The sequence below is a fragment of the Globicephala melas genome, chromosome 7 (genome assembly GCF_963455315.2).
Source record: "Globicephala melas chromosome 7, mGloMel1.2, whole genome shotgun sequence".
NCBI classification, from domain to species: domain Eukaryota; kingdom Metazoa; phylum Chordata; class Mammalia; order Artiodactyla; family Delphinidae; genus Globicephala; species Globicephala melas.
In genome coordinates, this window is record NC_083320.1 from 73387844 (window position 1) to 73522463 (window position 134620).

At 37.3% G+C, this 134620-nt stretch overlaps 1 protein-coding gene across 1 annotated transcript; it reads left to right on the top strand.

Moving 5' to 3' along the window:
* Positions 1-8526: 8526 nt before the first annotated feature.
* Positions 8527-100913, top strand: ACVR1C (activin A receptor type 1C). The gene is made up of 9 exons (XM_030849857.2): positions 8527-8674; positions 54358-54588; positions 75406-75645; positions 80409-80639; positions 83228-83395; positions 84732-84888; positions 86870-86994; positions 89157-89287; positions 93480-100913. The coding sequence occupies exons 1-9, from the start codon at positions 8602-8604 to the stop codon at positions 93603-93605; spliced, it is 1482 nt and encodes a 493-aa protein (XP_030705717.1). The 5' UTR covers positions 8527-8601; the 3' UTR covers positions 93606-100913.
* The last annotated feature ends 33707 nt before the right edge of the window (positions 100914-134620 follow it).

Consider the following 134620-nt stretch of genomic DNA (forward strand, 5'->3'; position numbering starts at 1 on the left):
GACTCCCCATTACTTTAAAAATTAGGATCCAAATCCTTAATGTTGCCTAAAAGGTGCCCACCTGATCTGAATACATCTTCAGACTCATCTCTAGCATTCGGATTCCTCTAAAACCAAGTGCCTACTTGCCTTGCGTCTTTCATACACACACACACACACACACACACACACACACACACACACACGCAAGCACTCAACCCCTAACTAATTTCTATTCTACTTTCAAACTCTGCTCAACACACATCCTAACAGAAACTTTCCTTGCTACTTCTGACAGATTCAACCCACTGTAATTTTTAGAGTACCCTATATTTGCCCTTTCTAATACTTATCACAATTTAATTAATTCTGTAACTAGTTTTTAATATCTTTTTCTTTTGTTTGACATAAATTTCAAAAAAGTAGATGACATTTTTTTTTTACACTATATACCCAGTGTCTGAAATTAGTGCCTTGCACAAAGCAGGTATTGGGTGAATTAAGTAACAATTGGTGAACCACCTTGTGAGTTAGGTACAAAATGCCACTCTAAATAGTTATATGATTTTTACCTTGTGGAAATTATTAAACATTAATGCTACTAACTATTCCTATTTCCTTTGGGAAGAAGTCAATTTTAAACACAATTTTTAGTAAAAACTAGGAAAGAAGAGGATGGACATACACATTGACTGAGTGCTTACAGTGTAGAACGGCTTTAGATCATCAAGCGATACTAATTCTAGTGTAATTCTCACAATTGCTCAGTGAGAATTCATGAGAAAAGAACAGAGACCCAAAGGATAACTTGACCATAGTTACACAGTTATCAAATGGCAGAGATGGCAATAATTCAAAGGTTTCAACAAAATAAGTCCACTTTTGGGAAATAACAGGACCAAATGTATCTTCTGGTGTATTAACACTCGTTAACAAAGGAGATGCTGGGATCTAGGTGTATTTGACTCAAGTGTCAAGAAACCATTTCCATCACATAACTGTCACTCCATCTATGGAATGAACGAAGAAAAGGCTCTTAGCAGTAGTGCTTTGATATACACGCTGAAGATGTATTAATTGCCCATAAAACTTAAAACTAAAGTGAAACTTTGGGGCTCTGTAGGAGCCATCTAAATTAAATCAAGATACAGCATAGCAAGTTTTCCATCTGCTTCTATGCCATGTGCTATCAGATACTTTGACCTTTGAGATTTATGAAAGAGTACGACAAAATCCTGTTCTCCAGTTTGTTTATCCTAAGGACATCATGGCTTCAAGGTCTTCCAGGACCTTGAAGAAACAGATGACAGCCTGTTGTCCACTTCTCTGCCTCTCTGGTATAGTCTGAGCTTGATCTCTTAATAGATAGCTGCAGCAGGGTAATGGGACAGGCCACCCTCTTCAGCGAAATGAAATTCATATTTGGTGCTTTTGATTGCAGACTTGACTGTCAGTGATCCACAAAGAGATACGTACGGTGCTGCAGTGAATTGGGTCCTTGCTACTCTGTGTGTGTGCACATGTGTGTGCACCTGAATGTGCACATGTGTGTGCACATGAATGTGTATCTCTTTTGGTGCTTTCGGTGCTTTGGATTCTGATATGGTTCTCCTGTGAAGTGGTAAGGTCACACCTATGTGGGTGGAAGGAGAGTAAGTGGTCTCACTTTAAAGAGTTGGATATTACTGGAGTCAATGATGTGGTGAAGAGGAGGATTCTCAGAAAAGAATGAACATTTAGAAGGTGGGCTTTAGAAAGGCAAGAGGGAATGTCTGTTGCTCTCTGGGGTCAGCCTCCCCCTAAATAAGATGGCCTCTGCCGAACAGGCCACAGGGAAATGAGTCTGGAGCTGAGGGGGGAAACGCCTCTCTAGGAGACCACAGGAAAGAACATGAACAAATAATACTTTATGAACTATGTTGCCTGGTTGTATGTTCCTATCTGGTTTGGTTTCCCTTGTTATTATATCTGAGCTTCAAGTGGAGTTTGTTTCACTCCTCCAGCCTTGCATCAACTCCAGGACTAGGAATTTAGAGAGCAGTTGTGTTCCACATCAAGCTGTAGTATTACACGTGAATTTTTCTTCTATTTATGTCCCCATGTCCCCACTCTCTGGGCCCACGTGGTGGTGGCAGAGTTGATTACTGAGTTGTTTATCCGTCAACCTCTTGCCTACATGACAATATTCTCTCCATTGAAACCTCAGAAGGTATTAGACTTGAGTTATTGAGCAAGGTTCTGGACTCTTTAGAGGAATATCTTCAGATTCTTCTTTCTCGTAAGTTTCTCCATAGCCCTCAGATTTCCCGCTAATAATTGCTGTTTTCTGAAAGTCATGTAAGAAAAAATTTTTCTTCAAAAAAAAAAAAACACTTAAAGGCACAATATACAAATACACAGCTATATACTAGCCTGATAGAATTTTGTTCATTCTGAAATATAATTTATCAACCAATAACCATACAATTTCAGAACGTTTCTTGTTTGAATGGGAGGAATGGGTGGGAGATTAGGAGCCCTTTGTGTAGGACAGAGGGGGCAAAAGAGGAATAAGAGAGGCTAGAAATAGCAAAGACCAGCTGGGCTTACTTTGCCTCTTTTCTTGGAGTGAGGCTAATTTACTTTCAACTGGTGGAGTCCTTTTGCCCAGAGTGGGAAGAGATAAGCTGTGAGCCAACTTGTTTTTCAGTGATGGACCAAGTATTGGATGACTTTTTCCCTCAACCACAGCAGTTTCTTAAGAATTTGGTTTCCAGAGAATTCATAAATAGAAGTATCCGTGTATTTTACATCTCTATACAATAGATAAGGAGAAGAGGCACACCAAGAAAATAATGTACCTCATCTTCCAAAATGTCATGGTTTGCTGTATGTTTGATAATCCTAATGTAGGAGTCACCTTAAAGGAAATGAGTGGGTTGATAATGACTTATTATGAACCTCTAAGAGCAGGACACATGTGGGGTCCTATCACAAGATAAGCACCCTACTTGGCAGCAGGTTGGTAAAAGCTACTGGGTCACATAGACAATCCAACAGGAAGTAATTGAGTTTGGATTATTTTTGAGATCTCCCAGCATCCTTCGCATCACTCTCAAGTTTACTCCTCTGAAGCTTTGGGCAGTAATGCTTTCTATCATTGTTCTTTTTGGTTTCTTGTCCTGTTAGGTTATAGAAAAATGCCTGATGTCTCAGTTTAGGAACAAGAGTCTCACTCTTAGGGGATAGAAAGTGAGTACGTCTGATAACTATTTTTGGGCTTTTGTCATTGGCAATCTTTTTTACTTTGTGCATTTTATGTTTTACAGCCAAAAGTAAATAAATAAATAAATATTTTTAGAAACCTGATGCTCTGTTCTCAAGCTTTCCTTGGAGCTACAGTTAGGGTGAAGAAAGGCACAGCTAGTGTTCAGATGCAGCAGCAGGAGAGATCCTAGCGGAATCATCCACTGTCCGGCCTCAGAGTGTTGATGGCATCAGATGCACTGTCTGTGCCCATTGGGGGACAGGGCAGAGCACTTCAAAGGCCAGTCCCCCTGGGTGCTTATTATGTGCCAAGTTAATTTCAGTTGCCAATGTCAGAACTGCCAGTGTTAGAACTAGCAATACGTCTTAGGTAGCATTCTGTTACATGAACACATTTGTACTATAAAAAGATCCTTCTGGCTGAAGAGTCCATGAGAATAGATCGGAGAGGAGTGAATCTCAAGGAAGGGGGACCAGCTAGGAGGCATATTTGACATTTCAAGTAAAAGAAGATGATGATTTGCGGTAGGATGGTCGCAGTGAGATGGAAAGAAGTGAAAAAATTTGAGAGATTTTTAATAAAAGTTAGAATCCATAGAAACTGCTGATTAACTGGATGTAAAAGATGAAACAGAGGGAAGTGATAAGGGGGAAAGAAACAGGGTATTTGTCTGGGGTTAAAAATAACTGTCCTTTTTGAGTGATTTACTCAGGAAGAGATGTATTTGTACTGAGTCATCTAACTCTCTTACCTCCTTGTAACCTCACTCTGGTAGAGTATAATTACAGGCCCATTTTAAGGAAATGATCCAAGTGGTGGAGGCTTGCTTACTTGGAACTGAATCTCTGACCTGCCTTTTATAGATAGAGCCTGTATTGAATGCACCTAATCAGCTTAGCACACTGACATTAGCCAGTGGAAGAGAAAACAGACAAAGTTTGAGTTTGTTGAAAGACCATATTAATAGTATTAAAAGCATACAAAAATCAGTGAAGGGGGTGCAGTCATTTTGGAAGGTGGTGAAAACACCTAGTGTGAATACTTTACAAAGATATTAAGCTTTTAGCAGTGGCAGTCGAGCTAAGAAACTGTTTGATATCCCCCCATTATCCATGTCCACAGAGCGGGGTCATTATTTTTCTTTTTTATGAGACCTGAGCTGTCTCATGAGGTATAGACACTTTGAAGGTATATATTGTAGAATCTCAACAAAGTTCCTAAAACACATGACTATTTTCATGGGATAGAATTAACAACAGACAAGAGAAGAAGAAGAACCGAAGTGAAACTAAAATTTCCCAATGTAAAACTTTCTGGGATTAAGAGATGAGATGAGTGAAGATGAGTGTGTCATGCACTTCTTTAGAGAGAATGTGAGTTTAGGGAAGGAAAAACGCAGTAAAATGAGAAAAGATTAGACCTTGACAGTATATAGCAAATTATCATAGTATGCCTCCTCACCATATGCTTGTTCCATGACAAGTTCATGTTCCAAGATGAAATGAGAAATTAAGATGCATGGCATTCATGATTCTGGAAAGGATAATAATAAAAGAAACCTGTACAATAAAAAAAATCCTAAACAACCACACCCAACCAATAGTCATTTTCAAAGTTCAGTTATTACACATTTACTTGCCTTATTCATTTGGAATGTTATTCTGCAAATGCATCAAATCTTTACAATTTATACCTGTTTCCCTGGTTATGTAAGATTTACTCACCCGAAGTCTGTTTTGCTGATGGGTTATGAACTCCTCAATTATTTGTTGTTTTTGTTTTCCTTTGATGATGAGAATCCAGGAGTCATGATGTAATGTTGCTATGGTAATGAATATGTACAAATAGATGATTAAGGGTGGGGGGAACCTTAAATCTTTAGAAACATATTTGCATGTAAATTTCTTTCCAGTGAAATTTTTTAAAATTTCACATGTAAATTTTTTTCTGTTATGTACAAAAGTATGAAAGAGGTACTATATTATATCATATCTTGAACAATGCATTTGTGCTGCTTATATTAAGTAACAGGAGTCACTCACTATGCTCCAAGGAGTGTTTTCTTAATAATAGTTCATTTTTAAAGATATTGGATTAAAACTGGATTAATTTCCATAGGTGCGTTTATGTGTGTGTGTACAAATAAAGTATACTCTTTTAAGTAAAAATTGGGACACATTATAAGGGTGAAGCTCTTTTCTTCAAGCCTATCAGAAATATTTATAGTTGCCTAAGAATATACTTTGCCAGCCATTGGAACTCAATACATGCTGAGTGGTTAACTTGTTACTTCAGAGCTGCCATAGAACTGATGTTGGAAGAAGACATGAACTTAGGACAGAGGGAAATGGTATTTGGAGATGTAGTTTAATATAATCCTACAAGTTAAGTATTTAGATTTTGACTTATTAACCTTTTTTTTGTTGTATCACAGAACTTTGCACCAAGATATCAAGAGTTGCTGCTTCCTTCATTGGCTGGCCACATGTTGTCTGGCAAGGTACTTAACAACACTTGGCTTTATTATACTGTGCTTAAGACAAAGGTAATGATCTTTTGCCATTTGAGGAGGATTCATTAGACCAGCATTGTCCAATAGAGATAGAATGCGAGCCACACATATAATTTAAAATTTTCTAATAGCTATATTAAAAAGTAAAAAGGAAGAGGTGAAATTAATTTTAGTAACATATTTTACTTGACCCAATGTATCCAAAATATTATCATTTCAACATGTAAGCAATATAAAATTATTAATGATATATTTTTACATTCTTATTTTGTAATAAGTCTTTGAAATCCAGCATGCATTTTTTTTTTTTTTGCGTTGCGCGGGCCTCTCACCGTTGTGGCCTCTCCCGTTGCGGAGCACAGGCTCCAGACGCGTAGGCTCAGCGGCCATGGCTCACGGGCCCAGCCGCTCCGCGGCATGTGGGATCTTCCAGACCGGGGTACGAACCCGTGTCCCCTGCATCGGCAGGTGGACTCTCAACCACTGCGCCACCAGGGAAGCCCCAGCATGCATTTTATACTTACAGCACATGTCAATTTGGACTAGACACAGTTCAAGTGCTCACTACTCACATGTGGCTGGTGGATAACATAGCAGACAATGCACCATTAGACTAAGAGGAAAGTGTTGAATTTATTTAGAATATTGAAGTTATTCAGTATCAGACTTCTTGGGATAATAACCTTGCTTTCTTAGAAGATGAGAGCTTTCCAACTTGCAGGGAAATTGCTTACTGTATTCAAGAGACAAAATAAATATGTGGAGGGTAAATACCTGACATTAGCATAATGCCTTGGTTTGACAGTATGTTCACATTCACTACCCTTTTTAATCCTGTCGTGGTTCTGAGAAATAGGGAGGAACGAAGTTCCACTTACTTTTGAGGAAGCAGGCCCTGATCTTTAGGCTCCAAGTCTCATGATCCAATGGTAGATCACCATCTAGGGTATAGTTACCAAATAATGAGCAAGCCAAGTCAGCCAAAATATAATGTGTTCTAGCATTTTCTTTTCTTTTTTTAAAAAAAGCATCTGTTTTGTGGGTGTCTGGAAGGGCTCAGGCTTGTCCCAGATCTCCATTTTTTTTTTGATTTATTTGTTTGCTTGGATCCAGAATGAAATGAGAACAAAGTCTTTTTATGCTTAGGAATGTTTTGATTCATACAAGGTGGTGGTGGTGGGGGTGAGATCCTCAAGACTGTCACTATTATGCATCAAAGTCCGACAAATATCCCACCCCCAATACTGTGACTCTTTGATTAAGTCAACTGCATACAGCATTTCACCATAGGTCTTCCATAGATGTGCTATTTAGAGCTAAAGTAGGTGAAGAGGCAAGTAATATCTCTTACTCCAAAGCAATTCATTTATATGACAATCACTTTTCAAAGAGGCCCCTAACAGCAGCAATAACACCAGCACTGGATTCTTGGCTTTTTGTGTTGTTCAGTTTAAAATAATCCCATTCAGACTGACATATACACACTACTATATATAAAATAGATAACTAATAAGGAGCTACTATATAGCACAGGAAACTCTACTGAATACTCTGTGATGGCTTATATGGGAAAAGAATCTAAAACAGAGTGGATATATGTATATGTATAACTGATTCACTTTGCTGTACACCTGAAACTAACACAACATTGTAAATCAACTGTACTCCAATAAAACTTTAAAAAAGTAATTCCATTCACTTTAATGTACAAGCTACATACCTGGATTAAATTTAGGCTAATTTCTATTAATTGGTAATGCTGCCCTTATATTTTCAAACGCAATCCACATGGGAAGCACACTCATTTGATAAGCCCCAGGGATTTAAACACTACTCAAAGTGTCTAGTGCAGTACTTTCAATCATTCTTCACCTCCCCTTAAAGCTTGTGTATGATTCCAACCCGCCCCTCAGTTTTTCAACTGCTGAAATTGTACTTGCTAAGTATTTTGCATAGGACGGGTCCTCTACTTCCTTCTAAACCTGGATTACACATTGCAGACGACCACATCACCTGGTGCAGGTAGTCCAGCTTCGGTCGCCATTCTTGGGGGGGCGGGTCACTTGAAGGCATCAGATCAGAGACGAAGTTTGTTAAGCCAAAACTATAGGTAGCCTAGGAAGTGAGGCACCTGGTTATTTCCAGGGCTGGACAGAGAGGGCGCCCTTCCACAGACGCGCGCACAGCCAGGACGTGGCGGAGTTAGGAGCCAGGAGGAATACCCAGGATGTTTCAGGGCTCAGTCTAGTTAGAAAACCTTTAGGGCACTGGACAACAAATGAGTGTCGAGACCTGGACGCGTGGATCTTCTGTAGGAGACTATAGAGCGGAGCAACAGGAAGCAAGTGCTGCAGGGTTTAAGTCTTCCTGAAGTCTCAGTAGGGCTTTCCCTCCTGTCCGACGCCCTTCTCAGCGTATCCAGTCTTGGGGACTCCGCGCCACCCCACCTGCTTTCTTTGCCTCCCCCTGCGCCCCCCCCCCGCCCCCACCTCTCTGCGATCTCACTGCTTCTTCTGCGGGCCGCCCTTGCCCGCCAGCCGGGCTGCGGCAGGCCCCGTGCGGCTGCCGGAGGGCCCAGGGGGCGGAGGCGCGGCAGGGGCGGGCTCTGTCGCCCCCCCGCCCCCCTGCCAGCAGGGCTGCCGGGCCAGTGGCTGGAGCGCCGCGCACCGCCAGCCGCGGGGGCGGGGGATGGGGGAGGCAGGGGAGGGGGGCGCCCGCGCTGATTAGAGCCAACCGCACACTTCAAAAGGGTGTCGGGCAGTGCTTCCCTCCTGCGCCCCGGGAACTTCAAAGCGGCCCGCGCTGCCCCGGCCGTCGCGCTCGGCTCCCGGGCCTCGCAGCCCGGGCGCGGCGCCTGGTGGCCATGACCCGAGCGTTCCGCGCCGCGCTTCGCCAGGCTCTCCTGCTGCTCGTCGCGGCCGCCGCGCTCTCGGCAGGTACTACAAGCGACCCTTTCTCCGCGCCCGTGAGGGTGGGCGTCGGGGGCAGTCTGCGGGTGGGCAAAGAAAGTGCTCCGAGCGAACTGACCGTCCTCGGGGCGGAGTGCAAAGCGCCAGTTAGATTGAAGGGGCGCGGGATAGGGCGCAGCGTGGGCACCTGAAGTCGGCCAGCAGGGTAGACAGGTGTGTTGGGGATGAAGCCACCAGGAGGGGGAAGAGCTCCAGGGACGTTGGGGTATGGGATTAGGGGTGAGGTGGGTGACACATTTGGGGGCAGATTGTAGCGGAGGGAGTAGGAGAGTGTTTGTGGGTGTGTGCAGGGCTGGGAGTTGGGTGGCACCGTGAGTTCACTCTGCAGGGGCTTGGGGGACGCTCCGTGCTGAGCTCCGGAGAGCTAAGCAAGGATGACGACACGGTGGTGGTGGGAGAGTGGGGAGTGGTGGTGGCGATTCAGTCAGAGTTTTAGGAGATGAGGGATACCTCAAAAGCCGCTGGTGCCAAGCTCTGTAGGCGGGAGTGGGAGCTTAAATCTGCGTGGTTTGCAAGGCACAATGCTTTCGAGGTATGATCTTTACTAAGAGCTGCAGGGAAAAAAAATTCTGGCAAGAGTCCCAGCGTTTATGACAGGTCTGTGCTTTGATAGGCTAAATAGAGCCCTCGGCCCAAGCTAGAAATTAAACATTTCTTCATAATGTTTACTAGAAACTGGGGCAAATGCATATAGTGTGCTATGATGAAGAGCCCTTTAACTCTAAAATTCTTTTCATTATCACATTATTCTGGGTTATGGAGAGAGACCAGGAGCAGATTCCTTGCTAACTCATTCTTTAAACATGTCAATCAGACATTTAAGACATTTGCACATAAAAACCTGGTGTTTTTCCGTAGGGCTGTACTTTGTCTGAAGCTGATTTTGATGCATTTTTGTTTTCTCCGATGACAGTCTGTTTGACATTAATAGCTATACTCCAGGGTAGGTAGTTTTCCTCTTAGTGACATGTGCACGAGAATGTTTTGAATAGTATGATTGCTGTCACGTGCAGATTCAGTGTTTCAGATGGTCTGAGAGACTCACCAAATACAATATTCAAATGAAAATTTGATTGTTGGAAGTGATCAGTTGATACAATATTAGAATGAAAACATTTCAGTTATCTTTGAAAAGGCACAGCCTTTTAGGAAGCAGTTACCCAGAGACTTGTCAGGAAGATGATGGGATAAAGGGAAGTATTTGCATTCAGAGTTAGTAAATTCATCACTGGGAAGAAGAATGACTATGGGAAGGTCTTTATGAGAAATGGGCAGAAACTCCACTAACTTGGAATACTCAAAGTGCTCTTGATGACTTAGTAGAATTTACACACACAAAGTCTTCTGGAGATCACAGTTTTAACTGGACACCTGTGAAGTTGCCTCTGAAGGCTATCTGTACAAACCCTGTTTATTTCAGGGAGCTAATAGCTTTGTTGCAGACATTTAAAAAAATAGACTCAATTATTTTTTATCTAGCTTGAAAGGTATATTTTGTTGTATGACAGAATCATTAGAAGATTTCAGAGACTCTGGGCATAGCAAAATAGGAAACACATGCCCTGCCTGCTATGTTCTTAAAAAGGCATGGAAACTTTTGACATTGAAATGTACAATAGATCATCCATTCAAATTTGATTGTTTCCTTAAAATTTGAAGGCTAAGAAAAATGCCTGATATGGAAATAATGTGGCAATACAGTAGAGAAGGACTTATCAAAATTGAACTTTAATGATGAACTTTTCTATGTAGAATGCAATCATTCTGAAACCTGTTTAAGAAATTTTACTCCTCTTTGTGTCCCACAGGAAAAAAAAAGTATATTGCAATCTACATTTTTGATTCTTATTTTTTTATACAAATCTTTGATTATTTGATCGAGGGAGTCAAGGTTATTTATTTATTTAATCTTTTAAATTGTTTTCTCATGTGGCTACCTTCATTATCTTTGACCTGGTCACTTTTTTTTTTTTTTTTTTGCGTTACGTGGGCCTCTCACTGTTGTGGCCTCTCCCATTGTGGAGCGCAGGCTCAGCGGCCATGGCTCACGGGCCCAGCCACTCCGCGGCATGTGGGACCTTCCCGGACCGGGGCACGAACCCCTGTCCCCTGCATCGGCAGGCGGACTCTCAACCACTGCGCCGCCAGGGAAACCCTTGACCTGGTCACTTTTACAAATTGCATTGTTAATCATATTTACCATGTTTTGGAGATGTACATGCCATTGTTGACATGTTATATGATAAGTTGCTATTGACAGTGACATAGCAAAACCACATGACAGAAAACACTACTTTCCAACTTGGCTCTGTTGAGCACCAAGCCTAGGACCTTAAATATCTGAAGATATTGATGAACGAATAAACCCTTTTTGCTTTGGCTGTTCTTCCCCAGCATCTCTAGCACCTTAGGTATGTCAAGCCTTGACAGCAGAGTAGAAATCATTGCTCCTTGGTGAAAATCTCAAAGGGTAACCGCTGGTCTGGTGGAAACTTAGAGAAACTATTTATTGGTCTGGACTGGCTAAAAAAATTAGGCTGCTCTGTGTTGCTCTAATTATCTAGTTTCTGGGTTCCTTGATGTTGATAAGAAAGACCTGACATGACCTCACAACATTTATCATGTGTATTAAACAAAGAATTGCCAGAAAATGCCCTGGAGTTCTCAAATTTGAAGCTGGACTTGGACATTATACAGATTTACACATTGTATATTTTCTACTAATTTCATGAAACTCCTTTGTCTTCTGGCTAGAAAGGATTATTAAGAGTCCAGAAAGCTAGATGCTGTTACTCTAAAGGTGAAAAGATAACTGTTGCATTTAATAACCAGAGTGGGGTAGGGGTTTCAGGTAGTGAGTTTTTTTTTTCCCCCACTTAACAGCAGTTAGCAGTTCCTACTATACATTTTAAACTGTGCTGGAAGTAAAAGTGAAAGCCTTGGACTGAGTTTATAATGCAAAAGATGGCACCTTTGCCCTTCTTTAAGCATGGTCATTTATTGGTTGATTGACACAAGTGTAGCAAGAGGCTCCCTGGTTCCAAAAAAGAGACTTCTTTGGACTAGGAGAAACTCTGTGCAGAAGTCCTTGGGAGCGTATTTCTTCATTGATTGTACTGCCTGAACCTGTTTTCTAGCCTCAAACTTACAGAAGTATAAAATAGAGAGTTCCTCCGATTTTCTACAATGACACAAAAATACAGGATTTGAGGTGTGAGAGTAAGAGAGGAGCAAAGGATGACACAAAATTTTGACCCAAGCAATAGAGGAATAGACCATTAAGTAAGGTGAGGCTGACTGCAGGTGGAGCAGGCCTGGGGAGAGGTGGGGCATGGTGGAGGAGAGCTGGAGCTCAGTTTTGGGTATGTTGAGTGTTAAATGTCTCATCGGTACTGGGGTGGAGATGTCATGTGAGCAATTGGTTTTGTGAATCTGGAGTTCAGTCTGACCTGAAGATTAAAAATCTAAAGCCAAGGGCATTTACAGATAATTTTTTTTACTTATTTATTTTTAAATATAATTTATTTATTTGACTGCATTGGGTCTTCATTGCTGGGTGTGGGCTTTCTCTAGTTGTGGCGAGCGGGGGCTACTCTTTGTTGTGGTGCGCGGGCTTCTCATTGTGGTGGCTTCTCTTGTTGCAGACACGGGCTCTGGGCGTGTGGGCTTCAGTATTTGTGGCTCATGGGCTCAGTGGTTGTAGCTCACAGGCTCAGTAGTTGTGGCACACAGGCTTAGTTGCTCTGCGGCATGTGGGATCTTCCTGGACCAGGGATCAAACCCATGTCCCCTGCATTGGCAGGTGGATTTTTAACCACTGCACCACCGGGGAACTCCCTTTAGATAATTTTAAAAGACACATTAAATACAGTCACAGATTTAGTGAATCACAGCATGCCCAGTTAAATTGAATTTCAGATAAACAATAACAAATAATTTTTTAGTATAAGTAGGTTACAAATATGACATGGGACATATATATATTAAAAATTAATTGCTGTTTAATTCTAGTTTAACTGGGTAGTCTGTACTTTTATCTGGCAGCCCAACATTAAATAAATATTGTGGTGAGATGAACTGCTTCAGATATATGTATTCCCGGCTCTTGCATTAGAGAATACACTTATTTTCTAGTTCTCATCTCTTAAAACTTCTGTTCTAGCTTTGCTGCCATCCCCATGTGTATCTCTGAATAGATCACTTCCAAGTCTTGGCACTGAATGTCCTTCTGAGTCAACAGAGGGGGATACCCAGCCTTTCCTAATCTTACATGAGTACCTTAACATAAAAGGATGTGTGAAAAAGAAACAATACTCTCTAGACTCTCTGCAAATATTTATTGTTACGTGAAAGCAGTTGGTTTTGCCCAAAGTTATGGTCTTTTGAATGTGATTGTTGCTTTCAAATGCATTTTTAGAGTACAGGGGGACTGGTTCCAGGACCCCCGGGATACTGAAATTTGAAACTTGAGGATGCTCAAGTCCCTTATGTAAAACGGTGTAGTATTTACATATGATCTACGTACATCCTCCCATGTATTGTACTTTAAATCATCTAGATTACTTATAATACTCAATACCGTGTAAACACTATGTAAATAGTTGTAAATATAATGTAAAACCTATGTAAAGAGTTACCAGTGCATGGCAAATTCAACTTTTGCTTTTTTGGAACTCTCTGGAGTTGGTTGGTTATATCTGCAGATGCGGAACCTGTGGCTACAGAGGGCCAACTGTGTTTTCCTTTTGAATAAACATTCATGTGTTTCTCTTTAAAAAACTTCTAGGCAGCAGCTGAGATCCAGGTTGTTGTATTTTTCTTGGCAGAACTTGCATCTCTTATTGTAAATAAGGAAAGGTTAGAAGAGAGGAGAACAACTAGGGTCACACAGGACCTGATAATCTGACAGTTTATGGTTCCAGAGCATCTTCCTAAAAGAATGATCTTGAGTCCTTCAGGAGAGGGACAGGGATACATAAATATCAGCCAGAGGATGTTTAGTTCCTGCTCTAGCGAAGTCTCGACCTGCTACCAAATAATTAGCATTGGCTTCATTTTGAGGTTTGCACGGGAAAAGTGTCCTATAAGTGAACTGTAGGCATGGATCATTAAAAACTCAAACAGATATGTTCACATGAATAGAAAGAGTTTGTTTTAATAAATAAACAATAGGATTAATTTTCAAATATAAATGGAAAACAGAACTAAATAGGAAAAAAAGGAAAAGTTCTAAGCACAGAGTGTGTATTTATCATTCCTTATCTTTTATATCTTTTTCTGGATTTTTTATCGATTGGGATTTCATGTTTTAAAATTTTCACAGCAAATACTAAAAATCTCAAGGTTTATCTTTACATTGTTTAAGAAATTGGGGTAGGACTTCCCTGGTGGCACAGTGGTTAAGAATCCGCCTGCCAGTGCAGGGATCACGGATTCGAGCCCTGGTCTGGGAAGATCCCACATGCCACGGAGCAACTAAGCCCGGGCGCCACAACTACTGAGCCTGTGCTCTAGAGCCCGTGAGCCACAGCTACTGAGCCCATGTGCCACAACTACTGAAGCCTGTGCGCCTAGAGCCTGTGCTCTGCAATGAGAAGCCCACACACCACAATGAAAATTAGCCCCTGCTCGCCACGGCTAGAGAAAGCCCGCGTGCAGCAACAAAGACCCAATGCAGCCAAAAATAAATAAATAAATTTATTAAAAAAAATTGGGATAATATTGGGATATGTTCATAAATGATATAGAAATTCAAGATAGATGCACAACTATATGAATGTACTAAAGCCATCAAATTACATACTTTGACAAATTGTATGGTATATTATTTTATCTCAATAAAGCTGTTAAAAAGTAAATATAATAATAATAAAAAAAAGAAATTACTCTTTTGTTAAGGGACCTAGGAATACCTAAATACTGTCTTGGTTCAGCTGTGCCTCTCCTCCAGTCTAAGATGGCTTACTAAGTGGGGCATCTAGAAAAGGGAGGGAAAATAAGGCAAGGTAACTTTTTTTTGTTGTTGCCTGGTACTTTGGCTGCAAATTCCATGGCAGAACTCTAATATTCTCCCTTTTTCTAAACTTTGAACAACTAAATAGCCTAGGATAAAGAAAGGGAGGTTATGATAAGTCAGAATCCTGGATCCTGACACTACGCTACCAACAAAAGGTCTTGCAATGCATGGATGAAGCCAGAGTGACAAAGCAGGGGACCTCTATCTCCAGTAGCTCATGGTAGTTCAACCTTCATGGCAGCTCTGACAGGAGTTCTAGGCCATAATCTCAGGGGTGACTGCTAAGTGGGGAAAGATGGAGTGTCTGTGGAGTTAGGTGGCTGGTTCTCTTCTATGAGGAAGCAGGTCCTGCCCTTCCCACGCTTGCTATGAAAAGAAGTAGGAGACAGGGACATGACCATGAGCCCTGTGCCTTTCATGTTCTTTGAAAGCTGGATCCCTGAAGCGCGTGGGTCTCTCGGTTCCCTGGAACCTGAACAATACAGATCACTACTCCTCTCACTTAGGGATCCAGCAAAAAGTAAAAGAGAGGGAGGAGGTGAGTAGGAGTGTGAAAGAGACAAGGAAGACTTTATTTTCATAGAAGCCAATACTCCATTATTTTTCACTCTTTTGCCTTATCATGTGGCTCTTGAATTCATCTGCTCTGATTGGCCAACCAGGCTAACAAGGTTCTATTCTGTCCTGATGCTTCCCTTTTTCTCCTCTAGAATAATTTCCCTTTTCTGTTGTTCTCTTCTGGTTTTTTTAGAGTAGGTATGTGAAGATGCTGTTTCTTCGGAACTGTTTTAAATTAATCCCCTCAAGAATTCATGGGTGAATCATTCCGTATGACTCAAGAGCTTGGCTTATTAGTTTTTTTAAAACAATTTAAATTTGCCAGTGACTTAAGCATCCCAAATTAGATCAGTCTACTTTTTCATTAAACTTTTCACGTCAAGAAAATGATTAGGTTCTCTAATTTTGAAAGTGAAACACATATATTTTCTTCTAATCTGTTTTATCATTCTTGTCTCATGCTAAAGTAAAATGACAGAGATAGATGCTACATCTCTGTATGCTGATTAAGTTCCTTATACATTTTTCATTCAGTGCCATGATTGAATTAATACTTTGGTCAAAAACCAGATCAGAAAAAAATCTAATTCATCAGGATCTGGACAATCATCATTTTAACGCAAAATGTTTAGTTTCATAAGTGCATGCTTATCTTAGAGATGTTAACTGAGAGGGTGGTAATCCAGATTAACACAGCTTTCAGGAGCCAGATTGTTTTCAAACAGAGCCAAAATATATTAAAGAATATTAACTCATCACATCTCATAACTTTATCTGATGACATTTTCCTGGCCTGATCCCCTAGAAATGTGTTTTTTCCTTCTTTCCATTCCCATTATTTCTCTTCAAGAGTAAAGATCTACACTGTGAACCTTTGCCTCTCTAAAATCATAGTGAGACTGCATTCTCACTCAAATTCCACTTGGAATCAAGAGTGTGTATTTCCAGGAAATAGACAATACACTCTAAATTTGAAACACTGAAAAAAGAATAATTATATGATTAGCAGAAGATTCCTTACAGAATAATAAATGCATAGTTGAATGAACCTCTCTCCCTTTTATAGCTGTTCTCTAGATACAGCTGTTCTCTAGATATATTAGCTATATTATATTAAAAGGCATTGCTTTTTTGCACATAGAAGAAAGTTGACTTTGTTAAAACAGCTGGACCTCTTTAAAAGGATTGAGAGTTACTGTGACAAATCAAGATGAGATGCTCCTTTAGAGTTAGTTTTCCTGAACTCTCCTTTGGATATTGTCTTTATCATAGTTTTTCATAATATTTCCTTATTACCTTTTTAATACCTATAGTATTTGTAGTGCTGTCCCTTCTTATATTCTTGACATTGAGATTTTTTTTTTTTTTTTTTTTTCGGTATGCGGGCCTTTCACTGCTGTGGCCTCTCCAGTTGCAGAGCACAGTCATCCAGACGCGCAGGCTCAGCGGCCATGGCCCACGGGCCCAGCCGCTCCGCGGCATATGGGATCTTCCCAGACCGGGGCACGAACCCGCGTCCCCTGCGTCGGCAGGCGGAATCCCAACCACTGCGCCACCAGGGAAGCCCGACATTGAGAATTTGAATATTCTTTCTTTTTCCCTTGATCAGTCTAGCTGGAGGTTTATCGATTTTATTGATTTCTTTCAAATAAAAAACTTTTGGTTTTATTGATTTTCTTTGTTGTTTTTTTCCTTCAATTGTTTTCTGCTCTTATCATCACTGTTTCTTTTCTCTACTTACTTTGAATTTATTCTTTTTTATTCTATCTTCTTAAGTTGGTACCTTAGATCAAGAGTTGACAAACTTTTTCTTATAGGGGCAGATAGTACATATTTTACTCTTATGGACCCTACAGTCTCTGCTGCAGCTACTTAATTCTACCATTGTAGTATAAAAGCAGGCATAGACAATACATAAATAGGTGTTGCTGTGTTTCAATAAAATTTTATTTACAAGTGGGACAGCCAGTGGGCCATAGTTTGCTGACTCTTTCTTAAGTCATTCACTTAAGACCTTCCTTCTTTTCTGCTATAAGCATTTAAAGCTCTAAATTTCCTTCTCAGCAGCTGCTTCAGCTCATCCATAAATTGTGCTGTACTGTGTTTTTGTTACCATTGAGTTCAAAATATTTTCTAGTTTTTGTGATTTTTCTGGGACCTGTGGGTTATTTAGATATCTGTTGGTTAATTTCCAAATATTTTGGGAATTTCCAGATCATATTATTATTGACTTCTAATTTAAATCCATTGGGGATGAAAATACATCAGCTGTATGATTTCAGTTTTTTAAATTTCATTTTTATTTGTTTCAGAACCTAGCATGTGTCTGACCTGGTGAATGTACCACATGCACTTGAAAATAATATGTATTCTGTTGTTGTAGGGTGGAGTGTTCTATAAATGTTATTCAGGTCAAGTTGCTTCACATGTTATTCAAGTCATCTATATCTTTACTGATATTCTGTCTTCTTATTTTATCAATCACTGAGAGAGGATTGTTAACATCTTCAACTTACATTTGAATTCAGCTATTCTTCTTTTTAGTTTTTCCAATTTTTGCTTTATGTATTTGAAAAGTTTGTTAATGGGTACATACACATTAAGATTATTATGTCCTCTTGATGTATATTCAGCATTAGGAAACCACTTGCTTTATCCTTGATAATATTTATTATCATGACATTTCTTTCTTTATCACTGGCAGTATTCTTTGCTTTAAAGTCTACTCTGTCAAAATTAATATAGACATCCCAGCTATGCTTAATATTTGTATATCTATCCTTTTTTTACTATTAATATAGCTATTCCAGCTATCTTGTGCTGAATGTCTGCATGTTATAGATTTCCCATCCTCATATTTTTAACTTTATGTGTACATACATACATTTATACATGTACATATATGTAATATATACATATGTATATATGTATGTGTGTGTTTATGTATGTGTATAGATGGTTACTTGAAGAGAGCAAATGGTTAGGTATTGTTTTTCATCCAGTCTTCCATACTTGTCTTTTAAATGCAGTGTTTAGACCATATACATTTAATGCATTTATCAATGTGGTTATGTTTAAATCTGTCATCTTATTATGTTTATATCTCTCCTTCTCTTTCTTCCTTTTTTTGCCTTCATTTAATTGACTAAATGTTAGTATTCTGTATTATTTCTTTTTTAAAAATTAATTAATTAATTAATGGCTATGTTGGGTCTTCGTTTCTGTGCGAGGGCTTTCTCTAATTGTGGCAAGTGGGGGCCACTCTTCATCGCGGTGCGTGGGCCTCTCACTATCGCAGCCTCTCTTGTTGCGGAGCACAGGCTCCAGGCGCGCAGGCACAGTAATTGTGTCTCACAGGCCCAGTTGCTCTGCGGCATGTGGGATCTTCCCAGACCAGGGCTCAAACCCGCGTCCCCTGCATTAGCAGGCAGACTCTCAACCACTGCGCCACCAGGGAAGCCCTTATATTATTTCTAATACTAGTTTATAAGCTACATCTCTTTGTTTTTAGTGATTACTGCAAGATTTATAACATCCATCTTTAAATTATCAGAGTTTAATCTAAGAACATTATTATCATATTCTTCCATTTCTGTCTTCTTGTCCTTTGTGCTATTAATCTCATATATTTTACTTCTAAATATTTTATAAACCATGGGACAAGTTATTATTTTGGCTTTAAATATTTAATTTTATTTATTTGTTTTTAGTTTTATTAACTTTTCCATTGAAGTATAGTTGATGTAATTACCTTTAAGTGAATTAAAAAATGAATGTGGGGGCTTCCCTCGTGGTGCAGTGGTTAAGAATCTGCCTGCCAATGCAGGGGACACAGGTTCGATCCCTGGTCCAGGAAGATCCCACATGCCACGGGGCAACAAAGCCCGTGCATCAAAACTACTGAGCCTGAGCTCTAGAGCCTGTGAACCACAACTACTGAGCCCTCACGCCACAACTACTGTAGCTCGGGTGCCTTAGAGCCCGCAGGCCACAACTACTGAGCCCACGTGCTACAACTACTGAAGCCCGTGCACCTAGAGCCTGTGCTCCGCAACAAGAGAAGCAATGAGAAGCCTGCACACCACAATGAAGAGTAGCCCCTGCTTGCCACAACTAGAGAAAGCCCACACGCAGCAACAAAGACCCAACGCAGCCCAAAAAAAATAGAAGAAAAAAATGAATGTGGTATTTTGCGTTTACCCACCTATTTATCATTTCCATTTATTGCTCTTCATTATTTTGTGTGGATCTGAATTTACAACTGGTGTCACTTTCTTTCAGCCTGAAGAACTTCTTTTAACATTTCTTGTAGCTCAGTTCTGATGACAATACATTTATTTTATTTTATTTTATTGGAGTAGATAATAATGTGTTAGTTTCTGCTCTACAGCAAATTGAATCAGTTATACATATGTATTCACCCTTTTTAGATTCTTTTCCCATATAGGTCATGGCAGAGTATTGAGTAGAGTTCCCTGTGCTATACAGTAGGTCCTTATTAGTTATCTATTTTATATATAGTCGTGTGTATAATGTCAATCCCAATCTCTCAGTTTGTCCCTCCCTCCCCTTTCCCCTCTGGTAACTATATGTTAGTTTTCTACATCTTTGACTCAACTTCTGTTTTGTAAATAAGTTCATTTGTACCATTTTTTTTTAGATTACACATATAAGTGATATCATGTGATATTTGTCTTTCTCTGACTTACTTCACTTCGTATGGCAATCTCTAGATCCATCCATGTTGCTGCAAAATTATTTTGTTCCTTTTTATGGCTGAGTAATATTCCATTGTATATGTATACCACATCTTCTTTATCCATTTCTAATCTATTTTTGTTTTCTGGAAAAGCTTTTATTTTCATTTTTCTCAAAATTTTATTATTAAGCTTTTCATACACTGGAATTGAAAGAATTTTATAGTTACTACTGATACATTCACCAACTAGATTATATTTGCTTTGTCCATATACATCCATTTATCTCTCTATTCATTAATACATATTATTTTTGATGCATTTTTAAATAAATTACAAATAGCAGTACACTATTCTCTAAGTACCTCAGCATGCATGTTATTACACAAATTCAATATTTGCAAACACAACACTATCCTCTTTTGATGAAACATTTACATATAATGACATTCACAAGTCTTATGTGGGCATTCTTGGTGTTGAGAAATCCAGTCACTTAATCTTCTTCAAGATGTTAATGTTAAACGTCACCACAATGAGTTTACTCATGTCCTTACCCAGTCATTTCTCAATGCCATACTCCCAAAAGCATTTGCTGTTCTTATTTTTTTCACTGTAGATTAGTTTTGGCTGCTGAGTGTGTTGCTTTGTAAATGCCAATTAGGTAAAGTTTGTTGATAGTGTTGTTCACATCATCACATTTTTACTGAGAGGGGAGTGTTAAAAATCTCCTACTGTACTTGTGGATTTGTCTCTCTCTCCCTTTATTTCTGTCGGTTTTTATTTCATGTGTTTTGAAACTCTCTTATTAGACACATACACATTTAGAGTTGTCTGTCTACCTGATGCAATGACTATTTAATTACTATAAAGTCTCTCTCTTCATCTCAGTAATACTTCTTGTCTTGAGTCTATTCTCTCTGATATTATTATAACCATGCTTCATATTTGCATGTATATTTTCCCCATCCTTTTACTTACAACCCATCTGTATCTTTATATTTGAAGTGCACCCTTTGTATATAATGTTCAGTTGGTTCTTGATTTTTATCCTTTAACGATATGACAATATCTGCATTTAATTTGGTGCAGATATTGCATCAAATTAAATGGCTAGTCCATTAACATTTAGTGTAATAATTGATATGGATTTAAGCCTACCATCTTGCTATTTGTCTCTCTTTCTATTGTTCCTCTGTTTCTTCTCTTTTGCCTTCTTTTTGTTTGATCATTTTTGGGGCATATTCCATTTATTTCCTTTATGGATTTATTTACACTCTGTTTTAATTATTGTTATTTTTAGTGTATCTAGAGTAACCTAAAATTAATAATAATAAATTAGGTTACTCTAGACCTAACTGTATTCTTTCTTAACTTAATGTTTACTTTGAGTCAATATTGTACTATTTCATACTTCACTCTTTATACCTGACACTTCATTCTTCCTACTTTACTCCCCTCTTTATCCCATGACATCTCCTACTTTAATGTAAAGACCATATAATAATATGATTACATTTACCAATAGTATGATTATACTTGACACCAACCAAAAATTATTAGAAACACAAATAATCAAGGAAAAAACCTTACTGTCCGGAGACAGGGCACTCAATAGAACCTAGTTTAGATGTGATGCAGATATTGGAACTATCATACAGGGAATTAAAAATAACTGTGATTAAAAGCTGTGTGGAGGGCTTCCCTGGTGGCGCAGTGGTTGAGAGTCCGCCTGCTGATGCAGGGGACGCGGGTTCGTGCCCTGGTCCGGGAGGATCCCACGTGCCGCGGAGAGGCTGGGCCCGTGAGCCATGGCCGCTGGGCCTGCACGTCCGGAGCCTGTGCTCCACAACGGGAGAGGCCACAGCAGTGAGAGGCCCGCGTACCGCAAAAAAAAAAAAAAAAAAAAAAAGCTGTGTGGAAAAGGTGAAAAATATGCATGAACATCATTTGCACTCTGAGTGCCATCCCAAGTGAAAGAAAATTGACAGAGTGAGGCACCTTTATTGATAAAGGCTTGTTTTTTCAAAGGATTAAAGCTTAAATGACAGAGCTTGGTTTATGAGTCCTAAATGGAAAAGGCTTCCCAAACAGGTGTTGAATTCCTCCCTATTCACAACTTGCTCAGCTTAATACATGCTTCTTGTGCTCCCTGAAGTGCCTGAAAGTTTTTATTTTTAATTTAGTCTTTTTGCTTGAAACAGGTTTCATTTACTGTGTGCTTTTGGCATTATTTATTCTTTTCAATTTTATTTTCTAAAATACTGTTGTCCTAGATTCTACTCTACCCTGGAGCCCATTTTTATGTTTTAAAACTGATTAGGTGGTTTATTTCATTTGTTTGCTTCTGTTTCCTGATTTTATGTTTAGTAGAAATAAAGCACCATGTTACGGTATGCCTGATGAGAAAAAAATATGCCTGAACAGATGTGGCATTTTAGCAGAAAGATAGAGTGTAAGAAAATGTCAAATGGAAATGCTAGATGTGAAACATGAGAGGAAGAATGTTCTTGATGTGCTTATCAGTAGACTTAACACAGCCGAAGAAAGAATCATGAACTTGAAGATGGAACAATAGAAATTACCTTATAATTATGTAATTTTACTATTATAAAGTCATTACACAAAAGTGGAAGGTGTCAGGAGGTAAAGACGGAAGAATGAAAAGAACAAAAACAGGGCATCCAAGAGGTGTAATACAATATCAAGTGGCATAACATATGTGTAAATGGAATCAGGTGGAAAAGAGAATGGGATAGAAGAAATATTTGAAGAGATTGATGAATAATTTTCCAAATATAATGAAAGATATCAAATCATCAATCACAGAGACTCAAAGAAGCCCAAGCAGGATAAATATTTCTCCTTCCAAACCCCACACTATTAGACATATCATATACAAATTGATCAGATTCAAAGATAGAGAGTAAATCTTGAAGGAAGCCCAAATAAAATAGACCTATAACATACAAAGGAACAAAGTTAAGAATTAAAGCAGATGTCTCATCAGAAGCTATGCAAATCAGAAAACAATAAAGTGACAACTTTAAAGTACAGTATAAAACTGTCAACTCAGTATTCCATACCACATAAAGTTATCCTTTAAAATGGAGGAGAAACAGACATTTTCAGGCAAATAAAAACTGAGAATTTATTACCACAAGACCTGCATTACAAGAAATGTTAAAGTAACTTTATCAGACAGAATGAATACAACATCAGAGACTTGTATCCACAGAGTGAAGTAAAGATCTCTGGAAATGGCTAAAATGAAGATAAATATAAAATAAATTTTTCTTTAACTTTAATCACTCTAAAAGATGATTGACTCTCTGAAACAAAAATAGTAGCAATTCTCTGTGATTTTATAGCATATGTATGGATAAAATGTATGACAGCTTCAGCACAAAGGATGGGAAGGAGGAAATGGGAATATACAATTGTTAAGTTTCTCATATGTGAAGGGTTATATAGTATTATTTGAAGTTATACTATAATTAATTAAAGATGTATATTTTACAATCAAGGGCAATGCCTAAAATAGTAAAGTGTAAATTAAAATATTAAGGTATAAATAAGAAACAAGTACTGTACATAAAATAAAATGAAAAATTTTAAATCCCAAAACATGATGACAAAATGGCAAAGGCACCAAACATAGATGGAACAAATAGAAAGAAACTCGCAAGTTGGTAGATTTTAATTCAACCATATCCATAATCACATTAAATGCAAGTGGTTTAAATACAGTAATTAAAAAGATGAGACTATCAAATTGAAAAAACAAACAAGAACTAACTATATGCTGGCTATAAAAAACTCACTTTCAATATGAGAAATGCACTTTAACTATAAAGACACAAATAGGTTAAATGTAAAAGAATGAGAAAAGTGGTACCATGCAAACAATAATCATAAGAAAACCGGAGTGACTATCTTAATTACAAAATTGACTTCAGAAAATGGAATGTTGAAAGGGATGTTCCATAATGATAAAGGAGATAACTAACCAAGAAGATATGATAATCTTAAATGCGTATGCACCTAAATACAGAGCTTCAAAATTCGTGTAACAACAATTGATAGAACTGAAAGGAGAAAAGACAAATCCGTAATTAAATTTTGAGTCTTCAACACTCCCCTCTCATAATTGATAAAATAAGCAGACCAAAAATTAGTAAGAATATATAAGGTCTGAAAAATACTTTTAACCAACTTGACTTAATTGACATTTGTGTAACATTCCTATCAACAACAGAATATACATCATTTTAAAGTGCACATAGAATGTTAATCCACATAGATCGATTGTGGGTCATAGAACAAACCTAATAAATTTAAAAGAACTTAAAATATACAGGGTATTTTCTTTGAACATAATGGAAGTAAACTAGAAATCAACAACAGGAGCCTACCTGGAAAATCCCCAAATATTTGGAAATTAAGCAATAAACTTCTGAATACTCATGGATCAAAGTAAAAGTCAAAAGAAAAATTAGATATTTTTAATGGAAGGAAATGAAAACACAACATATCAAAAACTGTGGGCTATACCCAAAGCAGTGATTAGAGTGAAATTTATAGGAACAGCAAATAAAGCAAACAGAAGGAAGGAAATAAAGGTAAGAAGAGAAGCCAAGGAAGTTAGAAATAGAAAAAACGTTAAAGAAAATCAAGGAAACCAAAAACTTTGTTTTTAAAGATCAATATAATTGGTTTACCTCTATCTAGATTTACCAAGGAAAAGGGCAATACACAAATTACCAATGTCAGAAGTGAAAGACGACATCACTATAGACCCTACATACATAAAAATAAGGGAATATTTCAAACATTTTTATGCTCACAATTAGGATATTTAGATAAATGAACACATTTCTTTTTTTTGATTTTTTTTATTGGAGTATAGTTGATTTATAATGTTGTGTTAGTTTCTGCTGTACAGCAAAGTGAATTAGTTATACATATGTATATATCCATTCTTTTTTAGAGTCTTTTCCCATATAGGTCATTACAGAGTATTGAGTAGAGCTCCCTGTGCTGTACACTAGGTTTTTATTAGTTATCTATTTTATATGTACTAGTGTGTATATGCCAGTTCCAATCTCCCAATTTATCCCTTCCCACTTTTCCCCCTTGGTAACCATAAGTTTGTTTTCTACATCCATGACTCAGTTCCTGCTTTGGAAATAGGTTCATTTGTACCATTTTTTGGTTCCACATATAAGTGATATCATATGATATTTGTCTTTCTCTGTCTGACTGACTTCACTTCACTGACAGACTCTAGGTCCATCAACCTCACTACAAATGGCATTATTTCATTCTTTTTTATGGCTGAGTAATATTCCATTGTATATATATGTACCACATCTTCTTTATCTATTCCTCCATCAATGGACATTTAGGTTGCTTCCATGTCCTGGCTATTGTAAATAGTGCTGCAATGAACACTGGGGTGCATGTATCCTTTTGAATTATGGTTTTCTCTGGTTATATGCCCAGGAGTGAGATTTCTGGATCGTATAGATCCAGCTGGATCATATGATAATATCTCTATTTTTATCGATAGTGTTTTTAAGGAATCTCCATACTGTTCTCCATAGTGGCTGTACCAACTTGCATTCCCACCAACAGTGTAGGAGGGTTATGAACACATTTCTTAAAAAGTACAAACTACCAAGTTTACTCAAGAAGTAACTGAATAGTCAGAGGGATTTATTTCATAGCTCAAAGCTTGAAAACTTTTATCAAAGAAGTATCCAGTCCCAGATGGCTTAACTGGAGAATTCTATAAAACATTTTAAGAAGAATAATGTCTATTTCCACAAATTCTTTCAGAATATGGAAGTAGAGTGAACACTTTTCAGTTCGTTTTATAAGACCAGCATTACACTGAGACCAAAACTAGGTAAAGACATCTCAATGAAAAAAACCTACAGACCAGTATCTCTCATAGAGATGCAAAAACTTCAACAAAATATCAAATTGAATCCAACAATATAATAACAGGGTAATACATCATGATCAAGTGGGGTTTTACCTGGGTATACAAGACTTTCGACATTCAGAAATCTGTTATTACAATTCACCATTTCAGTAGCCCAAAGAAAATAAAAATATGACAATATCAATAGATGCACAAAACCCAGATGACAGCACTCACATCTATAATAAAAACTCTCGGGCTTCCCTGGTGGCGCAGTGGTTGAGAGTCTGCCTGCCGATGCAGGGGACGCGGGTTCGTGCCCCGGTCCGGGAAGATCCCACATGCCGCAGAGCGGCTGGGCCCATGAGCCATGGCCGCTGACCCTACGCGTCCGGAGCCTGTGTTCCACAACGAGAGAGGCCACAGCAGTGAGAGGCCCGCGTACCGCAAAAAAAAAAAAAAAAAAAAGTGTAATTAAAAACTCTCACCAAACTAAGAATAGAAGGTGAACTTTCTTAACATGAGAAAGAGCTTTTTCAGAAAACTTACGGCTAACATTGTACTTAGCTGTGAAAGACTGGATGCGTCTCACTAAGTGTGGGAACAAGGCAAGGATGTCTGTTCTTACTACTTCTAATAAATACCAAATGTAAAGTCCTAGCCAATGCATTAAGGTAAGAAAACTGTATAAAAGTCATATGGATTAGACAGGAATAAACAAAAATTCTTTATTCACAGATGATTTGATTTTATATATTAAAATACTAAAGAATCTCCAAAAAATTATTAGAACCAATAAGTTCTTGTTTAAGTTCAAGGTTGCATGATACACAGTATAAAAAAATCAATTGTCTTTTTATGTAGTAGCAATGAAAAATTAGAAATTGGAAAAAAGGAACCATTTACAGTAGCATTTAAAAATCCATGTAATATTTAGGTATCAATCTAACAAAATATGTGGAGAATCTGTATTTTGGAAACTGTAAAACACAGTCGAAAGATTCAAAGACCTAAATAAATGGAATGATATACTATATTTACAGAATTGAAGGCTCAATGTTGTTAATAAGTCAGCTATCTACAAATAAGTCTGTAGATTCAGTGTAATCACAGTCAACATCCCAATCAAAATTCCAGCAGGGAGTTTTGCAGAATTCACCAAACTTTTAAAAAAAATTACTATATATGGAAAGGCAAATGAGCTAAAAGAACCAATCAGTTTTGAAAAAGAAGAACAAAGTTGGAACCTCACAATGCCTGATTCAAGGCTTATAAATCTACAATAATTAAGACAGTGCATGACTGGCAAAAGGAGAGAGGAATATTGGTTAATGGAATAGAATAAAGAAATGAGAAATAGATCCACACATTATGATCAATTGATTTTTTACAAAAGTATAAAGGCAACTCAGTAGAGAAAGGACAATCTTTTCAACAAATGATGCTAGAAAAATAGGCAAAAAAAAAGAATAAAGAACCTCAAAACATGACTGACATGGTTATAATTGTTAAGTCAGAATGGGTAATACATGTAAAAATAACATCTAAAACTATAAAAACTTCTAATAGAAAACATAGAAGAAAATCTTGTGATCTTGGGTTAGGCAACATTTTTTAGATGAGAGCACCAAAACCATGATCCATAAAAGAAAATATTGATAAATTGGACTTTATCAAAATTTAAAACTTTTATTCCTTGAAAGGTGCTGCTAAGAGAATGAAAAGACAAGCTGAAAGCCGGGAGATAATATTTGCAAGACACATGTTTGATAAAGCACTTGAATCAGAATATATGAAGAATTCTCAGGACTCAATAACAGGGAAACAAAGAACCCAATAAGAAGTGGGCAAAAGACCTGAACAGGTATAAGGAAGATATCTGAATGGAAATAAGCACACCAAAAAATGAGGAAACGCTTATTAAAACCACGACATGCTGCCACACACCTGTTCCAGTGGTGAAAAAACCAAAATAAAACAAAACAACAAACAAAAAACAAGATAAAAATACCAAGTGCTGTCAGGAAGGCTAAATACCTAGAACTCTCATACATTACCAGTGGGAATATAAATGGTACAGCCACTTTGAAAAACACTGGTAACTTTCTATAAAGTTAAACATACACTTTCTGTAAAATGTACTAATCCCACTCCTAGATATTTAGAGAAGAGAAATGAAACATTTCATATAAAAATCTGTATATTAATGTTTATTACAGACTTGTTCCAAATCAGCAAAAACTTGGGAAATACGTCCTTTAACTAGTGAATGGATCAACAAACTCTTGAGCATTCATTCAATGAACTTTAAACATTTTTTAAAAAATTTTTATTGGAGTATAGTTGATTTACAATGTTGTGTTAGTTTCTGCTGTACAGCAAAGTGAATCAGTTATACATACAGTTTTAGATCCTTTTCCCACATAGGTCATTATAGAGTATTGAGTAGTGTTCCCTGTGCTATACAGGAGGTCCTTATTAGTTATCTATTTTATACATAATAGTGTGTATATGTCAATCCCAATCTCCTAATTTATCCCTCCCACCCTCTTTCCCCCCGGTAACCATAAGTTTGTTTTCTACATCTGTGACTCAATTTCTGTTTTGTAAATAACTTCACTTGTATCGTATTTTTTTGATTCTGCCTATAAGTGATATCATATGATATTTGTCTTTCTCTCTCTGACTTACTTCACTTAGTATGATAATCTCTAGATCCATCCTCATTCAATGAACTTTGGTTGTATGCAACAACATGAATGAATCTCAAATGCCTTCAGGCAAATGGCAGAAGCCAGACTCAAAAGGCAACATTCATTTGACATTCTAGAGAAGGCAAATGTATAACAGAAAACAACATTGTTTGCTATGGGCTGGGGTAGCAGGAGGAGTTGTCTAACAAGCTGTATAGGGAATTTGGGGGGAAATTTGAACTGCAGTTGTCAAAACTCATAAAACTGTATACTAAAAAGGATGAATGTTACCATATGTAAATTACACCTCAATAAACTGGACCCTGCTTCCCAAATTGGAATGCATGTGTATGAACTAGGGAGTCTTAATATAAATCAGGAAGTCAGCAGATAGTTGTTCAAATTGGTTAATCAAGAACAGCACTCTATTTTTAGAGTTAATGCCCTAAGACAGTATCCTAAAAACAAGAACAAAAATAGTTAAAAATGGGTGCCTCTGGGAAGTGAGACTGGACAGATTCTTTTCATTTTAATTCTTCCTATACTACTTTTTTTTTATCATGTGCATTTGTAACATTGATTAAACAAACAAAAAATTAAAAATTACAAGTAATTGATTTATTTTGTTATATAACTTCCATGTAAGTAAGGGATGTCTGTACATATTAAAATGTTTTTTTGTGTGTATCATCTTCAGTCTGTAAAATAGCATAAGGTAGACAGAAATGAAATCAAATTAGGGTACATAAGGCTGTGTTTCATTCATTAGCGGGGAGTAGTGATTTCTTCTCTTAGCAAAGGAAATTGCAACTGAGGGTTGTTATCCATACACAGATAAAGCCCGTTGTAAATGTGGCATTGCTCACCTGCTTTTTTAGGTGAAAGCATTTGGTTCAACTTGAAAGGTCATTTATCACCTACAAGAGAGCACTTATGGGCTGCTTTGGCTCTTTTTGTTGGTTTACTATAGCATTAAGCTTGCTTATGGAGAATTTTGCTTACATCTGCAGTCTATACACAGACCCATTAATGCATTAACAAACCTTATTTTGCTGAGTCAGGTTAGAGGTACCCCTTGTTTAATACAGTGTCATGCACATAGTGGGCAGTCAGCATTTTCTTGATTGTCTTCTACACAGTCAGAGAAAGTCACCTTGCTGGTTTTGACACTCTTCTAAGACAAATTAAAAGATGAGAGGAAATGTTGTAGAAAGATCATCAGGCTACACTAGTGTGTTGGTTTATGTCCTCGAGATCAGGTAAGATTCCAGTGTAGAGTGGGAGTCATTATGTGATATTCATATATCTGAATTTTCAGGGATAGCCCTGCTTTCAAATATGCTAGCCTATTTTCAGAGCACAAATTACAATTTTTGGACTTGAAAATAGAGTTGCTGTAAGCAATGGGGTAACATGGCAGCACACATGTGGGTGAATGCCAGACTCTGCCATCAGTGTTATTTTAAAGGCATAGGCAGAAGAGCTGACTGAAGATATCCCTATGATATCCTCAGGCACTCCCTATGAACTAAATATTTTAACAGAGCAAAAAGTGATTTTAACAAAACTTTTTTGTTAGTTTCTGATCATAGCATTAATATGTGTTCATTATAGGAAATTAGGGAAAAGTGTTCAAAAATGTAAAAATCATCTTTAGTTTGATACCTCAGAGATAACCACTATTACTATTTTGTTTTCTTTCCTCCTAATCTTTATTTCTATGTAAATTAAGATCATATCCTAGATGTTTTATGACTCTACTTTTCATTTAATATCTATAGTGAGCTACTCTAATTAAATATTATTAAAAACAGAGTATTATGCTGTCATATGTATTATCAAAATTTATTTAAACATTTTGATTTGGGGATATTTAGGTTATTTCCATTTTTCACTTTTGTGAATAATAATTCCGCAATGGAAATCTTAAATAAAATTTTTTTTTTGATTATTTCATATAGAGGAAGTGGAAATGCAACCGCAAAGATGATAAACATTTTTAGGACTCTTGAGACAGATATGTCAGATTGTACTCCCAAGTTTGTACCAAATGATACTCCATCAACTGTGTGTAAAGGTGAAATTAATTGATCCCCTCTTGTCATTTCTGGTTGTTATAATTTACAAAATAATTTTAAATAAAAATTATGTCTTTGTATTAATTTCCTGTTTTGATTATTAATGAGATTAAAGCTTTTCATGTTTATTGAAAGTTTTTCTTTCTCTGTTCATCTTCTTTGTTCATTTTTCTATTGACATATTTGTCATTTTCAAATTTATTTGTCAAACTCAAGAAATCATTGATTGATATGTGGGAAAAAAATAAGTGTAGCAACCAATATGAGAGTTAACATTCTAGATACTTCTACTCTTTGATCATGCTCAGATGTCAAAGCTTTGGGGTTTTCTTAAGACAAAAAAAGTCTATTTCGAGTTACAGCTGCTGATTTTATCACCTTAGTGGAGCAGTTTCACTACCAAAGAAAAAATTAATCAAAGCCAGAAAGAGTTGTCAGAAACACTCACAGTTATATTCAGGGAGTATGGTTTGGGCTTTGAATGTTGAGCTCTGAACAGCTTATAACTTATAACAGCAGGAACTTAATTTTTGGGTTTTTTGTTTTAACCTCTGTGTGTCAAATGTTTTATATAAAATATCTCTTTTAATCACAAAAACCTTGTGAGATTGGAATTATTATCCCTGCTTCCCCAGTGCGTAGTCACATTTAGAGAGGTGAAGAAACTTCCCGGGCTGTGCAGCTGGTCTAGCAGTGGCTCAGGATTTCAGCTACAGATGTGGAGTCTTCTGAAGCACAGGATGCTTTCCCTACACCTTACTGAATTCCCACAATGTTAAACTTAAACGAACAGAGCTAGAAAGATAAGGGTTGTTTTTATTATTTTGCTACAGTTTTTGTTTTGTACTGTTTTATACTGGCTTATCACGACTGTAGCAGCAAAACTCAGGACTACCTGCCTTAGACTTTCCTTTTCTTTTGGCTTAATATGAATTCTTTGAGGTTTCTGAGGTCCTCTAATTTCTTATATTTCTTCACTTTTATGTCTTGAAATATATTTGCATAGCTGAAAAAGCAAGCAGTTATTTTGTTTAATAATGCTTTGATAAACAAAAGGAAGACATAATTCCAGGGAAAGCCATGTAACCTACCTTCTGTAGCAGCTATGATAATCCCTAGAGGTCTGAGAATTACATATGTTTTAAAAATTATGAATTTAAAAATGTCATCTCCCACTCATCCGCTCCCACTCCTACCCATCTTCTTTGAATAGAGGAAGGTAATGCTGCCCATTTCATGCTTGTACAATGTAAGTTCTTCACAGTATCCAAGCTAAACCTTTGAGTTTTGGGGTCAGTGTTGGAAAGAGGCCCAGTGGGATCAGCCTTAGAGAAAACTTTCCTTTTAAATCACTTGCCCTCCTCTTCCCCTTTCAACTCTTCACTTGCCACTCTATTTTTAGTTAGAGTAGGTTCTTACTTTGTATAGTTTCCTTTTATTTCTAGATTGAGAATTATCTATTCCTTACCATATCTGATCGTAGAAATGAAGAACTGTGGATTGTGATAAAAATTTCTGACAAGTGAGCCCTTAAGAACGCTGAAGACTTTAATTTTTCAATTTTATTTGCCACTTTCATTCTAAACTTGCTACCATTTTGTCTCTTTTTCTATCTGTGTATTCTTTTAGTCCTGTTGTTTGACTATTAATTATTAGTTACATTTTTCTTTATTGATTATTTTAATTGCCTCCTTTAAATAAGTCAGAACCTCCTTAGCTTTTAAAAGTTTATCTTTGTATCAACTTTCTGTATTTTTTTTTTTTTTTTTTGCTGTACTTGGGCCTCTCACTGTTGTGGCATCGCCCGTTGCGGAGCACAAGCTCCGGACGCGCAGGCTCAGCGGCCATGGCTCACGGGCCCAGCCGCTCCGCGGCATGTGGGATCTTCCCAGACCAGGGCACGAACCCATGTCCCCTACATCGACAGGTGGACGCTCAACCACTGCACCACCAGGGAAGCCCCAACTTTCTGTATTTTGTTCCATTTTTTATAAATAGATGAAATATTTCACACGTTCGTATTCTCCTTTCATCACCAAATTCTCTGTGTTCCTCTCCCACTTGGTTTCTATCTTCTCTACTTCATAGAGATTGAAAAGACAACACTAGCTTTCTATGACTCAGTGGACTTCCAAAGTATGAACTCTGATTATACACTTCAATCTTCAGCAGAACGATGCAATAGTCTCCTGAACAGGTTTCTTCGAGAACTAAGATTCTAGGACAATGACTTCTTTGTTCTCTGGGTATGCAATCACTCACATTGCTCTATCTCATACTGCATGGTGACCATCTATGCATTCACCTCTTGGAGTCATAGATCTTTAGAACTAGGAAGGACATTAGAGGTCATCTAATTGAATTCTTTCTTGGATGGATCAGTTGAGGTCGCAGAAGTCTCAAAGGCCATGTTACTAGAACTAGGATTAACACCCTGCCTCCAAAATACACTGAACTGAATCAGAATTCCTGGGCCGTTCTTTTCTTTACCTAGGTTCATTTCTCCATGCAACAGAGTAGCAACCTGTGCTCATCACTACAAGATATTGCTGGAAATCATATCCTTCAGGAGGTGGTTATAATTGGTAATAATTTCTCATGGAAACAATGTTAAAATTGTACAGTGTGTTCCTGATTAAGAGCTCATCATCAAGTAAATCACAGATTTGAGAAGCAGTATATTGAACACAGGTCTGTAATAATTTTAAAAATACCTTCCTCCAAGTTCAATAAAATAGACCTAAAAGTACAGGTTGATTAAATACAGTGTTAATATCTGTGCCCCAATACTGGTGGAAGCATTTACAAAGTGAATCTTTGGCAGGTGAGAATTTGACTAGACTGAGCTCATTGAGTTGAGTCCAGAAGGCCCAGCAGTCTGTTTTCTGAACAAAGAAGTCCCTTGTTAGTCAAACACTGTGCTGTCTCCCACTATTAGCTTTCTTTGTAGCTTGGCGTGCGTGGCTTTTATTATTCAGCTTTATTCAGTTTTTTGGAACGTTCCATATTGAATAAAAATAGCACTGTGGATGGTTGCCTCTTGCATTTAAGAGAACATTTCTATGTGGATTGTGGCCATTGATCATGAACAAAACAAAGTACAGGAACAGGTTGAACACTCAAGTTCCGCTTTCTGATGCACAGTTCATCCCCAGATGAACAATCTGTATCAGAAAAAGACAAAAGAAATGTAACATGATAAAATACAATTATGTTTTACAACATCTGAAAATTTTAAAAGATATCCTTGATCTTATTAAGGTCTGTCCTTAAACCTGGGATTTATGTCCTTCCTTACTTCATTGGTATTGTAATTCCCTTTCTTTTTTGAAATGATGCTAATAGAGTGTGCTTTTTTTTTTCTTTTTTTAATGTTCTTCCTTGGGAAAGTAAAAATTTAGTTCAACCCTTGACTGAGTCTCAAAATTATTTTCGAAATTTTACGGGTGGGCGATATCCCCAAATCTGGTAACCATTACTATCGAGTGTGATTTTATGTGAACATCAACATAGCAGCTCTATGGGCAATGGGATCTAAATGAATATGCAAATAATAAGTATTAAAGACTTAATTATCTATTTTTCTTTTATTCATTTTATTTCCAATGTCAAATAATAGAAAACTAAGGGTGTCAGATTTTTATGTTTAGTTGAAAGAAATACGGGTTTTAAAAATGCTTGAGAGGGACTTGCCTGGTGGCACAGTGGTTGAGAATCCGCCTGCCAGTGCAGGGGACACGGGTTCAAGCCGTGGTCCAGGAAGATCCCACATGCCATGGAGCAACTAAGCCCATGCGCCACAACTACTGAGCCTGCACTCTAGAGACCGTATGCCACAACTACTGAAGCCCGCGCACCTAGAGCCTGTGCTCTGTAGCAAGAGAAGCCACCACAATGAGAAACCTGCGTACCGCAACAAAGAGTAGCCCCTGCTCGCCACAACTAGAGAAGGCCCGTGCGCAGCAACAAAGACCCAACGCAGCCAAAAATAAATAAATAAATTTATTAAAAAAAAAAAAGGCTTGAGAAACGCTACTCGGGAGTGGAGGTTATTCTGTAAAAAGTAGCCCGCGTCCTCTCTATGCTGCCACTAGATGGTACCCAGGATCACTGGGAAGGCATCTCTGGAGTGAGACTCTCTCTGGGCAGGCAGGGGGTGAAGCCAGCCGGAGCTGACTGGGTCCGGAATTCACTCATGCCAAAGCCCGGCTGACATCCTGGGGATCTGGGCAACCCGAGGGAGGACCTGCAAACCGTTCAGGTGAAGAGGAGGTAGAAGTCCCCAGGCCCTGTACAGGGGGAGGGCTCTGAGCCCCAACCTGCAACTCTAGGGAAGGTGACTGAACCTTCCCAGTCAGTGCCAGAAGAGTCGAGGGGCCCTTGGGAGGGTGGTGCCCAGGACACTGAGATGCTTGGACTGGGAATGTAGTTCCATCTGGGGAATGGGTGTGACAAGAATGTATTGGCAAAGTGGGGACAAGTTAGCGCCCATATATTTCAGCCCCATAACAGGAGCTATTTCCTCACTGTCCAGTGGGTGAGGACTGCCATGCTTTCCCCAGGCTGGTGGGGCTGGCTGGAGGGTCTTTGGGGACTGCTGAGAGTGTGGGGTAGGACTGGTACTCTGAATGGGGGAGGAGAGGAGACTGGGGATGGTGAAGAACAATTGTGCTTCTCAAGACTCACCTCAAAGGAACCTTCCCTATCCACCCCTGCCCCCTCCCCAGCTGAATTAAGCAGCACTCAGCTTCTGTGTCCTAACACACTGTGTACACATCTCTGGCTCCGTTTTCCACATTATAGTACTGTCCTTTAACACTGCAATTTCTTTAGGAAATGACCTTTTTGCTTTCCTCCCTACCTCCTTTCCTTAGCTCTTACCATGGTGTTTGACACATAATAAATACTTGTGATGGTTAATTTTATGAGTCAACTAGACAAGACCATGGTACCCAGTTTTTGATCACCAGTGTGGATTTTGTTGTGAAGTTATTCTTAAGATGAGATTAACATTTAAATCAATAGTCTTAGAGTAAAGCAGATTACCCTCCATAATTGGGTGGGCCTCATCATATCAGTTAAAGAGCTTTTGAGGAAAATTAAGGTCCCAGAAGAAGGAATTCTGCCTCCAAACCATTTTTAGACTTGAGTTGCAACATCAACTCTTCCCTAGGTCTCCATTCTCCTGGCCTATTCTGCAGATTTGGAATTGTTAACCTCTACAATCCAGTGACCAATTCCTTAGAATAAATTTCTCTTTCTCTCTGTAGGTACAGATGTATAGATATATATATATACACACATACGCGCATGTGTGTGTACACATCCTACTGGTTCTGTATCTTTGGAAAACCCTAACTCGTACAATATCCTTTTTGTTAAAGTCTAGTTTATATTTATCACCATATACTGTCACAAGATTTTAATTTTCAGATTCTACATATAAGTGAAATCATATGATGTTTGTCTTTCTCTGTCTGACTTATTTCACTTGTCATGATGCCCTCAAGGTCCAGACATATTGTCACAAATGGCAAGACTTCATCCCTTTTTATGGCTGAATAATATTCCAGTGTGTGTGTGTTGTGTGTGTGTGTGTGTGTGTGTGTATGTGTGTGTGTGTGTATACCATATTTTCTTTATCTATTCATCTGTTGATGGACACTTAGGTTCCATATCTTGGCAATTGTAAATAATGTTGCAGTGAACATTATTTACATATATAATGTTCATATACCTTTTCAAGTTTGTGTTTTTGTTTTCTGTGAATAAATATTCAGGAGTGGAATTGCTGATTATATGATAGTTCTATTTAAAATTTTTTTAGGGACCTCCTTTTCCAGAGTGGCTGCACCAATTTATATCCCCATGAACAGTGTACAAGGTTTCCCTTTTCTGCACATCCTCACCACCTCACTTGTTTGTTCTTTCCTTCTTTCTTTTTCTTTTCTTTTTTTTTTTTTTTTTGCGGTACGCGGGCCTCTCACTGTTGTGGCCTCTCCCGTTGTGGAGCACAGGCTCCGGACACGCAGGCTCAGCGGCCATGGCTCACGGGCCCAGCCGCTCCGCGGCACGTGGGATTTTCCCGGACTGGGGCACGAACCCGTGTCCCCTGCATCGGCAGGTGGACTCTCAACCGCTGGGCCACCTGGGAAGCCCCCTTTTTCTTTTTTTTTTTTGATAATAGCCATTCTAACGGTATAAGATGATATCTTCTTGTGGTTTTGATTACACTTCCCTGATACAAATTCTTAAAAATTGCAATATTCTTTTAATAATGTTTTAAAAAACATTTTTAACATCTGGGAACTTGGCATAAAATAATTCACTTATCACCTTCCCTGGTGGCGCAGTGGTTAAGAATCTGCCTGCCAATGCAGGGGACATGGGTTCGAGCCCTGGTCCAGGAAGATCCCACATGCCGCACTGCAACTAAGCCCATGCGCCACAACTACCAAGCCTGTGCTCTAGAGCCCGTGAGCCACGACTACTGAGCCCACGTGCCATAACTACTGAAGCCCACATGCTTAGAGCCCATGCTCCGCAACAAGAGAAGCCACTGCAATGAGAAGCCTGTGCACTGCAACGAAGAGTAGCTCCCGCTCTCCACAACTAGAGAAAGCCTGTATGCAGCAACGAAGACCCAACGCAGCCAAAAATGAATAAATAAATAAGTTTAAAAAATAAACAAAAAAGATTTATGTATTTTTTCATACCACAAATTCCACATGAATTTAATGGTTAGTGTATAAAAAATCATTAGGTGGAATAAAATATTGAACATTTAGAAAACATCTGGATGGGAGATTTTTCAAGCTTGAAGGCAAAGGAGGAAAGTGCCAAGTAAAAGGCTGGTAATCCAGAGGAAATATATATATTTTTCAAAACAATGAAGATGGTGCATTAGGAAAAAAGCAAATAAAATGAAAGTGGGAAAGGTTATATGTGACACATATGACAAAGGATTTCTATCTTTGTAGACAGCTCTTTTAAACTGAGAAGTTTCAAGATTTATCCAAGAGATAAACGGCATGGACAAAAAATCACCTAAGAGAAAATCCAGAGGAAATATTAAAAAAAATTTCAACCCCATTAGGAGGGAAAAGCAGATTAAAATGAGATGCAACTTCCATCTGTCATATTATTAAGTTTTTAGTGAGAATATCTAATGCTGAAAAATGTATTGTGAAATAGGTACTTTCATAAGGGCCAATGGAAATCTTAATTAGTACAACTTTTCTGGAAAGCTGTTTGACAATTCTATCAAGAATGTCAGATGTTGTAATTTTGGGGGCTCTAGATTAGGAAATTAAATTTGGTTAAAAATTAATCCACAAAGATGTTCAACAGTGTTATTTAATTGCAAAAATTAGAAACAACTGAAATGCCTAAAAGTAAGGAAATGCTATATGCCATCCATTTACATTAATAATAGGTCTATCAATACCATCGAATTACCATAAAGAAGATATTATAAAGCTCATGATATAATGCTGACAGACTTAAAAAGCAGCATTTAAAATTGTGTTTATAGGTAGAATTCAACTGTGAAAAACTCTTACGGAAAAAACTAGAAGAAAATATACTATAATGAGAATATTATAGGGTTTTGAGTTGTGTTATGAATTTAGCTATCTTATATTCTTCTGTACTTTGCAGTTTTCTACAATTTTTAATTTAATACTTGTTAATTGGGTTTTTATCATATGCCATACCGTCTTCTAGTTGTTGGAGAATATGATGGTAGATAAGGCAGGAAAAGATCCCTGTCTTCATGAAGTTTTCATTCTAGTGAGGCTGATATAATAAATAAGCTAATTACAGATTGCAGTTAAGTACCAGAAAGGATGGAGAGCAGATGGTCTGGCAAGAGGAGTCTGTGAAGATTTCTCTGAGGTGGTGATGTTCGAGCTGAGATCTGAAGAATTAGAAGGAAAGGAGGAGCATGACAGGCAAAGGGACCAGTCTGAGCAAAGACAATGATGTGGGAAAGAACTTGTTATTTAGAACTATAACAAGGAGACCGGTGTGTCCAGGAGGCTTAGTTATAAGAAATGAGGTTCAAGGATTGAGAAGAATCCAGACTTACTAGGCTCTTAGGTCATAATAATGATTGTGGATTTTGTTTTATCCTAAATGTAATTGGAATCCATTGAGATTCACTCTTCTCCTAGGCAGAAGACAATACAAAATCTCAGGACTTGAAGGAACAGTTTGATAAGGAACCACTTAGGCTGCCAACGTAAGAAAACTTCTCAAATTCAATAAGAAGTATATGGGAGGGTAGCAGAAGACATGTGTCCTGTGATTAGGAACAGCCTTTTCTTTGACATGATGCTTTGAGATGGGAGACCCCAAACAGCGTCAGTCCTTTTCTTCCTTACATGACTACAGTCAAGGTCTAAAGTTGTAATCATGTATATACGGTGATTTAGGGATTAGTCAAGAGTCTGGATGTCAAGATCAATTCAGAGAGGCTTTGAACTTTCCTCTACTTCCCCAAAATATCATGCTGACCTCGAAAAGAACATTAGATTCTCATATGATAAATATAGAGCAAGATAAATCGTCTTTAATATTGACTGGAGAAGTTTTGTTGGATTACAAACCTGTAGGATCCACTCACCCACTGAAATATGTGGATCACACTGAAATATGTGTGGATCTGGAGGTACAAACCTGTCCTTCACTGGGTGCTCATATTTCTAACCCAAGCTCTCTATCTATGATAGATCGGGTAACCCCAAAATTACTTATATTGAGAATTGTGACCTGAGCTCAGAGCAGAAGAGGGCTATAAAATTGGAGGGGTCTTTAGAAATCGAATCTACTTCCTGACCTTATGATATATCGGATGAGGAGTCTAAGATGCGGAGAGGTTGAGAAATTTGTCTGAAGTCTTAGGTGGTTTATGGTAAAGGTGGGCTGAAACCTCAGGTTTCATTTAGTGCTGCTTTATTTTTAAATATTTATTTATTTTATTCTATTTTATTTACTGATTGATTTTGGCTGCGTCAGGTCTTACTTGCAACATACAGGGTCTTCGCTGAAGCATGCAGGATCTTTCACTGCCATGTGGGCTGTTCGTTGTGGCATGCGGGCTTCTCTCTAGTTGTGGCTCAGGCTTCAGGGCGCGTGGTCTCTGTAGTTTGCGGCATGCGGCTCTCTCATTGAGGCGCGTGAGCTCGGTAGTTGTGGCACGTGGGCTTAGTTGCCCCTTGGCATGTGGGATCTTAGTTCCCCAACCAGGGATTGAACCCACGTCCCTTGCACTGGAAGGCGGATTCTTTACCACTGGACCACCAGGGAAGTCAATTTAGTGCTGCTTTTGGATTGAGGATGTTCAGAATGGCTAATATTAGAATTCAAGATGTGCTGGACTTTTCCTAAATTGAGCTCTACAACTGGAAGTGAAAGTGGTTCACTTAGATAGCATCCCTCCTGTTAGGGTGGTTCTGCTCCTTCTCAGCCATGAGGATGAGGCCTCCTGGAACAGGGAATACAATTGCCACTTGCACAAAGGAATGGTTTTCCGTTGTGCTGGGTATACATTCCTATATTTTAGGAGTTATGAATTTCTTTGGATACAGCCAGGCAAATATAATTTCTAGAAGTTGAATTTCTGCTTAAAGCTCATTTAGCCAAAAAGTTTGCTTTTATATTGCCCATATTTTACTTCTTTATTTAGCATCTTTATTGTAGTATAATTGCTTTACAAGGTTGTTGTTAGTTTCTGCTGTATAACAAAGTGAATCAGCTATATGTATTCTTATATCCCCGTAACCCCTCCCTCTTGCATCTCCCTCCCACCCTCCATATCCCACCCCTCTAGGTGGTCACAAAGCAGTGAGCTGATCTCCCTGTGCTATGCAGCTGCTTCCCACTAGCTATCTATTTTACATTTGGTAGTGTATATATGTCAATGCCACTCTCTCACTTCATCCCAGCTTACCCTTCCCCCTCCCTGTGTCCTCAAGTCCATTCTCTACATCTGCATCTTTATTCCTGTCCTGCTTCTAGGTTCATCAGAACCATTTTTTTTTTTTTAGATTCCATATACATGTGTTAGCACACAGTATTTGTTTTTCTCTTTCTGACTTACTTCACTCTGTATGACAGACTCTAGGTCCATCCACCTCAATACAAATAACTTAGTTTCATTTCTTTTTATGCCTGAGTAATATTCCATTGTATATATGTGCCATATCTTCTTTATCCATTCATTTGTCAATGGACACTTAGGTTGCTTCCATGTCCTGGCTACTGTAAATAGTGCTGCAATGAACATTGTGGTACATGACTCTTTGAATTATGGTTTTCTCAGGGTATATGCCCAGTGGTGGGATTGCTGGGTCATATGGTAGTTCTATTTTTAGTTTTTTAAGGAACCTCCATACTGTTCTCCATAGTGGCTATATCAATTTACATTCCTACCAACAGTGCAGTAGGGTGCCCTTTTCTCCACACCCTCTCCAGCATTTATTGTTTGTAGATTTTTTGATGATGGCCATTCTGACCGGTGTGAGGTGGTACCTAATTGTAGTTTTGATTTGCATTTTTCTAATGATTAGTGATGTTGAGCATTCTTTCATGTGTTTGTTGGCAATCTGTATATCTTCTTTGGAGAAATGTCTACTTAGGTCCTCTGACCATTTTTGGATTGGGTTGTTTGTTTTTTGATATTGAGCTGCATGAGCTGCTTGTATATTTTGGAGATTAATCCTTTGTCAGTTGCTTCATTTGAAAATATTTTCTCCCATTCTGAGGGTTGTCTTTTCATCTTGTTTATGGTTTCCTTTGCTGTGCAAAAGCTTTTAAGTTTCATTAGGTCCCATTTGTTTATTTTTGTTTTTATTTCCATTCTTCTAGGAGGTGGGTCAAAAAGGATCTTGCTGTGGTTTATGTCATAGAGTGTTCTGCCTATGTTTTCTTCTAAGAGTTTTTATAGTGCCTGGCCTAACATTTAGGTCTTTAATCCATTTTGAGTTTATTTTTGTATAGGGTGTTAGGGAGTGTTCTAATATCATTCTCTTACATGTAGCTGTCCAGTTTTCCCAGCACCACTTATTGAAGAGGCTGTCTTTTCTCCACGGTATATTCCTGCCTCCTTTATCAAAGATAAGGTAAACATATGTGTGTGGGTTTATCTCTGAGCTTTCTACCCTGTTCCACTGATCTATATTTCTGCTTTTGTGCCAATACCATATTGTCTTGATTACTGTAGCTTTGTAGTATAGTCTGAAGTCCAGGAATCTGATTCCTCCAGCTCCATTTGTTTTCTCAAGATTGCTTTGGCTATTCAAGGTCTTCTGTGTTTCCATACAAATTGTGAATTTTTTTGTTCTAGTTCTCAGAAAAATGCCATTGGTAGTTTGATAGGGATTGCACTGAATCTGTAGATTGCTTTGGGTAGTATAGTAATTTTCACAATGTTGAATCCTCCAATCCAAGAACATGGTATATCTCTCCATCTGTTTGTATCATCTTCAATTTCTTTCATCAGTGTCTTATAGTTTTCTGCATACAGGTCTTTTGTCTCCCTAGGTAGGTTTATTCCTAGGTATTTTATTCTTTTTGTGGCAATGGTAAATGGGAGTGTTTCCTTAATTTCTCTTTCAGATTTTTCATCATTAGTGTATAGGAATGCAAGATATTTCTGTGCATTAATTTTGTATCCTGCTACTTTACCAATTTCATTGTTTAGCTCTAATGGTTTTCTGGTAGCATCTTTAGGATTCTCTTTGTATAGTATCATGTCATCTGCAAACAGTGACAGTTTTACTTCTTCACTTCTGATTTGGATTACTTTTATTTCTTTTTCTTCTCTGATTACTGTGGCTAAAACTTCCAAAACTATTTTAAATAATAGTGGTGAGAGTGGGCAACCTTGTCTTGTTCCTGATCATAGTGGAAATGGTTTCAGTTTTTCACCATTGAGAATGATGTTGGCTGTAGATTTGTCAACATGATCTTTATTACGTTGAGATAAACCCCCTTTCCAGAGGATTTTTGTCATAAATGCATGTTGAATTTTGTCAAAATCTTTTTCTGCATCTATTGAGATGATCATATGGTTTTTCTCCTTCAATTTGTTAATATGGTGTATCACATTGACTGATTTGCATATATTGAAAAATCCTTGCATTCCTGGGATAAACCCCACTTGATCATGGTGTATGATCCTTTTAATGTTGGATTCTGTTTGCTAGCATTTTGTTAAGGATTTTTGCATCTATGTTCATCAGTGATATTGGCCCTTAGTTTTCTTTTTTTGTGGCATCTTTGTCTGGTTTTGGTATCAGGGTGATGGTGGCCTTGTAGAATGAGTTTGGGAGTGTTCCCTCCCTCTGCTATATTTTAGAAGAGTTTGAGAAGGATAGGTGTTAGCTCTTCTCTAACCGTTTGATAGAATTTGCCTGTGAACCCATCTGGTCCTGGACTTCTGTTTGTTGGAAGATTTTTAATCAGAATCTCAATTTCAGTGCTTGTGTTTGGTCTGTTTATATTTTCCATTTCTTCCTGGTTCAGCCTTGGAAGGTTGTGCTTTCTAAGCATTTGTTCATTTCTTCCAGGTTGTCCATTTTATTGGCATAGAGTTGCTTGTAGTAATCTCTCATTATCCTTTGTATTTCTGCAATGTCAGTTGTTACTTCCCCTTTTTCATTTCTAGTTCTATTGATTTGAGTCTTCTCCCTTTTTTTCTTGATGAGTCTGGCTAATGGTTTATCAATTTTGTTTATCTTCTCAGAGAACCAGCTTTTAGTTTTATTGATCTTTCCTATTGTTTCCTTCATTTCCTTTTCATTTATTTCTGATCTGATCTTTATGATTTCTTTCCTTCTGCTGACTTTGGGGTATTTTTGTTCTTCTTTCTCTAATTGCTTTAGGTGTAAGGTTAGGTTGTTTATTTGAGATGTTTCTTGTTTCTTGAGGTAAGATTGTATTGCTATAAACTTCCCTCTTAGAACTGTTTTTGCTGCATCCCATAGGTTTTGGGTTGTCGTGTTTTCGTTGTCATTTGTTTCTAGGTATTTTTTGATTTCCTCTTCTATTTCTTCAGTGATCTCTTGGTTATAAGTAGTGTCTTGTTTAGCCTCCATGTGTTTGTAGTTTTTGCAGGTTTTTTTTCCTATAATTGCTATCTAGTCTCATAGAGTTGTGGTCAGAAAAGATACTTGATATGATTTCAATTTTCTTAAATTAACCAAGGCTTGATTTGTGACCCAAGATATGGTCTCTCCTGGAGAATGTTCCATGAGCACTTGAGAAGAAAGTGTATTCTGTTTTTTTTTGGATGGACTGTCCTATAAATATGAATTAAGTCCATCTTGTTTAATGTATCATTTAAAGCTTGTGTTTCCTTATTTATTTTCAATTTGGACGATCTGTCCATTGGTGAAAGTGGGTTGTTAAAGTCCCCTACTATGATTGTGTTGCTGTCAATTTCCCCTTTTACGGCTGTTAGCATTTGCCGTATGTATTGAGGTGCTCTTATGTTGGGTGCATAAATATTTACAATTGTTATATGTTCTTCTTTGATTGATCCCTTGATCATTATTCAGTGTCCTTCTTTGTCTCTTGTAATAGTCTTTATTTTAAAGTCTATTTTGTCTGATATGAGAATTGCTACTCCAGCTTTCTTTTGATTTCCATTTGCATGGAATACCTTTTTCCATACCCTCACTTTCAGTCTGTATGTGTCCCTAGGTCTGACGTGGGTCACTTGTAGACAGCGTATATATGTGTCTTGTTTTGTATCCATTCAGCCAGTTTATGTCTTTTGGTTGGAGCATTTAATCCATTTACATTTAAGGTAATTATCAATATGTATGTTCCTATTACGATTTTCTTAATTGGTTTGGGTTTGTTTTTGTAAGTCTTCTTTTGTAAGTTTCCTGCCTAGAGAAGTTCCTTTAGCGTTTTTGTCAAAGCTGGTTTGTTGGTGCTGAATTCTCTTAGCTTTTGCTTGTCTGTAAAGGTTTTAATTTCTCTGTTGAATCTGAATGAGATCCTTACTGGGTAGAGTATTCTTGGTTGTAGGTTTTTCCCCTTCATCACTTTAAATATGTCCTGCCAGTCCCTTCTGGCTTGCAGAGTTTCTGCTGAAAGATCAGCTGTTAATCTTATGGAGAGCCCCTTGTATGTTATTTGTTCCTTTTCTATTGCTGCTTTTAATATGTTTTCTTTGTATCTAATTTTTGATAGTTTTTTTTTTTTGTTTTTTTGTTTTTGTTTTTGTTTTGCGGTATGCGGGCCTTTCACTGTTGTGGCCTTTCCCGTTGTGGAGCACAGGCTCCAGACATGCAGGCTCAGCGGCCATGGCTCACAGGCCCAGCCGCTCCACGGCATGTGGGATCTTCCTCGACCGGGGCATGAACCTGCGTCCCCTGCATCAGCAGGCGGACTCTCAACCACTGCGCCACCAGGGAAGCCTGATAGTTTGATTAATATGTGTCTTGGCATGTTTCTCCTTGTATTTATCCTGTATGGGACTCTCTGCACTTCCTAGACTTGATTGACCATTTCCTTTCCCATATTAGGGAAGTTTTCAAGTATAATCTCCTCAATTATTTTCTCAGACTCTTTCTTTTTCTATTCCTCTTCTGGGACCCCTATAATTCAAATATTGGTGAGTTTAATGTCCCAGAGGTCTCTGAGACTCCTCAATTCTTTTCATTCTTTTTTCTTTATTCTTCTCTTTGGTAGTTATTTCCACTATTTTATCTTCTAGGTCACTTATCCGTTCTTCTGCCTCCGTTTTTCTGCTCTTGATTTTTTCTAGAGAATTTTAAATTTCATTTATTGTGTTGTTCATAATTGCTTGTTTGCTCTTTCGTTCTTCTAGGTCCTTGTTAAACGTTTCTTGTATTTATTCTATTTCCAAGATTTTGGATCATCTTTTCTATCATTACTCTGAATTCTTTTTCAGGTAGACTGCCTATTTCTCTTCATTTGTTTGGTCTGGTGGGTTTACCCCTTGCTCCTTCATGTACCGTGTGTTTCTCTGTCTTCTCATTTTGCTTAACTTACTGTGTTTGGGGTCTCCTTTTCACAGGCTGCAGGTTCACAGTTCCCATTGTTTTTGGTGTCTTCCCCCAGTGGCTAAGTTTGGTTAAGTGGTTTGTGTAGGCTTCCTGGTGGAGGGTACTGGTGCCTGTGTTCTGGTGGATGAGGCTGGATCTTGTGTTTCTGGTGGGCAGGACTGCACCTGGTGGTGTGTTTTGGAATGTTTGTGAACTTACTATGATTTTAGGCAGCCTCTCTGCTAATGGGTGGGGTTGTGCTCCTGTCTTGCTAGTTGTTTGTCATGGCATGTCCAGCACTGTAGCTTGCTTGTCATTGAGCGGAGCTGGGTCTTAGCGTTGAGACGGGGATCTCTGGGAGAGCTCTCGCCTGTTGGTATAACATGGGTTCCGGAGGTCTCTGGTGGACCAATGTCATGAACTAGGCTCTCTCACCTCAGGGGCTCAGGCATGACACCCGGCCGGAGCATGAAGACCCTGTCAGCCACACGGCTCAGAAAAAAAGGTAGAAAAGAAAGAAAGAAAGAAAAATAAATAAATAAAGTTATTAAAATAAAAAAAACTAAAAATAAAAGAAGAGAGCAACCAAACCGATAAACAAATCCACCAATGATAACAAGTGCTAAAAACTATACTAAAAAGAAAAACAGACTGACAGAACCCTAGGACAAATGGTAAAAGCAACCCTATACAGACAAAATCACACAAAGAAGCATACACATACACACTCACAAAAGAGAAAAAGAAAAGAAAAAAATATATATAAAAAGAAAGAGAGCAACCAAATCAATAAAAGAATCTATCAATGATAATAAGCTCTAAATACTTAACTAAGATAAACATAAAACCAGAAACAAATTAGATGCAGAAAGCAAACCCGAAGTCTACAGTTGATCCCAAAGTCCACCGCCTCAATTTTGGGATGATTCATTGTCTGTTCAGATATTCCACAGATGCAGGGTACAACAAGTCGATTGTGGAGATTTAATCTGCTGCTCCTGAGGCTGCAGGGAGAGATTTCCCTTTCTCTTCTTTCTTCGCACAGCTCCCGGGGTTCAGCTTTGGATTTGGCTCCGCCTCTGCATGTAGGTCGCCTGATGGCATCTGTTCTTCGCCCAGACAGGAGGGGGTTAAAGGAGTGTCTGATTCAGGGGCTCTGGCTCACTCAGGCCGTGGGAAGGGAGAGGTACTGAATGTGGGGCAAGCCTGCAGCGGCAGAGGCCAGCGTGACCTTGCAACAGCCTGAGGCGCGCCGTGTGTTCTCCTGGGGAAGTTCTCCCTGGATTACGGTACCCTGGCAGTGGCGGGCTGCACAGGCTCCTGGGAGGGGAGGTGTGGATAGTGACCTGTGTTTGCACACAGGATTCTTGGTGGCTGCAGCAGCAGCCTTAGTGTTTTATGCCCATCTCTGGTGTCCGCACTGATAGCTGTGGCTCATGCCCATCTCTGGAGCTCTTTTAGGTGGTGCTCTGAATCCCCTCTCCTCATGCACTCCAAAACAATGTTCTCTTGACTCTTAGGCAGTTCCAGACTTTTTCCCTGACTCCCTCCCAGCTAGCTGTGGTGCACTAGCCCCCTTCAGGTTGTGTTCATGCAGCTAACCCCAGAGATCCCAACCTCTCCCTGAGATCTGACCTCCAAAGCCCGAACCTCAGCTCCCAGCCCCCACTCTCCCCAGTGGGTGAGCAGACAAGCGTCTCAGGCTGATGAGTGCTGGTTGGCACTGATTCTCTGTGAGGGAATCTCTCTGCTTTGCTCTCTGCACCCCTGCTGCTGCACTCTCCTGCATGGCTCTGAAGGTTCCTCCCACCCCGCCCCAGCCTGTCTCCACCAGTGAAGGGGCTTCCTAGTGTGTGGAAACTTTTTGTCCTTCACAGCTCCCTCCCAGAGGTGCAGGTCCCATCCCTATTCCTTTGTCTCTGTTTTTACTTTTTTTCTTTTTCCCTACCCAGATATGTGGGGAGTTTCTTGCCTTTGGGGAGGTCTGAGGTCTTCTGCCAGCATTCAGTAGGTTTTCTGTAAGAGTTGTTCCACGTGTAGATTTTTTTTTTTTTTTTTTTTTTTTTTTTGCGGTACACGGGCCTCTCACTGTTGTGGCTTCTCCCGTTGCGGAGCACAGGCTCTGGACGTGCAGGCTCAGTGGCCATGGCTCACGGGCCTAGCCGCTCCACGGCATGTGGGATCTTCCCAGACCGGGGCACAAACCCGTGTTCCCTGCATCGACAGGTGGACTCTCAACCACTGCGCCACCAGGGCAGCCCTAGATGTATTTTTGATGTATTTGTGGGGAGGCAGGTGATCTCCACATCTTACTCCTCTGCCGTCTTAAGGTCCTCTGCCCATATTTTATTAAAGCTACTTTCTTTTTCTATTCTATTTTTCCTTACCATTAAGAAAGGAAAATGTTTTGAAATGACCATATGACAAGGAAATAAAATTTTGAAAAGGAATACAAAGGGTCAAAGAATTTCCATTGCCCTGTCTAGCTTTACTTCACAGACAGTAGTGCCAGTTGTCCCGGTTCCTTTCCTGTTGCTGTCCTTTTCATATTCAAAACACTGATGAGCTTGAGTTGTTCTTTTTTTAACTCAGAAGTCTGCAAATGATGAAAGGCAGCAGGTCAAACCTGAGAGTTTTCTGAATTAAAAAAATATTTTGCATTTTATGTCCTGCTCCCAAATTAGGGAAATTGAATCACCTAATTTTTGGAAAAGAGGAAAAGGTATGTGTCAGAAATTTATGTAAGGCACTGGCTAATAAATGTTTTAGCATATAACCCCCAAATGTAGGAAACCAGTTTATTGAACATAGTATCTAATTCAAAACACTAATATTTCCCAACCAAATATTAGTAAGAATAGCACACAGACACAAGTGATAATTGGGTTCTTTTTTGTAGTCTTACGGTCTTTACATTTCTAGACACCAGGGTGTGCTTGCCACCACATGTAAATATGGATGAACATTTATTTTCTGGTTGATTAGAAATATGCACATCCTTTGGTTTCATGTGGGTAACAGATGTCTTGGCTTTTATAGACTAATTGGCAAAGAGGGGGAAGAAGAGGATAATTAAAAGGGTAGGAGGAGACACAAGAAAAATGCAATCTTCCTTGTGGGGAAAATCTAATAGACCTCCTTATTACGGGTAATTACCTCCTTCTTCAACTTCATTTGCTATCCCTTTCCATATGACTCAAGTACAGTGTAATGGGAAAGTATAAAATAAAGAAATGTAAGTCTGACCTGTTGTCTGCTAACAACCAGTTTTATCCTGTCATAGAATATTCTAGTGTAATTGACTCAATAACATAATTCTTTTTAAAAAACAAAATATGAATGCATGTCTCGTCTCTAATGGCAACCTATGTTTTAATTGGTAACACTAGGGATCTATGTTCAGTCTTGCATTTTTCATTTCCCACCAATCCACTATGTGCAAGACTGAATACGTTTGTAGGTTGTGTCTTAGATATACATCTTAGGTTCGTTTTAGTTTGCTGTTTGTTCTCTGTCAGTGCTACAGTACAGCCAATTGACCTGGAATAAATGAGGACATTTAGCAATTGTTTGAAGCCATTATCATCAACAAATCCTCAGTTTTGTCAGTGTTTTCCATCATGCAAGATTTAAAGTAAATGTGTCACTTAACTATGTCTTAACTGTATCACTTTGGTCTGTATTATTCTTCTGATTGGTACCTTTTACTTTGAATTGAAGGAGTTTTTTTTTTTTTTTTTTTTTGCAGTACACAGGCCTCTCACTGTTGTGGCCTCTCCCGTTGCGGAGCACAGGCTCTGGACTCACAGGCTCAGTGGCCATGGCTCACGGGCCAGCCGCTCCGCGGCATGTGGGATCTTCCCGGACCGGGGCACGAACCCGTGTCCCCTGCATTGGCAGGTGGACTCTCAACCACTGCGCCACCAGGGAAGCCCTGTAATCATTTTTATAAGGAGCTAGTAATGCTTCCAAGAGAAAGTATCAGATTATGTACTTAGAAACTTACACTTAATACAAAACTTAAACAAACTGAAAGGTAAGATTATTTATACTAGATATTAGGCACAGGATATTGACTTTTATTTGACCACTTGTCTCAGAAAATATGTAGGCAGAATTTGTTTAAAAAGATAATTAGGACAATAAAGATCAAAGTATCAATTGTCCATTGTTAAGTAATTATTAATTTCTTTTTGCTGTATTAGAATTAAATTTTATTCTAAAAATAAAATATTTTCTTGTATATAAAATATAAATTTTATAATAAGTTATATTTTATTCACCATTGCTAGAAACTGGTGAGGTGTGAGGATGGTTTCTGTACCCATCTTTTTTTTTTTTTTAATATCAGCTTTGGTAGGATAGAGACAACATTGTTTGAGTAGTCTGATGACTGCCACATAAATTCAGTCACTTGATCTTTTTGAGCCTCATTTCATTATCTGTAAAATGGAGAGAGTGGCAACTAATTCCCACGGTTGCACTGGGAATTATACGCAACGATAAGCACACATGAAACTAACATATGTTTAGTTATTGAGTACTTTATGGTTGTCTCCACTCATTGGACCCATATCCCTTAGTTACTTGCCTTGATTTCCAGACTAGGCTTCTCATGGAAATAGAAAATTCAAGGAGACTCTGATGAAGAGTCTAGTAACAAATGGTTTGAGACTATGTGTCAGGAGAGTTATTCTTCCCAACTTCAGCCCCTTAAAATATGAGATTGAAGAATAACCACAGTGGGGTAGGTTTTTTAATTGTAAAAGAATTTTCCATATTTTTAAATTTCCGTAAGTTGTAAATTCATAAAATTGTAAAATGTTGGCACTCTATGGGACTTCAGGATTTCTAGACCCACTGCCCTTCCCCTGGTTAATTTCCCATTTTTCAGAGGAAGGCACTGAAGCCCTATAAGGTTAAATATCTTCTCCAAAGCCAATCAACAAGTGAGTGACAGAGCCAGGACTGGAAACTTGGTGTTTTCCTGAAATCTTTATCTGTACTATCACAAGACCACCCTTCTTTGTGACCACTGGGGATCTAGCCTGGACCATTAAAAGAATAAGAGCTTTCAACTCACTCAGCCATGCAGAAAGAGATGCATTTCTTTGTTATGCTTTTTTATTTTTATTCTTTATTGGAGTATAATTGCTTTACAATGTTGTGTCAGTTTCTGCTGTACAATGAAGTGAATCAGCTATATGTATACCTATATCCTCTCCCTCTTGGATCTCCCTCCCACCACCTCCCCCATCCCATCCATCTAGGTCATCACAGAGCACCAAGCTGAGCTTCCTGTTCTTTATAGCATGTTCCTGTTAGCTATCTGTTTTATGTAAGGTAGTGTATATATGTCAATCCTAATCTCTCAATTCGTCCCACCCTCCCCTTCCCCCACTGTGTCCACTTGTCCATTCTCTACATCTACGTCTCTATTCCTGCCCTGCAAATAGGTTCATCTGTACCATTTTTCTAGATTCCACATATATGCATTAATATCTGGTATTTGTTTTTCTCTTTCTGGCTTACTTCACTGTATGACAGACTCTAGGTCCATCCACATCTCTCCAAAGACCCAATTTCGTTCCTTCAAATGGCTGAGTAATATTCCATTGTATATATGTACCACATCTTCTTTATCCATTCATCTATCATTGGACATTTAGGTTGTTTCCATGTCCTGGCTATTGTAAATAGTGCTGCAATGAACATTGGGTACATGTGTCATTTTTAATTATGGTTTTCTCAGGGTATATGCCCAGTAGTGGGATTGCTGGGTCATATGGTAGTTCTATTTTTAGTTTTTTAAGGAACCTCCATACTCTTCTCCATAGTGGTTGTATCAATTTACATTCCCACCAACAGTGCAAAAGGGTTCCCTTTTCTCCACACCCTCTCCAGCATTTATTGTTTGTAGATTTTTTGATGACGGCCATTCTGACCCATGTGAGGTGATACCTTATTGTAGTTTTGATTTGCATTTCTGTAACAATTAGTGATATTGAGCATCTTTTCATGTGCCTCTTGGCCAACTGTGTGTCTTCTTTGGTGAAATGTCTATTTAGGTCTTCTGGCCATTTTTTAATTGGGTTGTTTGTTTTTTGATATTGAGCTCCATGAGCTATTTGTATATTTTGGAAATTAATCCTTTTTCCATTGCTTCATTTGCAAATATTTTCTCCCATTCTGAGGGTTGTCTTTTCATCTTGTTTATGGTTTCCTTTGCTGTGCAAAAGCTTTTAAGTTTCATTAGGTCCCATTTGTTTATTTTTGTTTCTATTTTCATTACTCTAGGAGGCGGGTCAAAAAAGATCTTGCTGTGGTTTATGTCAAAGAGTGTTTTTCCTATGTTTTCCTCTAAGAGTTTTAAACCCAGAGATAAACCCACACACATATGGTCACCTAATTTATGACAAAGGAAGCAAGAATATACAATGGAGAAAGGACAGCCTCTTCAATAAGTGGCTCTGGGAAAACTGGACAGCTGCATGTAAAAAATGAAATTATAACACTAGCTAACACCATACACAAAAATAAGCTCAAAATGGATTAAAGACCTAAGTTTAAGACTAGACACTGTAAAACTCTTAGAGGAAAACATAGGAAAAACACTCTTTGTTATGCTTTTTAAATGGTCTGTGCACATTAGTTCATTCAGTCTTTCTTTATGGATTACAAATGTATTTTGATTGTTTCATAGGACCACCAGCTTTAACTCCTCCAGTAAAAGAAGACAGAGTCACTAATATTTACATAGTAATTCCTATGAGCCAGGCATTATTCTTAGGACTTTATGTAGATTAACTATTTTATTCTGCATAATGACACCATGAGGAGGTATATCTCACCTTTCATATAAGGGTGTGGAAGCACAGAGGAGCCAAGTAATAGCCAAGATTATTACCAGGATTTGAAGGCTTTTGTCAGATTTGAATCAGAAGATGCTAGAGAGAGGGAGATTCCACTGTCAGAAGATGCCTGGGTGGATGGATCTTTATTATATGAACTCTCTTTTATGCAAGGAGAGTGACTTAAAACATTTCCAAATTACCTAGATTTTATATATCTAGCTCTCCTGAGTCCCAATCAGTCTACATTATTAGGTTCTACCATAGCACATTAATATCAACAAAAGATTATATTTATTTATATTGATAACCACTAGAATAAATAGAAGAGTAAGCTATTATACTTGATCCAATGTTGATAAAAAAAAGGTATTTTATTTCATGATTGTAAGTCCCTTAGCATGTAGTAATAAAAATGTTTGTAGGGATGGTATTTTGCTGTTCAAGAACAATTATCAAAAGAAGAGGTAATTTCTGTTGATCACTATGTGGTTTGTTCTTTCTTACACATGCAGTTATATAGGAATATTATCTATATTGCTTACACTGGTATTTGAAGTTGAGTATAAAAATGGCCATTTCTGTATCAAATATTTTACAGGTATAAAATCAGCTCCAATTTGAGTAATTAGCAATTTAAAGACTTTAATTTGAGAAAAAAGTGATTGTATGGAAAAACGTTGGACATTCAGAAATTGCCGGGTGCTGTTACGATTTAACAAAACCTTCATTAAAGTAATGATACAAAAGGCTTATTCAGCATTGTTCTATTTAAAAATAATTTAAATAAAATTTGAATAAATTACTCACAACCACTGGATTATTCCAGTGGTTGACGTGATGACAGATATTTAACGTCAGAACAGAAGTGCTCTACCACTTTGAACATGTGAGTTAACGTGGGGTGTGTGTGTATATGTGTGTGTGTGTTTATTAAGTAGGGAATGTTGAGAAAACTTGAGAAGAAAACAGATTAATTTAGCAAAGTCTAATTTTTGAAAGTTTTATTGATGCGAATATATTAAATTCTATGATTGATTTGTTTTGCTCTACTGAATAGATGTGTTCATTAAAGAAAATTGCCTGAGGGTCATGGTCTATGTTCAAATGACTCTCGTTCTGAGATGTATTCTTTAGTGAAGAGGGGGAAGTATAATGGCTCATCAATGCCTTAAAGGTAACTGTGACAATACAATAATGTTAAAGAATCACAGAATATAAATGTGAAGAGTCACACTATTTTTTAAAGCTGTAAATATCTATGGTTAGGTTTGTGTTTAGCACATTCACTTAACAATTTAAAGGAGAAATTGTAAATGAACAGAATACACTGGACTGTTCAGTTACTCAGCTCCTGTAACAATACTTATGTTCTACAAGTGATGCTGGACAGCGCCCCTAGGTTGCTGTGTTACTGTATCCTAGCATTTCATAGGAGCTATTGATTTAGGAAAGAGCTGGTTGAGCTTAAAAAGGAGGGATTTACATGGATTAGAAAATTGTTTAGATTAGAAAATTAAAAAATTGTTTCAAAATATAGTAGCAACTGTATTAGAAATTTGTTTCAAAATATAGTAGCAACTGAATAAATTGCTTGTAAAAATATAAGCAATAGTAAATGATGATTGGGCAACCCTTTTGATAAAACACATTGCCGAGAGGGAGTAACAGCTTTAGCATGTGTGTCTATCTAGTACTATTTAAACCCTCTCTCAATCTTCATAAAGATTGAATTTCGCTATTCAAGTATTATGAAATAAATTTGCATTATAGCTTCCTAAAGCTTTTTGCCTTACCTTTTCCAGGTTTGAAGTGTGTTTGTCTTTTGTGTGACTCTTCAAACTTTACCTGCCAAACAGAAGGAGCATGTTGGGCTTCCGTTATGTTAACCAACGGAAAGGAACAGGTGATCAAGTCCTGTGTCTCTCTCCCAGAATTAAATGCGCAAGTCTTCTGTCATAGTTCCAACAATGTTACCAAAACGGAATGCTGCTTCACAGATTTTTGCAACAACATAACTCTGCACCTTCCGACAGGTAAAGGGTTTATCTTTGTTCATGCCAAATTTAATTGTACTCTTGGAAAGTTATATACACATGATAGAAATCAAACTGTTTTATGTTTCTTTAAATAAGAAAATCTGTTTTACAGTTCTCTCTCTCCCTTTTTTTGTTTTTGGTAAAATTCTCTAGAGCCTAGTTGAGATTGATTTTTTAAAAATTGCGCAAGACTGTCAAAACATTGACAACAGCATAACAATTTTGAAGAAATCTGTACACGAGTTGTATTTTTTGAAGTGATTAATGAACCTAAAGTAAAATATAAATTTTTATGGATTCTCTTAAAGGAAAGAAATTAAAATGTATACCAAGAAAAAGAAGAGAAAAAAGAGCAAAACAAAAATAGTAGATTGCCAACTTTTATGGAGACAGAATCTTTTTTTCATAGGTAACTTCTGCATATCTTCTTTGCCCACACTCAAGTGAGAGCACTCATTAACAGAAGACAGATAGAATGGAATTTGACCCTTCATTATTGTGCAAATATATTCTTGCCTTTCCCCCAATTTCATGGAGTTTTATCCTAATTTACAAGGTACAAAAATCTTAATCTGGCCTTTTATCAATAATCTGGAGTCTGAAATTTTGGGGGCTAGTAAGGGGCAAGTAATTCAAATTAAAAACTAATTTATGACATGAAAATGTCCTGCTTGTAGGTTTTCTTTAGTACGTTAATATCTATACACAAATACATATTCTTCCTCACAAATGAACATTTACATGTACTGTTATCCAATCTCAGATGTTCATATATCACCATATTCTAATATAGTATTTTTAACCTATTATTATTATTATTTTTAATAAATTAACTGCTCTCCCCCTTTTTTACTGGAGAACATTTACTTTATGCAAAAACTTGACATTACTTCTACAAATGAAAAACCAATTTACTTGCCATAAATAAAAGGTAACTACGTAAATAAACAAATGTACTGACTGCATTACAGTTAGGTATTTTGTATTTTCTTTTTGTTTAAAAGAGAAGACAGTGGTGTTAAAGACATACTAACATGAAATGAGTGCTTTTGATACATAATCAGAAAAACTAAGAGAACTAGAGGAGAAATTCTTGTGTGATTCAATGTTATTTAGTATCATGTTGGTTTACCACTCCAATTAATCTCAAGAACCCTTAAAAATCATTTCATGAACCACCCCTAATACTTGTCCCATTCTTTGAGAAACACTACTCTGAAGCATTATCCTATATGTTACGACCTCAGAAGTCATACTTGGCATATTTCATCCCCCAAAGCTACTAGGAGTCTTTGATTTTAGACCACAGTTATTTTGTCTCGGATTCCATAGACTTCCTTGGTTTGATAGTGATCTGGTATCTATTCTGATACCAGAATTTTTCTTTCCTTATATATTCTCCCCTGATTTTGGTGGACCAGAGAACCCTAAAATGAAGGTCCCCTATATTTGATGCTGGTCTTCCCATGACAAGATCCAAAAGATTAAGGAGGGGAAGGAAAGTCTCCATATTAGGCTGTGGCAATGACCTCTTTAATGTGTCTTCTTAATAAAGAATTATCCATAAGACCATGTTCTGCCAGTCAGTATGGGTACAAGATAGTACTTTGACTGCAACAAAAGGTCTTGGAGGACAAAATGGTTCACACGCAGTTGGGCAAATTAAAGGTGCTTAGCGCAGCTAGGATGTGGGTCCTTCCCAGCCCAACTCTAAACTGTCTAACTACTGAGATGCCTATGATCTACCTTTAAGTCCACTTTGGAACCAGACTTTCTTTTTAAAAAATCAATTTTATTGAGGTATAATTTGGATATAATAAAATGCACACATCTTAAGTGCACAGTTTGATGTGTCTTGACACATACATTTGTGTAACTGCCACAACATTTCCGTTACCTCAAAATGTTCTCAGTCAATCGCCACTTTCACCAGGGCCGGGAAACTCATCTATTTTCTAATAGCTGTAGGTTAATTTTTACTGGAGTTTCACATAAAAGGAGTCCTATGGAAGATATAATTTTGCACTTGGCTTCTTTCACTCAGCATGTTTTTGAGATTTATTCATGAAGTTGGGTATATCAGCAGCTTGTTTCCTTTTTACTGCTGGGTAATATCCCACTGTATGTTTTGTTATTTTTACGTTTTCATCCACAATGGGTATTCAGGTTGTTTTCATTTTGGGGCTGTTATTAACAAAGCTGCAATGAACAATTGAGTAGAAGTCTTTGGAGATATGTTACCTTTCTCTTGAGAAAATACCTAAGAGTGGAATTGAATGGTCAAATAATAACTATATGTTTAATTTATAAATCTAATCTCCCAAATAGTTTTCACACTGCTTATACCATTTTATGTTCCCAATAGAAATGTATGATAGTTCCATTTGATCCATATTTTTGTCAGCACTTGGTATAATCAGTCTTTTTAATTTTGACCATTCAAGTGATTGTATAGTGGTATTTCATTGTGGTTTTAATTTGCATTTCCCTAATGATGATCAATTATTTTTTTCTTGTGCACATTGGACATCTGTGTTTCTTTCTTTATAAAGTGTCAAATATTTTACATATTAAAAAAACTGGGTTATCTTCTTATGGTTGAATTTAAGAGTTCTTTATATATTCTGAATACAAGTCCTTTATCAGATATGTATATTATGCCTATTTTCTCTCATTCTGTGGATTGACATTTTGCTTCCTTGAAGGTGTCTTTTGCAGAGTAGAAGATCAAAATTTGATGAAGTGTATTTTATCTTATTAAAAATTATTAATGGTTCACATATTTCATGTCCTGAGAAGTCTTTATCTATCCAAAGGTCATAAATATTTTCTTTTATGTTTTCTTGTAGAAATTTTAACATTTCAGCTTTTACATTTAGGTCTATGTTCAATTTAAATTTAATTTTTGTTATTATGTGAGGTTAGGTGGAGTTTTATTTTTTCCACATGTATATGAAGTTGTTCCTAGCATCATTTGTGGAAAAATCTATCCTTTCAATTACTTTGACCCTTTGAATTAAAATAAAGTGACCATGTATATGTGGGTATATTTCTGGCCTCTATATGTCTATACTTATGTCACTATCAAACTTTCTTGATTATTGTAGCCTTATAGTAAGTATTAAAATCAGGTCGTATGACCCCTCCAACTTTGTTCTTCTTCAAAATTGATTTGGCTATTCTAAGTCCTTTGAATTTCCATTTAAATTTTGGAATTGGTTTGACAATTTTCACAAAAATATGATGATGAAATTTTTATTAGATTGAGTTGAGTATGGATTATTTGGAGAAAATAGTCATGTTAATAATATTAACTCTTTTGATCCATGAACATAGTATGTTTTTCCATTTATTTAGTTTTTCTTCAGTTACTCTTAGTGTATTGTAGCTATCAGAAAACAGGTCTTATACATATTTCCTTGAATTTATCCCTAAGTATTGCATGTTTTTAGATGCTACTATAAATGGTATTTTTAATATATCAATTTCTAAATGTTAACTGCCAGTATATGAAAATAAAATTAATTTTGTATATTGACCTTATATCCTGTAAGCTTGTGAAAATAGCATATTAGTTCTAATAGCTTTTTAAAAAATTCTTTGGCATTTTCTACATACAGAATAATCTGTGAGTACAGACAGCTTTACATCTTCCATTCTGATCTCTATACATTTTATTTCTTTTTCTTGTTTTTTTGCACTGGCTAGGATCACTAATATGATGATGAGTAGGCGTGGTTAAAGATCCTTGCCTTTTTCCTGGTTCTAGGAGGAGTGCACTCACTCTTTTACCATTAAATATGAAGTTTTTTTTGTAGATCCCTGTTATCAACTGAGGAAATTTGCTTTTATTGCTAGTTTTGGGAAAGTCTTTTTTAAAATCATGAATGGATATTAACATTTTTCAAGTATTTTCATGGATTTATTGAGATTATAGCATGACTTTTCTTCTTTAGTCTACTGATATGATGGATTATCTTAATTGGCTTTCAAAGATTACTTATAACAAGGAAGGTATGTATTATCTAGCCAGTTAATTAATATGTCTACAAAAAATGTTATGTGACATTTAATTGATATCAAATTTCTTTACATAAACTAAAAATTTGTTTCTTTTAGTGACATGGGTATGGTAAATTGACATTGAATTGAGTAGGATTGCATATGCAGTCATCTTGTGTTAGGTTGTTCTCTCTGTGAGGCAGCACTGAATGGTTATTAGCTGTGTTTGGAACAGCAGCTGTTGGAGAGGAGTTGGGAACCTCTAGGCTGAGCTGTGATATAGCCAGTGCCAAGAACTCTGCTGTTTTTGTGTCATCAGGTGAGTGTGATTGATATCCCCTGCTCTGCCTAGTAAGAATTTATCAATTTCAAATGTGATCACATGTATATGAAATATATAAAAGCACGCTGAAAAGTAGACAGTGTGATATTTCCACAGTACTTAATCCTCTGCATCACATTCATGGGTAAAATGATAGAAGAAAAGGTTGAGAGGTGACCAGAACAGGTTGGAGAAACTCTGGGACTTCCCTTTTCAGTTTCAGCTGAAAGCTAAGTGGATCCTTCCCTTTTGGCTCTTTCATTCATCACCCCAGATTGTGGTGTCATTTCTGGCTAACTGACTTCATGTAGGTACAGTTACCCACTCTTGTCATGTTTCAGCTGGCTCTTTTCCGTCCGTAAGTCCTGTTTGTGATGATTGGGCTCTTGCTTTGTTTCTTTGTGACAAACTTCCTACCTTGAATACATCTCGTGACTTTTTTCTCCCCCCTTCCTCTCCCTGATGGTGTCCTAGTAACTCAGCAACTGGAGATCTGTAGGCACAAACTCTTGCCCTCCTAAAAATCCTCTTAAGTGTTTGATTCTAATTCTTAAAACTTTAGACCAGTGGCTTTCATACAGCTTTCCATTGTGGCACACAGAAAGAAATACATTTTATATAATTTCCCCCAACCCACATGCACACACATCTGAAACAAGAATTTCACAAAATATTCTTACCCATAAAATGTACAAGGTACTCTGTGCTCTTTCATTAAGTAAAAATGCTGATCAGACCCCATAAGTTTACATATTTACAGTTGAAGAGAGACTGCTTTAGTTGATATTTAAAATGTGGTAATTTTAAATGCAACAAGGACATTTATTATTTTAATTAACTAGCTCAACAAACTATTAAGAATCTGGTTACTATTTTAATTTACAATGTTTTTCTTTTAAGTGGCCTTTTAAAACCTTCTTACCCATTCATTTATAATACTAAATTGGATTAAAGTTGAATTAATTCAGATCATTGTAAGCAGGATTTGATTTAGATCACATTAAATTTGATCACTTGCCCTTAAAAAAAAGTACTTCCTTGCTTCACATTGCATGTGGGTTTAATTTTCAGGAGTTAATTTTTTTGATAGAAGTAATTTTATAGTTTAGTAGAAATATAACATTAGAAAAATTGCTCGTTTCCCTGAAGCTTATTGTAGTAGATATCTTTGATGTCACTGGAGTGACCTTCCGAGTTCAACTATTATCACAAATATTTAGAGGGCTTTTTTCTAAGTAAACTTGAAAGGTGAAAACCATTTCCAAAAACAGGCATGTATTTGACTAGTGCTTGGAGCTCATGTCTCTACTAATAGTAAATATGTTATTTTCATTATACGAACATACTGAATATTTAAATAATACAATTAATATAGGCTATGCAAATCAGTTAAGCAAGAGAAACATATGTATTTTATGTAGTGTAACCTAATTTCTTATTACTGTTTATTTCTAGACCAGATAAAAATAGCTCTTTTAAACTCCAAAAATATCTGCCCACCTTTCTGGATTCTACTTGTCTTTCCCTGACTCCAGTGACTTTAGATCTAGTACTCTCAGGCTTCAGTACATTTCCTGCACAGTAACTCATGCAGATTGACCACTCATAGCTTCCTCTGAAATTAGGAGAGAAGCCACTTTGGTGGGAAAAATTCACCTCAAAAATAAATGATGTTTTCTTAACTCTTCAAGAGCATTTCCATTTCAATAAAAAAAGGACTTATTTACCCAAATTAGTGTGTACTTTTGGGGTGGAGGATGGGGAGGGGGATTGTTTTCAGGGTAAACAAACAAATAATAAGTGAAAAAGTTCCATTCTTTTGGAAAATGTTCCAAAAGATGTTTGGGGTGTGTGTCCCTGTAATGGGTTCTGTCTGTGAGCCCTCTAATAAGTTCTCACAGTTTCTTTACTGGTTTTGTGTAAGTTGGGCCTTCTGTATCTATTCTTCAAGCTTCTTAAACTGTTTTCCCTATATTTTCTAATATTTGAGTCTCTGATAATTAATTAATAATATCTACAGCTTCTATGAGTTTGAATCTGCTGACTCATATTCTGGGTGGCTACTTTCCTTGAGTGTTTTTTAATTTTTGATTGTGAGTTCATGTTTTGAGAATCATATCTGGAGGAAACTTTTGATGCCTGTATTTAAAATATGTTCCTCCAGAGGAGATTTATATTAGCTACTGCCAGGTATCTGGAAGTGCTACCAACTCCAACTCATTCAGTGTTTTGATTACGTTTTTTTGGCCAACATATAGCATGAATTCTGGCTCTAAGCCTGCCTATATAGATGCACACTTATGGTGAGGACCTCTCAGAGAGGTTTTTTTTTGCTCTACCCAAAGTCAAGGTTGAGACAGACAAATAGATGAATATACACCCTGTCTCTCTCTGCAGAAATTTTCTATTTTGTTTTATTTTCAATGTAATGCCATTCATATTTGACTGATTTATACCAGGATCTCTGATCTGACCTTTCACAATTTCAGGAACCATGTTTTATTTCCTGATCTTGTTATACAATCTGATAAACTAAGCACTGAACTACCAAGAACTGGCAGATGCCTCCAGGGTAAATGGCAGTCCCAGTGCTCAGATACCTCCTGGGATTTGCATTTTATTTTTGGCTGCTGAGCAATTCATTTATTTTCCTCCCAGGTTAATCATATAATAGAAAAAAGAGTTTTTCATTTATATTTTATTCAGCATTTTTGTGTGTGCTGTACTAAGAAGGGCTCTGTGGACATCTAAAGTGTAACTTGGCAGAAGTGGAAACTCCAGGATGGTTTATTTTTGAAATGATGCTGGCATAATTATCTATCCATCTGGAAGAAAACAGGGCTGTACCACAGTGTCATACCATATACAAAAATAAATTACAGCTTGATTAAATATCTAATTGTGAAACATAAAACAATTTAAATGTCAGAGGAAAATTTAGGAAAAAAAGGGTTTTTATGACTTTACAGTATGGAAGCTGTTTTTAAGTAAGACAGGAAATCCAATTGCTGTAAAAGGAAAAGACAGATATAATTGACTACATGCAAACTAAAATAAAAATGAATAATAAAAGATAACATAAATAAAACCAAGATAATGAAATATGGGATAGAAATATTTGTAGCATATATGACTGGAAAAAAAATAACTATTTAAAAGATAAAGAGCCTCTGTGTATGTGTGTGTGTGCATGTGCACATGCCTGTGTACATGGCAAGGGAGAGAGTGGAAAGAGAGAGAAGGAGAGGGGGTGCTAAATGAAAAAATGGGCAAAAAACACACATGGAAATATTACAGAAGAGAATCTTCAAAGTGGTAAAGTATTGAAAAGATGTTCAACAAAACTAATAGCTGGGGAGATGCAAATTAAAACAACATACTATTATTTTCCACCCACTGGATTGGTAAAAGGTAAAGGAGGATGTTTTCAACTAAAAGTATCAGAAACTTAGATAATATCTTAACTAGTGAGGGAGTTCACAGCCTCAGCATGACAAGAAATCTGGAAGTAGGTTCTTTCTATGATTTGTTAACAAAGAGACTCAACAGTGTCAACAGCCTACTTCCAGTTTTCTTTTTATGTGAATTGGTGAACACCATTATTGTTTAAGACATTATTATCTAACTTTCTGATGCTCTTATCTGGTACATTTTTTTCCTCATGTGTATCTGCTTTTTCTAACAAGGGAAATGTTGGGTTTTGCTATTAACAATTTGAAGATTCAGGGAAGACAAAAGTAAAACATCATGATTTGCTCAGATTGGGTCGTCTAATAGAAACTGCCATGTTTAGCAGAATTATCAAAGGTCTCTTTCCTTATTGCAAGTTTAAACCAGACGTAAATACATCTCCTTCTAACCTCAGGGAGGAGGCTTGGGTTTATTACTAAGCAGAACAGGGGAAAAAAAGAAATAATGACAAGCAGCAACTTTAAAACAAACCAAAAACCTTATTCTTGAGAAGCTGTGGACATAGCATAGCCATCACATGGATTTTAAACCTGAGTTTCCATTGTCTGAGTGGTACTCTCCAGAAGAAAAACTTTTTTAAAGTATACCCAGACTAATAGTGTCCCCAGTTGCCTGCCAGAAGAAAGTTCAAACTCTCTGGAGAAAGGCACTTTAATATTAGGTCTCAAAGAGACACAACAAACACTTTTTCAAGGACATGAGAAGTACATAATGAAGAACAAGGACTCCAAGCTTACAGGGGTTCAGAACAGCATGAGCATGAGCCAATAGAAGAGAGCACAAAGTTTCATATATTGGAATTATCAGACAATAATTATAGAGTAGCTATTCTATGTTTAAAGAAACAAAAGGCAAATTTGAAAACATTTGTTAGAGAATAGGAAATTATAAAACAATGACCTAGCAGATTTGAACAATATTGAAAAAAACTTTTTAAAATTAAAGATACAATAACAAAAATTAGAAACTTAATGTATAGGTTTAACAACAATTTGTATAACAACAACTGAAGAGAGAATTAGGGATCTGAAATATGGGTCCGAAGAAACTATTTTGTATTCAGTAATAAAGAAAATACATAATGGAAAATATGGAAGAGAGGGTGACAAATAGAGGAAAGTATAAGAAGGTTTGATATGTGCTTTTAGATATACCATGCATAGATTACATTAATAAAAATGTTGACATATTACTAGCAGGCAAAATTAACTTCAATGAAAAAAATTACTAGAGTTAAAAAGTTCACTTTTTAATGATTAAAGTTTCAATTTACCAGGGATTCTTTTTTTTTTTAAATTATTTTAAATTTATTTTTGGCTGCATCAGCTCTAGTTGCGGTACTCAGGATCTTCGTTGAGGCACACAGGATCTTTCGTTGTGGTGCGTGGGCTCCTCACTGTGGCACACAGGCTTCTCTCCAGTTATGGCATGCAGGTTTTCTCTTCTCTAGTTGTGGCGCATGGGCTCTGTGGCGCGAGGATTCCAGAGTGTGTGGGCTCTGTAGTTTGCGGCACGCAGGCTCTCTAGTTGAGGTGCGTGAGCTCAGTAGTTGTGGCACGCGGACTTAGTTGTCCCACAGCACGTGGGATCTTAGTTCCCTCACCAGGGATCAAACCTGTGTCCCCTGCATTGCAAGGCAGATTCTTTACCACTGGACCACCAGGGGAAGTCCCTACCAGGGATTCTTAATAAATTTAAATTTCTGTGTACTTAAGAATATGGTCTCAGACTTTCCTGGTGGCACGGTGGTTAAAAATACACCTGCCAATGCAGGGGACACAGGTTTGATCCCTGGTCCAGGAAGACCGCACATGACGTGGAGCAACTAAGCCTGTGCACCACAGCTACTGAACCTGTGCTCTAGAGCCTGTGAGCCACAACTACTGAGCCCATGCGCCAAACTACTGAAGCCCGCATGATCTAGGGCCCGCGTGCCACAACTACTAAGCCTGCGTGCTGCAACTACTGAAGCCCACGTGCCTAGAGCCCATGCTTTGCAACAAGAGAAGCCACCACGATGAGAAACCTGCACACCACAAGGAATAGTAGTCCCCACTCGCCGCAACTAGAGAAAGCCCGTGTGTGGCAACGAAGACCCAATGCAGCCAAAAAAAAAAAAAAAAAAGAAAAAAGAATATGGCCTCAAAAATAAAGCAAATATTTACAGATCTATAAGGAGAAATAAAGAAGTCCATGATCTCAGAAGGAGATTCACCACTGTCTTGGTAATTGATAGAATAAGTAGATTTTTTTAAAAAACCAGTGAGACTACATAAGGTTGAAACAACATGATTTATGAGCAACCTAATTTTTAGAAAATTATAATGTAAATTGCAATAGTCTTATGACGTATCTGTAAGGAAAATTTCAAAGCCCAAGACGTTCTACCACAAAATTCTGCTAAATTTCCAGGAACAGATAACTGTGTAACTGTTACACAAACTCTTCCAAAACATGGACAAAGAAGAAACACTCCTTAACCCATTTTATGCATAACCTTGGTATCAAAACCCAACAAAGACAGTATGTAAAAAAGAAATTACAAGCCATTCTCATTTATGAGCACATATGTAAGTATCCCAACTTTAACCTGTAACAATACAGGAAAAGGGATTCTGGGAAGCACAGTACAAGGAGAAATGATTATTTGCCAAATCAGGATAATGATTACCCTGGAGGTTGGGAAAGGATATGATCATGTTGGGTATCTCCGAGTGGGGGAACAGGTAGTGGGTAAGGGGGCTGGTGATCCATGGGGGTTTATAATTATTTTTATGCTCAGTGTATATGTTGTATGCACTTTTCTGTATATTTATTATATTTCACAACAAAAGGAAAACAAAACATCAAGTTTCAAAGTAACTTTTTTTGGCCACACCGCGCGGCACGAGGGATCTTAGCTCCCCGACCAAAGATCAAACCCGCACCCCCTGCGTTAGAAACACAGAGTCTTAACAGCTGCACCACCAGGGAACTCCCAAAGTAACTTTTGAGTATGGGTAAATTTATGAAAATTACACATTCTCTTAACATCCGGAGTTGATATCGGAGAGCTAACCGGCTGAGGACATTATTTAATTCTTTCTTTATAAATTTTCATACTGTTTGTTTTGTTGCAAATGTGTTCTTTTTCTAATGAAAAAATCTAATGGATCAAAGTTTGCTAAGACTATAAATGTTTCAAAGACATCTAGTTTCCTCCAATACCCATTTAGTAGCAGAACCTAGACTTAGCTAGGTGTATGGCTCTCCTACCAACTGACAGTATTTTCAGCTACTCTTACTGGTAGGTGTGGCGTAAGTTGTGGCTAATGAGTTGACTGGCAGTGTTTTGGAGAACTTCTGAGAAGACCCATTTAAAACAGAACTGGCACCTTATATGCCATCCTCCATCATGCTGCCTGGATGTAAAGGATGGAGTTTAGCAGCTGCCTTGGACTACATGATAGGGATGGAAACAAGGGAGATGAAAGGACCCTGACCAAAAACTACATGGAACCAACCTGCTGACATTGGACTATCCATCTTCAAATTTCTTTTACGTGAAAGAGAAAATGAAACTTCTGTATAGTTTCCTCTGTCATTAGTAGCTAAATCTAATTCTAATGAACATAGAAACAGCAAAACAAGTCATTGAGAGTTCTACCTGCTTATTGGTTGTACCTCACCCACAGACAGGTTTCATTTGATCTACGTAGTTTCTGGGAGAAAAGAGTGAGTTTCTTTATAATGTTAAACATTGAGTCAGTATAAAACTCCAGACATCTGGCTTATCTTGAAAAAATCAGAAGCTTTGGCATTCTTGAAGTTGGCTGTAGCAGAAGTGACTGATTTCCTTATTGGGCATGAGCTTTCCTTGTTCATTCATTCACTCATTCAATACCTATTGAACTTATATCCACTGGCCTAGAGTTCCTACTATCAGTAGTTTAGTCTATTTTCTATTTTAATATAGTTGAGTTATTCTGTTTAATATAATTTTATGTCTGACTTTCCTTTCTTATTATTAAAACATGTCTTTCCTATGTGAAGGAATCACATTTTGTTGCTTGTTTCTTTCATAGTGGGTTGCATTGTGATTTGTAACAAATGATTTCTGGTGACTCTAGGTGACATCGGAGACATGCTCCAAGAAATAGTGGTGATGTCAAATAACATCAAGAACATTCTAAAATTGTCTATGAAAGTTCATCAAGGATAAGGTCAGGAAACCTGGGCTAGAGAAGCCTCTTATTTATAGGGTTAATTTTTATAGGAACTGCTATTTGGTTTATGCGTGCACTAATTACCACCCTTCATATGGAAATAGAGTATTCAATAAAAACATTCATGTTCTGGGTATCTTTGTTCCCATTTTGCTACCAAAACATACAGTGACTGAAAGGGTAAGTGTAATAATAATTTCTGATTTTTCCTTTTGGAGTTCAATACACTATTTTAATACTATCGTATTTTTGACTAATTCAAATAATTAGTTTCAATAAAGAAAATACATGCACAACATTAAGATGTGGGTACTTTCCTAATTAACCTCAGTACAATTTTCACCTTCCTGTTCTCAATTGTGTAAAGAAAAAAAGAACAATTTACTATTTATATCAGCTAGGGTAGATGAACAATGCATATTGTTAGGCACATGTCTAAATTAGACTTTAAGGCAAACTGAAGGATTACATTTGAAGGAAGATAAAATGTGAAAACATTAGAATTGAATTTATCAAAATTAATCATTTTAAAGCGTGCTATAATTATAAAAATTTGCAGGCTCAGATAGTGAATATTATTCTTTGGGGAGCTGAAAAGTCTTGCTATCTTAATCCCTTTAAAAAATCCATTGTTGTCTCAACTTTTATGGTTTTCTATTTTAAATGTAAATTTATTGCTCTAGGCAGTGTAAGGTGATATCAACATGCTGAGAAATACTCATGGGACCCCTTGTGGAATTGTTCTGCCACCACATGAACAAATCCATTTGTAGCTCATTCTCTGAGGATTCCGCACACACCTGACAGGTGTGCCAGACAGGGATTTTTTTTCCCCATAAGCTGAAAGATGCTATGATTTTTACATTTTGGAAAGTCTATGAAATATAAGCATACAAAAAGTCAAACTTGTACTTTAAATGTTTAATATAGGAAGCATTTCTTGTCTCAAGGAACAAGTACACTGATTTTAATTATGAAATTTTGTTCATAGGAATTAATAGGAAATTGAAAGTAAAATTTATAACCAATTCTAAATTGAGGATTTTACACTATGTAAGCCCTACTCTTCTCAGTTACATAAATACTATTACCTGTTTACTCAGATATTTTTCATGTGATTATCATATACAGGATGTTGAACTGGGTCAAAATATCATCATCTCATGTCAGTCTTTTCCAAATGGACAAGCTGCTTTGTGTGAATGTGTTAGCTGAGGGAGAAATTCTATTAGCGTGAACTTTAGGACAGAGAAGTGTAACTTTTCCTTGTCACCAATATTTTTAAGTGCCTTCTTTGAACAACGCCCTCAGCTATGAGATAGGGTGCTTCTTCCAAGGAACTTTGATTTTTCGTAAGTAAAAGTTTGGCTTAAAAAAAAATTAAAATATTCTTTGAGTAATTACTATCTAATTTCTTTATAGATATGTATCATTCAAGAATACACACTACTATATATAAAATAGATAATCAACAAAGACCTACTGTATAGCACAGGGAACTCTACTCAATACTCTGTAATAACCTGTATGGGAAAAGAATCTGAAAAAGAATAGATATATGAGTATGTATAACTAAATCACTTTGCTGTACACCTGAAACTAACACAACATGGTAAATCAACTCTACTCCAATATAAAATAAAAAATTAAATAAATAAAAAAAAAGATATGTGTTTTGATGACAGATTAAGAAACTGATCTCTGGTGCGTGCCCTAAAATTAAGAAAAACTGCGAAGCCGATTTGAATTCTTCCTACATTGTATTAATCTCACCTCTGCTTGAGTCAGAGTTCTTCCTACCCCTTATGCCAAAGATTATACTCTTCAATCTAACATTCTTATTTCCTTAATATATAAAATCATTGTTATTTTTAAATTCATGTGCTGGTGGACAAAAGAAGATTTGAGGCTTTTCAGTGTTCCTCCCAGAAAACTGGCAGCACAAGGGGAACTAGCTAGGAAATATTTTGATGTGGGGTGCTCTCTGCCTGTTACACATGCATGAACTCAGGCCAGATGTAGACCTTGTATACTAGTAGCCATTTATAGATTGATCACTGAATGACGGAATGGCCCATCAATACCTCATCTGATATGGTTAAAAGGCAGAAGTAATTCTCATGTTATTTCTGTCACTGTCATGGCTCAGTTGAATCTCTAGATTAGAAAATATTCTGCCATTGTTCAGTACTTGAGGTTCATGTTGATCAGTAACAACCTGTTTGACATGATTATTCTCACTCTGTGAAGAAGGGGGACCATTTGCTTCCCCCTATAGTGAAGCATGTTGGAGGGATCTAATCAAATTAACTTCTAACTGCATTTTTCTTGGTGACATTTATAAATATAAGGGTCACTGTGAAGAAGTAGGAGGCTAGGACAAGCTCTCGTGGGTGGTGGTGGAGGGCTCCCTGTAATCAGGAGTAAAGAATTACATGGAAATGTTAGACAAATAAAACTGCATTTGTGACTTAACTCCTTGGACCCGTTCTACATCCCATGTGTGTGCTTCACACATGTAAAGTTTTAGTTACATATTCTTTATACTAGACTGATTCATCATGAATGGAACTCTTCATCATGATCTTTTTCTTATCTGCCACATCTCTCGCTCCTACATAAAGTTTTCTCCGTATTTTTACCAGCCGAATTGCTTTGGAATTGTACCCTAGATGGTAGATTTTAAATTCCACAAAGATGTGGACTCTGCTCCACTCTCTGCTCCCCATCCCAGAGAGTTGTTCTCAGTGCAGTATTATACACACCAATCCATTTGGTTCCAGGTTTTGAACCAATTTAGTAAAGCAACCAATTAGAAATGTATTTTCATTACCATCAGGCAAATGTTTGAGATAATGGTACCCATATTTCTGGGTGCTTTGAAATGGCAGGTAAAGGAGAAGATTTGGGAGATTTCTTGTTGCTTAACATGTCACTCTGTTTTTGACAAAAGAAATCATTCCTGTTGAGCTAATTAGCAAGGTAGCTTTGAATATCTTAGAGGTAATGTATTTCTTTTTCCTGTTTCAGCTGCACTTATTACTTCCACACTTTCCCCCCAGAAACCTTTGAACTAAACAAAAGGCTCTTTAACTGAAGTCAGAGGTCATAGAAGTTTATAGGGTAGGTAGATGGACTGTACATCACCATGTCATTCAGTTCTTCCTAGTGACATTTCTTCTGGTGCCAGGACAGAAACAGACCTATCAGAAAGCATCTCGAGCTACACTGTCTTTTTGGTTCCTTTATTCTGAGAACATTTCAAAGCCACAAGCTGGAGAAACAAATGCTTCCCTTTTCCTGGGGTGGGCGGGGGGCGGGCGGGTGGTAGGGAGGCAGTTGAAGACTTGATATTTATACGTTCATGGATTCAACCTTGCAATAATAGCATCTTTTCGCTTGGGGAAAACTTTTGATAAAAGGAATAGGAGTGGTTCAATGCTAAATTAGTTTGTGGTTTCTTTAGGGGTGCTTTGGACCCTCTTAAATTTAGGTAGCTACTTGCTATAGCAACTTTTGGGAAGGAAGCACTAACCCTGAAATGATTCATAAAGATTCACTTCGTCTGGATGAAGACCTCTGTTTTCTTTGCTCAGATTTGTTTTTAAACAGCTGTCCAGCCAGTATATATCTTTTCAGTCACTATATCCTCATTTTCTGTACATCGCTCCATTGTAATATATCAGTTTCTAGTCAGTTGAATGCCATTCAAATACAGTGAAGAAATATACCTTTAAGTTGAACACAAATATACTACAGAATTTTTGTGTTATTTGAAGGCACTGATCAAGTCCACATCTCTCCGCAGTTCTAAGGCATCTCCTCCTATTAGCATATACTAAAGAAATACAAATTAATTAATATGAAGGTCATATAAATCTCATAAACATCAATAATTTTTCATACTTTTAATAAAGAAAGAGAAAAGGTCAGCAGGGGAAGAAACATGGAGATCATGCCCACATTTTCTCATCTTTTTCTTTTCATCTTGAGAAGTTTGCCCCCCTGAAGCCAGAAATAGGAGGTGGCGAGGAGGTAACAGGAACTGTCCTGGGAGAAGCTGAGGCATCTAAACTGGTTCTGAACTTTACTTGGGCAGGAGTAACCACCACTGCTTTCACAATCACCAGTTCCACTCCTGTCTCTAGGGAAAGCTGCAAATTCACAAAAATAGTTTAAAAACATTTCTCCTTTCTTTCCTTTTTTCTTCCTTCCTTCCTCCCTCCTTCCTTCCTCCTTTTTTCCTCTCCCTTTTTTTGTTCTTACCTTCTTATAATCTTTTGCCTTTTGTATGATTCCCTCCAGCTGCCCAGAATCTTCCACCTCATACATTCCCTTCTTCCTGGCTTGTTAATACCTCCTTCCCCTGCGTCATCTTGGTTTAATGGACTGCAGAACTTATATAGGGGAGACTTTTGTAAGCTAGACTCTCATCCATGTGGGCTAGTGTTTGTCTCCTTTTTCCCAACCTCTCCTATTTAATTTACTAGAGAGTGAAATAACTAGAGTTAGCAATGCAGCACTCCCAGACCTCACTTTTGGGATTAACATATGCCACCATGGAGCTGTTTATTCCATGGAGATATCACCTCAGTTGACATGGTCTCAAAATTTGGAAATTATCAAATAATGAAAGTTCTCCTGGGACTTCCCTGGCAGTGCAGTGGTTAAGAATCCGCCTGCCAATGTAGGGGACATGGGTTTGATCCCTGGTCCAGGAAGATCCCACATGCCACAGAGCAACTAAGCCCGTGCACCACAACTAAGCCTGTGCTCTAGAGCCTGTGAGCCACAACTACTGAGCACACATGCTGCAACTACTGAAACCCGCATGCCTAGAGCCCTGCTCTGCAACAAGAGTAGCCACTGCAATGAGAAGCCCACGCACCACAATTAAGAGTAGCCCCTGCTTGCTGCAACTAGAGAAAACCTGTGCACAGCAATGAAGACCCAATGCAGACAAAAAAATAAAAATAAATAAAATAAAATTATAGAAATGGAAAAAATATTTAAAAAAGCAAAAAACAAAGAAAAGAGTTTTCCTATGATCAAGAATGTAAAATCTGGGGCTTCCCTGGTGGCGCAGTGGTTGAGAGTCCGCCTGCCGATGCAGGGGACACGGGTTCGTGCCCTGGTCTGGGAAGATCCCACATGCCGCGGAGCGGCTAGGCCCGTGAGCCATGGCTGCTGAGCCTGCGCATCTGGAGCCTGTGCTCCGCAACGGGAGAGGCCACAACGGTGAGAGGCCCGTATACCGCAAAAACAAAAACAAACAAAACAAAAAAGAATGTAAAATCTGTTGGGAAAATTAATATTTTCATCCGAGATAACTTATTAAAATGTATTCTTAACTGCACTACTGTCTTTTTCTACCATGACTTATTGGGTGTAGACCACAGTTTTCTTCATTTGTCTCCTGTAGAGATTACAATCAACGTTTGGTTTAGAAGATAGTTTTACAAATGTTTGCCTTAAAAATTGCTCAGTGCTTAAGGAGCTCTTTCTGGATGGTGTTGCTAGCCTTTTTCTAGCCGAGTCATCTTTTTTTTTCTTACTAACTCGTTTCAGTAAATTGTTCACAAAAGTAGAAACATTGTCCATCTGTAATAAACATCCCTGAGAGCAGTAGCCATCACCAGAGCTGTGCACTTTTATAGATATTATTCTATTTTCAGGCTTGCTGACCTTTCGCCTCTTTATTGGTTGCCATAGTGATGATCTGAGCTCTGCTTAATAGAGCTTTACTAAAATGAAGACAGTCAATAAGCTTTTTAACAGTAATGTTTATATTAATAGTTCCTAATAACATGTATCAAAATAAAATTTAGCCATATAAATGTATCCAATAGTGGAGTTTTATTTTTAAAAACATGTTTAGGTACATGTTTATGTAAGTTGCAAATGGTTAAGTACATTCTGTGGCTTTCTTAGAATTCCTGGAATACCTTTGTGAGGAAATAAAAATATGGATGCAACTTGAAAGGTAGATTTGAAAGATTATTATGAAGTGGATTATAAAACTTTTTTATAACAGCAAACTTCAGAAGTGCAACTTCCATGGTTAATGATTTCTCATTCAAAGTCAAGTCTGAGATCTCTTGTAGCACCTTGTCCTAAGAACACTCAAGGCCAAGCTGTCCTCATATGCACCTGTACAACTTCTAATGATTTCAGAGGAATCCTGCAACACTCAGAAGAAGGAAAGTTGGTGATCTGCCAAAATTCACCTGGCAAAGTAGAAGAGCATGAAATATATTTGTTTCCAAAGTTCACTTAACAGTTTTAAATATTTTACTCATTGGTAGTAGATAGACTACTATTTTTAGGCTTATAGTGAAACTTTTATGAACACATCTTTGAGGAATTTGATTCTTTTTCCTTTAGAATTAAATAATATTTGTTTTCAAATTATGTTCACATATTCTGGTTAACATGTTGTAAGTAAAATTCAAGTACATTTAGTATAATAAGCTCTCCTGGGTTGTCATTACCAAGAAGGAAGTCTGACTTAATTCCTCCTCTCATTAAGAACTAGCATATGTTTTTTGGAAGAAATCAGATAATAAATAAGTGAATCTATGATGTGCCAGGTGGTGATAAGATCCAGGAAGTTAAATAAAACAGGACAAGTGTATAGAGAGTAAACGGGGAGTGAGAAGGAAGTACTATTTTAGATAGAGTTGTCAGCCAAAACCATCATCTCTGCCTGCATTATTGCATCAGGCTTCTAATTGGGTTGTAAGTATTTTCCAGGTAAACATCCTCGCCACAAACATTTTTGCAGCTAACAGTTTTTGCCGTATAACTAATTGGCCGTAAGGTCATTTTGCCATGAAAGATGAAATAACTGGTTGACAGTCTGGTTTCATCTCTCCATTGATGGAGTACTCCTATTTTTATATTAGATAAATCTTAGCCCTCATAATGGTCTCTACAGTGATGAGTACATGTGGTGACCTTAAAATACTGGATGATAACAATTATATCGACTTGATAGAAAAGACAGTAATAAATTCCTGGAAGTGTGAAATAAGAGAATGGAAAGCCAGATTGCATACGATACTAGAAAATGATAACATATTGGTTTGCAAATCCTTCGGTGATTTGAAGGTGCAGAGTTGAACCCACATTTCCCATGCAACTTTGGAATGTCTATCAGTAGACGTGTGACCATTTGCCAAGAACAAACAACAGCATAGAGGTTTTCGTGAAGCAATACAAAGCTCAGTTACAAGTATGCATCCGGACATTTGGAAACTGATACCTCTCTTAATTAAGGAAGAAATTTTAGCGAAAAGGTGTGATGCTGAATGGGGAGACGAATCAACAAGCAAAAACAAAAGGTATAAAATACTATGAACGAAAGACTTGGAAGACAAGTACTTAGGTACAACTCATTAAATAAAATGAGTTATTTATGCCGTATCACCATGAATCTCTTACACATTTTACATGTATTCAAATATTTTGTATTTCACTATAAAGTCTTTTAAATTTTGTTATTCATTTTTCACTGTTTCATTGTTTCCTTTTTTTTTTTTTTTTTTGCGGTACGCGGGCCTCTCACTGTTGTGACCTCTCCCGTTGTGGAGCAACAGGCTCCGGACGCACAGTCTCAGCGGCCATGGCTCACGGGCCCAGCCGCTCTGAGGCATATGGGATCTTCCCGGACCGGGGCACGAACCCATGTCCCCTGCATCGGCAGGCGGACTCTCAACCACTGCGCCACCAGGGAAGCCCCATTGTTTCCTTTTTAATGTCACTTTTATTTTTTGTTATTTTATCTTTTACAGCAGAATTGCCTTATGGCCAAGTAGTTATTCAGCAAAGATGTTTGCGGCAAAAATGCTTACCATGAAAATACCAGATACATTGTAATTGGTTTCTTAGCTTTTACTTTGTGCCCCTAGTGTCTGTTCACACAGTGGTCACTCAAGATATGTTAGATCCTATCTTTTGTCTGTTCAGAACCCTGTGCCAGCTTCCACTTGGAATACAATTCACAGTCCTTTTAGCCTTCAAGACCCCACATGATCTTTTTCTTTTTGACCTCCCTGACCCCATTTCCTTCTACCTTTCTCCTCATTTACTGCACTTGAGGCAAAGATTGTTCCCGAACACTCCAAGTAGGTCTCCACCTCAGGGCACCTTGCACTTGCTTTCCTTCTGCTGGGAACATGCTTCCCTGAGATACTTCTCTTGTAGCTCCCTGCCCCCTCCTCAGAGTGGCCTTCTGTGACCAGTCTCTCTAATGTAGTGTCCCACCATCACTTTGTCTCTTTGTTCTGTTTTCTTTTTCTTCATAGCACTTATGATCTCTTGCTTTTGTATTACATACCCATCTGTGGTTGTATGAGAACATAAGCACCACAGAGCAAGGATTTGGGCTCTCTCACTCACTGCTATATTTCCATCACCTGGAATAGTGGCAGCATATTGCAAGAGCTCAGTAATTATCTGTGGCTAAAAGAATGAATGTGCCTTAAGGATGGATTGCTGAAAAATGGGGAGAAAATAGTAATAAAATGTCAAATGGTTTGGAGGTTTTAAAAAGGATCGCAGGTGCTAGTGCTTTCCATGATCCTAATTCTATCTTCCATTGTCACCTAGCAGAACGGAACTGCAACTGCATCCTCACCTCAACTCCCTTTCCCCGCCTTTGCTTTTATCATAGAGAGTCTTCACCAACTAACATGAGTGCATACTGTGTAGCTGCACATTATAGATGTAAAATTTTGGTGATCGCATTTCCAATTTCTATAATACTTAACGTGGGTTAACATATGGTCCTGTTCTTTCTTTTTTTGATTACAGCATCACCAAATGCCCCGAAACTCGGACCCATGGAGCTGACCATTATTATTACTGTGCCAGTTTGCCTCCTGTCCATAGCTTCACTGCTGACAGTATGGGCATGCCAAGGTCGACTGTGCACCTACAGAAAGAAAAAGAGACCAAACGTGGAGGAGCCCCTTTCTGAGTGCAATCTGGTCAATGCTGGGAAAACTCTAAAAGATCTGATTTACGATGTGACTGCCTCTGGCTCTGGCTCTGGTATGTGCCTATTGTTCGTTTTTCAATAAGAAAAACTCTACTTAAAACTAACACCCATTTTAACAAGAAAGGGCCCAAATATTCTTAATTCCATTGTTTAAAATGCTTGATATGGTACATTCTGGCATGGAAACTCCTTTCAGGATTTGATGAAGAATAAAAACTGTCCTGGCCTAAAGAATGAAGTCTTATCAATTGCTTTTTGTGCCTTTAGGTGTTCAGATTCTCATTTCCACATGCCTTCAGAATTTATTTCTGAAGCCAGAAAGAGTTTTTTTTCTCTGCCCTCTCCCACATTATGGTTAGTAATAATCATGGTTGCCGTCTTGGTCACGTTTCATGGGCACAAAATAGTTACGGGGCTTAAGCAGTTGAGTTCTGGGGAAAACATATTAGTTATGCAAAGTAGTGTTCTTTGCTTGTGATTATAAAGGTCTTTGGAAACGGTCCCCCGGGATCAAGAATGTGGTCTTAAAGCATAGAAACGGAAGATGAAAGGGAGCAGCACAGCATTCCTGGGCTGGCTTGTGCTCCTAAGGTTATATGACAACTCTTTCCCTCTTTAATGGAACTTCAGAACCCCTGATGAAGCAGTTCAAAATACCAGGCTGTATTATGGCTTAAATGAGCCTTTCTCATAGCACAAAGCAGCTGAGGGCCTTTTGTGTTTCCGGTGACAGAAGAGCGTTGACCCCCGACCCACATCCCGTAATAACAAACTCCCTAAAATGGCAGGGGACTCCCAACTTTCATGTATAATTCCAGAAATCCTGTCAGCATGTGGTGTTGCAGAAACATGAACGAGGGTAAGCCTAATTGAGTCATTTCAGGCACCCCTGCATCCCATCTTGCTTTGGAAAGATCATTAAGGATGATTACCCCAAACAGATTTTGAGGAACTCCCTTGCCCATGGCCTTTGGGAGTGTCCAGGCAGGCATAATTAGCAAGGGCAGGTGACAGAGGGTTGGTAGCATCTATGTGGGCATCCATATTTAGCAAGAAGCAGCTTTGGACTCAGAAGTATTTATCAGAAAAGAGAGGCCTAGGGCTTCCCTGGTGGCGCAGTGGTTGAGAGTCCACCTGCCGATGCAGGGGACATGGTTTCGTGCCCCGGTCCAGGAAGATTCCACGTGCCGCGGAGCGGCTGGGCCCATGAACCATGGCCGCTGAGCCTGCGCATCCGGAGCCTGTGCTCCTCAACGGGAGAGGCCACAACAGGGAGAGGTCACAACAGTGAGAGACCCGCGTACCACAAAAAAAAAAAGAAAAAAAGAAAAGAAAAGAGAGGCCTAATTATGTCATCCAGAAAGCCCAGATAGTTGGCTGCTTCTGGGTTCAAGATCGCTTGCTCACTGACCAAAGCCTCAATGTTTACAACATCACTGCACAAATCAGGCGGCATGTTTTCAAAGGAGGAATACTGGAAAGAGTATCTCCAAACTGCGAAGTTTATAAAACTGAAATCCAGATTAAATTGTTGGATAGAAAGTTGACATTTTTTCTTTAAAAGTAAAACTTACTAGGATTTAATACTCTTTCCTTCCTTGAGTGTTACCTTTTGGGGGCCACTGCTCCCTAACTTCCTGAGCCCTGGCAACGTTCTAGGCTCAGAATATAGGCACAGAAAGCTCTGATTTGTGCCAAATTCCTTGAAACCTTATACAGTTTATTAAAAGGTTCAAGTGATTAAATAACCATCTATTTAATCCCCACCAAACCTTTCAGTTCGTATGAAGAGGTAAGGCAGAAATATGTGTTTTGGAGCTACTTCTTGACTATACTTAAGATTGACCAAGGATTTCCCTTTCAAATAAAAGTAATGAAGATTTTATAACTGGAGACTGGATATTTAGTTTAAGAAAGCGGTTGTGAGCCAGGGCATAAAATCAAAAATTAACGTTAAGTTTTTTGGTATTTTTGTGCATCTTGAAACCTAAATCTGGACTTATTGACCCTTTCCTCTTTAGATTATTCTAAGTTCTCTCTTAAAAGAGAGCCGTGAATATACCCAAACATGGATGATTTCTTTAATGATCAACTTAAAATAGTTCTAGGCACTTTTCTCCAAAGCCAGCTGCATATGTTTGCCAGTGACCACTGGCTAACAGTAATGGATGGCCATACTGCCTTTGATCATCAGGGAGAACGGGTCCATGTGTAGCAAGGCTTCTGTCACAAAAGCTCACCCATAGGAAGGAAATCAGCTCTGCTTCTCCTCTGCTTCTCTTCCCTGGACAGCGACCTTAAGCAAGAAGCAGCTTTGTCAGATGTTGAGAGACAAAAATTATGAAGCATATCCCGACCTGGTCAGGGACAGATTTCGAAGAGATATAATGTTCGCAAGAGAGGAAAATGGACTGGTGTTTGACGGGATGGTCTTTGAGAGATCATGGTGTCTCAGGTGGCTTCTAAGAGGCTTGGTAGGTTTCTGCTTTCCTGTCGTGATATAACACTACTGAAGGATGGTGACATTTCCATAAGTCAGGCATCAGCTTCTACAGCCCCTGGTAAAAAAGAGTAACATAGCAGGGAGAGCCAAAGTCCATGTGTCTTCAAAGGAAATCTCTAAGTGTGTAACACAAAAATTACTCAGATTATTTTTGGTGGTTGCTTTGAAAGATGCTGAAGCAATTTTCATTGTTTTACCTCCTCAACTTAATTGCTGTGCTGAGTACCATAGATGAAATCCTTCTTTGTCCCTGGTCTGAGGCATTGATTATGTGCCTGATCCATTTGCAGTTTGAAAACATTGGCTTATCTAGTTCTCTAGCCAATTGTTGTTGTTGTATTGTTGGTATTGTTGTCGTTGTCATTGTTGTTGTGACTGGTCGTGGTGATGCTTTTGTGAGTTTGTGTGTGTGCAAGACGAGGGGAGGGAAGAGAGAGAGATTGAAATTGTACTTTGGCTTAATAATTGTTAGTACAACTTTCATTGTGTGGCAAGTAGTGAAACTGACTACGGCTTACAAAAATATCCTGGATAGTTTGCTGCTAGAAATCTTTCCAGCTGGGGAGGACTGTAGTCATATCCACTGAATGGTGAGAGCATAAGAATTTGGATTGAAAAACAGTGTTTTAGTTGTAGGTCTGACTTCCACTTATTCCTGGGCAAGTTTTTGACTACCACACAGCCCCAATTTTCTCATCTCTAAATGATAAAGTTGAACCAGATGATCTCAGAAGAACTTTCTGGCTGTGAGGCTTTGTGACTAATTGTTGAGATCCATAATAGCAAATTTATAGTCTGTGCTTATTTAGTCATGGTGGGTGGTTCTCATGCACATGAGAACATCTGAATAAACTGGCTCATTTCAGGAGTAGAGGTCGAAGCCTACAGGAGCTTACAGGGTTGTTGCTATAAGGGTTTCCCAGCCATCTGAGTACAATGACAACTAAACATGACTTTCCCAAATAAATTATACTGTGACCTCTTTAGCTATTTTCCTTCTAATTATAAGAGTAATAAATATTTATGGACTATTGTGGACATTAAGCAAATGTAAAGAATTAGAAAGGAGAATATCACAATTTGCTTCACCCTGATTCCACTAAATAGAAATACCCATCATAGCATTTAGCATATATTCTTTTCAGTCTTTTTCCCGTGAATATTTTCAATAGCTAGATACACTTATCTAGATGGATAGAATTTGCTATGCTATTTGTCTTTAACAAAAGTATTTTTTCACTTAACAAGGTATGGTTTTTATTATAGCAGAAGTACTTTCCTATGTCATTAAGAAATAACTCTTCATAAACAGCATCATTATTTTTGGCTCTAAGTAATCCATCCTTAGACATAATGTTAAGGGCAAACCATTATTGAGCATGTAATAGGCCAGATACTGTGCTAGGTGCTTAACATGCTTATTAATTCTCAAAGTATCCCTATGATATAGGTAATATTATTGCCCACAGGTTTTCAGGCAAGGAAGCTGAAGCTCAGAGAAGTTCAATAATTTGCCCATGATTACCATGTGGCACAGATGAAATCTGAACCCAAGCCTTTCTTATCTGTGGTCTCAACCTCTGCACTGTACTTAACAATTTTTCCATTATCAGACACTTTTCCTTACTTTTTCTATAAGTAATAATATTATATCTTGACATAAATTTTTCTGCATTTTTCATTAAATCTTTAGAATAGAATTCTAGAGGTAAAGCTATTGGTTCAAAAGAACCTAAACATTTTACATACATTCAGAATATATTTTCTTTGACTTTCTTTTATTCCACAGAAAATATCCATTTGATATTTTCTATGACTGTACCTTGCTTTCAGTGTAACATGATTGCCTCACTTCATCATTGAATTCAATTCTTCACTTTCCAATTTTAACTTGGTTTTTAAAAAAATTCATAAAGCATTCTCTGTTGTACTAGGAATCATATTTTATTTTAGAGGCTAAAAACTTATGCTTTTTAACCTTTGTGTATTTAGCAAACTGACTGGCTTCAATGTGCAAATCAGAGAGATTTGCAACAATTTTGGAAAATTAGATATCTGCAGTGGCAGGCTATATTCAAGAAATTTTTATTTGTTAATATGAGAAGAGAAATCATAGTAAGAATTTGGAGTGCTTTTTGAGCATGCTTTGACTAAATTAAAGTTTGGTATAATGGTGCTTATTTCTTCGAAATCAGTAAAATTACTAAAGTGGTTAAATGTTTGCTTTTTTATGTGAAAATAATGGTCATCACGACAGTTATTTTCTGGCAATTACTTGTTTTTAATCATCGATTTCATCTTTTCTTTGGTTAGGTCTGCCTCTGTTGGTTCAAAGAACAATTGCAAGGACGATTGTACTTCAGGAAATAGTAGGAAAAGGTAGATTTGGTGAGGTCTGGCACGGAAGATGGTGCGGGGAAGATGTGGCTGTGAAAATATTCTCCTCTAGAGATGAAAGATCTTGGTTTCGAGAGGCAGAAATTTATCAGACTGTTATGCTGAGACATGAAAACATCCTTGGTTTCATTGCTGCTGACAACAAAGGTATTTTCAATCTAATTGGGTCCAGCAAATAAGATATTATGTCTACTATCAGAGGAGAATAAATAATCCTTTGTTTTAATAAAATCTACGTAAAAGTCTGATTTCTTTTTTGAGGAAAGAAAATGCTTTCCTCTTCTCCACAGATAAATGTGCAATAAATGTAAAATAAAGCAGGGCAGACGAGTGATATGAAGTCATGATGACGCTAGAGCCAGCTTGATACTTAAAATATTTGATGACTGGTCTGGCACAGGAGCTAACCAACTGGAACAGAAGCTTCAACTGGAACAGAGTTTTGGGAGAACCCTGCCATGCTAGGTTTTATCCCTTTAGTTGCTGGGTCATAAAAAGATCTGGAGGCATCTTGAGGGTTCAGGAGTTGCTTTGGGTGTCTAGGGCAAAGGAATACCATTGGAAGTTTTGAATAGCAGCTGTTAATTAAACAGGACAGAAATATTTCAATATTTTGATAACTGGTACAAAGATACCAATGAATGATAGTTGAATATTCATCTTTGTTAGGACTATACTTTCATCTGTACAGCAGACCTCAACTCCAGGACTCTAGTTTTCTATGAACATTATTAGAATGGTGGCAAGCAAGACACTTTTAGTGAAATTAATGTACTTTGAGTATGGTTTATATCGTGAGGTTTAACATTAACAACCCCAAATAACACTGCTTTATGAGATTTGTGGAATAAGACAGACCATCAACTTTTTGGTATTTAAATCAATAGTCACAAAATTTTGTGTATATGCCCAGTAATCAGGGACTAGATATAGAGTTTGTGGATTACCTATGCTCTCTTTCTTCTTTTTGCATAGCTTTTACTCACTTAGCTATGCAACAATTCCCTTAAAGGGAAACAGGGAACAAAGGTGAGCAAAACTTGATCCAGTCAATTATTTTTTTATTTGTATCAGTTATACTCATGAAGAACTTTGGAGAGGTGGAGATTATAACATCAATCTAGCCACAAATTATCTGTGGCTATCAGAAACCTACCATTACCTAGGAAAATTTTAAATCTATGGTTATTTCTATTTAATATAAGCTTGATCATGAAAGTATTTATGATTCATTAGATGGCCAAAGGGAAGTTTAGTGTTATTATACATTTTGGCCATAGTTATGTTTGCTGATGATTTGTCTTTTCTGATTTGCCAGGGAGAAACTGAATAAAGCCAAGTCAAGCCAGGGAGAAACTGAGCTTAAAAAAGGAAAAGGTTCTTTCCAAATTCTTAACTATACTATTGAAAATGAAACATTTCTTATTAAGCTGTTAAGAACTTTTACTTTTTCTTCGTAACATTGAGCTAAACTATCTACTGGTTAGCTTCATTCGCAATGTTATGAAAGCAGTAATGACTACCGTTATATGGATCATCCTGATAGAGCTAATTTAATCATGACATTTATTGGATTATAAAACAATATGCACAACAAAGATCACCCTTGATTGTCTCTTCTTCAGTTTAACTGGTCTACCTGTGTCAATGGCTTACTTGTCAGTGGCTTTGATTCCAAGTGGTCTCTAACATCACTTTCATTTTCATGCATTTCTATATCTTTTGCAACATTTACAGTTTCACTCTTTAGTTTAGTCAACTGTCTGACAAAGACATTGATACGAGAGGGCAAAGATAGCCGCTGGTGTTAAGCAGGGAGAGAGGTGTAAGTGTTAGTTTTATATGTGGTCAGTTTATTAGTGAACTTTATCATGTTATGTTGATTTTTGCATCCCTAGGAAATGTTATCACTACCTGGATTTGGAAATTAAATACTTGGATAACCAGGAGCTCTTGTACATAAAGCACTAAGTACAAAAATTCCTTAGCAAATGTTCTTTAATTATAGTTCCCTTTCACTGAGGATCAAAACTGGTCAGGACTTCCCAGGGCTATTGTAGACATCTGATTCTGAAAGCTAAAGCTAAGTCTAGGGACTCTAATACCTAGAGAAATTTTAGGCTAATTTCTCGTCTGCTAAAAATCTTTTATAAACTGGATTAGCTTTGGTTAAATAAGGTAAATTATTTGAAAAGGTCTAGTAATTGTGTTTGGCACTTATATTAAGCTTTGAGGGAAATCATAAATTTCATATTTTGAAAGATGAATAATATGACCATCCTTGGAATGTTAGAGTTTTATGGTAGTAATAATACTTTGTGTAAATTTGTTATATTTCTGTTTTTATTGGTACAATCTTTCTTAAAAGCTCAAGAATAATTTATAACACAACGCTGAACCTAAATGCATCTCTCAGTAGTTTCTGCCATAATGTGGTTGCTATTACCAGCAGGTATTGATACAGAGGGAATAAGAAAGGAGTAGTTCAGTTGGTAGAATCACTGCCTCACAACTTCCTATAGCAATGGTGGGTACATGTAACAGGTTCTAATATGTCAATAGGAATTCATTGAGAATTTTCACCCTACTAACTTGGACTATAAGTATTATCACGGAAGGAGTTAACTTTGCTTTGTTAACAACACAGATTTGCTTTAAACACTGACATTTGTTAAAAGCTTTTGGCTTCTTTCTCAACATAAACTTACAGCAACAAAATAACTTTTTCCTGTTAGATAATGGAACTTGGACTCAACTTTGGCTTGTCTCTGAATATCATGAACAGGGCTCCTTATATGACTATTTGAATAGAAACATAGTGACAGTGGCTGGAATGATCAAACTGGCACTTTCAATAGCTAGTGGTCTGGCCCACCTTCATATGGAGATTGTTGGTACACAAGGTATGTATTTTCTTTCTAATTTTTTTTCTCCTTGAATATGAAGATAGAAACACTAAGTTGTATTTTAGTGTTCAGCTGTGTTTTAGTTTATTACAATTATCAAATGTAAAGAAACACTAAAGGTATTTTATAAAGCTGAAGGTTTTGTCATGATATAGCCAACTCTCATCTACATACTTGTCATTTTGTATACTATCCATAATAATATTTTTATTCCTAGTGGCTCTATCTTTGCTATTTACAATATGTACCTGAGAGATCTTGCTTTGGTGGCAAATGCTCTATTTTCGGAGAATACAAATGATTTAACTGTTTACCTTTGATAATTAAAATAATTAGAAAGAGTTATTCTGACCTTAAAAAAATACTTATATATCATGTACTTGAACTCCAAATAATACACACTGTCTCGTCTGTTTATTGAGTTAATAGAGAATTGGCTCCAGAAAGTCAGTCTAGTCACCGTAGTGCTTCTCAGATTTGGATTCATGATCCCTTTAAACTCTTAAAGATTATTGAGGACCCCAAAAGTTTGTATATTTGGGTTATATCTATTAATATTTACTATATTAGAAACTAAAATTGAGAAATTTTAAAGTATTTATTAATTTACTTTAAGTATAATAATTAACCAATTAAATATTAAAATAAATAACATAATTTTTAAAAGTTACATAATTTTTGTAGTACAAAAGCCAATCTAGCTAAAATAATGCCATTTTACACTTTTGCAAATCTCCTTAATGTCTGGATTTTCATACCTGTTCTTCATTTAGTCTGTCCCAGTATGTTGTTTTTGGTTGAAGTATGTGAAGAAAATGTGACATCACACAGATATGTAGTTGGAAAAGAGCCTTAAGGACCCCCAGGGATCTTTGGGCCGCATTTGAGAACTGCTGGTGTAGGGTGGTAGAAGTTTGAAACTTGTTTTGTAAGAGAATATTTGCTATGTTCTTATGTGGACATAGCAATGCTAATACTTTCCCTACTTATTCAGCAAATATTTACCAGTGGTTACTAAATGTCACCTAGTGTTCTAAGCATTGGAGGCACGGTGATGAGTAAGACATAGCCACTGCCCTTAGGTAGCCTACAGTCTAGTTGGGAGGGACAGATAATGCATATGAATGAGTAAGATAATTTAGATAGTGATAAGGGCTATGAAGAAGGCAAAATGGGATAGTCTGATGGAGAATGACTTGGAATGTAGAATGGGGGTCAGGGAAGACCTTTCTTAGAAGGTAACATTTGAGCCAAGTCTTCAAGATGACGCCTTTCAGAGAGGTTCAATCTCCAGTAATGAAAAAAGTGAATATGTTTACCTTATGCTTCATAGGTAAACCTGCTATTGCTCATCGAGATATAAAATCAAAGAATATCTTAGTGAAAAAATGTGAAACTTGTGCCATAGCAGACTTAGGGTTGGCTGTGAAGCATGATTCAATACTGAACACTATTGACATACCTCAGAATCCTAAAGTAGGAACCAAAAGGTAAGATAACTTACTTTGGTAGCATACTGAGACTTATGACTGCCCATAAACATGAATGCCTGGGATATGTGTATAGGGAGGTGGGTGGAAATCCAAAGTTGGAAACCATTAGGCCCAAGAAAGCAAGAAGTCTTCTCTGGGTCACCGAGAAATCAGTGGCACAATGGTTATAAAGCAAGAAGAGTTGGCATTTGGTCATATAGAAAGTAGCTATTTGTGTGGGGAGTCCAGTGGAAAGGAATGGTGGAAGTGATGGTGATATATTATTTTTAGCGTGCCACATCTGAGAATAGTTTTCCTACAGAGAGGAGGAAAAAAAATGTTAGCAGTGTATAGCTCCTCCAAAGCCTTTATATCAATTCTTCAATGCCTCGTAAATGAACTGAAACTCAGGCCTAGTTCTATACATTCAGGTCCTAACAACAGATATAGAATCAATACACTGAACTAGATAGGTGATATAATATATATATATCTCTATATAATATAGGTTATATAGATATATATCTATATAATATTCTCTCAATATTTAAAAATATTATGTAACATATTTACCTATAGTTGTACTTATCCATAAGTCTCCCCAGTTGATGTGTATTAAGGTAATATGAGTTGGACACAATTCCCACTTTCAAGGAACAGAATCTCTGAAAGTTAAGAACAAGCATGATTTATATAGAGCATACCACACGTATGTCAGGACAGACCCATTAGTAATGGGATTCCTGGTGTTTTCTTATTATAGCCAGACTGTGGCCATATGGCCAGCATACTTCTGTTTCCTTTCATTTGAATTTCAGGATCTGTGCTACTTTGGCATAATTCCAGGTTTCTTGACCTTGAAATCAGAAATAACCAAAACACTTTCCTGGAGTTGTTAAAGGCCCTTGAGAGTAGAGAATTTCTAAGCTGGTATAGTTAGCCTACAAGCCATATTTGAGATTCCAGGCCAGTCCCTCTGAGTCCTTCACTTTGTTCCCTGGGAGACTTTAATGGGGCCCCAGAAACACTTCAGGACAATTTATTCAGACTGGGCAGCCCTAAGGGACCTCTTCTTTTTTCCCTTTAAAAAGCAAGTTTTAACTTGTCCGTCAGGGAAGTCTGGGATGCTGGATTCCTTCAGAGAATCTAAAACTTTTAAAATATTGGGGAGAGTGTTGCATCCTCACCTCAATATTCTGAGAAATCCTCGAAATATCCCTAAGACAGCTGGGCTCAGTCAGGTCCCAGGGACTGTAGAATTTTTGATTTAGTCCTATTCAAGCAAGGCTGTAATTTTATTGGAGCCAATATATAATATGAATATATGTCTTGGAGTCAATGTATAATAACATTGTTCATTCAGAGCAGGTATTTGTGGAATGATGCTGAGCACTGTGTTGGAGTACTGGGCCCACCATGATGAATAGAACATACTCCTTGCCCTCAAGGAGCTTTCTTGGCTACAAACTACTGGAAATTGAGTTCCATCTTTCCTATTGAGTGCTTTCCAAGTATTTGGCTCCTGGCCCACAGGCTTTAACACTAGGATGATCTCTAGTTCTATTTAAAATGTTTTTAAAATTATCGTTCAATAACTAAATAAATTTATAAATAAATAAAACACACAATTATGTCAATAGATGCAGTAAAAACATTTAACTAAATTTAATCTCCATTATTGATAAACACTCCCAACAAACTAGAAATGAAAGGAAACTTTCTTAATCTTATAAAGGACTCCTACAAAAAACTTACAGTTAGCATCACACTTAGTGAACCCTGGCCCCCTGCATTGGGAACGCGGAGTCTAAACCACTGCGCCACCAGGGAAGTCCAGTTAGCATCATACTTAATTTTATTCTGTTATAGTGGCTCAGATCAACCTGTAAATTTGATGTAAACTGCCTTAACATATTGTATATCAGGATTTATTAACATTGTGTTTTACTGGACTGCTATAAACTCATACACAGAATCTGAAGTGTGCATGTTTTTGAAGGTACATGGCTCCTGAAATGCTTGATGATACAATAAATGTGAATATCTTCGAGTCCTTCAAACGAGCTGACATCTATTCTGTTGGTCTGGTTTACTGGGAAATAGCCCGGAGGTGTTCAGTTGGAGGTAAGATTTTGGAAATATTCTTTGTGTCTGCCTTTCCTTGATGCTCTAATTCAATGCACTATATTGAATCGTTTCTAAATATTTACGAGATTACCTTTTGGTGATATCTTTCCAGTGGCAAAAGTGGAGCATTTTGAACAGAACGGAGATTTTAGGTTGTGATTACCGCTTAGTTTTCCTGATAATTCTGATTTCCATAATAATACTTTGCAAAGCACTTGAAAATTTTCTTCTTTGAGCTGTCTTCCTATTTTATATCAGAAATTAAACCCAAGGAAGCTAAATGACTTGCCAAGGCCGCAGGACTTAAATAGAAGTCTTCTGGTTCTCGGGCTTTTCTTGTTCATTTCTTTCCGGTGATGATGTATGTGTGGGGATTAAAGTGGAGGACAGAGGTAAGCAAAGACTAACTTCCTGACTCTACTGCTCCCAGCAGTTTAGAGATTAATAATGAGAGGAAGAATTTGGGAAGATGAAACCCTGTAAATGCAGTCTGATGAAGTTGTTTCATCAGTGGAGAAAAGTTAAATCCTGGTAGAAAATGATTTAGATTTTTCAGTTTCAAGTGAGACAGACTTAGTCCTAAACCTTGGTTTAGCAAGTCCTAAACCTTGGTTTAGCAACTTCCTGAACTTTAGGTGAGTTATATGGTCTCACTTTCCTCATCTGTAAAACGAAGATAATAAAACTGACCTCTTGGGCTTTAAGGATTTAATGGACTAATTCAATTAATTCATGTGAAGCTTTTTGTATAGAGCCTGCTCATAGTAAACATTCAATGAAAGAACTGTCATTATTAAACCACTGCCAGTTTTTGCATTTTGTATTGATGTCATTTTGCCTTACATAAATCTCATATTTTTAAAAATGAAAAGCTTAAAAGTTTAAAATTATATTTGAATGAGAAAACATGCTTTCCCCCTTTTATTCCTAGGTTAGATAATAAAATATTCAGGAAGATGAAACTGTTCACAGAAGCAATAGACTTAGAGTGGTGCAGAAACAGTACATGGACACTGGAATCCCCAAGCCTGGGATCGAGTTCCAGATCTGCCACTTACTAGCTATGTGACCTTGAGAAAATTCATGACACTCTTTGTGCCTCAGTTTCCTGATTCTGTAAAAATGGGATACTATGGACTTTCTTTAGTCAGTGCTTTTGAGGAATAATTAGTTAAAACATGTAAAGGGCTTAGGAAGGTGCTTGGTAAATAGCAAGATTCAAACATGTTACTATTTTTTTTAATTTCATACTGATATTTGTCTAGATTTGCTTTTAGATTTTTGTCCTTAAATTTTCTTCAACAGTTGAAATGGTAATTTAGTTAACATGATTTGAATTTCATTTTCTAAATTATGCCAATCTTAAATATTTAAATTAAAAGAACTATAGTTTAATTCAATTGATTCTGTAAGGATATTCTTGAGCTCAGGTAACATTCTGATAATTAAAGTCAAATCTTTGTCTATTATTTGAGACTCTTTAAATATTAACCTTCACGTTGAACTGTTCATCTTCAAATACCTTTGGCCATTTCTCTGGAACATTCTCAGATCTAGTAGCTGTAAAATCCAAATGTAAAAAACTCAGCTCTTAAAAGATTGCCTAACAATTTTCAAAAAGAGAAAGCTACTGTGTTTTGAAAAGGAGAAATATACTTCATTCATGGAGAAATATACGTCATTCACAGACCAGTGAGGCTTGCTGTAAATTTTGTAATTAGATATTACTTCTGAATTGCACAATGGCATTTTATGAAAATCAAAATTTACATAATTTTCATAATATAAAATTATATTTTTATAATTATTAAGTTATATAAATGTAACATGATATTTTATATAAAATTATATATGTATAATTATATAAAATTATATATTTTATACAGTAATTACATATACTTTTGCCTCATATAACTTGTTTAATTATCAAAATTATATAAATTTTCATAGTATAAAATTTCATAAACTTATATAACTATTCAACTTAGTGCTTTAAACTTATATCTTTGGTTTTACAATGATACATAATTTTAATAAACCTGATTTTCCAGTTTTCCAGGGTACCACTTGTGCCTAGAAAACTTAATTGGTATTATTTTGAAGTAAACATCTTTGTTTATTATTCACACTGGGAAATTTATTATGCAACTTTTTTATAGGAATTGTTGAGGAGTACCAGTTGCCTTATTACGACATGGTGCCTTCAGATCCCTCAATAGAGGAAATGAGGAAGGTTGTCTGTGACCAGAAGTTCCGACCAAGTATTCCGAACCAGTGGCAAAGCTGTGAAGTAAGGCTATGTTCTTATGTATATTTTTCCCATTATAATTTTGAGGTAAGTATCAGGGTGGATTTTCAGAGGCCATAGTCCTCTTTATCTAGGCATCCAATTCATTTCATGTATGTAGGTATATGTCTTCATATAAGCTTCAGAAGAATTTTATTCCCTTTGGCTGTCAGTATCATAAGGCTAAGTTATGTGTCAGGAACAACCTTGACATCCCAGTGACTTCACACAAGACTTTATTTCTTGCTATGCCAAGTCCCCTGTAGGTTAGGCAGCTTTCATTGGAATCTGTGCTCCCTGTGGTGATTCAGTAATCCAGGTGACTTTGATCTTGTGATGCTGCTATCTAAACACATAGTTTCCAGAGGTCTAGGTCAGGAGAAGAGAGGAGCTGGAGGGTCACACACTGGCTCTCTAATACTTTGGCTCAAGTGACACATTTCATTTCCACTCATGGTTCATAGACCAGAACGAGTCACACAGTCCCATCCAGCTGGAAGGGAGCTGGGAATGTTGGGAACACAGGCATATTCGGTGGGTAGTCAATGTCTGTGCTACACAGAGTATTACAATTTCAGTCATCCTTAGAGTCAATAAATTATTCCTAATCCCTAACTTGCTGAAGTTTGAGTTTATTCTCTTCCATCAGAAAAGCTTCCCCATGGCAGGGACCATTGTTGTTTAGCTCCTCATCTTGTACCACACATGTAGTAACCATCATAGAGCAGACATATTGCAATGCTTGTTCTGCCTGTGTGAAGAGAGAGACTTCTCTAGCTCCCACAGGAAGTAAAAGGGAAGGTGGAGGAAAGACTATAAATCATCTAACTAGTTCCACAACTATTTTAATGCTTTAATCTCCCCCATCCCAGTTATGACTGTTTGTCTTCTGCCATATTTAAATGTAATGCTTGAGGCGATTTTTTTGGTGACATCTTTTAGTTTTGGCTCTGTCATATCTTATACGGTTACGTTTTTCCTCATTTTTCCTCTCCTTCATGTTTCGCTCAACTCATTTCCTATTTAAGGCAAGATTTATGTCCTGATATTTCTATTTTGTGTAGATAGCTTACCTATATACTCATTTGAGAAGCAGAATTTGAGGCATTTATAAGCAAATTGAAATTAAATTAAAATTTTTTCTGATATTAACCATTTCATGCATATGAGAGGATATTAACATATATGTAAAGTTATATGTAAAGATAATAGAATTCATGACCAAGTTTAAAGAATAGGACACTTCCAATACCTTTGAAGATTCCTCACCCCTCTGAGAGGCTACTATTATAACTAATCATTTTATTATTGCCTTGCTTTGCTTTAAAATTTAGCCATACATATATATATATATATATATGTACGTGTATATGGCTAACTTTTGTTTATTTGTGAAATATATTGACACTTACTATAGATATTCTTCTTAATTTTTTTTACTTTACCTTATATATGTATAGCTATAATCTGTTTATTTTCATATCTGTGTAGTATTCCATTGTATGTATCTAATTTCTTTTTTTCACTCTACTGTTGATTGTCACATGTGTGATTTTTAGTTTCTTTTAAAACAATACTGCTGTGTGTGTGTGTAAAAATTATTTCTTTAGGGTATAAAACTATAGATTCTTTTGAGGTGCCTACATAGATGATCATATCCCCAAATAATGAGAGTCCGGGGACTCATACCTTTCTTATTGCAGTTTCTAGGATTTCCAGTATAATGTTGTGTGAAAGTTATGATAGTTTTGCCCCTTAAAACTTTTCATGTCTTACCTTTGACACCTTTTTTTATATTAGTTTTGTTTTTTATTGTTTGTTTTGGGGTTTTTGTTTTCTTTTTAAAATTTTCTTTGTTTTTTGTTCTGATTCTGCGAAAAATGCCATTTATTTGTTTTGTTTTGTTTTAAATATACTTTTGCTTTTTACTTATGTTTAGACTTTTCTCTTTGCTTTTTAAAATGTACTTTATTTTAAAAATATTTTATATCATTTAATTCTAGCATCTAATGTTTTGAGAGGTTTGATTTTCCTGTTTGTTGTTTTGACTAACTCTTGCTTGTGATACTTTATTTCCTCATCTTCTTGTGAATTTTCACTATGAGCTCAGGCTTACTGCAACATTTTAAGGCTAAGGTTTGATTTTTTCTTTACCAAGATCAAAGATTTAGACAATTTTCTTCACAAAGTTCCTTCTAAGACCAATTCATCCTTACAGTATGGACTTTGTAAATGTCTTGATCTGACACCTTCTGTGTGCTTTGGGCTGTATTTCCTGTCTTTCACATATGGTCCATCAATTCTGAAATTCTAGACTGTGAGATCAGCAAATGCCATCAGAGCAACGCCTTGCTTCAGTGATTTCTTACGCCTCTCTGGATTCACGCATTCTCATTGTTTTCCCCTCTGAGTATTTATCTTATTTATTTACCAGTTCACTTATACTGATTTTTTTTAATTCAAAATTTTTGATATTAGTATTTAGATCATTATTTTATTGTGGCATAATTTACATATGATAAAATGAATAAATCTTAGTATATAGTTTGATGACTTAAAAAAAATGTATATGTGTGTACTTACCATCCAGAGCAACACAGGGAATTTCCAACCCATCCCTTATCCATTTTTGTCTTTCATGTCCTTTCTTAGAATATTTTAAAAGATAGTCATTCTACCATATTCCCAGAATTTTCAATTAAAAGAGGATTAATAGCCTCCCTCTATAGGATTAATATCTGTGTTTTGACAGGATTTTAAAAAATATTTTAATTCCACTACAAAGATTTTAAAGAAAGTTTACATATTCTGAAAGCCCAAGGGCAGAAATTGTTAGCTTTTTTATACATAACATATATAATTTCTTAATTGAAAGCATTTTATTTTCATGCAGCTTGAAATAAGAGGAAAATTTTCATAAAATGCATACATAAAATGCATAAAACGATTAATCGTTTCAAAGATTATTGATCATCTCAAGAAGATAAAGCTATTCAATTGATTTCACTTACTCTAAAAGGATGTTGTGTAAGGTGGCCATATTCTCTTTCCTAAAATTACATCCAACAGAGTAGGTGGAAGACAAATAAACAACTAATCACTAAACAGAAAAGACTAAAACAAATGAAACTGGTCCATCATTTCACATTATGCTAATCAAACATGACCTTAAAAATGATAGTGTAATTCCATAAACCAAAATGCCACTGAGCAAAGGCTCCCTATCATCTCCTATAGCTACCTTCAAGGTCCACAAATGATGGCTTCAAATCATCTAGCAGATCAGTGGGCCCTGTGCCTCTGCCTGAAGCCAGAGGAGATCGCCTGGCCCCTTTCTGAGAGGAGACACCTGGCCTGTCTGAGAGAAGACACCCTGGTCTCCCTAGGAGAGGAGGTGCCCTGATCTCTGTTTGAGGGGAGACAGCCTGGGCTCTGTCTGAGGGGAGAACCCTGGTCTTTCTATGCTAGAAGTTGACCTGGTCTCTGTCTGAGGGGAGAAACTTTTTTCTCTGTTTGAAGGGAGAGCCTGGTCTTTTTCTGAGAGAAGTCACCTTTGTCTCTGTCCATGGGGAGACATTCTGGTCCCTCTCAGGGGAGATGCCTTAGTCCTTGTCTGAGGGGAGACAGTCTGGTCCCTTTCTGAGAGGAAATATCCTAGTCCTGGTCTGAGGGTAGATGTCCTGGTCTCTGAGAAGAGACACTCTAGTCTTTTTCTGACAGAAGTCACCTTGGTCTCTTTCTGTGGGGAGATGCTCTGGTCCCTCTGAGGGGAGATGACCTGGTCTCTGTCAGTGGGGAAATACCCTGGTCCCTTTCTGAGAGAAGTCACCCTGGTCTCTGAGAGGAGACGCTCTGGTCTTTTTCTGAGAGAAGTCACCCTTGTCTCTGTCTGGGAGGAGAAGCCACGGTCCTTGCCTGAGGGTTGATGCCCTGGTCCGCGTCTGAGGGGAGATGCTCTGGTCCTTGTCTGAGTGGAGACGCCCTGGTCTGTGTCTGGGGGGAGATGCCCTGTTCCTTGTCTTAGGGGAGACACCCTTGACAGGATTTTTGAAGTGATTTGGCCCTGATCTCCTTCTCATATTGATTTAAGTTTACTATTTCTGTATCAGAGCTTAGCATCGATTCCTGTGTTTGTGGCTTTTCTTCTCTCGTACTGTGTTTTGTGCTAAAGACTTTGATATTTTCTCTCTTAAAGGCACTCCGAGTCATGGGGAGAATAATGCGCGAGTGTTGGTATGCCAATGGGGCAGCCCGCCTAACCGCCCTCCGGATTAAGAAGACTATTTCTCAACTTTGTGTCAAAGAAGACTGCAAAGCCTGATGATGAGAATTGTGTTAAAAAGAAACCTCTCACATCTTTCTTTCTCATTTTTCCTTTTTATGTGAATTTTTTGGCCTTTGTTTTGTCATCGTTCCTGTTGTTCTACCTCAAAGATAATGCAGTGCAGTATTTAAGTGCCCAAAGGCACCATGAAAAAATAACTAAAGTCAAGTATGGGCTGGAGTTGACTTCATCCACTCCCCATGTTGTCTTTAATTTTATTTTGAAAAGCAACACATCAACTCATCTTTTTATTTAAGAAACATATTACAAAAGTATAAAATAAGCTATATGAAATAATGAAAGTTATTAAGGTTTTATTTTACTTGAATCAGGAGCACATGAATGAATAGAAAAGAAAATATAAAAGCCCATTGTTTTTTCCTGAGATGAAAACACGTTTATTAAAAATGTGGCCTGGAGGATGTTATATCTAAACAAAACTTTAGATCATAGAATCTGTGGTTTTCTCTTTAAACAGGATCTTTTAAAAATTAAATATTGCTCTGAACTTTAGTATACAAAACATGTAAAAGTAGTGCTGCTCAGGTGGAAGATGGAAGGGAGATCAGATCACTTCCCTGGTTTCTCCTTCCCTGTTCTCCTCTTCATAATCCACCACCACAGCAGCCCCTGAGGCAAACAGTTGGGAAGTCACAAGGTTGTTACTTTCTCTTATTTTCAAATGAGACACCTGACACCTTGAGACATTGACAGATGTCCCAAAGTCACATAGCTAGTGATAGAGCTGGCACTAGGTCCAAATCTTATGATAATCCACATGATAGTTAGCTAGCTTCCTACTTTCCCTTTAATTCCTATAGTATTTTTTTCTCCCTATGTAGAAACAACATCTTTCATGACGGAATTTGTGGTTTAGTCAAACGGAAGACAAATTAAGTTATTTTGCAGAATCATAATGGATCTGTATGAACTCTCAGGACAATATCCACTGACATTTTCCTCATAGAAATTCCATAGTCACCCTATTTGTTAGATGAGTTTTAATGTTCTCTGAATACTTCCAGACATTAATCAGTCATAAGGTCATAAATTGTCAGAGATGTCTTTAAGATGTATTGCAGAGGTCCCTACCACTTTTGTACATATACATTTAGAAAGAGAAGAACAGAAAAGGAAGAGGCTACTAGGGGATATTTTGAGGAAAAATTAAGAAAACTCTTAAATGAAATATGATAACCAAACCCAAGCAAGGGTTATCAGTAAAGAGATATTCCCTTACCCTTTCAAAATGAGCAATGGGTACAGAAGGCTCATGATAACTTTGCTTTTATTCTATTTCCTGTGGAGACAAAAGTGATGCATTCTGAATAATACATGGAACATTAAATTTTTCCTTCAAATCTATAATTCTGCTTTGGTGAAGCAAGATTTAACATGGTATTGTTTATTGTTCTAAAACATTGTTTCCTAAACTCTGTTCCTTAGAATGCTCTTCTGAGATGATCAAAGACCAAAAGTGTTCTTTGATAGATTTTTAGAAAGTGATACTGCATATTAGTATATTATGTGCTTTGAGGAGTCTAGCAGTAAAAAAATGTTACTTGAATTTCTTTAACTGGATTTTCCAAATTATTTGACCAATGGAACTCTTTTATAAAAAACGGGAAACCTTTCACTAGCCCACATTTTAGTTTCTACAAAGCATGACTTGGGTAACAATGTTCTATAGGATATACCTGTGTATTATCACATAGAGTACAATCTAGTGATTACACTTCATTCCACTATGGAAATGTGTTACTAAACCCATCTTCATTTGACTAGGATGAGATATCAAAGGCAAAAATCTGACAGCTGTGGTTTACATATACCTTCATTCTCATTCATGCAATTATCCATTCATTACAAAATGTGGGGCACTGCATATCTTCCTTGCCACAATTTTGGGTTCAACAGGGAAATTAAAAGGTGGATAGGTTCTGCCCTCAGGGATTTTAAAGTCTAATTTGGGAATGGGAACAGGGATGTGGGTGTGTAGGGGAAGTAAATTGACAAATGTGAGGATGTCTTGAATTCTATATGACCGTGGGTTTCAAAAATTGCTCTCAATTTGCAGCACGTGTAGGAAGTATCTTTATTGGTTATTCGAGACAATCTAAATTATGTAATCAATTTTTTAAAGTGCATATGGGAAGGAATTCTAAAAAGAGCTTCTGTGAAGGAGTAATCTTGCTTGTGCTTGTTACCTTGGTTTCTCATAGATTGTTTCTGCATATATGAGAATGAAATTATTTATTTACTATGATTGTACTATAGTTTCATAAAAACAAGAGTAATATTTCCTCTTTTATTCACATATGATGGGTGAATATACTTATTTAATTTTTGAGAGAAGGTGTTTTATAATCTCCCATTTTCCTTGACATTATGTTTTATAATCTATTTGAAGGTGTCCAAATATAATTCCATATTTTTATTGAGTCAACTTCCACTGTAGAGAAATCTGTACATTTTGAGATATTTTTCTTGTTTTTGTGTTTGTTAACTATAACTCCTAAATGAATAGTCTTATATTTCAATTTCCAAATGCATTTTTAAAGAAAGAGGGTAGGTTAACATAAACTATAAGAAAAAGTTAAAAGTTTTAATTTTTCCTTAACTTTCAGAATGATTATAAATAGAAAGTGCTCATTTACAGAAATAGGATCCAGTTTAGAGCATTAGGCAAATTTACTGTATATAACCTATGCTGTTAAACTTTACATTATTTCTTTTTAATGGAGTCATTGTGTAATATTTATTTCTTTTGAATTGTGTTACAAGCAAAAAATATTCTTCTTAGGCTCAAAGTGTCAGTGTTCTTTGCTCCTTTCAAATATTTTGGCTTTGGGTATAACGTGAAGCTTGGGAAAATGCTATTTATGAAATTTCAGTACTGTATAAAGTGGTGATGGGATTTATATGCAGCATCACTTCCTTAAACTAAGGGAAGCATCATTTGTTGTCAATATGTCAGCATGAACTTGTTGCCTTATAAGCTAAGCATTTAAGTGTGTAATTGGTACAGATTCTGTTGTGTGCTTTCTTCTGTCTAAAATATTTGGCATGTCACATCTAGAATTCTTAATTTATGTTCTGACTTGAAAGTTAAGTGAAACATGACTGTGTCGTGCACTATTTTAGGTATAGCACTTGCTTCTCATCTTTATACTTTCAATTAACTTTGCATTTTAAATTTCCATGATTATATGAAAATAGTAACCTGATTGCAGTGTCTGAAGACTTCAAAATCAGCTTTTATTTTAAAATGAAAATCTACAATAGATTCACTAGGTTAGACGTTCCATAAAAGTTTATTATTTGTAATATTTCTACCTTAGTAGAATTATTAAATAAAACAAAAGAAAACTACTTCTACTATGCTGGATTTTTGCCACCATGTGACTTATTGGGGCAGAGAAAACTCAGGGCTATCTTAGAATTTACGCAAAAGTACCAGGGAAACTACTTAGCAAATCATCTGAAGACAGGGAGCTCACATTTGCCATTATATAAAGTTCAACTTAAAATTACTTAGCAGGGAATAGTTTCTGATTAATTATTTAAAATAAATACGGAAATGTAATTCATTTACAAAAATTTATTTAAAGTCTGGACATTTTATTTCCCACCAGGAAATTAAGAAAGTAAAAATAGCAAATGAGTGAAGGTGATGGTAGTTGATGTCGTCAATAATTGTTCCTTTAAATAAATTTACAAGTACAACATTTTAAGTTATTTGGAAATGTTTAAGAATTAGTATCTTAAAGTGGTGTCATTGTGGTTTCTGAAGAGATTCTAAATATTTTTTCTTTTGTGAAACATATTCTTCTGTGTTTGATAATGTTTTGTATTAGCTCCCTCCACAAGCTAATACCTACATGGACTTGATGCATTATTTAGTGAAGACAGTAATCCCTTTGCTCCTGAGGGCTTCTTCTAAACAGAAAAAATGTCAGTTGGAATACAAAAATTTCATTAAAATGTTAATATTAAATAGAATTTCTATAGTATAGACAATTTTTCAAAGTCTTTTAATACAAATTTTCAGATATTTGGCTTTCTTTTCTCCCTCTAGCTTTTCTTTTATGCTTCATTATTTTTCTCACCTCCTTTTAAAATATTCCCTCACTGTCTCCCAAAATTATCTTTAGTCTCTAATTAAAAAAAAAACAAAAACTAGCTACTATTTACCTTAATCATTTTACTATTTAGCCTTCTAATAAAGGGAGAATCCCTTGGTGGTCTAAATTAGTTTAGTGGTGTCACAGACAAAAACCAAACCCAGTATTTGGGAACTGTAAAGGATGTAAGAAATTTTATAATTCAATTCCCATATTTTGTTAGATGAAGAAACTGAAGATCAGAGATTAAATGACCGCTAGTTATTAGCAGAACTAATGTGAGAAACCAGTGGTGACACCTACCACACTGCCCTGCCACATCCAACATTTAATAATTAAAAAATAATTAGCATCCATGTACACCTACGTTGAATGTAAACTAACATGCCATTTAATGGTGATGATCAAATCCCCCTTCTCTTTTTATTTCTGCTAAAATATTCTGCTCACTCATGGTGAGATCAGTGAGTAAAACTAAAATAATCTAAGGAAGAGTTGTAAAATAGTTGTCCAGCTAGGTAGGTGACCACTGGAGTGCTGAATAAAATTTAGAAATTGTGAGAATATAGAATTTCTTAGTGCAAGTAGTGATAAGAGATGCTTCATGACTTCTTTCTATAAGGATTGTTCTTTATATGCACTGGAGTGGGAGTGAAAGATGATTTGGTAGTTGAACGTGGGACCATGTGTAAGTAGCACATTATCTTACTTCTTTCTTAGTTTCTCATTAGTTCATCCTCGGCATTCACATTCTTTCAGTGCATTAAAAAATATCTTTGCTAGGTTTCATCAATTCCAATCACTGTTCTTTTAGTATTCTAGCTCCTGTTCAGATTTCTACACACTGAACCTCTTAACAAGATTTTAATCTCCCGTATCCACATATGAGAGCTTTCATCTCATGCCTTCTGGTACTTTTTCATTAGCATTATGAAGAGTGTATTTGTTAACGGCAGAGAAGACTTTCTTTTAAATTTTAAAAAGACTAAGCAGTCTAGGTATATTCTAGCTTTTAGCTAACATACAAGGGATGTCTACTTTTGCCTTAATGATAAATTCCACCTAAGACGTAGATTGGACAGAGAATGTGAAATATATGTCCCATAATGTGATTGCTAAATTTCTTTCTGCTATATTTCATACTATTGCTTTGTTTTGCTTTGACTGTCTTAAAATTAAGCCATTATGCTATATGGTTTGGAATATATTATATTGATGTTAGGTAATAATCCCCATTTAAAAAGTCCCTCTATTAATATAACTTCCAGGATACTTCTTTTTTTTTTTTGCGGTACGCGGGCCTCTTACTGCTGTGGCCTCTCCCGTTGTGGAGCACAGGCTCCGGACGCGCAGGCTCAGCGGCCATGGCTCACGGGCCCAGCTGCTCCGCGGCATGTGGGATCTTCCCGGACCGGGGCACGAACCCGTGTCCGCTGCATCGGCAGGTGGACTCTCAACCACTGCGCCACCAGGGAAGCCCTAGGATACTTCTTAATTAAGTTGTAGATTAATACAACATTTGGGAGAATATGAGCTCTATCTAATCCTAGATTTTAATATTTTCAGATATGACTAATTTTTTTTTTATCATTGGTCAATGTTATCCTACAAGAAGTTTTTCTCTCCATAACTAACAGTTTTAACTGCTAGATTTTTACTCTGGGCTACATGAACATGAATACTAGCATAGCCACTAAGAATCCAACTGTATTAGGGAAATTAACCTTATGCTGAGTGTCACCAGATCCAGCTGGGCGTGTGCTTTGCTAGAATCCTCTCAGGTGAGGGGTAGGTAGGGGCTGAACTCCAACCTGCAATTGCAGAAATATTTTTATAGTTTGCAGAAAAGCACCGTATTAGCTTATATAACTTTAGAAACGGGCCTGCTTACACATCTTCAGAAAATGAGAACTAAAACTTCAAAATGGTTCCTGATATCTGCAAGTTGAGAACTTGGAAAAAAAAATACTTTAGATTTTCATCCTACATTCCCAAGAGAGCAAAAGAGATTGCATGTTTATCTTGTTGATTTAATTTTTCAACCCAGACAATAGGTAGCAAGACACATGGACCCTAATTTTTATATCTCCATAGAGTTTTTAATTCCACACCCAAACCTATTTGCTGACTTTGCCTTTAAAAAGGCAATTATGTGCCTAAATTCTAACTAATGCAGGATTAGAGTGATATTTACCAATATCTCCATTTCCTCCAGTAGGCTAAATACAAGTAGTTAAATATTTTTGAAAATCCAACTCTTTTTTCTCTTTATATAAAGGAAGGTTATTTTAGCCAACATACTAAATTCTAGTTCATTTCCACAATGACTAGTGTTCAGCTTTTGTACTCTTCTGATCCTAGACTGGAGAAAATTATTCAAACTTAATCTGTGTTTCAGATTTTAAAATATCCTAAAAACAGAAAATTAGATTCAGATCTCGAAAAAAGTAATTTTGGATTGACTTTCAAAGTACTAATACTAATTATACTTTTCTTTTGGTAGTGTGACTTTTCTTATACCTAAGAACATATTACAAATGTCAAAACCATTGCATTTTGACATTGCAAAGCATGCCTTGAACTCTTGAACTACTGTGAAAAGAATCACTGTTGTAAAGACATTGTAAGCTAGCTGAAATTCTTAAGAATGTAAAAAGATATTACCTTTCAACAGACAGGCACAAATGAATGTATATAAGAAATATGAAGAAATAAATTAGGTTTTAAAATGAGAAATAGGCAATAAATTGTATAAAATATATGTAGATGGAAATTTTAGTAGTTGCAATTTAATCATTGATGCTGAAGAGAATTCCAAATTCCAAAGAGAAATGAATGACATTCAGAGGTTTCATTAATTTCTAGCCGGTGGAAATATGCATTTTATAGTAATATATGTATACTTATTTTGTTTAAAAATAACAGTATTTTAGAATTTAGTATGAACTCAGTGATAGCCTTCATACCAAATGTTTAACTTTACCAAAAGCAAGTCATAAAAGTATTTATTTTAAAGCTTTTAAAAATATTATTGCATAACTTTCAGTTGCCTCCAGATGTAAATAGGTATCTGCCTGAATGTTATATTTTTATGTATGCATTTTCCAAAAAAGTATTGTTTTGTAAAGTGGCAAAAATAATAAATTAAGCACTCCTTGAACTTGTTTCTGTGAAGCATATAGAGCTCTATTTTAAATAAAAAGAAAAAGTGTCATATTCCAGTTTCTATACAATTATGTTCTATTATTTTAAAGTCGTATTTATATTTGCATGCAGTATATGGAGGGGGTTTTGGGAATTTAAATGCTGCCTCCATGGGCACTGGAATTTTCCTTCCTTCCTTCCTGGAAGTGACACTTGCTTCTTCAACAGCTGTTTCTCTACATGAGACTTAGGACAATAGCCTTTGTTTTACTTTTCCTGTAGAGTAACAGGAAAAATATTTGAGCTGGGTTGTCCTGCTTTCAAGCCTAAAATAGCTTCCTTCACACTTAAAATAAAAGCCTAACACTCACGAGGTCTACAAGCACCTTGGGGATATGGACTCTGACAACCTCTCTGCCTTTATTTCCGGTATCCTCTTATCTCCAGCCCCAGCTGTTCTGGAGATGCCTGATCTGGCTGTTCCTTGAACTTGCCCTACACATACCTGTCCAAGGGATTTGCTCTATTTCCTCTGCCTGTTCCTTCTCTAGACATTTGTATGGCTTAAGTTTCTGTGCGAAAACCATCACACCAAACAGACCTTTCTTGCCACCCTTTATAGAGCAGCACCCTTTGTCATTCTATCCACTCGGTCTGTCTTATTTTTCTTTATGGCATTCTGCATTAGCTGGCATTATATTATATCATGTGTCTTGTAGTATATAGAACCATGGTGACTAAATCCTTGAGCACTAGAATTAGGGGTAATTTCAGCTAAGTTTGAAGATGTAGGTTTTTAAAATTTATTTTGTATTTTAAAATTTTTTTATACAGCAGGTTCTTCTTAGTTATCCATTTTATACATATTAGTGTATATATGTCAATCACAACCTCCCAATTCATCACATACTTTAGATGGACATTTAATTCCTGAGTGGTTACCTTAAGCTATCATTTTTCTCTCTCAAATTGTTTGATAGAGAACACTTGGTAGCAAGTGTGACTCTTGGAAATAAGAACCTTAAAACATGAAATTTTGTATTACAGGTTTTTTTTTTTAACATCTTTATTGGAGTATAATTGCTTTACAATGGTGTGTTACTTTCTGCTTTATAACAAAGTGAATCAGTTATACGTATACATATGTTCCCATATCTCTTCCCTCTTGCATCTCCCTCCCTCCCACCCTCCCTATCCCACCCCTCCAGGCGGTCACAAAGCACCGAGCTCACCTCCCTGTGCTATGTTGCTGCTTCCCACTAGCTGTCTACCTTACATTTGGTAGTATATATATATCCATGCCTCTCTCTCGCTTTGTCACAGCTACCCTTCTCCCTCCCCATATCCTCAGGTCCATTCTCTAGTATGTCTGTGTCTTTATTCCTGTCTTACCCCTAGGTTCTTCATGACATTTTTTTTTCTTAAACTCCATATATATGTGTTAGCATACGGTATTTGTCTTTCCCTTTCTGACTTGCTTCACTCTGTATGACAGACTCTAGGTCTATCCACCTCATTACAAATAGCTCAATTTCGTTTCTTTTTATGGCTGAGTAATATTCCATTGTATATATGTGCCACATCTTCTTTATCCATTCATCCGATGATGGACACTTAGGTTGTTTTCATCTCTGGGCTATTGTAAACAGAGCTGCAATGAACATTTTGGTACATGACTCTTTTTGAATTATGGTTTTCTCAGGGTATATGCCCAGCAGTGGGATTGCTGGGTCATATGGTAGTTCTATTTGTAGTTTTTTAAGGAACCTCTATACTGTTCTCCATATGGCTGTACCAATTCACATTCCCACCAGCAGTGCAAGAGTGTTCCCTTTTCTCCACACCCTCTCCAGCATTTATTGTTTCTAGATTTTTTGATGATGGCCATTCTGACTCGTGTGAGATGATATCTCATTGTAGTTTTGATTTGCATTTCTCTAATGATTAATGATGTTGAGCATTCTTTCATGTGTTTGTTAGCAGGCTGTATATCTTCTTTGGAGAAATGTCTATTTAGGTCTTCTGCCCATTTATGGATTGGGTTGTTTGTTTTTTTGTTATTAAGCTGCATGGGCTGCTTATAAATTTTGGAGATGAATCCTTTGTCAGTTGCTTCATTTGCGAATATTGTCTCGCATTCTGAGGGTTGTCTTTTCGTCTTGTTTATGGTTTCCTTTGCTGTGCAAAAGCTTTGAAGTTTCATTAGGTCCCATTTGTTTATTTTTGTTTTTATTTCCATTTCTCTAGGAGGTGGGTCAAAAAGGATCTTGCTGTGATTTATGTCATAGAGTGTTCTGCCTATGTTTTCCTCTAAGAGTTTGACAGTTTCTGGCCTTACATTTAGGTCTTTAATCCATTTTGAACTTATTTTTGTGTATGGTGTTAAGGAGTGATCTAATCTCATACTTTTACATGTACCTGTCCAGTTTTCCCAGCACCACTTATTGAAGAGGCTGTCCTTTCTCCACTCTACATTCCTGCCTCCTTTATCAAAGATAAGGTGATCATATGTGTGTGGGTTTATCTCTGGGCTTTCTATCCTGTTCCATTGATCTATTTTTCTGTTTTTGTGCCAGTACCATACTGTCTTGATTACTGTAGCTTTGTGGTATAGTCTGAAGTTGGGGAGCCTGATTCCTTCAGCTCCATTTTTCTTTCTCAAGATGGCTTTGGCTATTCGGGGTCTTTTGTGTTTCCATACAAATTGTGAAATTTTTTGTTCTAGTTCTGTGAAAAATGCCAGTGGTCATTTGATAGTGATTGCATTGAATCTGTAGATTACTTTGGGTAGTAGAGTCATTTTCACAATGTTGATTCTTCCAATCCAAGAACATGGTATATCTCTCCATCTATTTGTATCATCTTTAATTTCTTTCATCAGTGTCTTATAATTTTCTGCATACAGGTCTTTTGTCTCCTTAGGTAGGTTTATTCCTAGATATTTTATTCTTTTTGTTGCAGTGGTAAATGGGAGTGTTTACTTGATTTCACTTTCAGATTTTTCATCATTAGTGTATAGGAATGCCAGAGATCTCTGTGCATTAATTTTGAATCCTGCTACTTTACCAAATTCATTGATTAGCTCTAGCAGTTTTCTGGTAGCATCTTTAGGATTCTCTACGTATAGTATCATGTCATCTTCAAACAGTGACAGCTTTATTTCTTTTCCGATTTGGATTCCTTTTATTTCCTTTTCTTCTCTGATTGCTGTGGCTAAAACTTCCAAAACTATGTTGAATAAGAGTGGTGAGAGTGGGCAAGTTTGTCTTGTTCCTGATCTTAGTGGAAATGCTTTCAGTTTTTCACCATTGAGGACAATGTTGGCTGTGGGTTTGTCATATATGGCCTTTATTATGTTGAGGAAAGTTCCCTCTATGCCTACTTTCTGCAGGGCTTTTATCAAGAATGGGTGTTGAATTTTGTCGAAAGCTTTCTCTGCATCTATTGAGATGATCCTATGGTTTTTCTCCTTCAATATGTTAATATGGTGTATCACATTGATTATTTTGCATATATTGAAGAATCCTTGCATTCCTGGAACAAACCCCACTTGATCATGGTGTATGATCCTTTTAATGTGCGGTTGGATTCTGTTTGCTAGTATTTTGTTTAGGATTTTTGCATCTATGTTCATCAGTGATATTGGCCTGTAGTTTTCTTTCTTTGTGACATCCTTGTCTGGTCTTGGTATCAAGTTGATGGTGGCCTTGTAGAATGAGTTTGGGAGTGTTCCTCCCTCTGCTATAGTTTGGAAGAGTTTGAGAAGGATAGGTGTTAGCTCTTCTCTAAATGTTTGATAGAATTTACCTGTGAACCCAACTGGTCCTGGGCTTTTGTTTGTTGGAAGATTATTAACCACAGTTTCAATTTCAGAGCTTGTGATTGGTCTGTTCATATTTTCTATTTCTTCCTGATTCAGTCTCAGAAGGTTGTGCTTTTCTAAGAATTTGTCCATTTCTTCCAGGTTGTCCATTTTATTGGCATAGAGTTGCTTGTAGTAATCTCTCATGATCTTTTTTATTTCTGCAGTGTCAGTTGTTACTTCTCCTTTTTCATTTCTAGTTCTATTGATTTGAGTCTTCTCCCTTTTTTTCTTGATGAGTCTGGCTAATAGTTTATCAATTTTGTTTATCTTCTCAAAGAACCAGCTTTTAGTTTTATTGATCTTTGCTATTGTTTCCTTCATTTCTTTTTCATTTATTTCTGATCTGATTTTTATGACTTCTTTCCTTCTGCTAACTTTGGGGTTTTTTTGTTCTTCTTTCTCTAATTGCTTTAGGTGCAAGGTTAGGTTGTTTATTCGAGATGTTTCCTGTTTCTTAAGGTAGGATTGTATTGCCATAAACTTCCCTCTTAGAACTGCTTTTGCTGCATCCCATATGTTTTGGGTCGTCATGTCTCCATTGTCATTTGTTTTTAGGTATTTTTTAATTTCCTCTTTGATTTCTTCAGTGATCACTTCGTTATTAAGTAGTGTATTGTTTAGCCTCCATGTGTTTGTATTTTTTACAGATCTTTTCCTGTAATTGATATCTACTCTCATAGCGTTGTGGTCGGAAAACATACTTGATACAATTTCAATTTTCTTAAATTTACCAAGGCTTGTTTTGTGACCCAAGATATGATTTATCCTGGAGAATGTTCCATTAGCACTTGAGAAAAATGTGTATTCTGTTGTTTTTGGATGGAATGTGCTACAAGTATCAATTAAGTCCATCTTGTTTAATGTATCATTTAAAGCTTGTGTTTCCTTATTTATTTTCATTTTGGATGATCTGTCCATTGGTGAAAGTGGGGTGTTAAAGTCCCCTACTATGAATGTGTTACTGTCGATTTCCCCTTTTACGGCTGTTAGTATTTGCCTTATGTATTGAGGTGCTCCTATGTTGGGTGCATAAATATTTACAATTGTTTTATCTTCCTCTTGGACTGACCCCTTGATCATTATGTAGTGTCCTTCTTTGTCTCTTCTAATAGTCTTTATTTTAAAGTCTATTTTGTCTGATATGAGAATTGCTACTCCAGCTTTCTTTTGGTTTCCATTTGCATGGAATATCTTTTTCCATCCCCTTACTTTCATTCTGTATGTGTTTCTAGGTCTGAAGTGGGTCTCTTGTAGACAGCATATATATGGGTCTTGTTTTTGTATCCATTCAGCTAATCTGTGTCTTTTGGTGGGAGCATTTAGTCCATTTACATTTAAGGTAATTATCGATATGTATGTTCCTATTCCCATTTTCTTAATTGTTTTGGGTTCGTTATTGTAGGTCTTTTCCTTCTCTTGTGTGTCTTGCCTAGAGAAGTTCCTTTAGCATTTGTTGTAAAGCTGGTTTGGTGGTGCTGAACTCTCTCAGCTTTTGCTTGTCTGTAAAGGTTTTAATTTCTCCATCAAATCTGAATGAGACCCTTGCTGGGTAGAGTAATCTTTGTTGCAGGTTTTTCTCCTTCATCACTTTAAGTATGTCCTGCCAGTCCTTTCTGGCTTGCAGAGTTTCTGCTGAAAGATCAGCTGTTAACCTTATGGGGATTCCCTTGTGTGTTATTTGTCGTTTTTCCCGTGCTGCTTTTAATATGTTTTCTTTGTATTTAATTTTTGACAGTTTGATTAATATGTGTCTTGGCGTATTTATTCTTGGATTTATCCTGTATGGGACTCTCTGTGCTTCCTGGACTTGATTAACTATTTCCTTTCCCATATTAGGGAAGTTTTCAACTATAATCTCTTCACATATTTTCTCAGTCCATTTCTTTTTCTCTTCTTCTTCTGGAACCCCTATAATTCGAATGTTGGTGCTTTAATGTTGTCCCAGAGGTCTCTGAGACTGTCCTCAGTTCTTTTCATTCTTTTTTCTTTATTCTGCTCTGCAGTAGTTATTTCCACTATTTTATCTTCCAGGTCACTTATCCGTTCTTCTGCCTCAGTTATTCTGCTATTGATCCCATGTAGAGTATTTTTAATTTCATTTATTGTGTTGTTCATCGTTGTTTGTTTCATCTTTAGTTCTTCTAGGTCCTTGTTAATGTTTCTTGCATTTTGTCTTCTATTTCCAAGATTTTGGATCATCTTTACTATCATTATTCTGAATTCTTTTTCAGGTAGACTGCCTATTTCCTCTTCATTTGTTAGGTCTGGTGGGTTTTTGTCTTGCTCCTTCATCTGCTGTGTGCTTTTCTGTCTTCTCATTTTGCTTATCTTACTGTGTTTGGGGTCTCCTTTTTGCAGGCTGCAGGTTCATAGTTCCCATTGTTTTTGGTGTCTATCCCCAGTGGCTAAGTTTGGTTCAGTGGGTTGTGTAGGCTTCCTGGTGGAGGGGACTAATGCCTGTGTTCTGGTGGATGAGGCTGGATCTTGTCTTTCTGGTGGGCAGGTCCACGTCTGCTGCTGTGTTTTGGGGTGTCTGTGGCCTTATTATGATTTTAGGCAGCCTCTCTGCTAATGGGTGTTGTTGTGTTCCTGTCTTGCTAGTTGTTTGGCATAGGGTGTCCAGCACTGTAGCTTGCTGGTCGTTGAGTGAAGCTGAGTGCTGGTGTTGAGATGGAGATCTCTGGGAGATTTTCACCGTTTGATATTATGTGGAGCTGGGAGGTCTCTTGTGGACCAGTGTCCTGAAGTTGGCTCTCCCACCTCAGAGGCACAGCACTGACTCCTGGCTTTAGCACCAAGAGCCTTTCATCAACACGGCTCAGAATAAAAGGGAGAAAAATTAGAAAGAATTAGTATAAGAAGAAAGAAAGAAAGAAAGAAAGAAAGAAAGAAAGAAAGAAAGAAGGAAGGAAGGAAAGGAAGAAGGGAGGGAGGGAGGAAGGAAGGAAGAAAAAAAGAAAGAAGATAAAGTAAAATAAAATAAGATAAAATATATTAAAGTTATTAAAATAAAAAGTAATTATTAAGGAAAAAACAAAACAAAACAACCCGGATGGATAGAACCCTAGGACAAATGGTGGAAGCAAAGCTATACAGACAAAACCTCACACAGAAGCATACACATACACACTCACAAAAAGAGGAAAAGGGGAAAAAATCATAAATCTTGCTCTCAAAGTCCACCTCCTTAATTTGGGATGATGGTTGTCTATTCATGTATTCCACAGATGCAGGGTACATTAAGTTGTTTGTGGAGCTTTAATCCTCTGCTTCTGAGGCTGCTGGGAGAGATTTCCCTTTCTCTTCTTTGTTCGCACAGCTCCCAGGGGCTCAGCTTTGGATTTGGCCCCGCCTCTGCGTGTAGGTCGCTGGAGGGCGTCTGTTCTTCGCTCAGACAGGACGGGGTTAAAGGAGCCGCTGATTCGGGGGCTGTGGCTCACTCAGGCCCGGGGGAGGGAGGGGCACGGCGTGCGGGGCGGGCCTGCGGCGGCAGAGGCCGGCGTGACGTTGCAGCAGCCTGAGGCGCGCCGTGCGTTCTCCCGGAGGAGTTGTTCCTGGATCCCGGGACCCTGGCAGTGGCGGGCTGCACAGGCTCCCGGGAAGATGGGTGTGGATAGTGACCTGTGCTCGGACACAGGCTTCTTGGGGGCGGCAGCAGCAGCCTTAGCGTCTCATGCCCGTCTCTGGGGTCCGCGCTTTTAGCCGCGGCTCGCGCCCGTCTCTGGAGCTCCTTTAAGCAGCGCTCTTAATCCCCTCTCCTCGCGCACCAGGAAACAAAGAGGTAAGAAAAAGTCTCTTGCCTCTTCGGCAGGTCCAGACTTTTCCTGGACTCCCTCCCGGCTAGCCGTGGCGCACTAACCTCCTGCAGGCTGTGTTCACGCCGCCAACCCCAGTCCTCTCCCAGCACTCCGACTGAAGCCCGAGCCTCAACTCCCAGCCCCGCCCGCCCCGCCGGGTGAGCAGACAAGCCTCTCGGGCTGCTGAGTGCCGGTCGGCCCTGACCCTCTGTGCAGGAATCTCTCTGCTTTGTCCTCCGCACCCCTGTTGCTGCGCTCTCCTCCGCGGCTCCGAAGCTTTCCCCTCCGCCACCCGCAGCCTCCGCCCGCGAAGGGGCTTCCTAGTGTGTGGAAACTTTTCCTCCTTCACAGCTCCCTCCCACTGGTGCAGGTCCCGTCCCTATTCTTTTGTCTCTGTTTATTCTTTTTTCTTTTGCCCTACCCAGGTACGTGGGGGGTTTCTTGGCTTTTGGGAGGTCTGAGGTCTTCTGCCAGCGTTCAGTAGGTGTTCTGTAGAAGTTGTTCCACGTGTAGATGTATTTCTGGTGTATCTGTGGGGAGGAAGGTGATCTCCGCGTCTTACTCTTCCGCCATCGGGTGTTTTTTGAAGATGTAGTTTTAAAACATTAAGACTAATATATTGTTTTGCACAGTGAGTAATACTTTATGGAATGCATTAACTCCCCCCTCCCCCAGAAATGTCTGTAGTAAAACCCAATCAAGAATAGTTTAGCCAAATTCATAGTGGCTGTTCCAGACTGACATTATGAGAAAATTAGGTTGTTTGGTTTATATTTCCAGCCCTACAAAGATTTTTCTAGGACTTAGCATAAGAGAAGCAGAACCCTGCGTGGGTTTTATTTTTGGTGTGGGTTCTGAAGTTTTTTGCTTCTTCATTTTTTTTCCATTTGGGGGGCAGTTTTGTTGATGTGTCCTCGTCTTGCATTAAGTGGGTACTAGCCAGATTTACAAGCCAAATATTCTTGCTCAACAATCATTAAATCAGGTTCTCATCTGGCTTCATCATTAGCTTCTTCTTGGAGTTGAGGAGAAAGGCAGAATATATTTATTTTACATCAACCTAGGTTGTGAAACCTATGCAATAAATAAAACAAGTGGTTTAGTTTCAGCAGCACTAGTGTTAGTATTTTATCCTCAGCTCTAATTTTGTAATAACTTTTTAGCATTTGATTTTTTAGCACTAATGTGTGCAAAAGTTGAACATTCATGCTGATGAAATGATTTACCTAATGAGTGAACTTAACAAATGAAGAGTTACCTTCCTTCCCTTAGAATGGATTCCTGGAGATCAGGGAATTACTAAATCAAGGCTGTTTTATGGGATTTTTTGGAAGAGATTGATGACTTTTATGACTTTTAGAGGAAATAAATGTATGTTCAGTTAAGGAGGGTTATGAAAACTTTAATTTGAATAGTTTCTTTAAAATTATTTAATGAGAAACATTTTTCTATAGTTTTTTTAATGCTATATTTAACAGTGTTGTAATTACAAGTTCTATAATTAAAAGTTAAAATTATTTTCCTCTCATATATTAGTCAACAAATCTTTATCAAATATTGCTGCTGCATAGTATCATAAGAGTCATTGTAGGTGGTGCTAAGAAACCAGTAAGCTCCTGCGCTTAAGAAGATAATCTATTAAGGAAGACAAAGCATGTACATGAATTGCTATCTAGCCTTAGAAGCTAGTAATACAGAGATGTCATAAGGAAGAAAATTATTAAGGCTGAGTGTGGGTACAGGTAAAAAATGATAACAAAGACAAAGAAATGAAGTATGAGTTAAGCTGTAAGAGGCAAGAAAATTACTGAGTTGATACTGTAAGATGGGAAGGATCTGTATAAGTGGAATAAACAGAGAAGTCCTTGGTAGGAAAAAATATCTGAAAGTCAGGAATGCTCATGGCAGTGAGTAACCACGGAACTAGAATGGAGGGTCTGATGAGGTTCAACATTTAAACTTGATTCTGCCTTTGAGGAAGACTGAAGGGTTTAAAGCAGCAAAGATAATGGGACGTTGGTATTTAATAAAGGCAGTAAAAGAGTTATCTTCTTAGGAGATTTATCAAAGTAACCTGAAAATCCTGCCATTACCTTTCTTCCCTAATTGGTCAATATTTAGAGAGAGCAGACAGGTGAAGAATTTCAAGATAAGCTGTACGGTTGGTGTCATGTAGGTGTCTTTATATGGTACTTTTTTCTTACTTTTTACTGTGCCTTAAAAGAAAAGCAAATTTTATTCACAAGGAAGAGAAAAATTAAATGAAAAATTATTAAAGATAATTAAAGATTTCAACTTTAGTAATTTAGTTTTATCACAAATATGACCCAGGGTATTTTAAAACACAAATATGACCCAGGGTATTTTAAAACACACACACACACACACACACACACACAATCATCTTAAATAGTCTTTCTTGTAATTTTATCTATGCATGAAGAAATTTCCAGGTGCCACTGAACTGTGTGCAGTAAATTTCAAATATAATCAAATTTGGTTTAGAAATACTAATGGTGATTTCATAGAAGAACACTTGCTTCAACAACTTAGGAAATTACACTTGATTTTCTTTTGAGTGTTACTCAGTTGTGCTTGAAATTGTTCATTTGAACTCTTCTAAACAAGAAGCAGGTGGTTAAATGTGGGCGCTGTTTAACATTTACACAAAACATTCCAAGCACAATGCACTTTTGCCATTTGAATCTCAACCAGCTCTCGCAACCTGTCCTTCCTAGGCCATTTGATTTGACCTCACTACATCCCTGAAAGGAGAGTTTGTTCAAAAGTAGTTACCTGCTAGGAAGCATTAGACTATTTTTACAATCTTCCAGCTAAAGCTTTTAATGTGGCAACTGCTGGTTACTGAAGCAGTTTAGGAAAAAAGGAACTGCTGAGTTTGCCTTTTATTTTCAAATGGAGAAACACAAGGTGACACAATCACGAGATACAAGTGAACCAGAAACAAGGAAATACAGCCTAGTTTTCTTCACAGAGCAAAAACAAGACTTTCAATTCTATACCGCAATCTGGATCTTTGCTTTTATATAATATGTGAACTAGTTTATAAAATGTGCTTTTCTCTAAGTCAGCTTTTCCTTTATCAGAAAATGCATGCGTGATATCATGAACCTCTTACTGAGAAGCCATTTGCTGAAGAGTACTTATTAAATAGCCCAAATTTATAATCAGGTAGGAAGATTACATTCACAGAAATTCATAGAAATACATAGACGTAGCTATTTCTTTATGTCTTCTTTCCTTTCTGAAACAAACTTCTGTAGGATATATTCTCTGTCCCCATCTCCCCTCTCATCCATTCCTCACTCCACTGTAATAGACCTTTTTTCTCATTGCTCCTCTAAAATATCCTTCTCTATGCTCAGGAATGACCGTATATAGCCTAGTGCAGAAAACACTTTACCCTTTTCTTTCTTAGTCCGTCTAGGATCTTTGACACAGAATGTCCTCTCCCAGAATTATTTTTCCTTATTTTCTGAAATATCATTTTCTTCTGGTTCTCCTCCTACTACCTCTTTTTCTCTTTTTCAGTGTTCTCCACAAAGTTTTTTTTCTCTGTGTATCCCTAAAATGCTAATATTTACCCAGGATTCTGGCTTTGGTTCTTCTCAGCCTAAAAATTCCCTTTTGGTGATCTCATCTGCTCTTTTTCTTTAACAAACCTACATGTTTGTTCCAGACTTCTCTTCTAAGATCCAGTCCTAATTTTTAGTTGCTTCCTGATGTAGCCACTCTGATGTGCTACAGTTACTTGACTCAAATGTCCTTTTTGTATCTGACTTCCTCTGCTTAGCATAATGTATTTGAGAATTGTTCATGTTGTTAGATGTATCTGCAGCTTGTTCTTTTGTATTGCTGGATACAATTCTGTTGTATTAACATATCACAATTTGTTTATCCAGTTACCTTTGGGCATTTGGGTTTTCCAGTTTGGAGCTATTATGAATAAGTCTGCTATGAACATTCATGCAAAAGTTTTATTGTGGATATGTATTTTCATTTCTCTTGGGTAAATACCTAGGAGTGTAATTTCTGGATCAAATGATAAGTGAAAACCATTGTCCAAAGTATTTGTACCATTTTATACTCTCACTGTCAATGTATGAGGTAATAGTTGCTCCCAACTTTTTCATTTTAGCCTTTCTAGTGACAATGCAGTAGTATCTCCTTGTTATTTTTTAAAATTTAATTATTTTATTTTTGGCTGCATTGGGTCTTCATTGCTGGGCACGGGCTTTCTCTAGTTGCGGTGAGCGGGGGCTACTCTTCGTTGTGGTGCGCGGGCTTCTCATTGCAGGGGCTTCTCTTGTTGCGGAGCACGGGCTCTAGGCACACGGGCTTCAGTAGTTGTGGCACACGGGCTTAGTTGTTCTGCAGCATGTGGGATCTTCCCCGGCCAGGGCTTGAACCCGTAACCCTTGCATTGGCAGGCGGATTCTTAACCACTGCACCACCAGGGAAGCCCTCTTTGTTATTTTAAATTGCAATTTTGTGATGGCTAATGATATTTAGCTTCATTTCCTGTGAGTATTGACTCCTATATTGGGAGGTATGTTAAAATAGTTTGCCCATTTTAAAATCGGTTGTTTGTTTTCTTATTGTTGAGTTGTGAATGTTCTTTATATAGACTAGATACAAATATTTTGTCAAAATGAACTCATTTTCTTCATGACAAACCTGTGCTCTTGACTATGATTCTCTTGTTCCACCCAGTAACCAAGTCCTATTGTTTCTAGTTCCTTAGTGTGACTATTCCTCCTCTTCATCTTTATGCCACTACTGTTTTAGCTCATTTCTACTCTTTATGTTTCCCCCTTTACAGATAACATTAGCAATAGTTCTAAAACATAAGTATGATGGCTCTAAGTCATAAAAAATAGGGGGCAAAATCTCATTCTCCTTCTTTCTACTTATCAAATAGGAATAAGCAAGTTCTATATACTTTGACCAACAGATTCTTGGAAAAAAGAACATCTTTCCAGAAGTTGGCAGTATTCCCCCTTTGCAGATGACATGTTGTCCTTGCTAGTGGAATCAGTCTTCTGAGCCCAAATCTAATTTACTGATAGTTTTGTCCTGAGTTGTCCATACTCCAAATGGTTTCTATCCTTTTTAACTTATTATTCAGTGTATTGTTTTATGGTCTGGAATATGGTTTATCTTGGTGAGTACTCTGTGTGCACTTGAAAACAATATGAATTCTGTAGTTTTGTGTATAGCGTTCTATAATAGTAAATAAAGACACATTACTTGATAGAGTTTTCAAGTCTTTTTAAACTATCTGATTTCTATTTTCTGTCAGTTACTGAAAGAAAGATGTTGAAAACTCCAAATATAATTGTGGATTTGTTGGTTTCTGCTTTCACTCAGTCAGTTTTTGTTTATGTATCTTGAAGCTGGTTTTAGGTGCATTCACATTTAGTTTTATGTCTTCTTGTTAATGAATCCCTTTATTATTATGAGATATCTCTTTTGAAATCTCATAATATTCTTATTCTGAAATATGCTTTGTATGATATTAATATAGCCAATGCAGCTTTCCTGTAGATTGTATTTAAAGTGGATTTCTTGTAGACAGCATATAGTTGGGTCTTACATTTTTAGCCAGTCTGATAACCTCTGACTTTACAAAATTGGAGTGTGTAGACCATTTATATTTAATATAATTATCAATATATTTAATTTTAATTTATTACCTTGCTATTTTTTTGTAGTTTTCTCATCTGTTTTTTTATTTTACTTTTATTCTTCTTATTTTATTTTGAACTAGTTCACTACTTTTACTGTTCTAATTTATTTCCTCTATAACTTAGTGACATCTCTTTTTTTTTTAAGGGATCACTGTAGGTTTTACAATATGCAACTTTAATTAATTTATCCTAATCTTCCTTCAAATACTGTCATATCAGTTTATGTATAATGTAAGAATTTTACAAAATATATTTCCATTTTCTTCCTCCTTTGTGTTTTTACTGTTGTACAATTTACTTCTCTGTATGTTATAATTTCACAATTTATTGACTTAATTTTCACTTTAAATGGTCAGTTTTGTTTTAAATAAATGAAAAATCCTTAAATGAGCACTATTTTTTCATCATATTTACTATATCTGATGCTCTTGATTTCTTTGTGTAGATTTGAGTTTTAATCTGAGGTTATTTTCTTCAGTCAGAAGATTTTCCTGTAACATTTCTTATATAGCACCAAGTTCTCTCAGCTTTTGTTAATCTGAAAATACCTTTCATTTTTGAAGAATGTTCTCACTGGACATAGAAATCTAAATTGCTTTGTTTTGTTTGTCAGCACTTTAAAGATGTTGTTGTGTTATCTTCTAGTTTGCATTATTTCTGATACAAAGGTCAGTGGTAATTCTTGTCTTCTTCTGTATTATGATCTTTTTTTGCTTTTTTCTTCAAATAGGAGGCTTCAAGTATGTTTATATTAGACAACCTCATGTTGTTCCATTGGTAGCTGAGGTTCTAATCATCTTTTTTCTGCTGCTGCTTTTCTGTGCTTCAGTTTGATTCATTTCTATTGCTTATGATTTAAAGTTTATTGTCTCTTTCTTTTGCATTTTCCAATCTGCTTATATACCTTTCTAGGGAAATTTTCATTTCTGATATTATGCTTGTTTCAGCTCTAGAAGTATTGTTTGGATTTTTTATACACCTTTTCTTTTCTCACTATTTTCATATGTACTTTTATGTGTCCTTGAGCATATTTATAGTAGCTGTTTTAAAATCTTTGTCTTCCTTTGGGTCTATTTCTTTTAACTGCTTTTTCTCTTGTTTGTAGATTATATTTTTCTTCCTCTTTGCATGTCTAATAATTTTTTATTAGAAGCTGAACATTGTAAAGGCTACATTTAGTGAGTGTCTGGATTTTACTGTCATCCTTTTAGGAGAGTTGAAGTTTGATTTAGAAGACATTTTAGGGGCTTGGAGAATAGTTTTATCCTTTCAAATCTTGTTTTCAAGATTGTTTTGTTAATCTAGCTACTTTTGTTAAAGTAGCCTAACTCTAGGGCTAGTTTAACACTATTACAAAGGTGTGACCCTCCTGGGGTTTCAACTGAATGCCCCAGGTTTCAGTAAGCTCTCTATACACTGCCTGGTCAGTACTCAAACATTTCCCAGTCCTGTGTGAGCTCTGGGAATTGTTCAGTTTGCAACTTCTTGATAATTGTTCTTTGCCTTTTCTCATTAAGATTCATCTAAGCATGCACTGTACTCTATTTGGCAAAAGACTCAAGGGTACCTTACTGCAGACATTTGAAGCTATTTCTCTGTGAAGCTCCCTCCTGTTCTGCCAGTATGAGTTATCTTAGCCTTCTCAAACTCCAAACTCCATCTCCTCAATTTAATGAGCTTGGTTCCTCCTCTCTCCTCACAATCCTCCGGGAAGTGCCTCTAGGAATATATCCTGGGCAATGGTGGGGCTGCCTGTTTCATGTGTTTCCCTCATTTTTGCAATTATAATCCTGTGCTTCCTATTGTTGGATGTCTGAAATATATATATGTAAATATATTATATATAATATGAAATATATAATACTGCATGTATAGTTGACCCTTGAGCAATGTTGGGGTTAGGGGTGCCAACTTTTCCTGCAGTTGAAAATCCGCATGTAACTTATAATCAGTCCTTCATATATGCAGTTCCTCCCTATCTGCTGTTTGGCATTCAGGGATTCCAACAACCACAGATGGTGTAGTCCTGTAATATTTACTAGTGAAAAAAATCCTCATCTAATGAAGCCACACAGTTCAAACCAGTGTTGTTCAAGGGTCAACTGTATATTACACAAGTATATTTGCATATCTATTTCACATATATATTGTGCATATATTTCATTCATTTCAGATTTTTAACTCTTTATGGCAGGGGGAGGCAATTATAGCACCAGATGGTCTGTCATGGATGGAAGCAGAAGTATCTACTTTTATTTTTTAAGTTTTTGATGTATTAAATGTGTTTTTCAAATTACTTGTCAATAAGCTTGTCTATTCTGTGGACTAGGTCTTTTGAAACTGAATCAAGTAGAGTAACTACAATAAAATTTTGGACAGGTACAATTCATTAAGCCGTGTTTATACTAAAGGGGACAGGAACAGGGAATGAGAGAGACAGAGAAAGATCACAAAGGCTTCACAATCATTTGTTCATATTGAGGAGTTAGTATAGACAGATGGTGGGAGGTGGTGAATAATAACTTTGAGGTACAGACTACTTGTAAGCAGGCAAGCATTTCCAAAATTGTCTCTGCAATGTTCAATTTCGTTGTAGAAATAGCTTGAAAATAATATTTTCTAGCATGCCTATGTTACTTGGATCTTTAGTTTTAGATCGCTATGAAATTTGCAGTTTTTACAGAATGCTAGAACAAAACTATTGATTATTATTCTAAATGAATGTAGGTAATTATATATACTTTTGACACTTCCATCTTTTTTCTGACAGTTACAAGTTTTTCTTCTCTGGAATTGGGGGTTGGAGTGGCAAGTGCCTGACGTCCTTCCTAATATAACACTTATATTCCTCTTTCTTACTACCACTTTTTCTCCTTTTCCTTTCTGATTATGTGTATTTTTCCATTTCCCGCTCTAGTTACTCAAGAAGCAGTAGATAATAGGAATTATAGTGGTGAGGACTGGTTTAGAAGGGGAAAAGAATTTTGCTTAATTACTTCCTCCTTCACATGGCTTGGTCACCTTTGAATCATGACCCATGTGAATCTAACTTAATGTCTTTTGAGGCTAGATTCATGAAACCAGAGCTTGTTATCGAAATTTGAGAACAAACAACTCTAGGGGCAGGTTGACACAGTCCCCAGTGACTTTCAGTACTATCATAATGTATGTTCTTTGATGCCCACTCTAAAGAAATAGTAATGCTGAATTACTGCAAATTGATTCTGGTTTCAGTTGAGAGAGCTTATTTAACACATAAAGAGATAATATGTGTTTGCTTAAGACTATATAATACATATCATTTAGATTAAAAAAATGATAGGAAATTTAACTTTTTTGTACCAATGCTCCTTTTTCCTTCTGTTAATTTCTCTGAATGAAACACCTGTAAAACTGACTTCAGCATTACAGGAAATAGGTCCCTTTTCCAAAAATGCAATTTAAAAATATTGTACTCTATAATACAGATCATAGCAATAGTTCTTAATTGTATTTGTTTCTGGTCAATGATATTTTAAGAATGTGATGTGTTCTCCCCATATAAAAATTTTTACACACACAAACACTCACAAGATTGTGCATTCAATCCAAGGTGTCTTTAAAGACCATGAATATATCCCATGTTAAGGCAGTATTCTGCATGAAGGTAGAAGAGAAATGTAGGTTTTGCTTGAGACAGAGAATTGATATGTGTTGAACATTTACTTTTTTAATGTAAATTATTTCATTTATCTCCTTTGAGGCAGACGGTATTTTCCGAAAATGGCAATAATATTTTTTTTCATGTACCCTTCCAGAACATTGCTACTGTCCCTTCTATGGAAGCTATTTCTCTTCCACTTGAAGAGTGGGGCCTGTGTGACTGTCTCAATGAAAAGAATGTAGCAGAAGTGACATCCATGACATCCATCTGTGTCAGACAAGGTAATACATCTTCTTATTGGCTTACTATTTCTCTAAAAATGTTCACTCTTGCAATCCAACCACCTTGTTGTAATGAAGCTCAGGACACATGGAAAGATTACATGTAGGTGTTCTGGCTAACAGCCCCAGTAAAGATTTAAGCCAACAGTCAATATCAACCAGCAGGCATGTGAGTTAACAAGCCTTAAGGTTATTCCAGGCCCCAGCCTACAAATCATTTGCAAGATTTTAGTCTACCAGCTGACGTCCCAAACATCATGGAGCAGAGATAAAATGTGAATTCAGTCATCAGCCTTTAAGCTGCCCCTGCTAAGGCTGAGTTGAGCAGAGATGAGCAATCCCCACAGAGTTTTTCTCTAATTGCAGATTCCTGAGCAAAATAAATGTCATTCTTTTAGGTCATTGAGTTTTAGGGTGGTTTTACAGGCAGGAGTAAACAGTTGGAACACATTTGGGTTTCAGGAAGTAACATACAGCCAAAACTAAAGCAAATATATGTGGAAATAGATTTAAGACTAGGACTCAGGCAGAAATGAGAAGCATCCTTATGACAGTGTTAGTGCAATCTTAAAGGGGTCAAGGAAATGAGTAAAGGAAGCCTCATGGATCTTAAAAAGGCTTTCAGTGAAGACTTAAAGGAAGAGGAAAATGCTGGAAGCTGGAGGAAAAGATACTCTTGTTATGTAGTGAAAGAAAGTTTAGCAACAATGTCTCCTGCAATAAGGTGGAAAATAAGAAGTATACCTATTTTCTAGCTAAGAAGAATTGCTGAAAGAGGGTTGAATGTACTTTGCCTCTTGTCTGCTTCTAGCTGCCTGCAGTAAAATGCAAGGAAGAAAGATGAGCTAAAGAAAGAACTGTTATATATAAAGTCTCTAGGACTTGCTGGGTTGGAAAAGAAAACTGTTTCTCATTCCCAGCCTCTCCAGATGGCAAATGATGCTAAAATTAAGATGTGGCTTCTGAGCAGAGATCAAATCCAGGGTGCTGTCAGGAAAATGTGGTCTAAATATAAAACCTTTTGTTAAAGCCTCATAAAGGTTTTAGATAGTGCCTTATAGACCATTTCAAACAGACAAAAGGCCCTCTAGGGATCTTGGTAGGTGCTTCACAGATTCATTCTATAAAAACAATAAGCTTTTTAAGAATCTTAAAGGAGGCGGCCTTAAAGAGAGCTCAAGTCAGAAAAAGGCTTATCCCAGTGAGATTTGGACATATTTCTATTCTCTAATGGGGTGGATTATAAATTGATTCATAAGAAACCCACAGAGTGTTTAAAGGAATTTTATCTCCTTGTACTGAAAATGATAGAGATAGTACAACATGAAAAGATATATTTGGACCCCTCAAAATCTATGGACAGGAAGCAGATTAAAAAACCACTCAACTGTAAAGGTAACCTATATTTTAGGGAATAGAAAGATGAGTCAGTGTTTGGAAAGAGCCCAAAAAGCAGAGCAAAGAGTCATGGAGAATTCCTGGTAGTAGGACTGAGCACTAATTAGGGAACTGGTAACATGTACCTGGCTGTATTTCAGAATTGTTATGAACCAGTGACTACTGTGTTTCATCTATTTTACCTTTTTTGACTATGAGTACATTTAATGGTTTTCCTCTGTCTAACACATCATTGTGTCTCAGGTGTACGTGGAGTTGATGAATCATGTGTTTAGTTCACAGATCTGCAGATCAAGAGGAATGGCACTCAAGGTGCTTAACCCAAGGAACCACACCCAAAACACTTGATCAAATTTAGATGACAAGATCCTAAACCTCAAGTCTAAGCTTGACGAGCTTGGGAGAGAGGTCTTGGGGAAGAAAGTGAGTGTATTTTGCTTGAGGAAGAGATGTGAATTGGTATGGCCTGAAAGTTAATCATGGCATATTTTAGTTTTCAAGAGTAGCCTCTACTCTATTTTTGGCCCCAAGTGATCTTCCAGAACATTGCCACTCCCCCATTAATGGACCGTATATCCCATTCCCTAAAACCTGGCGGACCTTAGTGGCTACCTCAAAGAATAGATTGCTATAAAAAGTATTGCTGTGTGGCTTCTGAGGCTAGCGCACAAAAAGAAATAGAGCTTCCACCTAACAGCTCTTTCTCTTGGAATGCTTATCTTTGGAACCCCACGTTGTGAGGAAGCCCAAGCTACCGGGAGATGTAGATGTTCTGACTGACTGCACCAGCTAAGGGATCAGACCACAGCCAGAATCAATTTCCAGACTTGTGAGTAACAAAGCCTTTTCATGATTCTAGCCCTAGCCTTCAAGCTGCCCCAGCTGATGCTAAGTAGAGTAGAGATGAGCTATCCCTACCAGACTCTGATCATATCACAGAATTATTAACACAATAAATATCATTTTTAAGCCACTAAATTGTGAGGTGGTTTGTAATGCAGCAATAGGTAACTCAAATAACCACCAAGAATACTGTAAACTAGGTATGATCATCAATTTTTACAGACAAGGAAATACGCTGACAGCCACATAGCACATAAATGGAAGAGCTGAGTTGTGGATCCCAGGGTGCCTAAATCCACAGTTTGAGTTCCTTCCACTCTTTGAAACCCTTCTGTAAAAGGGCATAGGTTGACCAGAAAGACATTGAGTTGAACTCGATTGAGCTCTAGACTGAGAAGATTGAGCCCAGCGGAAGGAAGATGAGATTTGTAGCCTGCTAAATGTAGAGGCCTTCCTTGAAGACAGGATACATTTTGCTGTCAAAAAATTTATAGTCAAATTCTGTTCTTACATTTATGAGTTTTTGTGTGACCGCAAACATGCTATATAACTTCCCTGTGTGCAAGTTTCCTCAATCAGGAAACGGTGATATAATATCTGTCTTGTAAAATTGTTCTAAGAATTATTATTTTTATATGAAAATAAGAGAAACTATTATTATTAGTCTGACTGTCTTACTGTAGTCATCTGAAAGTCCTGTGGGAATATGAGTGTCATACATCCACTGCTCATTGACCTTTGATCAAAATGTCAGCACTGAACCTGGCCATTGTCCCTTTCTCTTTGGAAACACTGCCATCTCTTTCCCTAGTTTCAGATACTCACTGCCCTCTGGGGCTCTAGCTAGCAGAAGTCTGCCACTTCCCCTAATCCTCAGAAAGTTTCTTCATATCTCCTTCCCCTACCACAAACTTTTCTGCCTTGAATTTTAGCTAAAATAGATTATTTATTTAATGACGTTCAGGTGCAAGTGAGGCTTAACCCTATAAGACCTCTGCACTTTAAAAGAACAGCTCATTAACTACTATGAGTCTCTACTTGGTAGAATTAGTGGGAGAAACAACTTTTGTTCCCAGAGCTCTTGGCCTACTCTCTCTTTCCTCCCACAATAAGCAAAAAATATTCCTGAAAGTTACTTTGTAACCTCTCTGCACTCCTTTTGTAAAACACTTTATATCCCAACAGGGCCCAATAGAAATGAATTTGTTGCCAACAGGGCCCAAGAGAAATAAATCTGTTGCCTGAGGAGGGAATCGAGGTTGGCAGTAAGAACACAAATGAACTTTATTTTAAAATTACAGTTTCTTTACTACCTTTCACCCTCCTCACATAGTGGATGGAGTTAGTTGGGGGAGGAGGCTACCATTTATTGACCGCCTTGAAGTACTTGATGTAGCTCTCAGTTTATTCCATTGTTTGCTTGTGTATTTACTGTCTGGATTAGCCAAACCTTATTTTCTTAAAAATATGTTCATTATTAGTGATTATTTGAATCCTGTAGGGGGGCAGGAGAAAGGGAGATTTATGTTGTTCCTATGACTCTGGAAAGGTGACTTCACTCCATTTTGTTTGACACTGAACACAAAGCACTACTGTATGCGATGCTGTAGAGGCTCATGAGGTAGACATTACAGAGAACAAAGTGTATAATTAGAAGTTCTTTGGAACAGGCATTTGGTTCATTCTTTAGGAAATACGCAAGAGAGGTTTTTACAGTTCAGGCCAATGAGGGAGATGAAGAAAGAGAATAAGAGTAGATAGAGCTTGTATTATATCATACATATTTTTATCAATTCATACTCTCCCCAGTATACATAAAATACAACTTGTAATTCATTATAATTTAATCAAGATATAAAAAAATTTGTCCTAAACAGTATTGAACAGCCCCCATCCAAATCTCTAGCTTCATTTCTAGTCAGTGTAAAGTTGTCCACTTCATTACATTCCCTTTGGATTTATTACTTTGAGGTTTCATTTTGTTCAAGTGCTCTGTCTTATAATAATTAAACCCACAATTTTATTATGGTAACCTTCCATTTTCTTTAGCATCAATCTTGTTCCCTTTGATCATGGATCCCTCTGTCCAGGGCTCTTGCTCCATTAATGCCACTATATGGTGCTGGTACCTCTTCTAGTCTCAAAGGCTGGCTGTGTATCAGACTTTCCTGAGGAGTTTTGAAAATTATAGATTTCTAAGGCCCATCCAGAGCTACTGCATCATAATGCTTTTCATATCTGTTCCTTCTTTTTCATTCTCATTACCACCCAAGTCCAAATCTTCATTTGCTGGGTTGTTGCAATTATTTATGAATTGTTGCCTCCAACTAGTCTCTTGTCTCCCCAAGAATGCCTTTGCCAGATTAATCTTCCTAAAATAGTGCATCACACATATTGTCCCAATGTTCAGTAATTCTTAATGTATCCCTCAGGAATATAATCAATTATCTTTAGGGTGGCATTGAAAACTGATACAATTTAGCTTCTACATACCTTTTCAATGTACTTATTCAGTCCTTATCTGACTTGACTTCCCACCAGTACATGTCTGATGAATCTTTCTGTCTTAGTTTAGACTCCTATAACACAATACCATAGAGTGAGTAGCTTCTTAAAAAACAAATATGTATTTTTCACAGTTCTGGATGCTGGGGAGTCTAATATCAAGGTGCTGGCAGATTCAGTGTCTGGCGGGATCACTCTTCCTTGTTTGTAGGTGGCTGCCTTCTTGCTGTATCCTCACATGGCAGAGAAGGGAGCTCTGGTTTCCCTTCCTCTTCTTATAATTGTGCTGATCCCATCATTGGAACTCTACTCTCATGACCTTATCTAAACCTTCCCAAAGGCCCCACCTCCTAAGACCATCACATTGGGTGTTAGGGCTTCAACATATGAATTTTGGGAACATGAAAAGATTCAGTCCAGGAATTCCCTGGTGGTCCAGTGGTTAGGACTCAGTGCTTTCACTGTCATGGCCTTAGGTTTGATTCTTGGTCAGGGAACTAAGACCTTGCAAGTCATGTGGCATGGCCAAAAAACATTCAGTCCATAACACCTTCCTTCTTACTAAAAGACTTTCTTCCTATGATTTCTTTCATATCATAAATTCTTTCTTAAATTTTATGTTGAAATAATTTCAGACTTTCAGAAAAGTTGCTAGTATAAACACTTCCTTATTACCCTTCACTCAGATTCTCCGTGTTAACATTTTACTATATTTGCTATAACATTTTCTGTCTCTCTTTCATCCATATATATATAGCAGACATGATGCTACTTTACTTCTACCTGCTTCAGTATGTATCTCCTAAACACAAGGGCATTCTCTTAGATAACCACAGTAGTATAATGATCAAAATAGGAAATTAACATTGATACACTATTATTATCTGATCTACAGAAAATGTGGATTAAGCAAGGCACAAATGAAAGAACATTTTTCAAAATATACGTATATGAAAAAGTCTTACCTTGAGAATATAAAAAGAACTCTTATAATTCAATTATAAAAAGATAAATGCTCCCTTCCCCACTGGGACAAAGACTGGGACCTCCCAAAAGAAGACTGACAAATGGTCAAAAAGCACATGAGCAGGCGCTCAGTATTAGAATGCAAGTTAAAACCACAATGAGAGACTACCGCACACTGAGTAAAATGCCTAAAAACATAAAGACAATAGAAAACCCCAAATGTTATGAAAACATGGAGCAACTGGAGCCATCATGCATTACTTTTGGATATAAAATTATTCAATCACTTTGAAAAACTGGCAATTTCTTATAAAGGTAAACAGGTTTTCCTTATGACTCATCACTTCCACTCCTCTTTAATTATCTAAGAAAAATGAAAACATATGCCCACAAAAATACTGTAGAGGAGTACTCATAATATCTTTATGTATAAAAACCAATAATTAGAAACCACTTAAATGTCTATGACTAGAAGAAGAGATCATTAATAGTATATTTATGCAATGGAATAACATTCACAGTAAAAGGAGACATACCACAGATAAAACCATGTGATGAATCTCATAGATGTGATGTTGAGAGCAAAAAGCAAGAATAAAAATTAAAAATTTAATTTACAGAAGTTCAAAATATATGGTGACAGAAATCAGAACAGTGTCTGCTGTGGCAGAGAATGTACCGACTGGAAGGGGTCATGAGAAAACGTTCTGATGTGATGGAAATGTTGTATGTTTTAATTCGAATGTGGGATTTTTAGGAGTATACATTTGTCAGAGTTGATTGGCTCATGTACATTTCACTGTGTCTCACTTATATTTTAATAATAAATGTAAAACAGAACTTGTGAGTGGGGTGCAGTCGAACTACAGGGATATGCTGGAACACAGGTCTGCTAGCAGTGGAGCTACTAACATCTCTAGATGGAAGGCCTGGGTGAAAGCAGAGATTTCCAAAATTCAGAAGAAGAGTGAATTCCCTACAACAGGCCAGTGAACTGACTTCAGTTAGGGACATGGACAAACTTTGGTGAATTGCAGGGATGGAACCAGTGAAATAATCAGAACTCTATTATCCTCTATCCCTTCTATTTCTGCTAGGACTTGCCATTGGTTGTACATCTGAAAGCAGAGGGCATGAGAACACTGTAGATATAGTACTTACAGGTCAGCTTCCCAGGGGATCGAGTGGGGAAGAGAAGGAAAGAGATTAAATCTTAAGGGAAAAACAAGATACCTGGCGTATGGCTTATTTTTACACAACTTCAAAGGGCATCATTTAATTATCATAATGGTGGCTTGGCCAAGAGGTTCTACAGACTGAGAGACATCTGAGTGAGTTGAGAGTATATGAAAGAGAGTAATTGCAACAATTGATTCTGGAATTTAATCTTTTTAGTAATAATGAAAGTGAGCATACGATGGGATGAGGGACAGTGCAACCATGGTAGAATCAATGGAATACGGGACCATGTAGGGTAAAAAAATTACTGGAGTTGTAGTACTACGAGGAGTTTTTGCTAATGAGACTATGGAGGGATTTCAGTTAATAGTGGTGAAAGGTCAGGTATATGTCTATGGAAATCTGTGGCTAAGGTAACAGAATACAAAATGATTGAAGGAGAGGAAATCAAGGAACTAAGCCACCAGGAAAATGGAAGGATTTTCTGCACGTATATTGAAATAATCAAGAATTATCACAGGATGGAGAAAACAACAGAGAACTAGGAGCTAAAAGTTTAGAAAGAATGATGAGGACCAGAGATGATTGCAATAAGGAGAAGTGGGTGGTATGGTCTGTTAGCCTGAGTCATCCTCAATGCTTTTCTCTCAGCCCCCAGAGTCAACCAGTCATTAAATCCTGTCAGTCTATTGCTTTTCTCAATATTAGCACCACTCCAGTCACCCACTGGGTTTTTTAAAAAATCATTTCTCCCTGTTTCAAAGCATTAGTTTTCTAAATGAGGTTCCACTAGCTACTTTGGCCAGTCTGTTTTCTTTGCTGCAATCAGTGAACTTTTCTTAGTAAATATTGTCATGTCATGCAATTCCCCCCTATCTTCCTCTAATCCAGCACGTATATTTTTTTCAGTGGGACTCCACTGCTTTTAAGATTAGGAGCAAATTCTTTCAGGTTTCTAATGAGCCCAGATGATCTGGCTTCAGGTCTATTTGTCTAGTCTTATCTAGCAACATATTCCCCCATCATCTCTCTGTGCACCAGTCACACTAGCCTTCCTGTTCTATCCCCCTGCAGGGTCTTTGCATATATATGCATCTTGCTTTGCCTGGGGTGTGTCCTCCTTCACCTCCCTGTGTTTCACCAGGTTAATTAGCAGTCTTCAGTTAAAGCTCTGTTCAAATATCACCTACCTAAGGAAACCATTTCAACATCTCCCAGACTGAGTCTGTAGCTACACCCTTTATATAAGGAACAGTATGAGTGCTTCTTAAGGGAGACGTTCAAAGGAGTACCTCACATGGGAGACATTTAAAATTTATGTTGGCTTCTCCTTTGTTAGGGTTGTACTCAGCTAGTTGCCGAGATAGAAGGAACGGATTGGCGTGAAAAAGGGAATATCCTTAAAGAAGTCACAAATGAAGTCTAGTTTAATGACATGGTTTCAGCATATGAGTCTAGTGGAGAACTGGTTTGGACAAGTGTGTAACTTTTGCTGGAAACTCCCTCAAATGCAGCCTTTGTAGCTTAGGGATTTTGATTCCACTTTGAAGAAGGAAAACGGATTTTGAGCTGCAGTTTGTTCAATGTGAAACAGGTTCCATTGGATCTAAACCAGCAGGGACACTGTAGTGTAGGAAAAGCCTGTGCCTCCAAGTAACAGATGGGTCTTTAATAGCGACACTCTGTGGTAGCAAAAACACCAACAGTAGTGGGCCTGTTTAGTGGTCTTAAATTCTTGATTGTCATTAGAATCATTAGGAAGCTTTGAAAAGATACCAACAGTGGTGATGTTTGAACAAATCTATAAATTTACTTTAAAAATTATTTAATTGTACACTTAGAGTATGTGGATTTATAGTGTAAATTATGCCTTGATAAAGTGGTAGAAAGTATTAAAAAATGATACTGTTGCTTGGCTGCACTCTTCAATTATACAAGAACCTCTGGGGGTAGGGCTTGGACATTAATAGGTATTAAAACTCCCCAGGAAAATTTAGCAATCTTTAACAAAGGTACATATGCTTTTACTTTTTGACTCAGTTCTGTTTCTAGGAATTTATTTTGGAGACCTATCTCTAGCAATACAATGCACAATATTATTCATTTGAGCATTGTGTATAAAGGCAAAATATGGGAAACCATCTAAATGTGCTATGATACATCCACACAATAGAGAGCATTATGCAGCTATAAAAAAAGAATGAGGAATACCACTTCGAACCAACACGTAGTGATATCCGGGATATGCTTTCATATGAAAAAAAGCAAAGTGCCAAAATATATCTAGAGTATGATACCATTCAAGTAAACATGAAGGAGACGGAAGAAATTATACATATATCTGCTTATTTGTGCAAAAAGGAATACGGCAAGGATAAATTAAAAACTTTAGGGCTTCCCTGGTGGCGCAGTGGTTGAGAGTCCGCCTGCCGATGCAGGGGACGCAGGTTCGTGCCCCGGTCTGGGAGGATCCCACGTGCCGCGGAGCGCCTGGGCCCGTGAGCCATGGCCGCTGAGCCTGCGTGTCCGGAGCCTGTGCTCCGCAACGGGAGAGGCCACAAGAGTGAGAGGCCCGCGTACCGCAAAACAAAAACAACAACAACAAAAAAACTTTAATGTGATTGGTTACCTACAGAGCTGACTGGGAATGGAGCAGGAAGAATGCGGGAGAGGGAATGGGTAGAAGGGATGAGCGGGGACACTTCTGTAAACACACCTTCTTGTACAGTTCTGACTTTGAGAACCAAGTAGTGGTTCACATATTAACAAACAGATAATTAATATTAACCAGGATGTGTGAGAATCCAAACAGAATACAAATGATTACTAATGTACTAGAAATGAATACCACAACCATAACAAATGGGATAAAAAAGAAAATAACAAACCTAAGTAATATTGAAAAACAGTATTTTGAATATATTCTACAAGGCCAAAGTCAAAAGCGCTGCACACAAATACTGTACTCTTTTCAGTAAATTTGTTTTTCACAGAGGTATATATATTAGTAACTCTGAAACTATGTGTATTCTGAAAGTGAGTAAATAAGTAAATAAATTTTGTAGAATGAGAGCCGAATTACCACTGTCAGAGAAAGGGGTTACAACTGAGGAAAGGGAGAAGACTAGAGTGAACTTCAGGTATTAGCATCGTAGGTATCAGTTTCACTACTAGTTATGTATATATATACATAATATACTATGTAATATAGATATATTTATTTATAATAATTTTCTATAATAATTATGTATATATAATATATATAGGGGGAGAGAGAGAGAAAAAGGCAGATATAAAAATAGATACAGATGTACATGTAGTTGTGTGTGTATACATGTATGTACTTCCTTGCTCTGTTCACTTAGAAAACCTAGAAGCAATGACACCTCAGCAGTAATGAGTATACCTAGTACCCAGAACTTGGTTTTTAAGTGCCATTTTTCAATAAAATGACTGAATCCAGGGTTGGGTGCAGAAAGCATACGGTAATCCTTGATCATCTTGTGGTACCAGAAAGTAAGTGTTCAATAAATGATGGGAGCATATTGAAAAGCTTGGACACCAACCTGAAGTAGCTCAGTTGCCAAAGCTGGGATAATTTGGGTAACAAAATAAATAATGATAATATTGGATTATAACACACTGAATAAAATAAATATCTGTGCGTCTGTTGATTAATACAGATGATTGACTACATAAATAAATACAGCAGAAAAGACTGCTCTTCATTACAGTAAAATTCCAATCAGTAAATGTAGAAGGAATGGTGGAAATGTAAAAATCACCATTTCGCAAATGCCCAGTAATAGTTGTCATAAGGAAGACTCAATGGATGCTAAAATCAGTAGGCAGAAACATAATTAGAAACAAGATATTTGCATAATCTCAGAATATCTCTCTACAAGATACTAATTACAAAGATAAAGTAGTATCTCTACAATGGAGAAACTTGGCAAACACCAATGTAAGTGACCAAAGTTAACATCACCAATAATGTGATACGCTGACATCATGGATTTCCTGATAGGAGGTACTGAAAAGTGCACAACATCATTTCTTGGTGTTTTTCCAAAACCACATAACTTTCATGTAATTATGAGGAAACATGAGACAAACCCAAATTGAAGAACATTTTATGAACTGTTCTGTACTGACCAGTATTCTTCAAAAGTGTCAAGGTCATGAAAGACAAAGAAAATATAAGGCTGAGGAACAGTCCCAGATTGGAGGAAACTGGGTGGGATTAGAGCCTGTCTTGGGGGTGGGGAAGCTCTCTGGAGAGCCAGGTAGGATTTTATGCTATTAGAATATAGGTGATTTCTTGCATAATTAAAGAGATGGGGTCAAATGAATAATCCAGGAAGTGGTGCTGGTCATAGAGTTTAAGAATGCTCTTGTAGCACCCTGAACTTCTCCAGTGCAGCATTTATCAAGTTACAATCCTGTCTGTCTCCCCTATTAGAATGTAAGCTCTATGCACACAGAGAGGTGCCACCTCTATCTCATTCACCGCTCTGTCCCACACATTGCCTTACACATAGTCAGTGTTCAATAAGTGTGCTGAAAAGTATAATCTTAATCTTCTTTTGCTGGTCAAGCCCATGCAAACACATTTTGTCTTTCACTTTGCTCCGAGTAGCTGCACTGGTTGGAATGCTGTATCCACTGGTGGTTGAGGGCTTCATTCCTTTATTTAATGCTTCCTCTTCCTTCAGGCTCAATGCAAGCCCCATCTTTTAGTGGAGAGCATCTTGGGCTTTATAATTTATTTATTTATTTAAAATGTGGGATCTTAGTTCCCTGACCAGAGATCAAACATACACCCCCCTGTACTGGAAACGTGGAGTTTTAACCACTGGACAGCCAGGGAAGTCCCCATCTTGGGCTTTAGAGACTAAATATAAGGATTCAGATCTTACTTCTCTCACCCTCCAGCCAGAAACCCACCTCAGTCTTTCCCCCTCTCCAGGCTTGGTTACTTCAAGAGTAAAGAAAGGTCTTTGGATTTTTTTGTTTGTTTGTTTTGTTTTCAGTACGCGGGCCTCTCACTGCTGTGGCCTCTCCCGTTGCGGAGCACAGGCTCCGGATGCGCAGGCTCAGCGGCCATGGCTCATGGGCTCAGCCGCTCCGCGGCATGTGGGATCTTCCCGGACCAGGACACGAACCCCCGTCCCCTGCATCGGCAAGCGGACTCTCAACCACTGCGCCACCAGGGAAGCTGGCCAGGTCTTTGGATTTTTAAGCAATGATTTTCAAACTTTTAAACATTTGTTTTGCTGTTGTTGTGATTATTGACGAAGGGATTGTTTTTTTGCTTATTTTCTAAGGCCCCTTTTCTTTAAAAGAAATCTTTATGTAGTGTCCAGAGGTGTACATAAATAATACAAGGAAAAAAGGAATTGCTCCATCAGGGGACATGTGGAGAGAGGAGTGTGTGGTAGAGTGATGGAAAGCCTGCCCAAACAACATCCCTTCCCCAGCCACCACCCAACTCTGGAAACCTTTGAGGTACCAATGACAAACTTCCAGTCCATAGTTTGAAAACTCTAGCAGATTGTTGCAATTTTTCTACCACCTTCAGAAGCCCTGGTTTATCCCTACTGTGAGCTGTGGTTTTTATCCTTGCTCCCTTCCATTTTGCATTGACCATGCTACTACCTGCACGAGGAGGAACGGCAATATATTTTTAGATTCAAGACCTGGTATAAAACCTTCACCTAGTATTTCATTTGTGAAAATTTCTTGATGATGATCGTTGGGGCTGGGATCTCCAGAAACTTCTTAGAGGAGGTGATCCCTGAGTTGGGCCTGGGGAGAGAGAGAGGATTTGAATTAGCAAGGAGGAGGTCATTAGCCCCTGTCATTGGGGACTGTGCAGTAATGACAGGCAGAGGAGGGCAAGCAGTGGGAAGTCACGAGAAGTTTTGAAAGACAGAGAGAGCTGGTAGGTGCAGGGTGGGCTGAGGTGGGCGACCTGAGACAGGACATGTGAGTGTAATAGCCCAGCTGTGACCTCAGACAGCCTAAAACCAGAAACAGAAATTATCATGGCACATTTTAAATTAATTCCCTAGTGTAGCCTCTTCAGAAAGATATTTCAGGAAGATAATTGGAATTGGCTGGTTTCCAGGTATCTTAATTTCAAGTCCCAAACAAAACATGGGCAACCTCCAAAGCAAAACTTTTCCTGACATTTCCGAGGCCACATTCCACAGCCGCTATTCGCAGCTCAAGCCTACACCCTTTATCAGATCCAGGTGAGAAAATGATGATTGCTCTAAAGGTAGAACTCTCTCTACGAAGCAGTTGCTCTGGTTCGGCTGTTGGCACCAGCTAGCTGGCTGTTGGTGGGAGCATCCTGCCCTCTGCTGGATTTGGCAGGAAAAATGAATTTGCATTGCCTGCTAAAGAATTAATGAATGTTGAAAGTTTGGGGTTTTATCTGAAAATAAATATTTGCTTGCATGTTGATGAGGTCTAATTAATCAAGGAGTGCATCCCCTGATGACATGTGGCTTTCTTAGAAGACTTCCAGGTATCCAGGAAAAAAAATAAATCTTTGTGTATCATATGTATACATCTTGCTCAGTAAATAGGAGTGCAATGTTGGCAGTTTTAAAGAAATGTAAAGAATCAAAGCTGCATCTCTAATAATTTTTAAAGTATTCACATGGTATATGACAGGAAGAACTTTGGGAGAACCGTCAGACTGCCCGGATTTATATATTAATTCTGCAAGTTACTAAATCTATCTGAGACTCAATTTCTTCTGTAAGGTACATATCCACCTTAAAACGTTGTTGTGAGGATCAGATGAGCTAAGGAGGAATGAGAAAGCACTTCGCTGTGCCCACTGAAAGTATGAGGGCTTAAATATACGTGCTTTGCACAGGTTCACACAAGAGTACACACACACACACACACACACACACACAAAGTAGAGGCACACCGCAGTGATATTGCAGGGTTGGTTCCAGACCATTGCAATAAAGCAAATATCACAATCAGTTGAGTCACACAGACTTTTTGGTTTCCCAGTGCATATAAAAGTTATGTTTATACTGTAGTCTGTTAACTATGCAATAGCATTATGTCCAAAAAAATGTACATACCTAAATTATAAACTATTGCTAAAAAATGCTAACCATTGTCTGAGCCTTCAGCGAGTCAATCTTTTTGCTGGTGGGGGGTCTTGTCTTGATGTTGACGGCTGCTGACTGATCAGGGTGGGTGGTGGCTGAAGGTTGTGGTGACTGTGTCAATTTCTTAAAATAGGGCAACAATGAGGTTTGCTTCCTCGGTTGATTCTTCCTTCCATGAATGATTTCTCTGTAGCCTGCAATGCTGTTTAATAACATTTTACCCACAGTAGAACTTATTTCAAAATTAGAGTCAATCCTCTCAAACCCTGCCAACCGCTTTATCAACTAAGTTTACGTAAAACAGAACACACAAGAGTTCACACAAACGTACAAACCAACATTGTTCAATTATTGACTTCCTGAAATGTATTTGGGTAAAACTAGAAAAGAGATCATCGATATTTCAAATCCAGAGAGTGAAAAGAAAGCAGGATGCCCTGCAAATAATTTTTATAAAAAGCTCTAGAGACAGAACTTTTTTACTAAGTAGTATTTATCTTCAACTGCCTATCACTATGTTCTGTACAACCTATAAGAACATCTGCTTTTCTCACTTTCATAAAGAGAAAAATGGCAAAAATGAATTTGAAGAATAATCTTTTACAGAAATATAATCCCTCCCTTTTCTCCTTTCCTCTTTTTTTCTTGGGCCCTTCCCTATCCTTCTCTTCCATTTGTTTGATTTGAAACCAGAAATAAGTAGCTTCAGCTAGTATTGTCACTGCTGTCAATGGTTAGCTATTTCTCATCCCCTGTAGAGATTCCTTAAGTATGTCGTTTTCTCTTCAGTGTTATGATTATAATTGGAGTAGAGTATGGTCCTGGCTCATTTAAAGGGTAAAAAGCTGAATGACAATGGTGTTGATGTTACTGTAGTAGCTTTTTTTTTTTTTTTTTTTGCGGTATGCGGGCCTCTCACTGTTGTGGCCGCTCCCGTTGTGGAGCACAGGCTCCGGACGCGCAGGCTCAGCGGCCATGGCTCACGGGCCCAGCCACTCCGCGGCATGTGGGATCTTCCCGGACAGGGGCACGAACCCCGGTCCCCTGCATCGGCAGGCGGACTCTCAACCACTGCACCACCAGGGAAGCCCTGTAGTAGCTTTTTAGTAAAAAAATAATTGTTTTTTATTTAATTGATGTTATTCTCTTTATTAGCAGCTCTGCATGATAAAGGGTTTTTAAACATCCCATTTGTGCTTTGACTTGAAGAGTAAACCCAAATTTAACTGATCACCTTGCCAGCCTCAGTAAGTGCTATTTTGATGTTCTGTAGGAAATTCTACTTCAACAACGATTTAGTACTATTTGCTGAACATATGCAGAAATATCTCTATATATGAGATATTCATGAGATATGCAGGCTTTAGTTACATACTTATATAACTAAATACGTGATAAGCTAGTGGTGTGGAAAATGGGGAAGAAATAACTAGAAGATATCACTGGATCTTAAAATTGAACAATTTTCCAGGTGGACAGAGTGAATATATGCATGTGTTAGAGTGGGTGAAGCCTTCAAGAGAGAGAGTTCCAGGTAAGTAAGATATAGCAAAAATTATGAAAATCTGTGCAAATAATGGGGAGATGAGGCTGAGGCGTGACTGGTAGTTTGGGGGCCAATGCAGAGGCTATTAAACTAATAAGATACAGAGTTTGAATTTCACTGGGTATGTGTGTAAACTAATACACTTGAGTGACGAATTAATATTATACCCCTGTGATATTCTGTTTAGTCAGGGAAGTGTTTATGAGGGACGGTTGGGTTTGAAGTTGGGTTTTAAGTAGTGTTATAATTCCCTCTGCCTTTCAAACTACGTGTAAGTTGCTGAATGAGGACTGCAACAACCTCTAAGTTGGGTTAGTGAGTGAGTCTCAGAACAGACTAGAATCCTTATATTGGATCTTTAAAACACAACAGCTTAAATCCCTTTTGAATCATCAGAAAGTCACACATTTTTAAAAAGCAGCCTCTGTGGTCCAGTTAGTCTTAGATAACCATATACCTTAAAATATCTAGAGTCCATTGCCTAAGGAGAAGTATTTACAAATGTCATAAGTCACTTTCTATGTCTGACCTGCTGTTTTGTCACATAAAATAAAAAAGAGATCAGAAAAAGACCCATGGATAAAGGCTCTCCACTTCACCAAATATGCTCGCTCATCTGATTAATCATTTTTAAAAGTCAAATTATTTATATAAGCTGCTTGGAATGATATTACTGATATTAAACTTTCTTGTCTGCCTATAGTAATTCCACAAACATTGCAAGAGACATGTTGCTCACAATAAAGCTTTGTTTATGGCATCTTAAAGAAAGCACTTTGAACTGATATTCCCCGATCCCTATCATCATAATGAGATTTACATTTAAGTTAAGAAATTTTTCTTTTGTGTGTTTGCTCAGCACTTAGCA

Excerpts from the sequence above, each read along its gene's own strand:
- ACVR1C (XM_030849857.2), top strand. The coding sequence starts at position 8,602 with ATGACCCGAGCGTTCCGCGCCGCGCTTCGCCAGGCTCTCCTGCTGCTC. Across the intron at positions 75,646-80,408 it reads TGCCTCTGGCTCTGGCTCTG|GTCTGCCTCTGTTGGTTCAA; the intron begins GTATGTGCCTAT and ends TTCTTTGGTTAG. Across the intron at positions 89,288-93,479 it reads ACCAGTGGCAAAGCTGTGAA|GCACTCCGAGTCATGGGGAG; the intron begins GTAAGGCTATGT and ends TCTCTCTTAAAG.